At 33.8% G+C, this 106,377-nt stretch overlaps 16 protein-coding genes and 1 pseudogene across 21 annotated transcripts; 8 read left to right on the top strand and 9 right to left on the bottom strand.

Annotated features, from left to right (window-relative positions):
• Positions 1-206: 206 nt before the first annotated feature.
• On the bottom strand, positions 207-3,401 carry LOC121202787 (probable auxin efflux carrier component 1c; annotated as a pseudogene).
• Positions 3,402-6,010: 2,609 nt separating this feature from the next.
• LOC107924540 (outer envelope protein 64, chloroplastic) lies at positions 6,011-16,226 on the bottom strand. The gene is made up of 13 exons (XM_041080410.1): positions 15,764-16,226; positions 14,445-14,597; positions 13,946-14,070; positions 13,675-13,800; positions 11,685-11,867; positions 11,434-11,578; positions 10,484-10,652; positions 9,303-9,437; positions 9,003-9,203; positions 8,226-8,353; positions 8,098-8,149; positions 7,008-7,077; positions 6,011-6,430 (listed from the first exon to the last, which is right to left on the bottom strand). Exons 1-13 carry the CDS (start codon positions 15,964-15,966, stop codon positions 6,348-6,350), a joined length of 1,773 nt encoding a protein of 590 aa, XP_040936344.1. The 5' UTR covers positions 15,967-16,226; the 3' UTR covers positions 6,011-6,347.
• A 3,069-nt stretch (positions 16,227-19,295) lies between these two features.
• LOC107923924 (zinc finger protein VAR3, chloroplastic) lies at positions 19,296-23,047 on the top strand. Its single transcript, XM_016854119.2, is given in 8 exon segments — positions 19,296-19,790; positions 20,240-20,357; positions 20,592-20,862; positions 20,865-20,937; positions 21,096-21,212; positions 21,602-21,718; positions 22,545-22,643; positions 22,725-23,047. Coding segments are annotated over 8 exon segments (1,311 nt in total). The 5' UTR covers positions 19,296-19,392; the 3' UTR covers positions 22,843-23,047.
• Positions 23,048-27,135: 4,088 nt separating this feature from the next.
• LOC107923923 (ERAD-associated E3 ubiquitin-protein ligase component HRD3A) lies at positions 27,136-31,504 on the bottom strand. The gene is made up of 6 exons (XM_016854118.2): positions 30,652-31,504; positions 30,052-30,540; positions 29,218-29,433; positions 28,439-28,762; positions 28,075-28,317; positions 27,136-27,546 (listed from the first exon to the last, which is right to left on the bottom strand). The coding sequence occupies exons 1-6, from the start codon at positions 31,438-31,440 to the stop codon at positions 27,337-27,339; spliced, it is 2,271 nt and encodes a 756-aa protein (XP_016709607.2). The 5' UTR covers positions 31,441-31,504; the 3' UTR covers positions 27,136-27,336.
• Positions 31,505-33,041: 1,537 nt separating this feature from the next.
• Positions 33,042-36,404, bottom strand: LOC107924667 (TPR repeat-containing thioredoxin TDX). The gene is made up of 10 exons (XM_016855210.2): positions 36,079-36,404; positions 35,956-35,989; positions 35,475-35,627; positions 35,291-35,378; positions 35,126-35,206; positions 34,982-35,046; positions 34,715-34,855; positions 34,529-34,645; positions 34,012-34,042; positions 33,042-33,578 (listed from the first exon to the last, which is right to left on the bottom strand). Exons 1-10 carry the CDS (start codon positions 36,186-36,188, stop codon positions 33,250-33,252), a joined length of 1,149 nt encoding a protein of 382 aa, XP_016710699.1. The 5' UTR covers positions 36,189-36,404; the 3' UTR covers positions 33,042-33,249.
• Positions 36,405-40,143: 3,739 nt separating this feature from the next.
• LOC107923845 (probable serine/threonine protein kinase IREH1) lies at positions 40,144-50,554 on the top strand. Its single transcript, XM_041080408.1, has 18 exons — positions 40,144-41,103; positions 42,798-42,862; positions 42,981-43,163; positions 43,237-44,592; positions 45,063-45,235; positions 45,433-45,679; positions 45,974-46,066; positions 46,146-46,286; positions 46,387-46,479; positions 46,979-47,183; positions 47,464-47,549; positions 48,074-48,162; positions 49,192-49,243; positions 49,360-49,416; positions 49,512-49,685; positions 49,769-49,846; positions 49,947-50,132; positions 50,226-50,554. Exons 1-17 carry the CDS (start codon positions 40,410-40,412, stop codon positions 50,028-50,030), a joined length of 3,870 nt encoding a protein of 1,289 aa, XP_040936342.1. The 5' UTR covers positions 40,144-40,409; the 3' UTR covers positions 50,031-50,132; positions 50,226-50,554.
• Positions 50,555-50,937: 383 nt separating this feature from the next.
• On the bottom strand, positions 50,938-51,360 carry LOC107923848 (SEED MATURATION PROTEIN 1). Its single transcript, XM_016853996.2, has one exon. The coding sequence runs from the start codon at positions 51,311-51,313 to the stop codon at positions 51,065-51,067; it is 249 nt and encodes an 82-aa protein (XP_016709485.1). The 5' UTR covers positions 51,314-51,360; the 3' UTR covers positions 50,938-51,064.
• A 326-nt stretch (positions 51,361-51,686) lies between these two features.
• LOC107923847 (protein COFACTOR ASSEMBLY OF COMPLEX C SUBUNIT B CCB3, chloroplastic) lies at positions 51,687-52,920 on the top strand. The gene is made up of 3 exons (XM_016853995.2): positions 51,687-51,843; positions 51,953-52,002; positions 52,242-52,920. Exons 1-3 carry the CDS (start codon positions 51,801-51,803, stop codon positions 52,755-52,757), a joined length of 609 nt encoding a protein of 202 aa, XP_016709484.1. The 5' UTR covers positions 51,687-51,800; the 3' UTR covers positions 52,758-52,920.
• A 329-nt stretch (positions 52,921-53,249) lies between these two features.
• On the bottom strand, positions 53,250-55,511 carry LOC107923846 (cell division cycle-associated protein 7). Its single transcript, XM_016853994.2, has 7 exons — positions 55,094-55,511; positions 54,789-54,999; positions 54,345-54,415; positions 54,184-54,261; positions 53,781-53,868; positions 53,642-53,697; positions 53,250-53,546 (listed from the first exon to the last, which is right to left on the bottom strand). The coding sequence occupies exons 1-7, from the start codon at positions 55,356-55,358 to the stop codon at positions 53,455-53,457; spliced, it is 861 nt and encodes a 286-aa protein (XP_016709483.1). The 5' UTR covers positions 55,359-55,511; the 3' UTR covers positions 53,250-53,454.
• A 1,786-nt stretch (positions 55,512-57,297) lies between these two features.
• On the top strand, positions 57,298-59,966 carry LOC107922891 (uncharacterized). The gene is made up of 4 exons (XM_016853096.2): positions 57,298-57,729; positions 57,816-57,898; positions 59,501-59,556; positions 59,636-59,966. Exons 1-4 carry the CDS (start codon positions 57,558-57,560, stop codon positions 59,712-59,714), a joined length of 390 nt encoding a protein of 129 aa, XP_016708585.1. The 5' UTR covers positions 57,298-57,557; the 3' UTR covers positions 59,715-59,966.
• A 1,139-nt stretch (positions 59,967-61,105) lies between these two features.
• On the bottom strand, positions 61,106-63,550 carry LOC107922899 (purple acid phosphatase 17). 2 transcript variants are annotated; one of them, XM_016853105.2, is made up of 7 exons: positions 63,283-63,550; positions 62,708-62,864; positions 62,522-62,629; positions 62,324-62,451; positions 61,769-61,897; positions 61,598-61,665; positions 61,106-61,508 (listed from the first exon to the last, which is right to left on the bottom strand). In XM_016853105.2, exons 1-7 carry the CDS (start codon positions 63,457-63,459, stop codon positions 61,289-61,291), a joined length of 987 nt encoding a protein of 328 aa, XP_016708594.1. In that variant the 5' UTR covers positions 63,460-63,550; the 3' UTR covers positions 61,106-61,288. The 2 variants fall into 2 exon arrangements, with proteins under 2 accessions (XP_016708594.1, XP_016708595.1); XM_016853106.2 differs by having other exon boundaries at positions 61,769-61,888; positions 63,283-63,549.
• Positions 63,551-64,936: 1,386 nt separating this feature from the next.
• Positions 64,937-68,316, top strand: LOC107923149 (monoacylglycerol lipase). The gene is made up of 7 exons (XM_016853363.2): positions 64,937-65,613; positions 66,683-66,721; positions 66,821-66,891; positions 67,123-67,187; positions 67,266-67,355; positions 67,449-67,541; positions 67,635-68,316. Exons 1-7 carry the CDS (start codon positions 65,198-65,200, stop codon positions 68,034-68,036), a joined length of 1,176 nt encoding a protein of 391 aa, XP_016708852.1. The 5' UTR covers positions 64,937-65,197; the 3' UTR covers positions 68,037-68,316.
• Positions 68,317-73,758: 5,442 nt separating this feature from the next.
• On the top strand, positions 73,759-76,154 carry LOC107923073 (zinc finger protein SHOOT GRAVITROPISM 5). Of its 2 annotated transcripts, none has more exons than XM_016853283.2 (3): positions 73,759-74,354; positions 74,462-74,861; positions 75,406-76,154. In XM_016853283.2, exons 1-3 carry the CDS (start codon positions 74,261-74,263, stop codon positions 76,049-76,051), a joined length of 1,140 nt encoding a protein of 379 aa, XP_016708772.1. In that variant the 5' UTR covers positions 73,759-74,260; the 3' UTR covers positions 76,052-76,154. The 2 variants fall into 2 exon arrangements, with proteins under 2 accessions (XP_016708772.1, XP_016708774.1); XM_016853285.2 differs by having other exon boundaries at positions 73,769-74,354; positions 75,430-76,154.
• Positions 76,155-78,459: 2,305 nt separating this feature from the next.
• LOC107924545 (uncharacterized) lies at positions 78,460-86,346 on the top strand. Of its 2 annotated transcripts, none has more exons than XM_041080406.1 (8): positions 78,460-78,650; positions 79,204-80,428; positions 81,762-83,136; positions 83,603-83,879; positions 84,229-84,336; positions 84,421-84,699; positions 85,495-85,638; positions 85,790-86,346. In XM_041080406.1, exons 2-8 carry the CDS (start codon positions 79,255-79,257, stop codon positions 85,976-85,978), a joined length of 3,546 nt encoding a protein of 1,181 aa, XP_040936340.1. In that variant the 5' UTR covers positions 78,460-78,650; positions 79,204-79,254; the 3' UTR covers positions 85,979-86,346. The 2 variants fall into 2 exon arrangements, with proteins under 2 accessions (XP_040936340.1, XP_040936339.1); XM_041080405.1 differs by having other exon boundaries at positions 78,646-79,055.
• Positions 86,347-86,703: 357 nt separating this feature from the next.
• Positions 86,704-88,732, top strand: LOC107923162 (DNA-directed RNA polymerases II, IV and V subunit 12). 2 transcript variants are annotated; one of them, XM_016853375.2, is made up of 4 exons: positions 86,704-86,927; positions 87,496-87,569; positions 87,642-87,734; positions 88,443-88,732. In XM_016853375.2, exons 2-4 carry the CDS (start codon positions 87,530-87,532, stop codon positions 88,463-88,465), a joined length of 156 nt encoding a protein of 51 aa, XP_016708864.1. In that variant the 5' UTR covers positions 86,704-86,927; positions 87,496-87,529; the 3' UTR covers positions 88,466-88,732. The 2 variants fall into 2 exon arrangements, with proteins under 2 accessions (XP_016708864.1, XP_016708865.1); XM_016853376.2 differs by lacking the exon at positions 86,704-86,927 and adding an exon at positions 86,948-87,379.
• A 4,457-nt stretch (positions 88,733-93,189) lies between these two features.
• Positions 93,190-94,807, bottom strand: LOC107923244 (transcription factor MYB54). 2 transcript variants are annotated; one of them, XM_016853460.2, is made up of 4 exons: positions 94,488-94,807; positions 94,001-94,381; positions 93,773-93,892; positions 93,190-93,578 (listed from the first exon to the last, which is right to left on the bottom strand). In XM_016853460.2, the coding sequence occupies exons 1-4, from the start codon at positions 94,600-94,602 to the stop codon at positions 93,475-93,477; spliced, it is 720 nt and encodes a 239-aa protein (XP_016708949.1). In that variant the 5' UTR covers positions 94,603-94,807; the 3' UTR covers positions 93,190-93,474. The 2 variants fall into 2 exon arrangements, with proteins under 2 accessions (XP_016708949.1, XP_016708948.1); XM_016853459.2 differs by having other exon boundaries at positions 93,204-93,578; positions 93,773-93,901; positions 94,488-94,787.
• A 2,072-nt stretch (positions 94,808-96,879) lies between these two features.
• Positions 96,880-102,575, bottom strand: LOC107923938 (bifunctional D-cysteine desulfhydrase/1-aminocyclopropane-1-carboxylate deaminase, mitochondrial). The gene is made up of 10 exons (XM_016854144.2): positions 102,133-102,575; positions 101,988-102,053; positions 101,714-101,908; positions 101,514-101,624; positions 100,914-101,005; positions 100,059-100,151; positions 99,432-99,489; positions 99,237-99,350; positions 97,945-98,042; positions 96,880-97,387 (listed from the first exon to the last, which is right to left on the bottom strand). Exons 1-10 carry the CDS (start codon positions 102,394-102,396, stop codon positions 97,183-97,185), a joined length of 1,296 nt encoding a protein of 431 aa, XP_016709633.2. The 5' UTR covers positions 102,397-102,575; the 3' UTR covers positions 96,880-97,182.
• Positions 102,576-106,377: the final 3,802 nt, after the last annotated feature.

Here is a 106,377-nt window from a genome sequence, read left to right as displayed (position 1 = left end):
AATATTAAATTATAAGAGATGCAATGATTCGATTCTAGCGAGTAAATGGATTTATAATGATTATGAATGAAAAATTAAACAATTTATTGTTTACGGTTGACAATGTAATTGAAAATGTAAGGAGTGAATATGCAATTTTATTTTGTATATATGTTACTTTTTAAACAATGTAATTCCAAAATAATTAAGAGTTATTACACTGTATCAATCAAATTATGCAGGCTTCAATTCAAACTTCCATCACAAATATCGAGGGGTTAAATTTTCTTTTTTTTTAAGCTATCATGACAAGGAATAAAATTGTTTGGAATAAAAAGATAATTAGCTAGAAAAAAAAAACAAAAAACAGTTCCCCCTATAATTTGACTACAAATAAAGATTTTACAAATTTAACTAAGGATTAAAAGTAAAGGAGAGAGACATTAATCATGAATGCAGTCATGATGTGTCGGTCCAGGATTTCTTTGGCCTTTGAATGTGGAACATCAAAAGAGTATTGCGCATTTGCATTTGCATTTGCCGCTTAATTTATATCCCCAATAATATATAGTAGACAAGTGTTATGGGCAAAGCTATTAGCATCCCAAAGATTACACTGCAATTTCAAAAATAAGAAGGAATTAATTGATTTGGATGCTTTTACCTTTCAACTGGAAAAAGAATAAAAAGTGAGTAAAGAGACTCACGCTGTGCTGAGAATATCAGGGTGCAGGCTGTATTCCTTTGCAAAGACAAAGGGTACTATTCCTTGAGGAAGAGCTGCCTGTTTTATTTTATATTTTGATAACCAAAATACATGCAACACAAATGGATATGTCAGAAATAGTAATATGAAGATAGCAAAAGAAATTTATATTTAAAATTTGAACCAACCTAATTAAAAAAAAAATAGACAGATATTGTTAATGAATTAAAGAATGTATAATATATTTGAGATACTGACCAAAAAGATATAAAGTGTACAAAATAAGGTGTGCATGCAGGGTTAATATTTATGGGTAAATGGGATATTGGGAAGTGACCTGGACAATGGCAACCCGTAAGAGAACGCCACGGAGACCAACAGCAATGGAAGCGGCTGCCATGACAGCTGGACCTGTAAGGAATCTCACGGCCATTGCAAAAGCTGCAACCGAATTCCCACATGCTATGATCCTTGGTTGCAATGCCATGAACAGACCTGTTCTTTGCATCCAAACATTAACATTAACATCCCCCCCCCATTATCACTTGTTGTCAGAACCAGACATTAACAACCAACACCTTTCATCATCACTTCCACCACCCCCCACCATCATGTCAAAATCCAAGACCAAAAAAAAAAAAAAAAAGACTTAAAGAACCAACATGTTATCATCACCTTAACAGTTTTGCTTTGCCAGTTACTGTGCTCGCTTTATTACTACATTTTGTAATGATCATCAAGTGTTGTGTGTGTGTGATTTGAAAGCAAAGGAAACGAGGTGTAATTTACTGACCGAGACTGAACATGGCCATGCCAAGTCCTGCATCTGACAGAATTGAAATGGACTTTGCTATAATCGCTGGCATTTCTACATTCCACCTACAATAAACCAAGCAAACAAGCTATGATCATAAACTATACCAAAATATTTTTATATATAATAAACAGAGATTCTACGTGAACGAGACATACCTGAACGAGATTAAAGACCAAGTGAGACCTATCAAGCTTGAATAGGTGTTGGGATTCCTTATAAGCTTTCTCCAGACCATGATCAGTATCAGCCTTGTCATTACACTTGTTGGAGGCATTGTATTGGGCTTGCCATTGCCATCCCCCGCCTTGTCACCTTCGTGTTTGTTCATTTCTCCGTTCATTCCTCCTTTAGCGAAGCTCAAGTCTTCTCTTTCCATGTACTCTTCACGATTCTCTCTATGCCCTTCAACTGCACCACACCACAGCAACTATTAATCTAATACACGTTGTATACATAAAGTACAAATATTGAAGCATGAGCTATACCTTTCCCTGGGGAGACAGCCAATCTAACATCTTTCTGGTCGGCAGCGCCGTAATCATGGCCGGCACCGCCAAAGACATCGGAAACAGGAGAAGCGCTAGAACTCCAAACAAACACTGGAAGATCCCTACCACCATCTTCAGACTTTTGTTGGGGATGACCATTAGGCCTCTTTGCATTTCCATTTGCATTACCACCACCGAGGGGTTTAGAACCAGTCGGCGAAAACATACCAGGATTAGGAACCGGATAATGGGTTGCACCGCCACCACCGCCTGGTGCTTGGTAATGGAACCTCGGTTTACCAGCGGCTGCACCATCCTCTTCATAGTTGGATGGTCTCGGAGTTGGTCCACGCGAAGCAGACAAACCGTAAACATCTGCAGAACCGAAATTTGAATTGCGTCCCCAGCCATCATGGAATAAAAATCAGTGTGGTTAAAGCTCGAGCCTCTTGGTGTTGGGTTCCTCGATGATTGCAAAGAGTATATCTCAGCATTGGTTAGATTCGAAGGACGTGGAGTTGTAGATGTAAAACCATGGGACCTTCTTGAGAAAATATCTGATCTTGAAGCATTGGATTTTCTGACAGTAACATGAAGCTTACCATCTTCTTTAATCTCAGCTTCGGTTTCAATAGGTTGTCGACCATCAAGCGACACGACATCTGAATCAACATGGATAGAAACAATAGAGCCTGCTGTGCCGGGAAATTGCTCAGAGATAAGCATTTTAGCCGCTCTATATTCAAACAAGAAAAGCATCAAAGTGTACCAAATAATACATTGAAGAACAACTATTTGCACCATTAAACTCCCTGAAAAATCCCCATACATTCCTTTAAGTAAAGGAATACCCATAACCAAAGTGTTTGGAAGAGTAGAAAGTGAAAAAAGGGTAATGGTCCATTCCAAACAACCTCTTTTACTGACCTTGGTCCAAACAGCAAGTACTGCAAGAACTATAAGTTTTTGAAGTGTATCAGCAGCTATGAAACGAAAGTTCATAGAATAAGGGTCATTAGAAGCGATGAAGTGAAAAGAAAGGAGAGGGACAGCAAAGAGAGCAACAAAACGGTTAATTCCTGAACACTGATCAGGAGTGAAAATCTTCCACCATTTCACCGAGCCATAAGCTAAAACCATGGCCACGTAAAGTGGAACCATGGCAGTCATGACATGGTAGAAATCTGTAATGGTGATCATCTTTGGGTATCAACAAAACCGAAAGGGCAAGGTAGAGAAGAGGAGAGAGCCTTGGAACAAGTGATGATGAAGGAGGCAAAGGAAATGGGAAGAGCATGTGTTTATGGGGTTATGGGGCAAGGCAAGTGGGGTAATTAAGCAGAGGGGGGGAAGTCTTGCAGTCCCCAAAGCTAGCACAGGGGGGGGGTATGCTCTTGCTTTTGCTTTTGCTTTTTTAATCAAGGGTTTGGATTTTTGCCTTTTGTATGGAGTAAAGTCTTGGTAAGTTGGTATTTGTATATATCATCTGTTGGGGGGGGGGGGGGGAGGAAATAAAAGGCAAATTGGTTGGGAAGGTGGTGGGTGTGTGTCTTCATATCTCAAAGTGTAGTTGTTTTGGAGACACCTTTTTAAGCTTTTTGTAAACATTAAAATTGAAAAGAGCCTTTTTTTCTTGTTCTTTTTTCTTAGACTGCCTTTTTCACAAATGGATTCTAATTATGCTGCCTACTTGCCTTTTTATCGCTCTCTTCTGATTCTTAACTTCTGAAGATATATTCCCAAAGATTTGTCTATGTCCAGTCTCTAGTTAAAAAAACCACTCTTTAAAGTTTCAAGTGAATTAAAATGAAATTGCATGTACATTTATTAATAAGAAAAATATCGAAACATACTCACGATATAATACAATTAGGAGGCTGACTCCATCAATATGTTGAATGATCACTCAATTAATTAAAATTTTAACTCTCTTTATTTATAAATTATGTCAATATAATCTTAATTTAAAAATTCACTCTTTAAGATGAAGAATAAATTAAAAGAGAATACTCATATCATCTGTTTTTAAAATGGTTTGGATTGTTGTTGCTATGTTCTGACTCCTAATGTAGTAAATTTAACAAATTATGAGCGAATTGATTTTTCTATTTCATAATATGTTTAAAAGGTTCATTTGAACCGAATATTTTTAACTTCAATTCTTGGAGCTTTAGATTTGTGAGAAATTAAAAAACAATTTTAATAAAAATGTTAACAACACTTCACTCAATTTATCATTTTGTGTTTCATATATTAGGATTGACTAACTTGAGATGATATAACTATATTTTGAAGAACCTAACTACATTACACAAAGAGAGTTAACTTTTAAGGAGATTTAAAATATATATTTTGAGTTTTGATAAATTTGGTTATTCATATTATAAAAAAAATATGTAAAATAATGAAGTAATAAATGTGAGGAAAAAAAATTCAAGTAAAGATGACAATTCTTCGGTAATTTCATAAGGTTTAATAATATCTTCTATTTACTTTAGGGTATTTTTATATGAAAAATTCCTAAATTACAGATGAAATATTTTGGGAGACGAGAAGGATAATCCCATCACGTCAACCTCAAGATGATATATTAATAGAAGAGTTTTTCTTAATTGTATCACCTTTTTTCTTAATTTATATTTAAAATTTGAACAAATAGGACATACTAGTTAAAAAGCTCACTAAATTATTAGTAACTTTATATTTTAATTACTTAACTTTAAAAAAAATTCATTTAAGTCACTAGGGTGTAAATTTTTTTTTTTAAATTTAGCTATCAAGCTCTAAGAGACGATTTGACCATCAATATTTAGTACAGTGGATCAATAGTTATTGACGAGTAAAACATATCTTAGATCCAAGTTGAACTAATAGTTAGTGGCGAAGATTAGAAAAGAAAGCTATTTGAATTTTGATTCGTAAATTCATGATGTTTAAAGTTATTTCATGAAAATAAAACTTATCGTAAAAGAGAAGGAGAAAAAATTTTTTTGATTAATATAGACAATGTGAACAAAAAAGACTATAAAAAATTTTCAAATAATTTAATTACCATTTTGTAACTTTTTAAAATAAAGTGGTAAAAATATAAATATGGTAGCATTGAATGCAAATTGCCAAAAACTTTAATATCAATGCAAGCAATAATTGTGGGGAAGGAAGTTTTGAAATTAAAATTGAAGGTATAAGTAGGAAATGACGGCCAGGTTTGAGTTGTAGGATAGAAGCATGAGGAAGAGTAATGAATTAAAGTATGTATTCAATCGATTGCTCTTGTTTGTTTCAATCACGCTCTCTCTGCTCATATCTTAAAACAGATCACCCATTCACTCCTTTTAAATGCTTATAATAATTTTTTTATCATAAAATATACCTGTTTTATTTTTGAGATATTAAAATCTTTGATTATTTCCTAATGTTACACTAACAAATTTAATAATAATAAAAATTAACCATTAGACCTGAATTCTAAATCATGAAATATATAGATATATTGTTTTGTGAAAAAGGGATTTTTCCTTCTCATCTCACAACCCTCTCCCATCCTTAGTTGTTAAGAATGAAAATACAGTCAAATACAAAATTTAACACAAATATTTATCGAGTGGCGTAAATGAAAATTCTATACTTAATTAAGGAATAAATTAAAATATCTATTATCCAAAATCTTATAGAGAAAAGACACTTTAGCTCTCTCCACTACATCTATTCCTTTTGTTCTTTGGTCATGAATATAATTATAATCGATTCATAAAAACTATACAAATAAAAAAGTTGGAAATATCCAACTTCAACATATAATCAATTCAAAAAATTACTTGTAAATTGTTAAAATATTAATTATGCATATAAAAATATCTCCCCTATCAATAATATATTTTTATCTTTCCTATATGAACTATGTATGTAATACATTTTTATAATATCAAAATAAAAATAATTTTTAAGAACAATATAATTAAATGGTGTAAAAAAAATATGAATGTAAGAGCATTAAAAATGAAACTAAAACGACATTCATAAGGCATAAAACTCGATATATAAAAGGAATGTGTAGAAGCCAATAAGATCCTAGTATTATACAATAATACAAAGAACAATTATAAAGAAACAAAACTGGACTAAATACCTACAAAAATATAATAATGATTTTAAAATAACATAAGGATGCAGACCAAAGCGATAGATAAAAATTAATAGTATGAAAAACCAACTCATCTTGCGACCATCTCAGATGCATGAAAATCTTCATCCTTTGAAATTGATGCAACAAAATCAAATGGATGACTTGGAACTCGCATGAACCAATTCTGCAACACTGAATCCACTTGTAATTTCATTATTATCTTCCATTCACTTACTGAAATACCTTCCTTAACCTATCTGCAGAAAGGGCTGCTCTCTTATTGGTTGGTTCAAGCACCAGAGCATAGCTAAAATCTGCAGTGCAAAAGGTGCCATTATTGCAACATATATCCAGTACATAAAGGGTTGAAATCCTGAAAAGTACCAGAATTATAGGAACTGGATCAAACAGTCCCTATATACTATTAAAAAGAACTCCAAATTGTGACAGACACTTCCTATATAAAAAATATCTTGAATATTTTTTTTTCAATTGCAGTTCAATTCCAACTAAAAGATCTGATTTAATAGTACAGGGACCAAATTGATCTATTGAATAATAGAGGGACCAATTTGATAAGGTCCCTATAATAGGACTTCTGAGGTACATTCACCGTACATAAAGGTTTGAAATTTTCGTATAGGAACAACTTGGATATAAGCAATATGCTGTCATTCTAGAGCTCATTATATGCATGTTAAATTGCAACAGCCATGACAGAATAATCAGTGTGTTTCTATTCAACAAAATTCTCAAAAAGCATACAAATCCAAACAGGACATGAGCATTCATAGTCCTTTGTTTTCATTTCTGACTGATCAAGCAGATAGAGCGGCTTGTATATAAAGATAACAATACAGAAAACCTGGAAGATGAAATGTAAGAACTCACCCTCAATTGCCTCCTTATAGTAACCAAGCATCTCTCTAGCAGTGCCTCTTCGTAAGTATGCCTTTACATTCTGACAAATATAACATAGCGAACAATAGTATATCAATGAAAACAAAGAGAAGAACAGTTTATTTTCATATGCAGTCTCTTGAACACTTCATCCTTTGTTAAGAGAAATTTCAGTGAGTGCCACGAGAGTAATAGAAAAGAAACTCCAAAATTTTGTTCCGTGATCATCCAAGGAACCAGTTTGATATTGGCCAGCCTCTTCATATAAAACCAAACTCAATCATATAATGGAAGTATACATTATTAATAGACAGGGTTCATTTTAAGTATATATAGAATCTTTAAATGCAAATACAACAATTTTACAACTAAGCTTTCACTTGATCAAAAGTTATCTAAAGCAGAAGCAATAAAAAAGCCCTCCCTTTTAAATTGACTCTGCACTTACGAAATGCCACAATGTTTTTTACACATGAGCAATTTCATCAATTATTTTAAAACCATAACCTTCAAGTTCCATAAAAAAGCTAGAGAATGGCCCACATAAAATATTGTTTTGTTTGTAATTAGTTGCTGAATTGGTCAGTAATTTTATTATACAGTATGGATAATGTTTCCTATTTCAAGAAAGCAAACAGTAATTAGAAACATGCTAAAATGGTGAGATCTGAAGTTAATTTGAAATGGAAGGAACACATTGACTAAAAATTTAGAAAAACTTAAAAATAATTGTTTCAAAGAATTTGAATAAATACAGATGTTTATCCACGAAAGTAAATTTTTAAAATGCTTACTGCCTAAAATTATTGTTTGTACTCTTTCCCTACTTGCCTTTAGAAGCAAAAACAATAATCAACCAGATCCTTGGCATCGATTGAATTACATCATATCATTAGAACGAGAAATAAAGCACAATAAGTTGCAAACAGAGACACTTGTTGAAACAGATAATGGAATCATGGTAGAAATTATGATTTTAAGTAAACTTCAATCAAAGATAATGCATAAAAATGCCATGTACGGAATAAAATACACAACAGTTATACAATCAAAATCATTATCTTTTCCAGGAAGAAATTACCTTTTTATCAAGGCTAATAGCTTTGGAACAATCTGCTTCTGCTTGGAGGAAACTGAAGGGGAGGGAAAAATTTCAAGTACCAAAAAACCAAAGTGGATGTAGTCAACTCTAAAAGAGTAAAATTTTACCTTCCTAGTTCTAGATATGCTGCGGCCCTGTTGCTATAATATGTTGCGTTATTGCCACTAAGCTTGATAGCCTCAGTATAAAACCCAATAGCCTTCTGCCATTGCTTATCTTTGTATGCTTGGTTGCCCTAAACCAGAGAATTTGTAAACAGAAAAAAATTATTTAAGACAAAGGAGACAATGTGCAGGAAAAGAAAAGGGTTGTGCAACAAAGCTAACTATGTAATACATACACTAGAATCTAAGAAACAATACAAGGATAAACCATACAACGGATCATGTACCGAGAACATATGCCAAGCCTTAGTGAAATAAGCTCAGCAAAAGGAAAAATAAATAAACATATGCACAATTTAACTAAAACAAACAGTTTCCTCTGTTCCCTTTCGGTGTTAACAATTAACAGTAAGCACTGTGATCAAATTTCCTATAGCTACAACAACTTTCCGGAGCAATCATACTTTTAACAACCATAGCAAGTACTTACTTTTTTTATAATGTGTCATATTCTATACATTATCATTCCAAATTTTTTCTCTAGTTTCTAAATTTGGTTCATCTATGATAACAAACAAAACTATAACCAGTAAACTCCAACCAAGCCAACCATAAATCAGTCTAATTCATAATATCCATGACCAGCTAATTACTTTTATTCTGCTAGACTAAAGGATTATCAAAATAATACAAATTACGATAAGAACTCAATAATCAATATATTCTACATTAAACTTATTGATGAAGTACAATCCAGATTAACTACAAGATGATACTCACCTTTTCTTTAACCACCTCAGCAGAATGTTCCTGATTGACAGCATTAGGCGACAATTTAGACTTAGCAACAGTATCAGCATGCTCTTGCAGGGATGAATATACAGTCTGTACTGTATCCAGTAAAAATCGATCACCCCCATGTCTGGCTATGAAGGACACTGAGACTGGGCACTTATCATGATATCCAAGAGGTAGTGTGACCTGCATCATTAATGAAGTACAGATAATTTAAAATAAAATAAAATAGAACCCTTCTAAAACTAAATATTTTATGCACATCAATATAAGAGAGAATTTCACCTGACAGCAACCAGAGATGCTAGCGATACTCAACAGACTAAAACTACGGTTCTGGTAGTCATCTGAGAAGATTTCCTTGCTACCAAGTTTTGGAGGGGGATAAGCAGTGGTAGGAATCACCAGAATTCCATCATCCTGAGCCCAAGAAATAGAAAACAACCACCCTCAAAAAAAGCAGTCCAATAGAATCAAAGTATCAAACAACACTACAAATAGGAGCAGTGCAGATGCATGCACTGACACACGTGTCATCTACCTGGAGCAAAAAAAAGTAGAAAAATTCTGTATAACAGTTCAACATAAGAGAAATGTTTTGTCGTGTATCATAAATTGAAAGGGGTGAGGAAAAAATTACGAACATCATTAACAACTATTGAGTTTTAATCATAATGCAAAGGTTCTCGAACAGCATTGAAGGATAAATTTGGGCATAACATTGCCATTGTTTTTTTCCCCTAAAGAGTAGCCTTTTCTTATAGAAAAAATATACAAAACCAAGTTTGAAAATAACAGAGAGAGAGTCTTTGAGAGAAGTCTGCTTCTCCAACTTCTGATAAAAGAAATTGTAAAATCCAGAATCACAGATCAAAAGAACATGAGAATGCTCTCAAAGTATTAGTAAAGATTATAAACAAAACCAAGAGCTCACTAGAATTGTCAGCCAAGCCTTTAAACAAACTAAATTAGTAACCTGCTCTCCTCTCCTACTTCCTTCTCTTTCCTCCTCCCTGTAGCTGAGGATAAAACATTGCTATATCTGGATACACTATGCTTTGCAATGATGTGACTAGGACAAACATGAACAACCATGTTTTAAGTCCATATCACTAATTAACTTATTGGTTTGAAGGGTACAAACATGCAGTCTGAATCCATAAATAAAAAACAAGAATATAGATATGGTCTATAGTTAAAGCGCAGCTTAGATGATCAACGAACAATTACATGATTAAAGACAATAATACAGCTCAACTTGTTGCACAACTCTTATTCATATGCTTATATACTTGGTTGCAAGATGTGTGTGAACAAGGAGGTTAGATGGCATAACCATCTTTCAACTTCATTCCAGAAAAAATATACTAAGTTGAATTGAAATTAAATGCTAAATAAATTGCATTTTTAACTTAACAGGAAATGATTGTTACACTCACAATGTAGAATCTAACAGAACTTTTTACCTTCAAAAGATTATTGACAGCCAAACGCATCTCAGTCCTAATCGATTTGCAAATTTCAATCTCCTTATCTGTCATATCAAGTGTTTCATTTATTTGCGCAGAGATGGCAGAATCAAGAACAGGCTTTTCAGAATTAATCCACTCTCCATGCGTACATTTAAACTCATATCTGGAGAAAAGAGTACGAAAAGATCTCAATCAGGGCAATCATCCTTATGGTATTAAACAAAGAGCGACTACCTAATAGCCTAGGAAGGCTATTAGATAGGCCAGTTACAGCATCAATAGAAGTCAGGCACAAACAATATTCAACAGTTTATTACAGCACAAAAGAAGATATTTCAACGGGAACTTCCTCATCTCTCCAGGTTCCCAACTTGCACAACAAATTGCATGGGATTTCATTGTTACATCCATGTTTGTTGAACTGATATTAGGGCATAGGAATACAAAAAGCTTTTCAGCAATAATAACAAAAAAGAACATGTGCATGGAAAAACATGTAATAATGAGCATAGACTGGAGAAATAGTGAAACTCGGGGTAGGGGGATAAAAGAAATAAGGGAGAGATATTGCAAAGAAAACAAGAATTAAAAATAAATCCAAATTTGAGTAATGAACAATCTTCTTGTTTTAGTAAAGAAAACAATCCATATCCTAAAATTGTCTAGATGCCAGACACTGCACCAGAGACGTAGAAAGATTAAAAATAGTAATACAATAAATTGGAACAATTACAAATGTGAAGGATTTATACTTCTGTACTGTAAATTCATAAACCTAGAACTAATAGAAATGGAATAGACCTAGCTAATTGTTTGTTGAATCTTTAAAAATGGTTTGCCAATATGAAATTTCATAAATGATAAATAAACTAATAATCATCATTCAGCGTAGGTAATAACATCAAATGCTAACGTGTATACAAATTATTAATATGAAAGCTCACCTTTGAAGAATCTGTGCAACATTTGCAAGCAATGTTAAGGATGAAAATTTTGAATCACCATTTATTTTCTGGCTATAAAACTCCTTCAAGCTTGGGACCTTAGAACTGAAGTATTTCTCAAGATTTTCATGCTTCAATACTTGTCCTTAAGTAAGTAAGAGAAAAGTTAGCAATTTTCACAACCCTAAACAACAAAGCAGGACAAATTCATTCACATAAACCCTTAATAAGGCAAATAAGAAAGAACATACTTCCAAAATGCTTCTCAGTGGAATTAGTCACCACTTGTGAAATTCTATCCTTAGCAATCTTTAGCAGTTCAAAACAATCATCAGCTAAAAGAATTTGCTTGGGGTTGCGTTGAACAGAAAATGGAAGTTGCAAGAGCACAAGGCCAACTCGACGAAGAGTGCTAGGATCCTTAGCAAACAATCCTGCAATAATAGTTTAACAAGTCAAACAAATATAATCAAATTTATTAAGTTCCAAATAGAATAGTGACAAGATTTTGACCGACTAAATCACAAAATTAGCAAAGACAAGAAACTTAAAAGAATAGAATCAAAAAAGAAAAAATAGTGCCTAATCAGCAAATGACTAATTCGTATATATAATCAGAAGTTCTGTGATCATCACCTAGCACTTTTCTGCTGAGAGACAAATTTAGTTTGACGATGCACAAGGACACTATTTTTGGTTTGAGGGGAGAGGAGCAGAAGGAAAAGAATAAAAAGGAAGGAAACCAAAGAAAATATATTATTTAAATTAAAGGGAGTGGGGTTGAGCACTCCCATTTCCCTCCAAAGCTACAATTTTTAATTACCCAATTTGGAGAAAACAGAAGGGAGAGGAAAGGATTGAAATGTTAAATGTGAAGTCCTTCAATACCCTTATAATTGCGTTGTGATTTTAATTTTCAAATACACTATAATCATCAAACTTAGCCATCCATGCAACCTTTATATCTTTAACAACTCATCCATCAACTATATTTCATCAACCATTAAGTTAAGTCTTCACAAATTCTGGAAAAGAAAAATGAATATGGAGAAATGAAGATATACAAGTTTAGATTCTTGAATTTCTTCATAAATGGATTGGTTTAGAAAGAACATATTGTTGTATAAAATGATTCCAAATATATATTACCTATGGATTCATTGAAAAAAAAAAGCTCTCCTTACTTTAATTGTTTTTCTTTCATAGACACTGAATTTTCTTAAATAGTTCAAGTCAAAGCTACTGACATGATAACTGAAAAATGTAGCGAATTACTGGAGAAATGTAGTATAATATACTCTGTCCTCTCCTGCCACTACTTTACCATACAAAAGAATACTTTCATTTCCTTTCCCTTAATTTAAGCTCACACAAAAAAGTGAAGTATCTTTTACTTTACTACAAAAATCTCTCATTTCCTTTTCTTCCTTGTATCCTAACATATACTAAATTTAAAACCACATTATGTCAAAATGTATTATACGCAGAACACGCAAAAATGCTGTGGGGGGAGAGAGAAAAGAAGAAAAGCTGCAAATTTGTTCAAATCATACATAAATTGAATGTAATTCATGGACTGTAGTTCTTAGCCAGAAGTGCTGAATGGGCATTTTTATTGTATCAGCACCGACGATTGCTTAATGCTTCTCAACCAATGATTTTATACAACAGGACCAAAAACACAAGAAAAACTATACCCAAGATAGAGAATAAAACCAGAGGAAAACTCATTTGGAATAGAAAATATTGAAGAGATATTCAACTTAGAAGCTGCTTTGAATAGAGAACCATTACCAAATTAAACTTTCAAACTAAATTAAGAGGAAAACAATAGAAAGCAAACTGAATTGCTTTCACTTTTATACACAAAGTACATTGAAACTCAAGAAAAGCTATTCCCAAGATAGAGAATAAAACCAGGAGAAAGGGAAAACTCATTCGAAATAGAATCTATTCAAAAAATATTCAACTTAAAAGCTGCTTTGAATAGAGAACCATTACCAAATTAAACTTTCAAACTAAATTAAGAGGATAATAATAGAAAGCAAACTGAATTGAAACATGGGCAAACAAACAGCGCGTTATAAAACTTCTTTCAAACAAGGAATTAATCTAAGAAACTTAAATCAAATCATAACCACTTTTTAGGGAACACAGATGACTGCACATCACATATGCCATATGACATGATGTAAAATTTCATAGTGCATAACGCAGCATTTGATATTCCTTCATACGTACCAACAGTGTCGAGGCTTGATGAAACAGGTATAATTCCAGTGTTAGAAATAACACCATGTGAGGGCCGGAATCCAATAACACCACAAAAAGCTGCAGGTACCCTTATGCCACCAAGAGTATCAATGCCTACTCAAAGATGTTATATGAAGAAATTAGAGCCAATTTTATTTTATGAAGGATCTTCTAGAATATAATATTTTACAGGGTCACAGATCTCATCATGTTTGATCAAAAATTGCAGAAAGCTAGGCAGTCAGAAGTGCAAAGCTACCTAAAGAGAAGTCCACAAAATCAGCAGCAACAGCAACAGCTGCTCCACTAGAGGATCCACCTGGAATGCGTGCAGGTGCAGCAGGATTGGTTGGTGTGCTATAGTGTTTATTCTCTCCATGGATACTGAAAATCAAACAAGCAAAAGCAGCTAGCATCTTGCAAATCTTAATAACCAAAAAGTTAAATCATGTCTGATGACTACTTCCTAAAACAAGAGACATCTCCATCGTTAGTAAACATGTACCTCAGTAAACATGTACCAATATGTTGGGAACCAAGAGGAGTAGAGAGGAAAGGGCTTGGTTCCCCATGTTTGCATATTAAAAATATAAAAAGGGGGAAATTACAACCTTGTCTGGTTGAAAAATTTAACAAGTAATCATTCCCTCCAATTCCCCCCGCCTTTCCCTTCCTCTCCATCCATTCCCCTTAATTCCAACACATTGTTGAAAACCCAAAGTCTGCTTCTCAGGAAAACAGTTTGCAATGGCAAATACCTGTATGCCAGTTCATCCACAACAGTTTTTCCTATACAGGTAGCACCTCCTTCTACAAGGGCCAAAACCACAGGTGATGTGCGAGTAGATGGTTCATGTGTCCTCAACCAGTCTGGATGGCCAAACCCAGTCACATACCCTTCAATGTCAAATCTGATAAGCATGGCATAAATATCAGCTATTAGATGCCATATAGATATTGACAAACATCGCGTAGAACATATGAACAAGCAAACATGCATATATGTATGTCTAACATAAATAATCTGAACTGACAACTTAAAAGTCTAAAACACATGAGCATAACAGAAATTTGAAATGTTCAATTGAATTAACTCTTTCAACAATTTTGCTCAAAAGGAGAAAAAGGTAAAGAAAAGGTTAATAACAAGCCACTCAGAGGATCTTTGAGCAGAAAACCCAAGGCAAAATCCTGCCTCTATATCTTACACATGCTTTGAGAAATAATGGGGCAGTGAATATCAAATTAAATGAATACCTTTACAGACTTCAAATCAAAGCTTTGAAATAAATTGAAATAAACAACCCTGAAAATGAAATACAAGAAATTCCAAAATATTCATAATAGCTAGAAAAACATTTAGGTTATTCTTTTTTGGTTTTTGCTTCCTCGCAAGCTAAAATGTGAAAACATTCAAACTTAACTATTCTATAAAGACATAAAGTCCCTAATTGCATTATTCAAAATATTACTTAGTTTAAAATAGTTTTTAACTATTCAAAGTTTTTAATGTTTTATATTCCAAACCATTCTGTATGCATTTCACTTCCATAAAACAAGAACAGGTATTAAAGGCAACAATCAAACCCTTATTAAGGTTTATCAAAACGAGTTAGAATGTCTGTCTTATAGAGAGAGTCATTATTTCTTATTCAAATATCAAACTCACAAACTGGATTACTACTAATGGTCAAAAAAGGAAGACAATACACTCAACTAAGTACAGTGACCCTACGCCACTCCATATGTAGCTGAAACTTAGTAGAAGCAACAAAATCCCATTAATAATTTGGGATTTCTTTATTTCCCTAAAGAACAAAGATGCCGTACATATTGACCATTAACCCTAATCACTTCTCTTATCTAAAAAAAAATAAATGCAGCAGTTTACAGTGACAACAAAACAAAACTAAAAACAATTCATTAATTTCCACTTACTATCACTGCTCGATAAAATGAAACGGTAACAACGAATCAATAGTAAAATAAATTCATTAATTCCCGGTTCCCATCTCTCCTCGACTGCCCAAAAAACCACAACAAACTCAAAAACAAAAGGGATAAAAGAATAGCATACACATCAGAAACGGCGAAATTGAGACCGGTGAGAGGATGGGGAGCTTTAGGAGGAGCAGGCTGAGGCGGAGGAAGCAACTCTAGCTTCTGAATAAAAGCCCCAAAGTCGGCTTTAATAGTTTTCTTAAGCCTTTTGGTCATCAGAAAAATTCCAGCTAAACCCAAGCCGAGCAGCACCCATAGATTGGCGGCGTGAGAAGCCATGTCTGCGGCGGTCAGGCCCTAGAAATTTGAATGGGAAAGAAACAAAAATATGATAATAGAAAAAGGAGAAAGAGAGAGAGGGTTAGGGTGGGTTTTGAGGATTTTTGGCAGTGCGTGGATGAGACCGCTGGATTGTAGATTTCTACACTCAGAGACGGAATATGTATCGAGTTGCTTTGCTTTGCTTGTTTGCGTGTGTTATCTTTTTGTTTTAATTTTTTCCTTTTAGTTTAGGATAAAACTCCACCCATGTTAACTTCAAAATAGGATTGTTATATTTCTATCACTTAAAATAAAATTAATTTAATTACTCTAAATAAAATAATTGTGTAAATTAATCATTCTTGTTAATTTTTTTAAGGATAAATTAGTACCTATCAATGAATAAACAATTATATATTAAATCCAAGTCAAGTTGACGCTCAATGATAGAAGATCAAATAAGAAAACTATTTAAATTTTAGTTTATAAATTCATACTATTTAAAATTTTTATGAAAAAAATAGACGGTAAAAGAAGAAAGCGGTGTAAACAAAGAAGGTCATTTAATAACAATTTTAAATAAAATGCTTTAAATAATTTAATAGTTATTTAAAAATTTTTAAATTAAATGATCAAAGAGTAAATTTATTAATTGTTTGGTGATTTTAGGTATAGTTTATCTAATTTATTAATATAACATTATTAATACATCATTTAATTTATGGTTTGGTTTTGGTTATAGTTTTCTAACTGAGTTAGAATTTGTTGTGTTAAAAGTAATTAAAAATTAAAAATAATGTTTATCCTAGTGTTTCAATTTATATCTATTTTTGTTAAATTTTAAACATTTTAAATACCCTTAGCAAATAGAGATATATGTGAATTATGTCACCTCTTATATATATTTTTCTTAAAATAAGGAAAACTTTTTACCCATTAAATTTAAATATAAAATATTAGTTTTTGTCATTTTTAAGGTTAGTAAGAAATTGTTATTAACTATAATTCAAAGTGAATTTATGATATATTAGATTCATAGTGTATGCAAATATATTTATAAAAAAAGATTAATAAAAATAAATGAGATTTTAGTTTTGTTTTTCGCTTTCACGAAAAGTTATGTCCGGTTTATGAATGAGACACCTCAACTGGCACCTAATGTTACTAAACTATTAATGAGTTTATATTTTAAACATTTGACTTTTAAAAAAATTACAAAATAATCATTAAATTATTCAAATGTTTTCATTTAATTTATTAAACTATTAAAAAGTTTTTATTTAAAACACCGGCTAGTTAAGCTTTTTTCTTTTTTAAGTTTGACTAGCTAACTTCAAGGGACCATTGGTACGGTAGATTAAAACTCATTGACAAGTAGAATAACATACTTTATATCTAAGTTTATTTGAAGATAAATGTTAGAGACTAGAGAAGAAAATTATTTAGATTTTAATTTATAGATTTATAACTTTCAAACTTATTTCATTAAAAACTTAAATTGTAGAAGAGAAATGGAAAGAGGGTTTTTAGAGTTAGAGTAGACAGTACGAACGTAGAAAGCCATACAATAATGATCTTAACAACTCAATGACTTAAATGATATTTTTTCAATAGATTAATGACCATTTCATAACTTTTTAAAATTGATTCGTCAAACATTATCTTACAATAGTTTAGTGATATTGACTATAATTTATCAATTTTATTAAATAAAAATTGATTTTTTTTGAAGAAATACAAAATACAATCTTACCAATTAACAATCATCAATATAATACATATGAATCATCATAAACAGAAGTAATAATTACAAAGCACAAGTCGGACAAAATCTAGATCCAAATAATTTTGGAGGATGTAAGTGAAAATAAATTTAAACAGACATCATACTTACTACCAAATTTTATTGTTGTTTCGAAACAATTAGTTTATATGAACTTGTTTTAAACAAATAAAATAACCCACCAATTTTTATTAAACCTCATATTTCATTATAAAAGATCTTGATAAGCCAATGGTCTGTAAAATAACCATAGGGCATCCTCATATTTTACTCTCCAATCAATGTGCATTTTTATTAAGGATTAATCGAATAGGAGCAACGTAACTTATTAAATTTATTCAAAGTGAAATATCTAAATATTTTTAATATTGATTATTAAAAAGAATTACAGTTAATAAGATACTGTCATGTCACCACCCATTAAAACATAATAAAAATATTTTATTTTACTATTTACATTAATATTTAAAAAAAAAAAAACTCCTAACCGTCTCCTTTCCTCTCAGTAGCCAATCCTTAGCCGAATGACGGGAGGGAGAGAGGGAGAGGAACGAAGCTGCGAGGAAGCAATCAAGGGATGGTGGATAGGATGAGAAAAGGGAGAGGAGGGAGTAAATTTTGTTTATGATTAATATAATTACTTTTAATTATATTTTAATGGATGGTAATGTGGTACAATTCCATTGGCTAATTTTTTTTTGAACGATACTAATAAGTAAGAACTAATTCCAATAACAAACGAAAATTTAAATATCTAAATTAATTAAAAAAATAATCTAGAAACCTAACTCAAACAAACTCAACAGCTTGATACTTCCTGTTAATAAAGTCTATTATTATTGACAAAACAATAGTTTTGAGTTTATGCCAAAGTATAACAGCGGTGGCAAGATGGGTGGGAGTTTTTTCTAAAGATATTTATTAATCTCATTAATATTCGAAGTGAGGTTGGATAGATATAAGTTAAATTCAATCTTAACATAATCATCTTTTAGAATAATTAGCTTAATTTATTTTGAATTCAATTTCAAAGAAAAAAATCGATCCTATCAAGTTAGATCAGTTCATAATCTGTTGGTATTTTTTTTGGCATTTTTAATTTTCTACCAAAATGGAGATAGATGTATAAATAAGGGTGTAAACGAGATACTGGTGGTCACAAGTTACTTGAGTTCGACTTGAAAAGAAGTTTGAATTCAATTTGGTAATTATTGAGCTGAGCTCGAGTAGTTTGAGCTATCAATTGAGCTGAATTCAAGCTTAATAATACTTGACTCAAATAACTCACGAGTCTTATGTAACTTTTCATATTTTTATATTATTAAATTACATTGTTACTTTTAATATATTGTTAACCCTAAGCTTAATTATTGGGTCAAACTCAAATTTTTAAATTTGAGCTTAAATATAAAGCCGAAATTAAACTTAAAAATAAATAAACATCGAGTGCAAACTCAGCTTCAAATTTTGAGTCAAATTGGACCTGGATAGTAGTAAGTTGGGCTCGGTTGGATTACACCAGTAGGCGTTGTAAATAGAATGCTATGAGCCTATGACCCTATCCACACAGCTATTGCAGTCACGCTACCTAAAACCCTATCTTCGTTCTCTTGCTTCGGTTAAAATCCGCTTAACATCGAAGGCTCTTTGAACAGGTTTAAATGGCCACATTACAAAATTTTCTTTCATCATCTTTGACATACAATCTACCAAAGAAAATGTCATCTTCAGCTTTCTTACACCTGAGCACCTCTATCATACGTGCTCGCAATCCCCTCTTTCTTCCTTTTTCTTCCCCGCCCGCCCTCTCCCTCCGCTTCCACCGTTACACTTCCTCTACCGCCGCCCTCGACACACTTAACGCCAACACCGTTTCCGCTGAGCCTCAATCCCACCCCTGGCCCGAATGGGTCACTTTCATTGACAGATTAAAGTCCAAAGGTTACTTTGTTGAAGCTAATAATACTGTCACTTCCGATGCTGGCAATGATTATAAGGACATGAATTTTGTGAAAGACGCTTGTATTAGCTTTGCTCGTGACCGTTTCGATCTTTTCAAGTACTGGGTTCTTTCTCTTTTTCACTTTGCTGCTATTTGTTTATCGTCACTTCCATTTCTCCTCTAAATTAACTCAAAGTTCCTTTTGCTTGTTGTTTTTCTGTTCATTAACATAAATAAAACTATGTGTTTGATTAAAATCAACACTTAATTGGTTAAATGCAAATGCAAAAGCTCACTATTTGTTTTCTCTTTTAAAGACTAGTATTTAGGCTGGTTATTTCCTAAAGCTGATGGGGTAGAGTAAATGTGACAATGAAACATAGTCTTAGTTCTTATTTCGTCAAATGGAAGATTATTACTGTGCTTATGCTCCTACAACGTTAAAAGAAAGTAGGATTCTGAAGATTCATGAGGGGCAATGCAGTGCAGATGATCTGTTTTGTTGTAGTCAATTTATATAATACTAATGATCACAAATTTAACTTTCATGTTTCTGTTTAGTGCAGATTGTTATCTACTGATGATATTGAAACGGTTGTGGGGAGTGGATGTCCTAATGTTTTACGAAAATCCGTTAATTCAGCTAAAAGGTTGAGAGCCTATGTTCATCTCGACGAAGGGGATGTATGTCGTTTTCCTTATTAGCATTTTAGTTCTTTATCTTTAGTCGTATATTGCACATCGCAAGAAATATGCTCTTAATAGGATGAATCTGCAGTTATTTAAAATTTATTTGGTTTTTGAACATTCCTATGTCATGGAAAAGTGAAAACTTGGGTGTGGAAAGGCGCATTTTCTGCCAACTGCTCCGGCCTATAAGAACTTCAAGTGATGTCAGACTGAAGCACTTTTCTGCAGGTTTGTGGTGCTTGCAATCTGCGTGGTTCTTGCGATAGAGCTTATGTGATACTAAAGGAATCTGAAGCAGCTGCTCGTACTGTGGACATCGTGCGTATATTATTATCTTATGCCCTTGATCCCCTTGTTATTTCGGAGAGAGAGAAACCTCCTGGTAGAGAGCATATTGATGCATCTGCAAGGAATCTACTTTCAGACTTGACAAAATTGAGTGAGACGTCATGTGATGCTGAAATTCCTAAGCCTGCTGCTAAAGCTCGTCCTCGGAAGGAAAACAAATTAGTGGCAATGATGATGCAGAGTTTAAAAATGTTGAAATGAAGAGAGGAGATTGGATGTGTCCCAAGTAAGTCTTATATGAAGCTTAATTGCTCGAGGTTATTTCCTGAGATTATGTTGAATAGAAAGTGAATGGATATGAACTTTATTCTCCTATGTCATCGCATTCTAAAATCTCTGCATGGAATTTCATGTTTATAAGCCAGGTTTGCTTCTGAATTGCAGATGTAACTTTTTGAACTTCTCTAGAAATCTGCAATGCCTAAAATGCAAAGAAGGTGGCCCTAAAAATGTTCGTGGAGAAGAAATTGAGATGAAGAAAGGAGATTGGCTTTGCTCAGAGTGAGTTTCCATTTAGCTTCCTAGCTGTCATCATCTATTATTTAATGCTTCCCAATTATACTAATTGCTTGTTATGAATGTTCACTGGGTGTGAAGCTCATCTTTATCACTATAGTACATTGTCATGCACTTTACTCTTTGTTGGTTCAGATTCAAAATAATGTGAGAATTTAATTAATATGTTTACAAGTTTGTTTGGATGACATATGTTGAAATGAGGGAATAAGGTCATTAAATTTCTTGTGTAATAGTTGGTCAACTAAAAAGTCGGACATTTAGGCCTTACAGTTAAAAGTTATGGTTTGATACAACGGTTGGCAATTATTTTTCTGATGAGTGTGACTGTTTGTTCATTCTACCTTGGCTATTCATTGCTTTTTATGTTACAGGTGCAGTTTCATGAACTTTTCTAGAAATACAAGGTGCTTAAAGTGTAAAGCAGAGGGTCCAAAGATGGTTGCTACAGATGATGTTCAAATGAAGAAAGGGGATTGGAACTGCCCAGGGTAAGTTTCTTTTTGGTTTATATTGTTAAGAAGCCTTTTTGTTCTTCAAGAATATCCATCTTCAGTATAATTCTATTAAATAGAATTTGTACTGTAGTCCCATATTTTATGATCTGCTAGGTGATTTGGCCACATCCATGCTTGTCGTCTTGTTGCAAACTAAGTCTCATGCATATCGTATTAGCATAGATTGTAATAAAACACAATATAAAGTAATGGAAGAAAACGAAGAAATACCATGATGTGCACTAGGATCCTTAGGCTTTAGCATTCACTATTTTCAATCACGAGTTGCTGCTCCCAGCTTGAGCCCGTGAAGAATATATGCTTAATAACATAAAGCTGGTGAAGGGATATTGCAAAACCTAGCTTGCTATTCCTTCAAACCCATGCTTTTCTGTTTGTTATTGGGTTTTGGGTTCATCTGATTCTTATGCTGTGTATTTTGGTTTCTTTTTGGGTTGAAGACATGTATCATGCTTGAGCATATGCCCGCAAAATGAGATGGGTATTTCACATGATTATAGAGTTAGCTTTTGCACAAATCGGTTTAATATTCAGTTTTCAAAGATATAAAAGTTTCACCGTTCCAATTTGTGGGAGAGAGAAAACAGGGGGGGAACAAAGCAAAAGCCTGAAAACCAACAAGATCGAAAGTAAAGGGGCTAAATGGAGCTCTTTGAAATTTCATCGCATTAAAAAGAATTTAAATGTAACTGATGGAATACTAGTCATGGATTTACAGGGGATTAACTTGCTTCTGGTCTGCAATTTTGTAAAGTTTGATCCATTCATGCTTATCCTAATATTGATTTCCTCTATGCAGGTGTGGATTTATGAATTTTGCGAGTAATAGGAAATGTTTACGCTGCAAAGAGGCAAGGCCCAAGAGACAGTTGAATCCTGGAGAATGGGAATGCCCTTCGTATGTCTCTCTATTATCCCTCTCAAGTTCAGTTTTGATTGGAAAATTGATATATACTTACTAGTACAATATCCTGTGCAGATGTGATTTCTTGAATTATAGAAGGAACCAGGTTTGTCTAAAGTGCAAACATGAGCGCCCTGAAGAAGCAACAAATGAGTATGATGAGCACACATGGAAGAGACCTCAGCGGTCCTAATAACATGAAGCCTTTGGCATTTGAGTACCATTCTTCAAAGTGCGCAATGGTAAGTGATTGCTTTTTGCTGCATGTTTGTCAAAGCCTATGGCATGCTTTTGAGTTTTGGGTTCCCATAGTATAGTTGTAGTTTGCCAATTTTTGCGGTTACAATGTATCATGCAAATGTTTACCACTTATGCAGGATGATGGAAAGTTTACGGTTTTTCTTTTCCTCCCTTTTTGTGGCCATCAAAGCTCATAGTTTGTTTTTGTGGCCATCAAAGCTCATAGTTTGGTAGACTTTAGGAAAATAAATAGGGCGTCTACCAAAATCGATCATGTAAACAGTAAATCACTAGTTTTCAGCAAATCTCCAAAACTAGGGAGTAAAACGATCAACATTGGAAAAAAAATAGTAAATGTAACATGGAGACTCTTGTATTAGAAGTCTTTAAAAAATAAACAAATTAATCTTTATATATTTGAACTAAAAGTTTCAAAAAATAGGCAAATGAGTCCGGGACGGGCCATCTGCTACTCTATTGTTGTCCCTGACTGTGTGCCTAAACTAGACCCTCCAATCCCTCCTTCAAAGAGCACGAACCAAGGGTAATAATACCAGTAACTTATTATCTGCTGCATAACTGTTGCAGATTAACTCAATTAGCCCAACATTATCACTTTCAACATCGACCTGGTGAAAGCCTCTGCTCCAAGCAAAAATAAGACCCTCGTACATGGCCCTCACCTCAACCTGGAAACTGTCTCACCTAGTTCCATTGAGAAACGAGCTACCCAATTTCTATTAGACCCCCGAATAACTCCCCCAATACCTGCACGAGGTATGTGACATGTGAAAGAGCAATCGATATTCAGCTTGACCCACCCCTCTTTCGGTGTCTGCCAAGGCTCTGTAGCGACCTGACTACTCTTAAAACAGTCCTTCATTCTAGCATCTGAATAGCTTCTCGTCCAAGCCACACTAGTAGAGATTAATTCATGGCTACTACTGCTCATATTCTTGAAAACCGAATCATTTCTATTTTTCCAAAGCAGCCAACAAGTTGTAGAGAAAAGGTTGGCTACTCACCTTCAACCATTACAATGTACCCCTCATTTTTCAGATTCCATTGAAGCCAAACATCGCCCGATGTTGTAAAGAACAAGTTCCAAGACGCAGCAGGTAGGATGGCTCTCCAGACCCCCTTAGCAAAGTGACAATCTCTCACTGTCTGCAATGTCGTTTCTGAGAACTCACCGCATCGTGGGCAAAAGCCTTCCTTTGTCATACCTCTATGCCTTCGCTCATCATAGTGTCATACCTCTATGCCTTAGCTCATCATAGTGAGTAAACGTGACTGGCCAAGTAACCATAAGAAGACTCGAACACGCTGTGGAGCAAGGACCTTCCAAGTTTCAAGACATAAATTACAAGAATTCATCACACCATTATCAAACAAACAGCCATATGTTTCAGCCATAGTGAAACGACCCCCCGATGACCATCTCCAAGTGAGTCGATCAGGACTTCCATCAAGCATTGGGATCAGGACTTCCATCAAGCATTGGGGGCATTAAACCAACAATTCTGTTAACAGTGAGTGGAGGCAAAAGAGTTTCTAAACGATGAGAGAGTTTCGTCAACCTTCACTCCAGGTATGTGATATGCTTTAAGGGGGACAACATCATTCCAAAAACTAATCAATCTCCCATCACCAATGGACCAAACTACTCCCTTCGTCACGTGATGCCAAACGTTGGATAAGGAGCGCCAGGTATAAGAGTGGTTACTACGGTTGATACACACCAGGATCATTCCATGTACATTATTCTTATTACGTAAAATACGTACCCAATAAGAATCAGTATTAGCAAGGAGACTAAGCCCAATTTGAGTAGAAAAAGCTTGTTCTGCACTTGGAGACACCGAACACCTTGACCCCCTTTGTCAATTGGTCTACAGCAGTCTTCCCAGCGAACAAGAGCGGGCTTCTTTTTTGTGGAATTGGATCCCCAAATGAACCCACAGGTTATTCTTTCGATCTTCCGGCATGCAGAGCCTGGAATGTGAGCAGAACTCATGAAATAGTTTAGGATAAAAAGGAGCACAAACTTCGCTAAGGTAATCCTACCGGGCATAGAGAGTTGACGGGCATCCTAACCGTTAAACTTGTATCATACCTTATCCACAACAAACTGAAACGTGGAGATTGTGACGCGCTTATGAAAAATTGGCATTCCAAGATAATTTCCCAAATCTGTCACCATAACAAACCTGAGTCTCTCACTTGTGGCTAAAGTAGTCGGATCCGGAGTGTTGGAAGAAAAAAAAAATTGAGTCTCCTGCTTATTGATCTTGTGGCCCGAAGCTTGGCATAAAGGATTCCAGAACTTCATTAACTATCATAGCCTGACGTAAATCTACTCGACAAAACAAGATTAGGTTAGAGAAAGTGCTGGACCTCTACGGGAAAGCATCAACGGTTCCCAATTCTTCTCCGCAACAGCCTGATCAATCAAATGCCCCAGTCGCTCCATTCCCAAGACAAAAAAAAATGCAGACAATGGGCTCCCTTAACGCACCCCGCGAGATGGAAGAAAAGACTCCCAAGACTGAACCATTCCAGAGAAATTCCAAGAATGCCGCGGTGACACAGTGCATAATAACATTGACGAATGAAACAGGAAGACAAGCATCCAATAAAGAGTCTTCAAGAAAATTCCATCGAATCTTGTCATAAGCCTTTTCTAAATCAATCTTGATCGCCATTCACCTACCGTTGTATGGGATATGGATAGCTTCTTAAGCAACTTCGCAATGTTCCTCCTAGTTTTGTGCAATCTACTTTTGCATGACCGAACGTAAACGATTAACAAAGGTCTTTGTAATAACTTTATAGAGAACCATACAAAATTTGATACGTCGAAATTGGGCTAAAATCTCTTCTCCCGTCGCTTTTGGGATTAAGAGCAACAAAGTTCTATTAAGGTTAGGATCCTACCTAAGACCCTTGGAACACCCGTGTCACAAGATCTAGCACACTACCAACAATGATAAAATTTCTCATGGATACATCAATACCCGACACTTTAAGTGGTGCCATACTAAAGACCGCTTGCCTAATTTCATCCATTGAAACCTTACTAACCAACAAGTCCTTCTCCCATGCACTAAGAAAAGGAAATTGGCCCGAACAAAGTAGACGAGGAGTTTATTGCGAATCCACAATGTACAACTGCTTATAAAATTTCACTGCATGGCATCAGAGAATATCACTCTCAAAGCACCAATTACCAACAATCTTAAGAGCCTCAATTCGATTCATCTTCCTACGGGCCAAAGTTTTGCTATGAAAGAATTTCATATTCCTATCGCCATTAAGAAGCCAATCGCTTCTCGGTTTCTGGTACCGGAGGATCTCTTCCTGACTCAAGATGCTCTCAAGCTCAACTTTAAGTTCTTGTTCCTGTCCTTGGAGTCGATTGGTGTCAAAATATTTGAGAGCTTTCTGAACCCAACCCAATTGCAAAGATGTTACCATAAACACATTTATCCCACTCTTGGACTTTCAAAGTAAAATCATCCAAGTTAGTAACAATATCCTGAGTCCACTTCCAAGTTTCTTGTACAAGACCTCGAAATCGAGGGTACAATAACCAACTAGCTAAGAAACAAATTGGTCGATTAGTAGTAATGTGCGGCCTTGAAGACAGACAATAAAATCGGTTGATGATCAGACTTGGGTCTAGGAAGTTGCCTACGTTACTTTCAGGAGCGATCACATTCCGTAGATCATTACAAACTGCTCGATCAAGTTGCTAAAAAGGTTACCCCGATTCCAAGTGAACATAGGTCCCTGAGATCCCATGTCATGAAGACCATTATAAAAAATAAATGAGCGAAAAAGGTTAGACCCCGTCCGCATCAACTCCACTCCACCTTCCTCATCTCCGTGCAGAATTGAATTAAAATCACCAGATAAAACCCGAGGTTCAGCAACATCCATAGCCAAAAGATTGAGATCCTCCCATGAAAGCCTTCTCTTAAGGGCCTGAGGACTAGCAGAAACAGCAGTGCAAAGGACAGGCATAAATTTTTTCCAACATAGCAAAAATGATTGTGGCCATTATGTCCATTGCAAAGTTAGATTGATTTATTTGGTATACACATATATATACAAGTATGTATTTTATTGACCCAGGAAGGGAATTTCATCATGGATACTTGAAAATTTCTGAATCAATAATGCATGTATAATTTTGAAGTAAACAAACTACTTAAATTCGATAAAGCAAAGAACCCAACTGAAATTAGCATAAAGTACATGTTTTGATATTCGAGGCAAAAGATCGTTTTTCAACTTATGTTAATCTTTTTGGACTAGAATATTCTCTATGGTACAATGTAGGAGCTCTCTAGAACAAGGCCAAAGAAGCCGATCTATACATTTTTGCTATGGAGATTTAACTTTTGAAAAAAAACACATCTAATCTTAATACCAACACTGACAATTAGCGTGCAGCAGGTACAACATGCTCATTAGGTTCGTGTGCCCCCGCAGCAGCAATAGCATGCCTGCGTTGTCGCTCACGCAGATATAGAACAGTGAGTAGACAGACAAATAGTGTCAATATTGTTGCATTTCCTTCCTCCATGATCACATTCTCCACCCATTCTTCAACTCTAGGATAAACTTCAGGCAGGGAATCAATTATGTGGACCTAATCGAAACAACAAAATAGCAATGAGTCAGAAGACCTAACTAAAACAGCTGGTATAAAAACAGTTTTGAGATTCATGTACTTGGCAGAAATTCGGATCACTGTCTCACGGTGTGAATCCAGAACCAAGGATACTAAATTTTCATTATCAATATCTACACACTGCCAAGTTGCTTTCACAGGGTCTGAAGATGTTAGGCTCAGCTCCAGTTTTACAGTTAAAAAGTCCATGTGGTCAATGGAATGCGGACTAGTGGTTGCATTTGTATAACCGGAACACAGGACAGGGTGAGGACAAGAAGTAATGGAGAAATGGTACATATTACAACTGAAGTTGACATTCAAATATGAGTGTGTGTATAAAAATATATATCCTGTTCAGTCTGTTCAATCACTTGTATTCAACTGTAAGCATTTGACAAAATGAACAGGGCATAATTGCATTAAAGATTGAACAGGGCCTGATCTTCAGACATGCTCAGGCAGGGAGAGGCAAAAACAGAACATATACCACAAAGAGCAACTCACCAGGAAACTGTCAGCATAGTTCTTTCGTACCCACAAACTTGCTAGTGCCAGTGTGACAGGCAACTTTGCTGCAGGATCTAGCTCTAATGCCTGATCATAGTACCGCTTAGCAAGATGGAGGTCAAAAGGAAGTCCTTGGCCATGCTCATGCATGTATCCCAGGTTGAACATAGCTTGAGCATTCGATTGGGATTTTGCATGTTTGTAAGCTTCAGCTGCACGCTCATAATCCCTCACAGTTCCCTGAAAAAGAGAAGAAAATAGTTACAGAAAACCTCAGCCAAGTAATAAGATAGCAATATGCTCGGGTAAAGATTATCCCAAAAAGTAGACAGTACTTCTCTATAGAGACTAAGATACATACTCTGCCATAGTAATATGCATCCCCAATAAGTAATGCCGCATGTTCGTTACCCTGCTCGGAAGCTTGCCACCACAAAGAATGAGCACGTTGATGCCTTTCTGCATCTGTGCAAGCCCCCGATTCACCCATGCACATGCTGCGCTCACCATACTTGTCAAGGATCCATGCAGCATTACTCTGTGCTATCTCGTAACCTAGCTCAGCCATCCTAGAATACAAGAGGAATGCTTTGCCCATGTCACCTTTTAGGTATGATTCAAGTGCCCATCTAGAGAGGGAACTCCATGGTCCCCGTTCGGCAACTAGCTTGTATAATGCAGTAGCCTGGAAATGGGGAAGAAACTCTAATTATAATGTACATGGACATTAGGATCATTCATGATCCTAAAGGGATTCATGTCACAATTCATTCATGAAACATAAACAACGGTGAGCTATAATTATTGCAAACTTTTTTCTAAAGTAATTATAAGTTTCAAAATCTTCTACAGTGATCGGAGATTCGTTTTCCATTTAGGAATGAAATTGAAATACTGATGTAAGCTCTAGCATGCATATATTAACACTAAAACCTCAATGTAAATCAGGGAAATTTTCTGAAAAAACATTCCCCTGGTAATACATGCAAGGTGAAATTATTACATAAAGAAAACATAAATATAGAACCTTGAGGTTAAGCAAATGGAGTTTTAAGTATGTCATTCATAAAGATATAGAACTCTTAAGAAGGCAATCAGTTAAAAAACCAAAAAACTATAAGCATAAACCATGCTATTTACCATAGGAAGATTCTTTTTAAGCCCAACACCAGTATGAAACATCTTAGCCAACTGATAAAACGCCTTTGGTTGACCTGCATTGGCTGCCACAATAAAACACTTACAAGCAATCTTCACATCCCTCTTCACTCCGATCCCTTTAAGGTACATTACTCCTAAATTATAGTGCCCACCAGCATCTTCATTATCAGCAGCCTTGTCGAAGTATTCTTTTGCCTGCAAAAAAGTAAAGAATCACATTCTGGCCAACTCTGCACTTAACATACCAACTATAACCACACGCTATCCAGATATAGTTTTTTGTCTTCACTCTTAAAGGGTTTGAAACTGTACGTTTTTTCTTTTAAAAATGGAAAAATTTATCCAATGAATTGTCAGTAGCCTCAAATCTTACAAAAATCTTACAAAAGGAACAGACAACAGCCATGGAAATCAACAACTATTCTTAGATTCAAAACTATGTATATCTAACCCATTAATAACTGTCATCAATCTAAGCTATAAAACATCATGATCCATCCAGATTAGTAATAGAAGAAAGAACAACTTTAAAATAGAAATCAGAATAAGTCTGCCATAAGTTTCAAATTATAAAACATTCAATGAAGTGAAAAACTATAAACCAGTGCAAGTATAGCCAAACGGCATTGAATATAAAGATAATTCATATTGAACTAAGATTTTCAGGTAAACAATGTAAGCCAAGAACATCTGATTTGAAAGCACAATGCCTATGTCAAGACACCAGCACAAGTAAAAAACAAGGCACACTGATCTAAAGCACGGTCGGGATAACAAGACAAAAAAAAATAGTGAAGAGAAAAATAAACATACTTTGGTATAGTTCTTCTCCACACCATAGCCTTTAACATGTAAATAGCCCATCCCATTGTAAGCTGAATAAAGCCCATGTTCGGATGCAAGTGAAAGCCACTCAAGAGCCTTGGTATAATTCCTTTCAATTCCAGCCCCTCTAGCATAAATCTCACCAAGAAGTTCAAGAGACCTAGGCTCCCCTTTATCCACAGCTTTCAAAAACCACATCAAAGCCTTGGAATGATCACGGCGCAACCCTCTCAATCCGAAATAGTAAAAAAGACCCATTTTGTACATAGCACCGGCATTCCCTTTCTGTGCTTGATATTCCAATATCTGAAAATCTTCATCGTCTTCACCTCTTGATTTCTTCAAAGCTTCCTTGTTCTCCTCAGCTCCATTGTGTATCCTAATCGGTTCTATTACCGGCGAATCTTTGGATATCAAGAAACTGTTTACCGCTGTTTCTGCCAGTTCAGCATATAATTTAACAGCTTTTTCATGCATCTGAAAGTTTTAAAAAACAATAAATGTTTAGGAAAAATGGGGGGAAAAGCCACAAAAGGAGATATCAGATTTCTTTAAAAAAATAAAGGAAGAAAGAAAAGAGAAGCTTACATCTTGACGCGAGTAAGTGTAAGCCAAAGCCATCTTGGACTGGGCATTACCACCTTCGGCAGCGAAATAATGATTCAAAAATGCTTTAGCTTTGTTTCTCTCACGCATCATCCCCATCCCGTACAAAAAACCTAACACCGAACGAGCGTGCGGATCACCGTCCGCATTAGCAGCGGTCTCGATCTCAGCCGCGGCTTCCTCCATCAACCTGGCGTCTCCGTTGTTGGAAGCGGAGATGATTTTTTGGACGGCGGCGTAGTAAGAATCGAGGGAAGTATCATGAGAAGGGGAGAGAAGGGTAGTAGGTGGCTCGAAGAGACGGCGCCAAGATCCAGGATCGAGCTCGTCATCAGGCTTAACATGAGTACCGCCGAAGTCATCGTCGTCCCAAGAAGAATCGGAATCGAGAGGGGAAGCATCGTCGTTTTGGACATCCTTGAGGTCGTCTTGGGAGAGAACGAGAACGAAAGGGCGGGCGAGGAGGGGAAACGGGAAAAGGGAGAAAAGGAGGAGGAAGAGGGAAAGGAAGAGATGGCAGCTTGACCTAGACATGATGATGATGATGATGTAGGTGTGTGTCGGAAACAGGGAGGATTTGTCGGAGCACTGGATTTGGTGGGGGAAAAGGTAAAAGAATACCTGTGATTTGGGGGGGGAGAAGAAGTCACATGAGATCAGAAGACGGTCGAATCGAGATATCCATTCCAGAGACTGAAAGAGAAACAGAGATAGAGATAGAGAGAGAGAGAGAGAGAGGTGCTTCATTCTTGCCACGTTTACATTTGTCATTCACCCAATCACTTTTTGCCATGTCAGCCTGCATCCTTCGGTTTTCCTTCAATTATTTGGTTAAGATTTATACAAGTCCCTTTACTCTTCTCAATTTTAGAATTTAGTCCCTTTACTTTTATTTGACTTCAGTCCTCTACTTTTCATATTTCAAAATTCAGATCTAATTGTTAACACTGATTTTTTTTGTTAAATTTATGGGTGAGACATTTTAATATAAAAAAAATACTCGCTTAGTAGCAATGTAATTGAAAAAAGGTTTGTAATGAACTTAAATTTTAAAATCTAAAATATAAGGGACTAAATTGCTAGAAATAAAAGAATAGGGACTAAATTTCTAATTTGAGAAGAGTAGGGGATTGATAGCATATTTGAACCTAGTTTTTCTACTCAATTCATAAAAGGGATAATATAAATTTGATCCCCTAAACTTGGTAACTAGGTTCACTTTGGTACACATACTTTTTTATTCACTTTAGCCCTTGAACTTGACAACAAAGACTATTTTGGTCCCTAAACTTGAAAAATATAAAAGTTTGGTGATGAGACTTTAAAAAACAAAAAGTTTAATGATATGACATTATTAGATTGTATCGCATAATGACATATCCTGTGTTTTAATAGTCGAACTGGTGGTTGAACAGACCAAACCGCTAGTTACCAATTCAACTAGTTCAATCGGTTCAACTCTTAGATTAATAATAATTAAAATTTCATGAAATTTTAAAAATATACAAAATAAAAAAAATTATTAAACGAGATTAATTTGTTCAACTATTGATTTTTTATCTCAATTTTTTATTTTTACCAATGTCAAATAGTTTTCGAGTAAATTGGTTCAAGCCCTTTGTTCGGATTGTTATATCAATCAATTTTTGGTTTATTTGATCCAATCTTGTTCTAGTAACAGTGGCTATATCATTAAATCTTAATAGAATACAAGCTCAGGACCAAAAAGATCAAAATGAACAAAAATATATATATAAATACCAAAGTATTATGTTATTCCGTATTATTATTCACTAATAAATCTTTAATTTATTCACTGCAGAACAACAGTTGATTAAATTTTTGCATTTGATAAATAGAAATTGCGATTTTATTTAGAGAAATAATTTTATTTGATAATAAAAAGTTAATGCTTCTTTGAAAGTTTAATATATATATATACATTAATTCTAAAATTGATAAAATAAAAAAAAACTTATATGAAATTAAGAATATAACCCGGGATTGATTTTTTATTGACTTATATATTGATATTAAAGTTTTTTTTATAAAAAATTATAAACAAGGTAGTAACTAGAAATAAAAACAATCACATTATGTAAAATTTTACATGGCTAGCCGTTGGTTTAGTAGAAACTTTATGATCAGTTTGACATGCATGCATTTTTTTGTTTAGAAAATCTGTAGCTTCGAAATAGTAAGTTTCAGATCTAAAACCCAATTAACCTATAAATTCATAGTTGGTATATGAAGTTATATGGTTACCGCATAATTAAAAGCAAAAGTTCATCCGTTTGCTTTCTAAACATTTTAACGATTTGATCAATATAATTTATAGTTAACTACAAACTTTAATAATAGAAGACTGGATATAGCATCATAACTTCTTCTTCTTTTCTAATTAAAAAAAAAAAAAGCCCAGCCCCCAGCGGGTCAGTTTAATAAAACATATGGTACAGTTTTCCTAAGATATTGCCAAGTCTTGGCATTATTGATATGTTTCACATGCATATGCAAGGAAAGGGGCATTACAGATAGCTGGAGTCTAACTTCCTTTCATTCATAGGCATAGGCTCAAAATCAGCTTGCATATTGGGCAATCTTACTTTCAAGTGTAGTTTTATCAGCCCCAACTACCTTATCAACTTCCTTTCCATTTCTTATAAAGAAGAAGGTAGGAACACTGCTAATGTTCCATCGCGCTGCCACATCCCTACCCTTGTCTATATCCACTTTTAAGAACACTACTTTTGCATATTTTGCAGCTAAACTCGTATAGAGAGGAGAAATGAAGCGGCAGGGACCACACCACGTTGCGGTGAAGTACAATATCATCAGCCGTGATGTTCTTGTAGCAGCATTTAACTTAATTTCCAGCTCGCTGGTGGAATGAACGCCAATAACCTGGCCTATCATTCGAAAAACAATAGTAAGGTTAACATATAGGAATTATGTCCCATAACTCATGTAAAGTAATTCATACGCACACAAAAGGAATGATATTAATGGTAATTGATCAATAAGTGTCTTAGAGTCTAAATGCAACTGTATGAAGATCAACAAGGTCATCTAACCAAGCTATTGATGATTTATTATATGCATTGAATGATGATTATGGTGAACCCAGGAAACTAAAGCATAGACTAATTCACATCATGCAAAGAGTAGCACAAGAAGTTTTAAGGCCTTCCCTAGGGATTCTTACGAGAAACATAAGCATCTTTTAGATGCAGGTAGTCTCAGTTCATCAAAGATATCAGTCTTTCTAAAGAGTATTTCAATTGAGGCCTATATAAAGCATTTACCATAAGAAAAATGAAGGAGAAAGAAAACAATCCCTACCATCTTTAAAAGCAGATAATGCTTCCTGATCCTGCACAAATTCAAAGATAAATAAGTTACAGAATATATGCGGTGACCCGCTTATACACGACAGAACAAAAGTTAGGAATGGATGGGAATACTTGGCTGACAATATATTAAGTTATTTGGCTCATAGCCCCTACCACTGCATAGAGAATAAGAGCTAAAACATCATAAGCTTCCCTTGTAATCCTATCTAACAACACCAAAATGCACGACACCCTAGATCCATGAATCAGCCCATGCTGACCATGTCCAAATGTACTAAAACATCCGAGTTCTTGCTCGGATAACTAAATTACTTTAATGAAGTAACCTCTCCTAGACAAAGAAAATAGAAAATAATTTAGGCTTAAGCATCAGGCGCACCCTAAACTTTATTTTAATAAGAGGCTCCTTCTTCTAAATCATAACGAATCCATGGCAAAGTTAATGCGCCAGAAGTGATAAGTATTTATGCCACATAAATACAATCAAATTAATTAATTCATCTTACTTGTGCCTCAGCTTTCTTCTGTTGCCTCTGACGTTCACTCCTTTTTAGTTCCCTTTCTTTCCGCAGGCGTTCATATTTCCTGCGATGCTCTTCAATTTTGTGTGCATTAGGTTCCACCTGCAAAGTAAAGGGTTGCCATGAGAAAGCATTTGCAGATGAACACTAATGAAAGAACAGAAATGTTACCTTTTTGAGTACGGAACCAATCTCCTCATCATAATCTAACTTTGACGCTACATGCAGATCACTTGCTGCTTCTTCCCATTGGCCAAGCATGGCCCTTGCCATCCCTCGAACTTTATATCCTTTTGCTGAGTCAGGATTGATCTACACATAAAAAGTTAACTTCAAGCCATCAGCATGATACCAAGCAAAAATAAAATAAAACCACAGACTCTTTAGCATGATTTTTGTTTGTGACCTAAGCAAGCACTGAGAGAAATGGGATGGTACCTTTAAAGCTGCATCAGCATCACGGATTGCAGCATTTGGTTGGCTCAATTTAACAAAGACACTAGCTGAAAACAAGCATATCAGAAATTTAAGAGAGAAAAATGTTTTGGAAAAAATTATAAATTATGTTGCAAATAAAATTACCTCTAGTTGCATATAGTATTGCTGAGGTGGGATTTAACATGATAGCTTCTGTTAGATAATCTATAGCTTCATCCAGCTTACCTGAGGAAGGAAAGAAACTGTGAATTTGTAAAGAAATAAATAGGTAAAAGAAAACACATCATGAATTCAAAAGGTTAAGTATGCCTCCAGATATCGCATCCATGGCTTTTAATTTTTCCGATTGAGCAGCATCCCGCTTTTCCTCCGTAACTTCAACCGAAGAGTCTCCCATCTGAATTAAGAAAAGACACAAAACATTTACAAGTTTAACATGAAACTCCATCACAGTCCAGTTAACTGAAGTAAATATAGTTGGATTATCACTCACTTTTTGTGGAGGATTGTTGTCAGGTTCCACAACACCGTTATTATCTAACTCGACATCGGACTCAATAATATCATCATCTTCTTCATTTGAAAAATAGGGTTTCTTGTCATCAGAGTGTTGCTCAGGCTCTTCCATTTTAACACCACCTCTATCCTGAAATTTGGCATAAATGACAAGAGCCAAATGAAGTTCACCATCATCACTAAAGAAAATCTTATTAGACCAGAAAATAATTCACTTTTTGCTAAAATCATTACATACTAAAAACATAAAGAATGAAAAAGTACTTTCTCTCTCCCAAAGCAGGAAGCAATTAGACAATTGATTTACTTGAACACTAGCTCGATGAAAAGAAATAAAATCAGTGGTAAGAAGATAAATCCTAAGCAAATATACCCAAGTCTTGGATAAAGAACATGAAGATATAATAATCAAATTTTGATAGAAAAATCGAAACTTTGGTAAATAAGCTGAATCTTACCGTCCGTGGGTCGGTTGGAATTTGAGCTCCCAGACTTCAAAAATAAATCAAAACATGGCAACCCTCATCAACAAATCAGAAGAAAAAGCAATTATATTAAGTATAAGCTGGAAAAAAGATTACCTTAGGAGATAGGACTTGAAGAAGGAAAGAGAGGGAGTGTGGATAATTGAAGGGTTTGATTTGCACTGATCAACAAGGAGCTTTAAGTCTGCTACCTTTGAAGCATCCATCACAGTAGCATATGCCTCTCTCTCTCTCTCTCTATGCTTTCTTTTTTTTCCGTTCAGGATCCAAAAGCAAGTGAAGAAGTAGGATGGTGATGCTAACCAAGGTGGTGCCCCCACTTTTTTTATCAAACTGAAAGCGATGATGTCTAGATTGATCCACAAGGGTCCAGGGAACTACTGGTGGACCTCAGCGTACAACATCAGTCTCTTTCCTTCTTCACTATAATTAAGGGGGAAAATCCTGTACAACCTATATTAGATACATTTTTTTTTTGTAATGGAACACCAAATCCCGTTCTTGTAAACTTCAGATTATCCATGTTTAATTATGTCGACTTCACACTTTTAAATTTCAAATACTTTTAATGAAATATCTGACATTTTAAAAGAACTTTAATGCATTATCCAAATTTCATATTATAATTTTCCATTCTAAAATATTTTTATAATTTAAAATTAGATCCAAAACAAATTTCAAATTCTGAGTCCTGGTCACAGAGATTCAAAGATCAATCGGAGAATGCCTCACGGACTCTTGTATTAAAGCAAATAGTTAATTAAATATTTTATGCCTAAGCTTACTTTTAATATTTAATTTAGTATTTGAATTTTTTATCTTAATTTGATACATAAATTTAGCTTTAAAGCTCAAGTTTTTATCTGAGTTTTTTCAATTTAGCACTTGTTTTTTTTTTTTGTCACGATTAAGTGCTAAGTTTAATTTAAATGTTCAATTTGTTATTTGAGTATTTTTACCAATTTTTTATTATTAGAGCATACACGTTAACTATTCATTATGCCACATAATGTCATTTTAATCTAAGTATCAAACTATAACATTGAAACCAAACTTAGGTGTCTTAGTATATTGAACCAATAATATATTAAAAAAACCAATGGTAGGACAAGTTTTTAAGGGGTACAGCAACATTTAGTTATTGAATTTTGCAACTTTCCCTTGGTCCCTGAATTTTCTTTGGATTTTGTTAAATATGTGACAATGTGACACTATGAGATCATATCATCTCATTACTTAAAAATTTAAATTTTTTATATAAAATTTAAAAAAATATATTTTTAAATAATGATATGACATAATCTTAAAGTGCCACGTCATCGTATATTAACATAATTAAAGTTAAGAGACTAAATTAAGAAAAGCTTGGTATAGAAATTATAAAAGATGAAAATGTGTGGATGTATATATTTCTTTCTATTTTAGGTTTTCATTGATTAAGGATTTTAGAGAATTGTGATTTCATAAAGATAAAAGAAATCCAATTTTAACAAGAACTAAAGGTAAACAATAAAGATTTGGATGCCTTTGTAATAAAAAGAAAAATCCAAAGCATTTTAAAAGAAAATATTAGCCGCTTATTGTAACGATAAAATCTTTAAAATGTATACATGTATAAATAAATATAAAATTTTAAAATGGAACCTAACATGAATTTTAATATTTAAGACTACTTTCCATAGAATCGAACCCTTGGTAAAAAAAATCACCTCTAATTTTAAAAAATTACATTTAAAATAAAATGTGTGGGTGCAATTTTATTTCTAGGACTTCATCGGATAAACCAAATCATATTAGGTAGCTATAATTAACTGGGATTTTATAAAGATAAAACAAATCCAAATTTAGCAGGTCAATATTGAAGATTTGGATGCGAAAATCCAGCCGCTTATTCTAAATCTCTAAAATGATTAATTTCAATATTTAAGACTACTTTCCATAAAATCAAACTTTTGATACAAAAACATTTGTCACCAACATTTAGGAGAGGGATTATCGGATCGAATTACGTTGTTATCATTAATTGATTACGAATTTTAAACAATTTTCATAAATCCAATTTCAACAACCAATAAATGCCAATATTAAATATTTGGATGCCTTTGAAATAAAATTAAACACCAGGAAAATAATGCACCCACTTATTATATATCTATAAAATAAATCCTTTTTTAACCAGGTCAAGATTCAATATTTGGATGCATTTGTAATAAAATTCACGTTCTGAACAAAATTTATCTAAAGCATTTTAAAGGAAATCTAGCCACTTTTCAAAATGTAATAATATTCTATGTATAAATTTTCTCCTTAATGATTTTTAATTTGATGAAATTATATTTATGATAAAGATTAAAAAAAATTAAAAAGTATTTTTTTCTTCTTTTTAAAATTCATCTGATAAACTAGATCAAAATATATTAAAACAATTAATCGATGCAATTGCACTTGATGTGAATGAAAATTGGATATTTGGATATAATTGATATCTAGAAAAATGTTTGATTTTTAAGGGCATCAAACTTATCCAACATTAAGGTCATGATAAAGTAATCATTCAATTAAACAGTTTAGAAAAAAGTTATTTTAGGAAGTACTTTCACTGCATCGAACTTTAATTAAACGAATTCAATATTTTTTGTCATAATAAAATAAGTGATTTTTGCATTATATTCCGAGAGAACAGGATCAAGTTGTGAATTGTTTAGCTAAATAAAATTTGGTCAAAAAAAGTACAAACTTTTTATTTTCCCCACAATGATTCGAATTTTTTTGAAATGGACAAAGTTAAATGTGTTTTTTCTTTTCAAAATATTTCTATGTAATTAGTTAGGTAATGTTTTATTGTAAAAAAAACAAAAACAAATAATCGATTAGAGATTTTAAACAATTGTGATTCCATAAATATAAAAGGAATCCAACATCAGCCAATAATAAAGGTCAAGATTAAATATTTGGATGCATTTGTAATAAAATCCACATTGACAAAAAAGAGTATCCAGAGCATTTAAAAGAAAATATAGTCGCTTATTCTGACTAGAAAATATAAAAAAATGTAATATAATTTTATATTTTACATATGTATAAATAAATAAATATATATTTTTAAAAACAGAGTGTTGCATGAATTTAACAAAAAAAAAAAGAAGCCTAGATTTTTAAATTTACTTCCCGTAAAATCAAACCCTTCATAAAAAAAATGAATCACCTATAATTTGATGAAATTACATTTAAGACAGAGTTTAAAAAAATCAAAATTTTTTAGACTTCAGATCAAATTAGGTTAATGGATTAGGGATTGTAAAGAAATTTTCTTTCTATCTTTGGACTTCATTAAATTACGTTAGTACAATTAATCAAGATTCAATTGTCATTCCATAGGGATAAAAAAAAATACAATTTTAACAAGCAATAAAGGTAAAGATTAAAGATTTTGATTCCTTTTGTGATAAAATTCACTAAGAAGAAAACCACAAAACATTTAAAAAAACCTAGCTTCTTATTCTAACGAGAAAATCTCCAAAATGTGATAAAATTTTATATTAAATTCCTGGAGACATGGTATATTTAGTTATGAAATATAAAACTCTAATTTCTTCATTTAAAAATATCATATATAATAATGATGACATAAATATAAATCTAATTTTTCAAAATGTTCGGACTAATAAGTTAATCCGGACTATCACCCTAAGCAAGAGAGAATGTAATAGGATTACTCAGAAAAAAATAATTAACAAAAATCGAAACTTATTACAAATTTTGTGAAAAAAAGCATGTAATATTTACAAATTTTGTTCATGATCAATTTTATTTAATAGATAAATTTTAACATAATCGTGTTTATTTATTCAACTTATGAATTTGTTTATTTACTGATACGCAATAAAACGAATTTCACTAAATCTTAACTTTGGTGAAGAGAGAGGATGAAGATAGGGAAAAAAACTAGGGTTTTTTTGCCTTCTGCATTTAGAGAGAAGATATATATTTTTATTTGAAAAAAATTGACAGTAGAAAATACATTTTTAATATGCATTTAAAAGAATAAATTTAGCGAGAGAAATAAATAAAATATAGAAATATAAAAAAAACCTGTAAAATAATTTGGAGCATTGCCCATTGACGAATAAATGGGTTATTATTAGTGATGGATTAATTTCCATATGTCCACAAATCTGCTGCAAGTCGCATTCTCGGCTTCCCTATTTCGGTCCTAAGAGGCTTCAAAGTCGAACGAACCTCACCAATTTCTCACTTGTTCAAACTTCAACGCCTTTTTTTTTCAACTACCAAACTAAAGCTTACTTCTATGGTATTTCTTTCTTTTTTAAAACAAAAAAGGAAAAATGGTTGGAGTTAAAGGAAGAATCATTTAGTGGCGGCTTTTCCCTTTCATCGATCCTTATGCTGAAGGAAACAGGACAAAAATGGTGTTCAAGAACAAGCTCTTCTTTTCCTCTTCTAAGAAATCGGGTTCTTCTAGTCCTGATGGATCATCCAATAGCCCTCGTTCCACTTCTAATTCCCCGATCCGATCCGATAAGAAAAAACCCAAAGCTTCTCTTCCCAACTCTGATTCACAACAGATCCCTAATTCACCTTCCCTTTTTACTCCTACTGCTTTTAAGCCAACCCAAGTCAAAGATGGACCCGCTCGCAAGGACCTCAAACCCAGCGAACCCCAAACCCCAGTTGCTAAACCTTCTTCCTCTACCTCCAAGAAACCCGATGCTAAGGACGGGCCTTCCTCTGTCTCGCCTTTACTCGCCTCTTCCTTGGGGTTGAATCGGATTAAAACTCGCTCCGGTCCCTTGCCCCAGGAGAGTTTTTTCAGTTTTAGAGGGGAGAAAAGTGCCGCCGCTTCGGTGCTTGGAGCTAGTAACTTGTCCAGGCCTGGAGGTTCGAGTAGTGCTGGGGGCGGTGGTAGTTCAGGGAAATCGGGTTCTGGGAAGAAAGATGGGTTGAACCAGAGGTTATTGCAAGAGAGTTTGCTTGATAATGTGAGCAATTCGGATAGTATGTCACCTGGAAGTGGTAGTGGTGGATGGCACTCGAGAGAGCAGAGCCCTGGTGTACAGGGGAAGTCTCGGTTGCAGAATGGGGAATCATCCTCTGAAGCTGGTACTGCTCTACCTGTGTCTCATTACCCTTTTTGTCTTTCTGGAATATTAGTTGTTGTTTCCGATTCTGCCTTAGATGATGCTTTAGTGGCAGTACTGTTGTGCAGCGAATAGAATTGCTCAAAACAGTCTGATGATGCCACATACCTGGTTAGGATTCCCCAGTGTAAGATCGGAGTAAATGTTCTGAGCTTTTTCGCATTGACCGTCATATAGGTATAGCTGGAAGGCTAGGTAGAACGTTAAGGAAGTTTAAATTCACCACAAGGTTTAATAATTTTATTCTCTTCTCGAGCATAGATGTCAAAATAGGGTTATAACTGCTCATTGATCTGATACACAAATTACAATATGCAGTAGAAATGATGTGGAATGTGTTAGATTGTAGGATTTGCTTTCTCATGGTTCTTGGTTAGTTAGCAGTACGCATATTGCAGACAAATGAGAAAAAGGAAAATAAACCAGAATCAGGTTTTTGTTATTCTTTTTAAAAGAAATAAGCTAAGATTATGCTATTACTTGAGCTGATAGAGGCCAAAATGGAAAAGTATTCTCTGAAATGATTTCTGTGAAGTCTAATTTCTGGTAGTCAGTAATATTCTTTAGATTTTTGCTGAATTCTGAGGAAAACATCGACATCTTAATTTTGAAATGTAGTCAGTATAAGTGCATGATATGTTCACTTCAGATCATACTTGGTAGATATCATTAGAGGTTAGAAAATGACCTCAAAAACCTGCCCCAAAGAACATAAACCAAGACCTGCCAAAACTTGTTTTGACAAAAAAAGTAAGATCAAACCCGAGAAAACTTGTTAATAAATCAAACCCTATAAGTCTTCAGTCATACTACTGATAATGAAATAAATCAGGAGGTCAAGAAATCAGACTATTACTATGAAATCCACATCCTGTTGCTTATCGTTTAGATCCAATTTAAAAACTAATTGGAGATAGGTGGAGGGATCCAACTTGATTATATATAAGACATCCATGTGGAATAAAACCACATTAACAGACCCCATCGTGTGTAGGTGGAGACGGAGAAGCCTATCACGTGGCAAACTCGAAAGGGGTAATGGGCATTGTAACATGCAATAACAACAGAATAGAGCCGAAGTTCTAACACTCAAGCATCCAACCTTAAACAATTTGAAATATGTGGAGAGGTTCAAGTTGAATATATGACATTGATGTGGGATAACACCAGTTTAACATTTATATTACTGCTAATTGCTTGCTTTTGATTTCATGCATAGATTTTATTAGTTAATTCATACACCCTATTGTTTTAATACTCACAATTTTCTTTACTTAAGTAAATATTATTTCTTCAATCAAAATGTATTTACTAATAAGTTTCAATATTAGCTTATATATCCTGTATCGTTCGTGTCTTCTGTATTCATATGTGGACAAAATTATCATGTATTCAATCATTATATGATCGGGAAGCACGCTGATCTTAATGCAGAATGCTTATGCGTATATTTTGAGCAGCAAAATTTTTCTCTATGCATTTTCTTCATTTCTTTGTCCTTTCTGTTCTACTTAGGTGAGCAATTTCCTTCATTAGAACTGCTTTATTTGGAATGCTGGTTAATGTAGAAATGGTTTCATTTCCTGAAGGATTGCTGGCAATTTGTTATGTTTTTCTCTCAAAAGTTCCTTTTGTTGGCTTGAATATTATTACCAGGACGACTTAAATCATCACGGAGGCACTCTGGAGTATTAAAAAGTTCTGATTTTTGTACGCCAGAGGTACAGTAGTATTTTCATTGATCCTCTGCTTGCAGTTACTTACTACTCAGTGACTGCTCTTGCATTCTTTTACTTTCAAATTGTGATGTTATTGATTATTAGAATATTTTCTTTCCAGACTTCATATGATTGTGAAAACTCCAAGGAGTCTGAATCCCCCCGTTTTCAAGCCATTCTTCGCCTTACTAGTGGGCCACAGAAGAGGTTTCCAGCTGATATTAAGAGCTTTTCCCATGAATTAAATTCAAAAGGAGTACGGCCTTTTCCATTTTGGAAACCTAGACGCTTAAACAACTTGGAGGTACATTGATCCTATTTCTTGTCTCTTACTTTCTTGCAGTTTGTATTCCTAACTAGATTTCTGTTTTATGCAGGAAATTGTGGTTGTGATTCGGGCAAAATTTGACAAAGCAAAAGAGGAAGTGAACTCTGATTTGGCTATTTTTGCTGCCGATCTGGTTGGACTTCTTGAAAAGAACTCTGAAAGTCATCCTGAGTGGCAGGAAACTATTGAGGATTTGCTGGTTCTGGCTCGAAGCTGTGCTATGACACCACCCGGAGAGTTTTGGCTTCAGTGTGAAGGCATTGTTCAGGAGTTAGATGATAAGCGTCAAGAACTTCCTCCAGGAACACTGAAGCAGCTGTATACACGGATGCTTTTCATTCTCACAAGGTGTACAAGATTGTTGCAGTTTCACAAAGAAAGTGGGCTGGCTGAGGATGAACCTGTGATACAGCTTCGCCAATCTAGAGTCCTGCATGCTGCAGACAAGAGAACTTCCTCTGGAGTCCTAAGAGAAGCAAAAAGTTTGAGTGCTTCAAAGGCGTCAAAAGCCTCCTCATCTAAGAAATCTTATAGTCAGGAGCAACATTGGAGGAAGGACCATCTTGTGCTGCCTGGAAGTTTGATCACTTCCATTGATGACGCTCAAAAGAACTTGGAATCTTCTGCAAGTAGAGATAGGATAGCTTCCTGGAAGAAACTCCCGTCTCCTGCCAAAAAAAGTCCAAAGGAAGTAACTGCTTCCAAGGAGCAAAACAATAGTATGATTGAAACCTGGAAAAAAACAGGAGCTTCTGATGTAGATCTGGCTGCTGTTAAGCTTCAGGAACCTACTCCTGCAAAAGAATCTCAAGAACATTGTTCCAAGCACCAGCACAAAGTTTCTTGGGGTTATTGGGGAGACCAACCGAATGTTTCTGAAGAAAGTTCTATAATATGCCGCATTTGTGAGGAGGAGGTTCCCACCTCAAATGTGGAAGATCACTCAAGAATATGTGCTGTTGCTGATTGTTGCGATCAGAAGGGTTTAAGCGTTGATGAACGCCTTGTAAGAATTGCTGAAATGCTTGAGAAAATGACAGACTTATTTGCTAATAAGGATATGCAACATGTAGGGAGTCCAGATGTTGCTAAAGTATCAAATTCGAGTGTGACTGAAGAATCTGATGTCCTATCTCCTAAACTAAGTGATTGGTCCAGGAGAGGTTCAGAAGACATGCTTGACTGTTTTCCTGAAGTGGATAATTCAGTTCTTATGGATGACCTTAAGGGTTTGCCTTCAATGTCATGTAAAACTCGCTTTGGTCCAAAGTCTGATCAAGGAATGACAACATCATCTGCAGGAAGCATGACTCCCAGATCTCCTTTATTGACACCAAGAAATAGTCAAATAGACTTGTTATTGGCAGGCAAGGGTGCTTTTTCAGAGCAAGAAGATCTTCCACAGGTATCCTTTGTCCAGTTTTTGATTTCAGAAAGACACAAAATGTTTCAAGAGGTGCTGAACTACATGCTTTGGTTGCTATGTACCGTTATATGTCCAATGCACCTGTATACTTTTTGATATTTACTTCCAAGTTTATAGGTTTCCCCCCTAACTTTCCTGCCACATGCAGCTCTCCTCCTCACCTTTTGTGTTCCTCATGTAGGTTGTTTTATTTCTTATCATATGCAATGCAATCTTTTTCACTTTTTCTCTCTGTTCTAAGTGATTTTGTTATCTGCTTCAATTAATTGTTGTGAATTCAAGGCTGTCATGCACCCACAGTAGACTGCCAAATTATTGCATATTCAGGGAATGTATAGGAGCCACTTCAACATCGCAGATGCATTAGTTATCTGCTTTTTGCCATCCAGTTAAGAGTGTATAGTCTTTCTTTGGCAGTGCCAGGTTTTAATTTGTTCCTGATCATGCAGATGAATGAACTTGCTGATATTGCCAGATGTGTAGCAAATACACCATCAGTTGATGATCGGTCTGTGCCATATTTGCTGTCTTGTCTTGAAGACTTGAGACTTGTCATAGACCGCAGAAAATTTGATGCACTTACAGTAGAAACGTTTGGTGCGCGCATTGAGAAGCTGATCAGGTAATTTTGTTGCTGTTTCTTATTTTATTATATTTATATAGTAAAAATACAAATGCTGTAGATACTTCGGAAAAAAGTAAAATTTAGCTATACAATGAAAACTTTGCTGAACATCCTTTTCAATGGAATGTTTGAACTTTGAGCAAAAGGTGCTAGTTGAGTTTGTTTCTTATTCTGTTATGATTTTGATATTTTAGGGAGAAGTACTTGCAGTTCTGTGAGCTAGTCGAGGATGAAAAGCTTGATATATCAAACACTGTCATTGATGAGGATGCTCCTTTAGAGGATGATGTGGTTCGTAGCTTGAGAACTAGCCCTATCCATTCATCTAAGGACCGTACCTCCATAGATGACTTTGAGATAATAAAACCAATTAGTCGTGGAGCATTTGGGCGTGTTTTCTTAGCTAAAAAGAGAACAACAGGGGATCTTTTCGCAATAAAGGTACCTGAGTTTGATTTTCTTCCCCTATGATCTTTTTCACTTATAAATATAATGTTTAGTTTTTTATTGTTTATTTTATCTATGTATCTATTTTATATTGTATTAGTTACAATAGGATTCTCTTTTATATTAATGGCATTTTGCTTTTGGTTTTTATTGTGGTTCCCCTCTATATTTTCTGTTGCATCATGTCTGACTTCATATCATTTTCATCATTCTTTTTCTGTTAGCTTGTTACTTAGAGGTCAAGGGAGAGGTCAATTTTCAATTAAAATCATGTTTATGCTGTGTCAGGTTCTAAAGAAGGCAGATATGATTCGCAAGAATGCAGTCGAAAGCATATTAGCAGAGCGTAATATTTTGATCTCAGTCCGCAACCCATTTGTGGTGAGCAGGTCTTGCTTGCAAAGAATTTATCTTTTTTGAGAATTTGATATCTTATTCTGACATCAATTTGCTGCATCAGGTTCGCTTCTTCTATTCATTTACTTGCCGTGAGAACTTGTATCTTGTGATGGAGTATCTAAATGGAGGTGATTTATATTCATTGTTGAGAAATTTAGGCTGCTTGGATGAAGAGGTTGCTCGTGTGTACATAGCGGAAGTTGTAAGTTTTAAATTAATTTATTTCAAGGGATATCTACCTTTTTGCTTATTTTAGTTGAATTCTATTGTTTTATTATATAGTTATATACATATTTTTACAGGTGCTTGCCTTGGAGTATTTACACTCTCTGCATGTGGTTCATCGTGATTTGAAGCCTGATAATTTGTTGATTGCACACGATGGTCATATCAAGGTAACAGTCCATATGGTCTTGTTTCCATTCTTTTGACAAATACTGAATATACATTGCATTATAACTTGGTCAGTTGTTTTCAGTAATTCTAAATGTGCATCGACTGTCATAGTGTAAAATATCATCTTTCTTTTGGATCAGAAGCTTAATGTCATCTTTCTATGTACCTTTGGTTCTTCCTGTTGTTGTTATCATTGCTGTTGTCAACATTCATAATGCAAAATATCATTTTTCTATGTACTGTTTATCATAATTTATGAAATTTATTGAGATACCAATGGCAAGATGAAGTGTGTTTTATACTATTTAGGGAAAAACCCATTATGTTGGAAAGTTGGATGTGACTGAGGGTCAGGGGACGATGTATGTTTATTCTTTGAGCTGTTAGTTTGTTAAGCAAAATGAAGATACCTTAAATGGAATGTGATGTTGAGGTTACTTGGACAATACCTAATTTATTTATTAAAGCTTACGATAATTTTATTTTTCCTATGAGCAGTTGACAGATTTTGGGCTTTCAAAGGTTGGTCTCATCAACAGTACTGATGACTTGTCTGGTCCAGCAGTTAGTGGAACATCTCTACTTGATGATGAGCAGCCTCAGTTATCTGCATCTGAGCATCAGCAAGAGAGGCGGAAGAAACGTTCTGCTGTTGGTACACCTGACTATTTGGCACCTGAGATTCTTTTGGGAACAGGACATGGTTGGTATAGCCTTTTTTAAGTTTAAGGTGCTTTAATTATCTTCTTTTTTCCTGCCTGACTTGAGGATCAAGCTTGATTAGATTTGGTTAGCCTGAAATTTGTTTATCTTACGATGCTTAAGCAATCTGGATCCAAGTTATTTAGTTGATTTTATGATTGATGCTGGTTATAATTAGGTTAAATCTACGGTAGCTGATTAATTGAGATGCATATGCATTTCTTCTCTGGTTGAACACGTTTTAAAGCAGTAAGTTCACAACATCATCCAATTTTCCTCAGGTGCAACTGCGGATTGGTGGTCTGTGGGTGTAATTTTATTTGAACTGATTGTCGGCATTCCACCCTTCAATGCAGAGCATCCACAGGTAATGTCGTTATTCTATGAGTTCCAGTTATTGCTAGAATCACTCCTTTTGACTTGACATGTTTTGCATTTTATTTCTGTTTCTTCCTTCTCAAAGTATAGATTAATTTTTTTTTGTTCTTGTTATATTGATCTAAAACTTGAAGGCTATCAATTTTTTCCTCCAGATTGCTTGAGATTATGTTCAAGTACAATGTTCCTTTTCTAGAATATTGAATGATTAAGGAGGTGGATCTTCTGTTTGATTGATTGAAAGCTACATAGCCATCATGTTAGGTTTACTCATTTTCCAGTTAGTTTTGGGACATTGGACTCCTGGTTCACGCTTCACAGGAAACCCAATACTTAAAAAAAAAAAAAAGATAATAATTTGGTTCAAAAAGCAAGGGATACATGGATACGCTAATGATTGTGTTGTTTTAAGGGTTTCTTTTAAGTTTTCAAAGATTGTTACTGTTGGAGTGCTGTTCAATTTTAAGTTAATTCTCATTCTTACATTCATTTTCTTTCATATTTTGGTTCTAGATAATATTTGATAATATTCTCAACCGTAAAATACCTTGGCCACGGGCACCAGAAGAAATGAGCCTTGAAGCAAAGGATTTAATTGATGGGTAAGAAAATTATTTTCTTGATGCCATTGGTATTTCATGAGAATTTGATACATGTTGGAATAAATAACAGTAGTAATGCAATGATTCAGTCCAAGTAGTCTCTGGTTGCATTATTTTGATGGACATAACTTTAATGAGTTCTTTTTTCTGAAAACATTTATCGAGCATACATGGTTTGCAAAGACAGCTGTTCTATATTTGCTTTATGGCTAATGGCTTTGCTACAGAGAGGTTCCTGTCCTATAGACAGAGAAAATAAATCCATAAACATTGTTCCTCAATCAAAGTGCCTACATAGATTTATCAAACACAATACATGTCTGTGTAATCTAATTGTCTCATGACAAACACAAAAACAACTTTCTAATATCAAGGCATGTTGATGCACATCTGTGAACACGTATTTTCCTAACACAAGTCGCAGATTTATTTTCTCAGTTTATGGGACTGAAACCTTGCCTTCATAGGCATATTAACTGATTAAGTGAGATACTACAATGTCACCTTAGTTGTTGCTACTGCATCCTACAGGATACTTGATGAAGTTCTTATCCTATTCATCGGTAATTTTATTTTTCTAGAAGTTTCTATGTTCTTTTTAAAAGTAACTAATATGAAGTTTAAGACTAATCCAACTTATTAAATTATTTAGCAATTTACTTAAACTGATCATATCCTATATACTATGTTCGACATCTTAATGATCTTACAATGTTTCATATCTTCATTTGTTAAGTATCCTATGTATTTAGCACTATTAATGCTCAATTTTTTATATTAAGAAAAAAATTGTTGAGGCTTATAGATTTTATTAGTTGGCAACATATATTCTTACTTTGTGAATGTCTATCCCAAAAAGATGTACGCTGCATCAAGATGTTTAACCAAAGGTTCTTCAAAGTCACTGGTATCAGACTTAAAAATATCTTAAGTGTCTCTTAGTTTCTGTAATGCTCTTCTTCGTTAGTGTTTTTCTTGGTTCAGGTGTCTCGGTATGGACTTAAATTTTCTTAATTTATTCATTTCCAGGTTGTTGACAGAAGATCCTAATCAGAGACTTGGAGCCAAAGGAGCATCAGAGGTGATATTTGTTCTTAATACCACTACAACAATCTTTAGGTGTTCTATTTTCCATTTCTCACGCTTCTGCGTTCATGTTTCTTAATTGGCCTGTCTTGGATTGAAATTTTTAACCAGGTGAAGCAACATGTATTTTTCAAAGATATCAATTGGGACACTCTTGCAAGGCAAAAGGTGAGAATGTGTTCACCATAAATTATGAAATTCTAAGCGAGCTAATTGTTTTGAAGTGTCTCGCATCCACTCACCTTTCTTTCCACAATTTACAGGCTGCCTTTGTTCCCAGTTCAGACAGTGCACTTGATACTAGTTACTTTACCAGTCGCTACTCATGGAATACTTCAAATGACCACACATATCCTGGTAGTGATTTTGATGATTCCAGTGATGCTGACAGCTTAAGTGGCAGTAGTAGTTGCATGAGCAACCGGCAAGATGAAGTGGTATCCTCTTCCCGTAGATTTGTATTTTCATAACTGATGATTATCTATGATTTCTGTTGTTGACATGGCCACAAATGAAACAGGGAGATGAATGTGGAGGTCTTGCTGAATTTGAGTCCGGTTCATCAGTAAATTATTCTTTCAGTAATTTCTCCTTTAAGGTATTCTTTTAACTAGAAACTAGCTGTTGCTAAGATTGAATTTTGTTTTCTTGGTATTCATCTCTCACAAGCTGTTTTTTGCTTTGTGGTGGTTTGATAGAATCTATCCCAGCTCGCATCGATTAACTATGACCTGCTTTCTAAAGGGTGGAAGGACGATCATCCAGCCAATTCTAATGCATAGCAACATCCTCTTTCCTTTGAGAGAGAGAGAGAGAGAGAGAGAGAGCTTGGGTTATTTTGACATTCGGTGTTGATTGATGTGTTGTTTGTATACCCTGTACATGTATGTATGTTATTTCAATATTGTACAACTTTTGTTTTTTAAATTCATTTGCTGTTTTAATATATATTTAAGTGGTGTTTCTCACCCATGCAGAGATAGAAGAAAATTTGGGATTGAAACTGGTGCCTGCTTGAGGATATACTTTTTTCTTTTATAGGCAAAAAAGCTCTACGCTGTGGGAAAGACTTGCAATTTTTTTCTTTTTTACTTAATGCCAGCTGCACTGCTATGACTCTTGAGAACCTTCAATGTAGCCTACTTTTAAATGCCGCCGCAGTGTGGGTTATGGGCTTTTGGGCAATGGGTGTAATTTGTGGTAGTGGTGTTGTTTTCTTCCTTTTTTTGGTCATTATTATTGTTCTCTATAGCGTTTTTTACTGTCACTTTCAGAGCAATGGAAACTCATATCCCTTCTTTTTTAAGATCGAAGAGTTAAAGGAGTGGTTTGGCTGTTGTGTGGTTGCTGAGAATATTACAGTATACATGAATAGCATGGCTTGCAGAGGTTGTTGAGTTAAGCAGTTATATGGTTAAATGCCTCCACTAGTTTGGGTGCCTTGGCCTCAACTGGGACAAGTCTCTTGTTTGTCTCTTTAAGGTGCTGCTCTCACATGCATACATGTGGTGAAAGTATCATACTAAATTTAATTTGTATTTTGCTAAATTAGCTTTTTAATTTTTTTAAATATTTTCGTTTACTAAATTGTTAGAATTGGATAAAAAATTTAACAAAAAACAAATATAAAAGGACCAATTTATCTATTTTTTAAGTAGATCATGCTTAAGTACAAATATGGGAGTAGAATAAGATAATTATAGTTCTTATTAGTGAAACTTAGTTTTAGTTCATGGGAACATAGAAAAACAAAACTCACACTAGTAAACGGAAGAAAAAAAAACCATAAAGAAGGGTTTGAAGTGAAATGAGGAGGTTATGTATTAGCAGAGGAGGTGGAATCAGCATTGTTAGCAGTACTAGTGTTAGATTGAGGTGGAGGCGGCGATGGGGAGGAGGAATTTTGAACACGTTGGGCACTGGAAAAGAGATCAACAGGTGAAGAGTCGGCTATTTTGCCAGCTTCAAGAGGAGTGCCGTGCTTGTATGCTACCCTCAAGCTCTCATCCTCAGACTGCTTGGCCTGCGCGGTTGCATGCTTTATATCGTCCTTGCTTTGTGCCATCTCTTAACTCAGATTACGGATGGTTGGTTGACGATGGGATCTCGCTGGTTGGTTTAAGTTATATAGCTACTAACAGTAGTGGACGTGGCACCTTTCTGCCATATTTATGTCCAACATTTTGACACGTTTTGCCTACTATCAGTGCACGTGCCTTCCTATTTTTACTCCTTCTGCTATACAAGAAGCACAAAACGCTCAGCTCTGCTCGTAGATTAGAATTTTATATTACTGTTTCATTCAAATTTCGATTTTAGATACCAACATGAGTGATAAGAATCCCAATAATGCTAAGGCCAGGGCCAAGGGGAAACGAATATTATGTTATAGGGCCAGGGTCAGTCTGTAATGGGCCTAAAAGAGTACATAAAATAAGCCTAGTTAACAAGCCGACCCCATCCATCCTCACTACTAGTAAAGGATAACGTCCCCCCACCCCCTCCTCTTATAACACTCGCTCTCGGTCTTACGCTATTCTCAGCTCTCACCAATGGCGACGTCCTCTCACCTTCTACGCAACGTTTTCATTAAAGGTATCCATTCTTTTTCTTCTTCTTTTGCGTTTCATCTCATTTCTTCCTCAACCTTTCCTAGGAATTGATTATCACCGACCAACCACCAACAATTTCTGTTTTTTCTCAGGATCAGGCTGGCAACCTCTGTTGTTGAAGACCAACAATTTTGCTATATCTGTAAGTACTTATCCTTCAGTGCTACATCTTTTCATATTTTCAGCATGCGCAATGTTATTCCAATTGTTTGGAGATGAACAGTCTTTAGTTTTTTTTTTTGGGGGGGGGTGGGGAAGCCAATTTCATCTACTACTGCTTTAGAGGGTGAGGAATGAATATGGTTTAGAAGGAATATAAACACATACTAGTCATCTAAGTGTTTACCATTTGGGGCTTAAACTTCATTTTATCTTTCACAGGAAAGATTGAGGCATCGTAGCAAGAAATTTTCATATCTAGGAGGCCATCGACTCTCGTATTGCTGCCTAGCTGTTTCAAATTCTACCTTTCAACTCTTGCCATCTAGTTTAAGGGAGCCACCGCATATTGCTGGAATCGAAACAAGCATTAAGCTCAACATGCCCCCTGATGTTGTTACCTCGGATCTAAGTAGGACATTCTTACTGGCCGATTTGGACCCTGCCACTGCTAAACTGGCAATTGGTATCTTAGGGCCATTTCTCTCAGCATTTGCCTTTCTATTTATTCTGAGAATAGTCATGTCTTGGTACCCTAAGCTTCCGGTGGAGAAATTCCCATATGTCATTGCTTATGCTCCCACTGAACCCTTTCTTACTGCAACCCGAAAGGTGATACCTCCTCTTGGCGGAGTGGATGTAACTCCCGTTGTGTGGTTCGGGTTGGTTAGTTTCCTTAACGAGATCCTGGTCGGGCCGCAAGGGCTTCTGGTTCTTATCTCGCAACAGGTTAGCTAGTATGCATTGAAACAATGGTAATTCTAACAAAATGGATGTTTTGTGTTATTCTTCTTCCATTACATACGATTTCTTCTGTAAAGATAAATGGATTTTCAGCTTCCAAATTTCGGCATTCTATATAATAAGAAAAATCTTGGTTTTACTTGACCAAGAACCTAAACATGATTGAAATGATTTTTAGGCTTCAACACCGGTTAGTTGGGTCAACATTCTTCAATTCATATTTCAGTGTATTGAAAGCTTGATGATGTAAAATGGATGTTTTATTTTTTGGTACCAAAAAATAATGGTGTTAATTTTTGAGTGTTTAATTAGGCTTCTAAAGTTCATTTGATTGAAATATCATAATTAGCCAATAATGTTAGCAATTAACTTTTATCCAATCAACTTTAAAACTGGAGTAAAATCACATTTTTAAATCGTATTAAAAAGTTAGCCATGAAAAAAGTGCATTTGAGTAAAATCAGTAGTAAATTACATATTCAGCCATTGAAAAACGATGGGCAAGATCTTAACCCTTTACGAGTGCTTCGGCTAACGGAGGACTTGCTACATCTCATAAATTTGATTTAAAGCAGTTGGTCGATACAAAGAGTTAGCATCAAGTACAGTGATTCCCTAACAAGAATGTCAAAGTCATTCTGGTACACATCGTCAACTGCCGCATGAAAAGTACCTTGAAAATTTAGTGTAATCACTTGCTGCATATCATCAATCTTGAAGGATTTTTACGCTGAAGCTCATCCATCAGCAGATGCGCAACCGATTTGTATCCCAACTCCCGAGCTTTGAATTCGAGCACAAAAACAAATAAACAATAATAGTCAGTATTTTTCAAGTTTAGCCAGTTGGGAAAGACTGGAATCAGTTCAAGACAATACCTCTGTAGATTGCTATTCCTGTTGGAGTCATCTTTCGATTCTTCAGACACAATGAACTATGGAGAATTGCAAAAAAAACGATTCAGTGAACTGCATATAAAATTCTCACAAGGAATAAGATAATGATGAAGTCGCATACCTATTACATATCCAATAAGGATTGATCCCTTTTTCTTCTATGCAGTGTGGGCACATCCATTCCTTATTTTCTCGTACCTCTTCCAGTTCTGATAACAACATAACACTACCCTGTCAACTTTCCTCTATTGCTTGCTATGGTGTTTTTCTTTTCTAAGACCAAATTACCAAAAACCATCATTTCCACCTTTTTTTGTGACCGACTTTGAGTTTTATTTTCTCAAGCTTTGTTAACTAGACTTGGAGGTGAGTGTTAGATATGGGTACATGTTCAGCACAAGTATGTTGCACATCACAAACAACAAAATCTAGCAAGAATCATTGTTCAGTTTTAAGATTATAACCCGCCCTAGTCCTAGTCCTAGGATAACCCATTCTTTTGGCATTTATTATATTGATCTTACCTTCACCATACCTAATCTTGAGACAAGCCCGACACAGAACACCATTGCTAGAGTGACAAACTGAACAATCCGTCTTTCCTGCATGGAATATAAATTTTGTGAAAATGGTATTCTAGTTTATTATAAACTCTACATACAAGTGTCTCTATGATAAAACTGACCTATGCACGGCTGATTAACATCGAGATTACCACATCGCTTGCAGTCGTTCTCAGCACATAATGTCTTTTGCCTGCATATGATTCATATGTTTAGGATCTAAAGTAATAATATACAAGTTTAATCCGTGACGGTATCCTACACTCACACCAAAGTCTAGCAACATGCCTCATAAGATTATATGCTTTTCAAAAGCAGAAAATTTTAGCTTTTCCCAAAAAATGCTTTTTGTACCAAAAGTGCTTCTTAGAAACAATGTTAAACTGGCTCTAAGACTAAGTTGTTTATGTGTTTTTTACGGAGTATTTAGTTTTGACCATCCAATAAAAATAGCTATTAATGGACACCAAGTCTTCCTATTTCTTACTTCGTTATTTAAACATGCTCAATATATTCCCTCAATCCAATCTCATAGGCTAATAGAAAATGGTATCAGAGAAATAAACCTGCAGAAATGGCAGCAAATTCCACAAATAGAGTTGTAAACACTGCCCCTCCCCTCCTTTCGATTGCAGCGCCGAGAAGAATCCTCTGGTGACAATTGAAGACTCGCATCATCAATCGTGACCAATGGAGCATTTGCAGGCCTTTTTTCTTTCCCTTCGCTTGAATAAGAATCAGTCCCTTCTTCCCGTTCTTCAAAATCAATCGCTTTTCCTATGCAAAAAATGGAAATCATAGTTCTTTTTTTTTTAAATAAAAGAGAATTCGTTCGTCAACTTGAAAAATATAAATGGATTTTCTTTATTACCCCTAAGCCGGTTAGATCTACGCAAAGAATTGCTGGCGAGAGATGAAGAAAGAGGGGTTCCCTTGAAACGAGTGGAGCGGCGCACAGGCGTGATAACGTTATCCTTTTTCTGCCATTTTCGGACCTTAGGTTTTGCAGAGGAAACGATGGACCTTAGGTCGGAGATGGTTTTGTGCACTCCCAGAGAAGCTAATCGAGCCTGGTTCTCTACAATGCGAGCATTCCTCAGACTTTCATAGTCGGATTTGGCTCTAAGCTTTCCCATTTGATTTCAAAAATCTCAATTCCTTCAATGAAAGTAAGAGTGGCTGCAACTGATGAAAAGGATTTCTCCAAATCACTGATCAATAAGCTTAAACAAAGATCGTGACCTTCAACGGTCATGTTTCGAGCGGGGTATTTTAACATTCAAAAGTTCAAACTCTATAGTACCCGGATTTTTTTATTACAAGTAATTACTTTGGGTAAACTACACCGCGGGTCACTTTATAATAATGTCATTTCTATTTTGGCCACTTTAAAATTTATTTTATCAATTTAATCACTCTAATTAAGATAATTGTTTAAATTGGTCATTGCCATTAAAAGTTTTTTAATTCACTACTGGATTGCTGAAATGACACATTAGTCAATTGAATGACTAAAGCTTTAGTCAAAAGTAAAAAAAAAAGTGTCACATGTCATCATTCAATTGGCTATCAACAATTCATTAGTGGATTAATTGAAATTTTAACGGTAGTGGTCAATTCAAAAAATTATATTAATTAGAGTGATTAATTTGACAAAAAAAATTAGAATAGACAAAATAGAAAAATACTATTTTAAAGTGACCTATGATGTAATTTACCCATTTATTTTTATTCATACTAACGCCTCAATCAACTATAAAAAAAAATGTTGGCTGTTTCTTTTATTTATTATATGGTTGATGCTCCTCAATTAGTAATTATCGAGCTCAGTTAAAATAATTGGTCAATTGAATATTAGTTTAATAATATTTGGCTCAAATGGCTAAAGAGCATTATCAAAATTTTCATTTATAATATATATTTAAAATTTTTATATTATTAAACTTCAATATATGTTATTACGCCAAAACTTAAGTATCAAAATGAGCTTGAGCTTAAATGCTTATGAACTTAATCAAATTCGAATAATTTAATTATCTCTTGAGTTAAATTTAAATTTAAAAATAGATATTTGATAAAATTCAAACATTTCAATATTGGGACTCAACTTAACTTGATTAGAAAGGGTATTAAAAAAATATATGATATTTATATATATACACGAGTTAATGCCCACTTACACGGGGAATTAATAATTTATATTATTAAAAAATAAAAGTTGATTATGGAGATTTTAATTTATAAAATGATGATAATAGTTTAAGACTGATTAAATTAATTTATGAGCCAAGAAATATCTTTTTTGCTGAAGGGATAGAATGGATACACAAAACAACCCTTTTAAATATATCATTTAAAATTTAATTTGCAAATGTACATGTTGATCAAAACTTAAAATTAAATTGATCCCTATTTAGCTTTAACCTCTTTATTTATATTTTAATTTACTATTTTAGACATTGTGGATGCTTGTTTCCATATCAAGTAAATAAATAACAACAAATTGGGCAAGAACGCATCATTTGAAATTAAAATTAATTTTATTTTAAACAATAATCAATTCATGTGTATTATTATTTGGAAATTGAATAAAGATTGAAATAAATATATAATAAAGTGGAGGAATCATTTAAATGATTAATATTTTAATATTTTAATAGTTATATTTTTTGATATTTTCATGCATGTTAAATTTAAAATTCTTAACTATTTATTTTATATAAAAAATTTCAATCGTGGAATATACATATTTTAAATTGATATGATAGATATATCGGATCGATTTAAAATTTTATATGTATGATAAATACAATTATATTAATAAATTAAATGGTTGAATCGTAACAACATTAATCATATAAATAATTACAAAAGTAAGTGGATCCTTTCCATATAATAAATATGTTATATTTGTTTGTTGAAAAAATATAATACTTTAAAGATAATTATTTTATAGTGAAATAAAAAAATTCCACAAGATGTTGTCATGCATTTTCATTTATTATTTTTAAAGAAAATTAAACAATTTGACGTTATTTGTTTTTTTTAAATATGTAATAATAGTATTTTTTATACACTTTGAAAAAACAAAAACAGAAAAAACATTATAATATTATTCAACTGTACAAATTCAAAATGCAACAGCCTACAACAGGGTGAAAGAGAAAACGATCTAGAAATATCAAAGCCCACCCATTCAACCCCCGGGCGAAAACATAAAAGCACGCACGGAAACGAGAAAAATAAAATCTATGTGCCCCAAATTAGCAACTCACTGTTAAAAAAAAATCCTCAACAGAAAAAAGGAAAAAAAACACCCCGAAAAAAGATTGACAATGGCGTTGCAGTGGATGATTCTAACGTACGTGGTTGCAGCTGAGGCAGCACTGGCTCTCCTCTTGACGCTTCCCTCTCCCAAGCTCTTGAAGAACCGTTTGGTCTCTCTCATCTCTCTCATTCTGCAACCTGCCCTTTTCATTGTTCCCTTTGCCGGATTCCAGCTCTTAGGTTTTCTCGCCTTTTCCCTCTCTTTTGATTTCCTTTGTCTTTGCAGTATTAGTGCAATGATTTTAAATTTTTCATTTTGCTTGCAGATATTTACTGGAAGAACGAGCACCGCTTGATGTGTACCTCTGAGATCTGCACCGCTGCTGAGAGAGATCGTTACGAGAAATCTGTAAGTGTTAGATAATTTCAAATTTCGGTATCTGATTGTGAAATATTACTGCGCTTTTGGACATTGATTCATTTGTTTACCAATTTTAGATATAATTGTTAATGTTTTAGCTTCATCTTTTAGATTATCGTTATTTATTTTGGTTTGCATGTTCAAGGATTTGAAATTGTTTGAACTTCTACATGTTTCTTGCTGAAATCTTACTTATCATCGCCAATATTGGTTGTTGGCTACTTGTTTTGTTCTTTTATTATAATTGATAATTGCCTCAACTTTGATTCTAGAATTACAGAAAGCTATTAAGGATTTTGTTTAGTATCACAGAGGAAAAGTTGTTAGCACTTTCGTGGGATGAAAGCCTTGAATTCTTTTTTTTTTTTGGTACTACGTAGGAAAAGCTGCTCCTGCATATTGGTTTAATTTATTTATTGATGTTGCTAGAAGACGTTTTGAATTTTTTTTTTAAAAAAAATTTCTTGTGGCATTTTCACAGTTGTTTGGTTATTAAGAATTGAAATGAAACATTCGCACTTGGGTTGATTCTTCATTTACCTTAATCCTTTTGGTCTTTGAAAAATGGAATTAACCCAAACAATAACTGCATGCTGGTTACCCCAGTAGCCTTAGACAACAATAAATGCTGAAAATGGAAGAAGCTCCTTAAGAGTAGCACACAACGATTTGCACTTTGACCAAAGATTAATTAAAATGAGCAAATTGCTTCCACTTCATATGGGGCTTACGTATTTGTTCAAACTTATTTGAGTAAAAGTACTATATTCTTTTTGACAGAAAAATAACAATTTAGAGTTAATACTAGTTAGAAATGTAATTGATCGAGGAAAATATAAATAAAGAGGTCTTTTATTCTGATCAATGGGAAAATCAATCAGAAAATATATTTATATATAGTAAAAGATATCCAGATATCTACTCCCTGCTTTGGAGTTTCTTTTAGCCAACTTGACTAGCTCAAATATATCAAGCAAAAGAAAAGGATAGACTTTTACCATGTCAAATACTTGCATTGGAGGGGCAATGGATTAACCAATGGAAACTTCTTTGTCATTTTCTTAGATCTCATGTTGGCACCTGTATTGATAAGAGTTGAATAATAGTGTTTCTCAACTCGAAGATTCTGCTGTGGATGTTCAGGGGACCTACGTAGTATCTAGTTTTTATATCATCACTCTGTTACCTTTCTTGATCCAATTTTTGGCTGGTTTTTGCGTCTCTGCTTTAAATTCCCAGGGTTGGGGCATAGTATTGCATTAACAAGTTAAAGATAGGGATATTAATAGTGTGTTCCACATTTCGGAAAGCATTTTGGGCTAGGATAAAGCTTAGGGGTTGCCCTGCCTTTTCCCAATCATTCCTGTTTCGGGGCTTTACTACATCTAATAATTGGCTTACTTAAGAGTTTTTTTTTTTATTTTTTTTATGACCAATCAATTAATTAAGCACTCAGTTACGTCTTATAAAGCTGGTTAGACCTGATTGATTAACATATGAAGATCAAACACAAGCCTGTTGATGTTTTCTGAAATATCTCTTGAATTTATCTGTTGAGAGTTAATAGTTTCAGTGTGGGGTGCTTTGCAGTTCTACAAATCTCAAAGAAACGTGATTCTGTGCGTAACCGCATGCCTGCTTTATTGGTATGTGCTAGCATTTTGACACAGCCTTGACTTTAACAAAGATGTTTTTCGTTTGAATTTGGTAAGGATACTTGTGCAGGTGCATCCAACGCATTTGCAAGTATAACAAGGAAATTCAGAGCTTGGAGGAAATAGAGAAGAGATACAAGGACGAGTAGTGTTGTTAACTCAAACATATTGGGATGTGCTGCTGCTACAGAAAACTCATGTATGTAGTACCACCGCTAGACTTGAGACTGTTATTTTATAAAAAGCATATTTGCGGTATTTGTATGATGTCATGTTTCCATTATAGCTTAAACTCTCCTGCATCTCTAGGCTTAAATGAAAGTGGTTTTTTTTTTTTTTTCAGTACAAGAAACATATTTTGTTGTTAGTCGTGGTCATATTGAGGCTGATCTTTATAATTATTTCCTGGAAACTGCTCATAAATTTCATTTGCCATGTGTTTGGCATGTGAATTAATTCGATATTACCTACTTTTATATAAAGTTTATATATAGTACAATAGAATAATAAAATGATTTGACGTCACGAGCCAAGTAAAGATTAATTCCATATTACCTACTTTTATATAATGTTTATATCATTGTATACAACACCTAAACAGTAACAGTTGGATGAGGCTTTTTTTTTTCTTTTAAGTAACAGTCTAATAACATTTTTTTAAGGTTGCGAAGTTTAAATAGACACTATTAATCCTGCACTTTTGGGTGAAAGTGTTTGGGAGCTCCCTCTATTATAGGGACTGTATTAAATTGGGCCCTTTATTATTAAATAGACCAATTTAATTCTTAAATTATTAAATAGAATTAAATAAGGTTGAATTGTAATATAGTTTTAACTTTTTTCATTTACTGTTTAATAGAGTTAATATTTTAAAATTTTAATGGTTTGTAATGTTAACTTTTAGATTTATTTGATTCTTTTTAATAGTATAGAGATTAAATTGATTCATTTAATAATAGATAGACTGATTTGATACAGTGTCTATATATAATATAGGGATAATCCAAGTACTTTATCCTGCACTTTTGTAGGCCTGATTTTGCTTTGTTTACTTGGTTCCTTTGATGTAATTCTGACTTGTATGATAACTGTTTATCTGCTTTCACTGATCAAAATAATTTAATTAGTAATTTGTTTTACTAATTAAAAAAATATCAATTTTTTTATTAATATTTATATATATTATAATTGAGTTTAATTAAATAATTTTTTATAAAAATAGTTATTTAAATAGGATGTAATCGAATAAGCTCGAATTTAGTTAAAATAATACATATTTTTTAGGCATATTCAAATTCATTGGTTATTTGGATCGTACTAGGTGAAATGTTTAGTTTGGAGTTTGAGTTTATTATGGGAACAGAATATATAGACGGGTGTTATACGGAAGTAACTACTATGTACAAACATTGATTAGATCAAAGTTTATATCAGCTGGGGACAATTTAATGTCATCTTGTTGTAGCTGGAATCGAAGATCTTATTATGGAGACGTTAGCATTACGAAATTTATGAGGGAAAAAATAGAGGCAAACTTAAATTCAAAAATGAATAATGGGTTTTCAACATAACGGTTTCTGATTACAAAAATTAGCTTGCATTGCAATGGTGGTAAGGAACCAATTCTTCAAATTAAGTTTAACATACAGCTCCCAATTCCAAGCCGTATGTTGAAGACGAAGAACATCATATACACTTCGTAGTTAAAACTAAAGCCTACATGCTATATTGATGAATGATCACCAAATTGTTTGAATGCATTCCATCTATGCAAAATCTTGCCATCTACATCATAAAACGCAATCTCTGCATTAGATTGGGTCAACTGCACTGACATAAAACCTTGACCATCATAGAAGAACTTTAGTCCTTCTCTGTTTAGTTGTTTCACGTCTCCCCTCCATGCCTTAGACCCTGCCCCACTGGTTAAGAACTGTATAGGGCTGCATGCACCAAGTAAAGCTTTTAATCATCATCATCTTCATATAATAAATGCTAGAGTTGATAGTTGAAATTAGCCATTGTTTCTTACCTCTCTGTGTCACTGATATGTTCTAGGCAGTGATCATGACCATTCATGTAAAAATCAACATTATTAGCCTGTACTTTTACGGTGGAAAATACCAAGTTTATGTTAGATGGTTAAACTAGAATTTAGCCAACAAAATCGACATTGTACATATGAAGGTATAAAGAAATTGACCTTGAGAATAGGAAGGAGGTGTGTAGCAAGTTCCTTAGTATCACCATGATGCCCAACGCTTTTAATCGCATGGTGACCAACAACAATCTTCCATTTTGCATTTGATTCTCTTAATGCACACTCCACATCCAACATCAATAGGTATAGTCAAGCTATTAATTAATGCTTTGCATTTCTTCAAATTCAAACACACCAAATAATAAGAGTAAAAAGTACTAGGAGTCAAAGAGCATTTTATCCCTTTTACTTAGAAAATAGATAAATTAGTCCCTATATATTAAGTTAAAGAGCAAATTAATTTTTTTTGTTAAAAATTTCATCAAATTGTACTATTAAAAACTACTGTGACTAACGAAATAACCATATGGTGATGTATGTTGCGAAATGTGTATAAGAACCAGTCTTTAATGGTAGAAATGGATAAAATTTTTAACAAAAGTATCAATTTCCTCTTAATTTAATCTACAATGACTAATTTATTCATTTTTTAAATAAAGGGGTAAAATGCAATCATAATATACTTTTACCAATAATAAGCTCTTAATTAATGTGTACCTTCAACAGATTTGCAATGTAGTGTTTGCGAGGATTTATACCACGCCAGTCGTAAATGTGATCTTCTGGGTCTTGAAAATAGCTCTTCACGAAAGGTGTAGTGTCCACAAAAATGATCTCAGCTAATTCTGCCCATTATTATTTATTGGTTTTGATTATTTGGAGTTAAATAAAAAAAAAAGGAGGTTGCTGAATTACCAGCATTGACAATGAAGGATCTAAGACAAAGCCATCTGGTGTCAATTTTGGTAAGAAGAGGGCTCAATTGTGCCTCAGCATCACCCCTGTAATCATGGTTTCCCAACACTGCATTTCCCAAATAAAAACAAGGTTAGAAACCCAACCAAAAAAATGAAAATTAGGAGTAAATGAGAAATTACTTACCGCTGTACCACTGTTTTTGGAGGCTGTTTGCAGTGTAAATATTGGTGAAAGACTCTTCAAATGCCGGATCGTGTACGCTGCGCAATCCATTGTCATAAAAATTATCTCCCGTTGAAACTACGAAATCAATATCCAACTTCTCTCCCATCTTTCCCATCTATAAAGAGGAGTGGCGAGCTCAGAAATTTTTTAGAAGTTGAGATTAATTTATAATTTTTTTTAGATTTAAAATGAAATTTCATCGCATCAAAAATTTTATTATCTTTTAAAATATTAATTTAACATTTTATAAATTTTAAGAGACTAAAGCAATAAATTTAACGTGTAAAAGGTTAAGTATGATAATAATTCCAAGCTAAGAAAATGTTTTATTTTTATCTTTTTGCATATTACAATTTCCTATTTTGAAGCCAAATAAAGCCTGAATGTTGCAAGATTGCAAAATATTCATGGATCCGTATGATAAAATTTGGATATTCGAGAAAAACTAAAGAAACAAGTATTGTGAAAGGTTAAATATATGATTGTGTGGCAATGTGGTTGAATATGAAGTTGAGAGTATATGGAAAATGAACCTGAAAAGCAACTTGAGATTGGTTAAAAGCGCCTCGTCTACCCCAATCTCCAATCACCAAAAAGCTAAGGGAACCATCGCCTTTGCTGGGTTGCTCAAATCTCTTAAGCTCACCCGATACATTACTTAAGGCATAAATGATGGGAATGACCAACATAACCCACCTATCGCAACCCATTTTTGCTTTGGGTTGGTATATGGAAGGTTGTGGGCGAAATAAATATAGAGATGGAGGAGAGGTGTGCGGCCGCCTACGTTTTCTAATTGGTCTTGGGTTTATAAAAAAAAAAAAGGAAAGAGAGCAGTGCAGTGCATGGGATATTCGAATCTTCCAGTGGAACATAGAGGATAAACTCTTCTTGCCCTTAGAATATTCGCTTCTACACTCGCCATCTCCTATCCTATTATTAAACCACCACTTTCAACTTGTTTATTTATTGCTGGATAAACCAACCTACGTCTCAGCACATGGGATGTTTTCCCATTATTTTGGAATTTTATTAGCCTCATTTTCATCAAAATTTTAATATTTTATAGGATATCAATTTATTTTGAAGAGTGACCAGTGACCAACAGCACAATTAGATGCTTCAACTTTAACACATAATACATACTATAAAACAAGAGTCTAATAAAATCATATTCAATATTCTTGGCCAAATTACTTATATACTAGCAAAATAGTATTCAATTTCAGGTCAATTTAGTATTACTTCTAAAAAATATTTTTAGATAAAAATATTACTAAATAAAATATTTTTTTAAAAGAGAAAATATTTTTTCAAACTCCAAAAATGTACTAAAAAGTGTTTTTCGCAATATCATAAAATTTTAACTTATCTCTAAAAATGTTTTTTTTTTAGAAGCAATACTAAAGGGTAATATTTACTTGAGTTGTGCTCATTCACTATCTATGATTCTCATAGTCATTAAATTGATGTGGAGTGCCAACATAATTATAATGAGGTGGTTTTGAGTTTTGGGTTGCGACAATTGGGCTTAATAAGGTTGAAACCTTTTGTTTTTGTCCGCTGATTATTGTGGTGACAAAAAATTAATATGGTTACTCAAATATTAATTCCCGTCCTAGCCTCTTTCTACCCTTTTAACTACGCCAAGACAAAATAACATTTCTTGATGCCACCGTTAACACGTGTCACCACCTGCTTATACCAAAGATCTCTTAGCGCCCACTTGTCACTATCCCCTCGCTCTTACTCCTCTGTCTGTTCGCCGCAAAACTGCCACGTGCCTCCATTTTCTTTAGACACATGCTCTCCGAACCTTGGTCTAAGCTCTTTTTTGTTTCTTCTACCAAGTCCCCATCCACGCAACAAGTGAACCAAGTTTTTCTTTTTCAGATTCTTTTCCCCTCAATTTAATTTCATATTAAAAAAAAATTCATGTCGAAATGAGCGTGTCTTTTTTTTTTTTTTTAAGAAAAAGTAAATAATTTCAAAATATAGAAAAAGTCGAAAATGTATTTTTTTATGAAATTAATTTGTAGTAGATAACCCCAAATTGAAACGGGGGGGTTTTGTTGTCAAAACAACAAAAAGAAGTAAAATTGAATTTTTATTTTATGTTGGTGTAATAAAAAAAATGGATGGAAGAGGGTGCTTAATAATGTTCCAAATCCAACACACAGACAGCCAGCCGTATATAAGAGAGGCAACGAATAATAGTAAAAAATCTAAACACAGTGTGTTAACGATTTTCTTGCTTTCATTCCTGTTTACGTATTTTGATTTGGTTAATGAGCTGTTCATCAACTACAGCGATTATATTTCTCACACACCCTAAATTTAAAATTTTCCATTTCTTAACCATTGGCAGTTCCATAAGAAACAAACAAACCGTTCCATTCCCTAAAACTCGAATCAACCCGCTGCTGCTCTCATCCACGGCCTCAAAGGATGGCGGTGGAGCCCTTGACGTCTGGCGCTAGTGGCCGCATCAACGCCCTCTTCTCTTTACGTGCTTTGAGGAGCCTCTTGCTGCTACTAAACGCCGTCGTCTTGTTGCTCCTACTTCCATTCCGGGGGAAAGCTAATTCTGGGGATAACGCGGGAAAGGATGAGAAGCAGGAGAGCGGGAGAAAAGGGTCGGCTTCCACCGTCGTTAGGGTGCCCTGGGCGTTGTTGCCTTGGAGAAACGCCACCATGGCTGTAGACCATGAGGCGGCCGCCGCGGTGAGGAGGTCCCAAGCGATTCGGAGGGTGTTCCAGGATGATGATGATGATGACACGGTGAGGGAGTTTTGTCTGTTTTCTACTGCTAGAGGTGACACGTTATTCACTCAGTCTTGGACTCCGATTTCCGTCCAAGTCAGGTCAGTCTTGGATTCAATTTGTTCAAGATTTTTCTATTGTCATCATCATTTTATTTTCATTAGTAAATAAATGTGACTTATTAATCATAATTAGCAGTACTTTTTTTTTTAAACAATAAGGACAAAACCAAAAACAAAAAAATTAAACTAGCCTAAACCGGGTTCTGTAAAATGCGCACACCGGTCTTCTATCACGAACAATCTTAGTTAAATCATCTGTGAATTTGTTTTTGTCTTTAAGGACATGTTGAATATGCGGATGTTGATATTTTTTGACCTTAATCAACGTAGACTTGTGGGCTCCTAGAGATTGTTAGCAGATAATTCAATTTCTTAGCTCAGGAAAATGGGTTTTCTTTCCTTATTAAACTACGTTAATTCCTATGTTTCCTTCTATTCCCTGCCCCCCTAGAAAATGTTAAATTATTGCAATCTAGATAAGCAAAGATTTTGCAAGAGCTGGCATTAGATTCCTAAATATGTCGGATATCAGCTTATATGTCCAAACAACTTGCGTGATTTTTTTAATTAAATCACGAATTTGAATTAAAGAGGTAAATTTATGAAAAAAGTGGCATGGCTGAGTTTCCAATGAAACTGAATATTTAGATGGCATATTCGAACTATGTATAGTGGTATTGATAAAATGAAATGGCCGTATCCGGCCCCAAGGTTTGTAGTACCCAACCCAAGTAAAAGGCAATCTTCTGTTTTTGGTCCCATACCTGGCTGCATGCTGTGAATTGTTGGGAGAATAATTCCAATGCTCTTCGGCCATAGTCTCTCAAATGTTATGGTAATGGCAGTGCCTTGACCCATACCGAGGAACTCATCATTTGGCACATCTTCCTACTGGAAAAACTGATCCAACCAAATGATGTTCTTGTTAAACGCCTGATATTCTACAAATAACGCCAATGTAAACGGAAATAACCAAATTAAAATGAGAATAAATTTTACTAGAATGTAACAAGCATCAAATTTTTATCAACCTGAAATAAGAATATCCTCTGTTATTCACTGTTTCTTTCCATCGTTGAATAGTGATTTTATTTGTATGTCTTTCCAGGGGACTAGTTGTTCTGTTGCATGGCCTCAATGAACACAGGTTTGTTATTTGTATCTAAGGCCATTTTGTTGATTATATTCAACCCACCCCGTAGCCTTTTATATGGGTTATAGTCAACGTTTACTTTTTCAACGACAGTGGCAGATACACTTCCTTTGCAAAGAGGCTTAATGCAAATGGATTCAAGGTCTATGGAATGGATTGGGTTGGTAAGTTTTCATGAACAGACTACTAAAATCACATTCTACTTGACCAGAAAGCACGTCTGCTTAATGCACACTTTAGCCCCTCAAGTATACCGCTTTTCCCACTTTGGTCCTTAAAAGTTTTTTTCAGCCCACTTCAGTCCCTAATATTATGAGATGTTCCCAGTTTATAGTGCATGATCACCTTTACTGCTGTTATCATTTTTAAGTTTATTTGCTCCTTGAATTCTGTAGGACATGGTGGAACTGATGGGCTACATGCATATGTTCATTCTCTTGATGATGCTGTTGTTGATTTGGTATGTTTTAAGGTTCAGCTACAGAAATGCATTTGAAAGTATCGGTTGAAATTAATCCATCTTCCCAACTTGTTACAGAAAATATTCCTTGATAAGGTTTTAGCCGAGAATCCCGGCCTTCCATGCTTTTGCTTTGGTCATTCAACGGGTGGCGCGATTGTCCTTAAAGTAAGGTTCTTACAAATAGAATCATTTATATATTGATATTGATCGTGTTTGAGCTAAATTTTCAGTTTTCACTTGTTTTTGCATTCATTTTAGGCCGTGCTTGATCCCAAGGTTGAAGCACAAGTAGCAGGCATTATAATGACTTCACCAGCGGTAGCCATCCAGCCGACTCATCCAATTGTTATGGTAAGAATTTCCTTTGAAATTATGAAGAACATGGTATAAGAGTGATCATCAAGCACTAGCATTCACATTCTTCATATCTTATGCCTGTGGCAGGCAGTTGCACCGGTCATCTCATTTCTAGTGCCAAGATACCAAATCACGGTCGCGAATAAAAAGGGCAGGCCAGTTTCTAGGGACCCGCAGGCACTGGTGGAGAAATATTCCGATCCATTGGTGTACACGGGACCCCTCCGTGTAAGAACTGGTTGTGAGCTTCTTAGAATTACATCCTACTTGCAGCAAAACCTGAGGGAATTCACGGTTCCTTTCTTCGTTCTTCATGGTACCGATGATACCGTAACAGATCCTCAAGCTTCTGAAAAACTGTATAAAGAAGCTGCCTCAACCGACAAAACGATCAGATTATTCCAAGGGCTGTTACATGATCTCCTGTTTGAACTGGAACGAGAAGTTGTAACGGACGACATAATCGAGTGGTTAAATTGTAGAGTATAACAGAAGAAGAAGGTAGGTTGGGAAGAGAGGTTCAAGTACCGTGGAAAGGAATAAATTCTCTTGGCGGTAAAGGATGATAGGCATCAGCAGAGTTTGGTTTTTCGTTGTAAAATGATACCATGATCCCTAATGCCAGGATTTTATGTTAAAACTTGAGGATTCATGTCCGCTCTGCAGCTACAACTTTCCCTTTTTTAGAAGATGAAGTTTTAAGGAAAATTTTGGCTACAGCTCATTTGCATCATTGTTATATAGAAATGGGAGTATTCTTTGGTATCAATTTTATTTAAACTTTCATTTTTAAACTACTCTTAAAAAGCTGCAAAACAATATCTCACTTAAACATCTCCTTTTCTTTTTCTTTTTTTAAAAAATATATTATTGTAGTCTAACAAAAATATTTTACAATTTCTTTTAATTCAAGAGGTAAATATAAAATCTAAAAATATATTATGTTTTCTTCTTATATTTTCAGCCTTTTCCAATGCTTGTTTCATGTAAAATAGGATAGTCAATGTAAATTTACTCATTATTCCTATAAAATGTCTTACCAATTTTTTTCCCTAAGGCATTTTTCAACCTGATAACTCTCTTACTCAATTTGAATAGTGGGTCAAAGCACTGGAATGTTACATTCTCTACTACATTCTTCACTTATCAAATATCTTCTTATAAACTTTCATAACTTTTTAATTTAGTTTTTTTTTTGTCATAAAAATTCATTATTCACTAATTAATCACATTAAATCAATATTCTTTCTTGTTATACTTTAATCACATAATTTATCTCAATATCTTATTTCACTTATCGAATTTCTATGTATTTCACTTCTATTACTTCATCCACATATTTTCTCAAGTTTAACAATTTAGTCCTTGTCATCATAAAAATTTCATATTTTTCCACAATTTTACTTTTACAATACTTTATACATATTTTATCATCTCATAATACATTCATTAAATTTTTATCATAAGTTTCTTATTCACATATTAAATTGCTTCACACTTAAACTTCTATACATTTTTCAATTTAGTCCCTATTGCTATATAATTTTTTTCACTACATAAGCACTTTAATAAAATAATTCATTATAATAACAAATTTTCGAACATATCACTTCTCTTGTTTCAATTATAAATTTCACAAAATTTACAAATTAATCATTAACATCATGAATATTCTTTATTTACTATAAGTTCACCTTAACAACATTTTGTAATCAATTCACTACTTATCATAAATCTTAAATTTATATTTGTTTCATTGAAAATAACTTTTATAAAATATTTTCGAAAAATTTACCAAACAATAGAAAATATTTTATACAGATTTATTCAAATACAAAAAAAAATATTAACTTTTTTAGAAAAATAAATCATTTTTCAAAAATAATTTTCCGAAAATTATTTTTAGTGAAACAAATCTATTTTCGTTGATGCTCAAAATTTAAGACTGTTAAATGAAAGAAATTGATTTTATTATGTATGTCTAACATAACATTTTATTGGATTTGGATTTGTTGAAAAACACATCTCAATATATGTTTCCTTCAAAAGAAAAAGAAAAAAAAAGACGAAAATAATTTGCTATGATAATTAGAACAAGGCAAGGCAAGATGGGCGTTTGATCATTCAAAAAAAAAATAATTTCCCTTAAAAGGGATGGCTTAAGATTCTCACTATCTAAAGCCCATTTTTAATTGTTAACGTAACTTTGTACAGAAAATATTGTATGATGAGTTAAATTATATTTTATATATTTTTTATTTTTATTTAAAGAATAAGTAAATTAATTTTTATATATTATTATGCCTACAAAATGTGAAAGATTAATTACTGAGATCGCTATAATGTATACTTTAAAAAAAAAAAAGAGAGGAAATTAATTTTTTTATTAAAAGATCATCTATTTCTATAATTAAAAGTAAACATTATTGATGGAATAACCATATAATTACACGTAATGTATTAACAAACTAGATAAAATTTTAATAAAAAGATTAGAGATATAATATAAAAATTTCCATCTATCGACTACAAGTGGTGTTATGTAGATATATACATTTTGGTGTATTAATGTACACCAAAGCGGAGACAGACAAGTATAATAGCGAAGAATCTATTACAAACCAAATGCAAGCGTCCACAATAAAAACATTATCCTATTGCTTATATGGATTCCAAATCCAAAGACATTATCGATATCATAATCCAACATATATGTATATTGTCTGAAATCCGAAAATTTGGCATAGCCACCCATCTTAATTTAAAATTCAATTGGTTTGGTAAAATAAAAATGAGAGACAGGGAGGGCCAGTTTGGTTATAAGATAGGTTTGTAATAACATCTTGTATTTGTTGGCTTACGTGAAATGAAGGCTACAATGTTATTGATTGCGCATTGGGGCCTCTTTTATAAAGCACAATTGTTTTGGATTTTGATTCTTTGACTTTTGGACCTGTCCACCGAAACTTCTCTTTTTGGATTTAAAAGATAAGTCTCCCCACTTTCACATGCTTTGTTTCTTATGCCATCACTTCATTTTGCCCAATTTTCTTATGATTCTTTAACTTTTAATTTCTCTTAAATTTTAGGATAATTAATAATAATAATAATAATAATAATAATAACTATGACATTTTAGATCCTTCCTTGCAGAGCATGCTTTTTCTTTTTCTTTCTTGTTGTCCTTTTATGACATGTTACCACTTATAACTTCTTTTTTCTCTCCCCCTACATTCAATCCCTCACAAATATATTCGTTGTTATCATTTGCATGCGTCTAAGGTTTTCTTTTATGGTTCAAAGTGTCGATTAATAGAGAGGGCCGTGATAACGTGTTGAAGTTTTTTCTTTTTTTCTTACTTTTCAAAGTTATGTATAATTTAGAACCAAAATCTTTTACCTTTATTAGCTTTTGTATACAAGACATTTGCGATTTGCCCTCATTTACTTGTAATATCTTTTTATTGGAATTAAAATGAATATTTGGTAAAGAGAAAACGGTTTATGAAATATGAAAATCATATTCATAGAAAAACGATTGAAGGAACGTGCATCCCTATGGCTCAACGTTAGCAATACAATTTCATGCAGACCCACTTTGAAGATATCCCATGAGATCCTCTTATTTTTTATTTTATATTTTATTCACTGTATCAAATTTTAATCAAATAAAAAAGAATTTAATTATTTTTTATATAATGTTCAAATATTAAATATATATTTATAAAAAAATAAGATAATTTATACTAATAATCACCTAATTATAAAAAATTACAAAATAATCACTCAATTAGTTTACGAAAAAAATACATTAATAAATAGGATAGAGATATGGAATGAATATATGCATCCAGTAGCATGTATGAAGAAGATGAATGAGGGTAGGCAGGCACGTGAAGACTAAAAAGTTGGGGGCTTCCCACAAAAGAGTATACATTACAACCAAAAATGATAAACTGAGCCAACAGAAGAAAAAAAGAACATATCTACGCTCCTTGTCTGATCATCTATAATTGTACTTTTAAGTAAAGTTACCCATTGCTATTGCTATTGCTATTGCCATTGCCATGACATTATTTTTTTTTTCTTTTTTCTCGTCTTTAAGTCTTTATTACCATTTCATTACATTTTGGGAAAACAAATTCCAAGCACAAGAAGAAGAAACAGATAATCCAAACAAGAATCTTATTAAGTGCAATTTGCTGGGAAGTGACAAACTTTTGGCTGGAATTTTATGTTTGTCCTTATGGCCTTAATTTGGCTTTATCTCCATTAAGAGCTGAAAGTCATGTCATCTATTATTTATTATATTCAATGCACCACATATGAAAATTATTTAAATTCAGACAATTCATCTTAATTTTAGGGACATGGAGAATACCAAAAGCATCCAAATTTGCTTTGTTTTATGATTATCCTTTTTACAAATTGCGCTTAGTTGGAAGAAATTTCTTGCATGGAAATGAATATTGACAATCTTGTGATGATGGGTAAATCCAATTGTGTCCTGACTAACAAACTTGAAATTAAAGATATATTAATTGATTTGTAAATGGGATGAAAGAGTGATATATATATATAATGGGTCATTTTTGTAAGGGAAATTAGAAAAGCAATTAAAAGTAATATTTGGTTTGATTTGGTTGACATTAACATTATTGTCAATTTTAGTAAGACGTAAATTTAAGTGCGTTGAAGTGTATTTATTTTCTTATTTAAAAGTTGAGAAAAAATTATGGATAATTATAAGCATTATATAAAAAAATATATATACAAATGGGTAAGAAATATGATGTGTTGTGGGAGAAACAACCTTAAAATATACCAAGGCTATTCCTATATATCATTCATAATGTTTAGAACGTACCTAATTTTGTATACAAATCCAACATACTATATTTATAAATATAAATTTTAGAGAAGCATATTGTAACTTATATTTATTAATAAAATATGCTTTCACTTTTTTTTCTCTCTATTTTTATATTTTATAACAAGATATTCATTCTTAACATCAATTATATAACTCGTTATTTTGTAATAGTTCTAAGTGTTGTTATCAAATTAGAATAGTCATCATACACCAAATCTGTTCAAAAATCTTAAAATTTAACCTTAATTTTCAAATTAAAATTCCATATTCCTCCTATAAAATTTAAAATAACTTTCATGTGTGACACTCTAATTACAATTGGTCCTAAAAATTGAAGCATCAAACTTACTTTTCAATTACCCAAATACAAGCTTAACACTCCAATGACTGCTATACCCTCGAGGACGTCTTAACAGCTTCAAATCCTTTAATTTTAGAGAGAGAAAAAGAAGCTTAGTTCCGATTTAATTTAATTACGAATAAGGACAATTTAGTTATTTCAAGGGATGCATATTCATTACAATTTCTTCAATAAAATATAGTACAAAAGTAAATTAAATTTTTTTTACCGCTCCATTAATAATCATTTATATAATATTTCAAATAAAAAAACTGAAAAATATTATTTAAAATTTAAACACAAGGTTAACAAATTCAAATAAATACCACTCCATTAATAATCATTTGCCAAAATAGTTTTATAAAAATATTTTTAATATAAAATATTTTTGTTCACCTACATGGTGGGTATAAGAAAATTTAGTATACGTAAAATGCATGTAAAACATGTAATTTTATAACACGTTAAGAACATTAAAAAAAAACCTGATTACATAAACATATACATAAACAAAATTTTAAAATGTAAAAAAAATATAATTTTAATAGCCAATTGAATTTTAGCTTAATAGCCATTGTTGCTAATATACTAGAAAGTAAATTTGAGTGCGTTAAAATAAATTATCCTCTTATTTAAAAAAACAAATATAATTAAAAATGAGATTGTTTAATATATATAATTTTAATATCTTGAATACATTAAAAATATTTCTCAAAATATCTGTTTATTCCACATGTCTTTTCTTTTCTTTGTTTTATTCTTTTTCCCATTCCTTACATGGTAAGGGACTGAATTAGCCTTGATAACAATAAAATTACATTGCTTACTTGTCCATTTATCAATGAATTCAAAATTTCACATGCCATGAGGAACAATTTTCATATTAGGGTATAGATTTCTTTTATACTTCAAAAAGGAAAAAAAAAATTGATTCAGCTATCTATTAGTAGTAATAAAAGTTTTGCATAAGGAGAAAAGGATTAGTGTTAGAAAAAAAAAAAAAAGGAAGTCAGGTGATCTGCTTACGTGGGAGATGAATAATGAGATATTTGTTTCTTTGCGGGATCATAAGGTTTCAACCATTTTCACTGGGCTTATAAACAAGGTTTTATGGAGCTACACACTATACCTGATGAAGAAGAGGGTTGGAATTTAAGAGAGGAAAGAAAAAAAGCTGAAACAAGAAAGCTGATCATCAGACCCAAAGAAAAGAAACACACACACACAAAAAAAATGGCTTTCCTTTTTTACTTGATCTACCTTCCTCTATCTCATGCTGTCATGCTGTACTAGCTTTTCTTTGTTCCCTTTTTTCAATTTCTTTTTAAATACAAACTTTTGATCAGCTTTACAGAGTGAGAAGAAATAGGCAAGACCAGAAAGGAAGCATTTAGCCAAGGAAAAATATTTTGCTTTGCCCTCTTTGGCTCTATATTAACTAAAATAATTAATCGTGCCCAAAGAGAGGTTGTGCAGTGCAGTGCAGGAGCTATTTTATCTATGTTGCCCGATAGCTCTTGCTCTTCACAGCCATTATATTTAGAGAATGGTAGTACTAACAATAAGAGGAAAAGAAGACCGGCTGGAACGCCAGGTATGGGGTCAATATCATATCGTATATGTATATGCAGCTACCATAGGCAATACTAATTGTTTAATTTTTGGTTTGTAATTTGAATATGTACTTGGGGGTTGATGTAGATCCAGATGCAGAAGTGGTTTCTCTATCCCCCAAAACACTGCTGGAGTCGGATCGTTACGTTTGTGAGATCTGTAACCAAGGGTTTCAGAGAGACCAAAACCTACAGATGCATAGGCGGCGACATAAGGTTCCATGGAAGCTACTGAAGAGAGAAACTCCGGTGGTGAGGAAGCGGGTGTTTGTTTGCCCGGAGCCTACCTGCTTGCACCATGATCCCTGCCATGCTCTAGGTGATTTGGTTGGGATAAAGAAGCATTTTAGGAGAAAACACAGCAACCACAAGCAATGGGTGTGCCAGAAATGTTCTAAGGGTTATGCTGTTCAATCTGATTATAAAGCCCATCTTAAAACCTGTGGCACCAGAGGCCATTCCTGTGATTGCGGCAGAGTTTTTTCAAGGTTCCTTCCTTGTCCTATTCGATTTTATGCTTTTTTTTTTTATATTTTCAAGCTAAAAGATTTTACATGTTCCAAACTATGATTGCATATATAGTGAAATCTCCCTTTGCTGAACACTTTAATATACATTTTTTTACTTCAAAAGAAAAAAAATTAGTACTTTGTTTTGACTGATGGAACCTTAAGCCAGTGTTCAACAGCTGTTTATAGGCAGCAGTTGAACACATTTCCCGAAGATGAGTTTCAGTTTGTCCTGGTCGTGCTGCTGTTGCTGGTTTCAAATCCTATCAAACAGTTAATTAGCTAGCCTTTAGTTGATCTTAACACATATTGCTTGTTCCTTCGTTTTTGTTTTTTTTTTTCCTTAATCGATAAATGCTCTTTCCACCATTTCTATCGCAATCAATGGAAACATTAATTTATAGATTTCAGTGTTGTTTCTTTATAAATACAATATATTAAATACACTTGCATGGATTTTGGTTTGATCTCTCTTTCTTTATTTGCCAGTTTATGCTACATAGAATCATAACTTGCAGTTTAGACATTTCCTGCTTGTGTTTGATAGAGTTGAGAGTTTCATTGAACATCAAGATGCTTGCCATATGGGGCGTGTCGGGCAAGAACCACAAGCACTTCAACCGGCTTGCTTGTCACGAACAGCTTCGAGCCACAGTCCGTCCAGTGATACCAATTTCAGCACATCTCCTTGGCCAAGTAGTTTGATGTTTGCAAAGACAATGGATACCCCTAGCTCCCCACACAAAGCACAATTCCACAATTTGGAACTTCAACTCCTAACCACATCAAGTCCCAGTCCCACTGAGGCTAAAAAATATTCAACCCAAGCTGGTGAACAGATAAGGGTGGCAATGGCGGAGAAAGCTTACGCAGAAGAGGCAAGACGGGAAGCGAAAAGGCAGATGGAAATAGCTGAGCAAGAGTTTGGCAAGGCAAAGAGAATTAGGTTACAAGCACAAGCTGAATTAGAAAAGGCTCACGATATAAAGGAGCATGCAATAAAGCAAATCAAATCCACCATGCTTGAAATTACTTGCCAAGCTTGTAAGCAGCAGTTCCAAGCCAGAACAGTTCTCGGGGACAAGTCTCCAGTAGTGAATTACATTTCATCAGGTATAACAGAAGGTGAAGTTGAAAACGATATTGGAGCAAAGGTTACTAAAACATAAACATAAACCACCATTGATTAGTGGAGTGTTTATCGTGCATTTGGTGTGATGTAATTTGTTCATTGAATTGGGTAAATGGAAGGTAGGAATGGGTTTTGTTGGATATATTTGTTCTAGGTTTTCCTACTCAGTTTCGTTGGATTTTGTGGTTGGAATATTTGAAGAGATGTTTGTAGCCCTAACTAACCAAGTCAGAAAATGGTGGCCTTTCATTAATATATGAATAACAATACAATACAAAACAAAGCACGAGAGAGAGAGAGGGAATCTTGAGACTGATGGTCCTTTTTTGTGAAATAAATGCAAATGAAGGCCATGTTTTTCAGTGCCACACTTGTCAGTCACAGCACAAATAATTAAACTCCATTCATTCACTTTCATTTCAGGCAGGGCCATAATGCATGCAGTGGGTTGTTGTACTGAAGAAGAAGAAGAAGAAGAAAAGGACAGCAAACACTTTCTCATTTATGCAGAGACTATTGGTTCATGACTTGTGTGGTCAGTTGGATGGTTGAAAGGAAAACCTACCTGCGTCCTGTTGTCTGTTATCCTGTTGTCTGTTATCTTTCACCATTTCTTTTTCTACCAAACGGCAAGGCTAATGCTAGCTACAGCTTTTTCGATCAGTTTATTGGCCTTTATTTTCTTGGACAATGTGCTTCTCTTCCATGATGTTGCTGCTCCCACTCACAAATATTGCCTGCTTTCTTCTGGTTGGCAAATATTGCAAATAGTTTGAAGCATGTGTCTTGAAGTAGTCAATATAGATATAAACCTAAATATTTTAAGTAGTATGTGTTATGTGATTGCACTCGGATATCAAATGCTGAAAATGACCAAACAAACAAGGAGAATACCAACTAATTAGAACTCTCTTCTAATGAATAAAGTCAGAGGAGATACCGAATTTCGAGTTTATGATTGCTTTTTGCTAAAACACGTTAGCCACTATCGGCAAGAAATCCTTATGTTGGAAAATGGTGTTGGGATGGATGTTGGGCCAGATCTTCGTCCGTCCATTGGGGAGCTTCAACTTTGTGTTCGCCCAACCGCCAATACACTTCAAGCCCCACTCCTATTTTCTCTGCTAGACTCCCTATAAATTTAAAATTAGTCTCTTTAATTTTTAAATTTTAACATTCAGTCTAATTTTAATACTCTTAGGTTTTTTTTTTAATTTATTAGTGTAACATTTTTACATAAAATAAATACTCACTTGATAGCTATATAACTAAAAAAAAGTGTTATAATAAACTTAAATTTAACAAAATAATTACATGCAATAATATTGTTACTTTTCATCATTAATAAAATATAATATCATCTTCCTCTATAGTTATCATATTTAAAGAGCTGACAGGGTTGGAGAGTTGAGTAATTATTGAAAATTCTTCCTTTTATAAAATAGTAAAATCTAGAAAAATGCATTTGATAAGATTCAAATTCAAATCATTGTAATGTTCAACAAATTAACTTTATCATTTCAATTGTTGAGGGGAGTTGGGTCTTGGATCTTCAATGAAAAGTATTGTCCTACTCGTGGTTTTTATCTCCGTTAGGGAGCACTGTGATAAGGCACATAATGCCTTAGTTGATGATTCAATCCCTCTTGTAAGCACACTTTTCATAGTTAATTTTTAACAATATTGAGACTTCTCATGTGAACTTGCAGGTCGTATATACATCAATCGAGATGTTTCCTAAGGAAGACAAACAACTTCCTTGAGTGGGACAATACCTTCCGTTGAAGGTGCAAGACCCAAACAAGAGACTTATTTGATTTTAATATCAAATTTTTATAAATATATTTGTTACACAATTTTACCCGCCATAATTTAATTAAAATTTTAAAATATAATATTTAAATAAATTATTTATTAATAAATTATAAATTATAAGAAAAAAGGGGTAAAAAATGTTAGAGAAGCGAGTAGACCTGGTCATGGGTCAAGCTGGACCAATACAAAATTTTAGGCTTGACCCAAAAAATGATCCTAAAATTTTACCAAAATTCGACCCAGATAAAAATATTAAACTTGCCTAACTCGCCCCACCCGTATTAAATTTTTTTATATAAAAATAAATTTAAAAAATATAATACATCAAATACACTAAAATTATTAAAATAAATATTTCTTAACAAACTAAAAATACATTAAAAACTAATATAGTTTCAACCTAATAAGTAAATGCCTATTATAAATAATAAAAATTAATAATAAAATAAGAATTATATAATAAAACAACAATAAACAACATATTTGGAAAACAAATTTTATTTTTGCTCAAACTGATTTTTAAACTTACATTTTTGTGCAAAATCTGTCGCTTTCGAGCCGGGCGGGTAGTCTGACCCGTGATAAGTATAGAAGCGGGGGACTTAACTCTAATAATGAGTAAAATCCATCCTGAAGAGGGAAAAGGAAAACAAAACTGAAAATAAAATAAAACAGAAGGGCAGGCAGAGACGAAAAAATTTCCCGCTGTAAATTTTGTTACTTTCTTGCCATCTTTTAACGTGGAGTAGGGCTATGGAATGGAATCCAAAGCAAACAACAGAAGAGATTGGCGTGCATGCTATTCTTGGTCCCCTTGATCTGTAAGTTCTTTTATTTGTTATTTCGAATCTCCTCTGCTTCTGCTTTTTGGCTGCATCCATTCATCTCTGCTTTCTTTTCATTTTCTTATAAAAAGGTTGTCCGGAAATTCTTTTAGGGTTTTGGTTAGAGCTCTGGATTTTGTTAACCTCGATCTCGTCCAAGCTGTTGGGAATTTTTGTATGATTTTTGTCTCTTCCATTTATGAAAAATGTACCAATATCATGGAATATGAGGCTTTTCTTTAGAGGAAAGGAAAAACTTTCACTCTTCAGCGCTAAGAACAAAAAGGAAAACGAAATGTGGGATTCATATTCATTCTTTCTTCGTGATTGAAGTTAGCACTTTCGAGCAAAAAAAAAAAAGAAAAAAAAATAGATAGAACCTAGCACTAGTAGGCAATGGCAGTTAAGAATTCAATTACTATTATCCTTAATTTTAAAGTTTTCCACATTTGCGGTTTTGTTTTCATAGAATTGCATTTATTTTTGTAGATCAGTACTATATATAAAAGCAAAAATTGAACGTTTGTCTCGTTTGCTTGGATATTTTTAGGTTGGTAGATGCTTGCTTCTAGTACCTTTGCTAGGTTTATGGTACTTCATAATGACAGAACCAAGCTCAATTGATGTGATTTTGGACTTTCTGACGAGAAATCACTTTACAAGAGCAGAGGCAGCTTTGCGGAGTGAACTTAATAACCATCCTGATTTGAATGGTTTCCTTCAGAAACTTACCCTTGAAGAAAAGGACTCGGGAAAGGTACTAGAAGAAGAAACTGGGAAAAAAATAGTGACCGGAAGTAGTGGATCAGGTTCTCAAAACAGTGGAGAGGTTTCCAAGGAACTTATAGTGAAAGAGATAGAATGTGGGGCTAGCAGAAATGGGTCTGAAAGGAAATGGAGAAATGCTACTTCTACTGGGGAATGTAATAAACCTGATGAAGCAAATGCTACAAGCGGTAAGAGTTTCACCTTCTCTAAAAGTTTGGAGGATACCTTACTCGATTTGCAGTCCTGGAACTGCAGAACTAGCAATGGTCCTCGTATGAACAAAAATGACGGTTTTGTTAGTAGCACTAGCTTTTCAGAGTTAGAGAAACCAGATCAGTCAAGATATCGTACGGCCAAAGCTCCTGACACTGATAAAGGCAATGTTAAACATGGGGAAGGGATTGCCTTTCCTGGTGAAATGAAATCTTCATGGCTTGGAAATACTAGCAAAGCTAATGCCAGTTCCAAGTATGACCAGTTTGAAACTAGTGATACTAAGGACCTTGTTCAGGAATCTAAGACTTGCAGCGCGTACTTGAAGGAAAACTTTCCTGATAATAGCAGATGGTCTAGAACTGACAAACCCACTAGTTCATCTTCAGAGATATGGAAGGATTGTTCTGTGAAGATTCCATTCCCTAAGGTGGATGTATCAATCAGTTATGATGCTGCTAGTGCTTCAGATACGAGACAAGGAAACATAAAAGCAGATGTGCTTGATACTAGAACAGCAGTTAAAGATCAGGTGGATGAGGTTGGAAGGTTTCTATTTGTTGGGAATTTTCAAGAGCAAACAGGTACGAATGGATTGGCGATTGTTCTTGCATCTAATAATCCAAAGGGAGAGTTACATAGGCTGCCACCAGTTAAACTCAAGTCGGAGGAGAAGGCATTGAATGTTAATTGGGAGCTTAATGGCTCAGGTGCGAAGGTCACTAGTGCGGACAATACATTCCTTATAGGCTCCTATGTAGATGTCCCTGTTGGGCAAGAACTAATCTCTTCAGGTTAGTTCACATAATGATACTGTTATTGATGATATGTGCTTACAGATTTGATTTATTAATTTATTTTAAATTAATGGTGGCAAATTGTTGACTAATTACCCAAACTTTCATTATTTTCTACCTTTCCTTTTTCCATACTTCATTTTCCATTTATTATACATTCTTGTGGGATGCAACATTTTATATTTCTAAACCCACATGACTAATTTGTTTTGGTAAAAATTGTTGTTCACTTGAAAAATTCCATCTAGCCATGGGTGGCAAAGTCTCATTGGTGAGCTCTATGAATTTTTTGTTTGAAGTCTTATCCTCTAGAGGAATTGATACTTTGTTTTTCTTTGTTTTAAAAAGTCTCACAGTAGGTTTGTGAATTTTCCGTTCGCAAGTACTTTTGGGGTCCCTAAAAACCACTTAATGCCACAAACTGTAATAATAATGAAAAAAAGAAGGAAGGTTGGATGAACCCTTTAATGCAAAACTCGAATGGAAAAAGTATTTCTGCTTCCCTGGTGTAGTTGATTGAAGTCAGACATAACAAGAGAAGTATAAGAAAAATATAAATGGCTTGACAATGGCATGATTTGAGCTTGTGTATTCGTCTAGTGAGGCTTGGGCAGGAGTTGAGCTTGACTAGATTACACTCCTAATTAAGCATTTTAATATTGTTTGATACCTTTAACAATGCTTAAATTAAGAGCTACCGATTGTTTCTTGAGGTTTAGTGATCTTACTCATCTAGTGACCCCATGTTTTAAAATTTGATGGTAATTGTATTTGCTTGAAACTTGTGTTAATGTAACCTTAAAGCCTACCCTCAGTTTTTTCCAAATCCACCAGGCTACTCAATACCCTATTGGTCAGTCTATTATTTGAGCTAACCAGATCCTGCTTATATTCACATATTGTCTTTGGGTGTCAAAATAGATATCATCCATCTTCCCACTTGTCATATTAATGGGATATCAGTTATCTTTAAGCATCTGTGACTGCAATAGAAGAAACAAAAAAATAAGCTTGTCTTATATGTTTTTTTAACACTAATCATGGTAAATGCATTTATTTCTACCAGCTTTGTACTGGCAATGATTTAATTGATTATCTGTTGTCCGAATTCTAGATGTTGCATGCTTAAGCTTTAGCAATATATATCTAATATGTTCATAAAAGGATCCAACTTATAGCTTTCTCTGGTTCCCTAGGGTAGGATGCTATGTTGTCGTTATCTAGACATGAATCTATTAAGTTATAACCATCAATGATCCTTTTGTTTGTTTATTTGTAGAGAAGTGTTTTTCCCCCTCTTATAACTCTGCTGAGTAGAGCTGGTATCTAGTTTATGATGATCCAGGTAAAATGCATGCTGGAAGTAATTGGCTTTCTATAAGTCAGGGCATTGCTGAAGATGCATCTGATCTGGTTTCTGGTTTTGCTACTGTTGGTGATGGATTAAGTGAATCTGTTGATTTCCCTAATGAATATTGGGACTCTGATGAATATGATGATGATGATGATATTGGATACATGAGACAACCTATTGAGGATGAAGCCTGGTTTCTGGCTCATGAAATTGATTATCCTAGTGACAACGAAAAGGGAACTGGGCATGGGAGTGTTCCAGATCTGCAAGAAAGAGGTCAAACCAAGGGTGAGGGTGATCAATCATTTTTAGAGGAGGATTCTTGCTTCTCAGTTGAACAATATTGCCAGGCAAAGAATGTTGAACCTGTTGCAGCTCCAGATGATTCCGTAGAACTGTCTGTAACTGAAATATATGGCAGAAATCATGAGAATAATTTAATTGCTCAATATGGGCAACTGATGGATGAAGAGGAGCTCAATTTGATGCGTCCTGAACCTGTTTGGCAGGGGTTTGTAACACACAGAAATGAACTTATCATGCTAGGAGATAGAAACGTTCTCAATGAGTGTGGCAGGTCTCGGCTTGATGACATTTCTATTGATAATAATCAGCATTGTTCAGTTAGGTCTATTGGTGTGGGAATCAACAGTGATGTTGCTGAATTTGGAAATGAAGTACATGAAAGTTTAGTTGGAGGTAGTAGTGCAGGGGATTTAGAATATTGTCATGATCGTGATGTTGCTCTTGGAGGGTACAGACAAAGTCATCATGAGACAGATGGGAACTACATTGATAAATTGGTTAGGGATAATAGGATAACTGGAAAAATTGATTCTAGTAAATATGTTACTGGGAATGATAAAGTTCCAAGCCCAAAGATGAAGAAGAATCTTGCAGATCGGGGGTTTTCTTTTCCTCCGTCACTAAGGGATGGGCAGTTGGTGCAGGCAGGCTCTAGTAAGTCTCTATGGTCAAGTAACTGCTATGCTGTTGGTGATGAACATGATGACTGTTTGAGTGCTTTGTTGGGGTCTGATGATATGCTTGCTACATGGAGACGGAAAAGCAGTGATTCTTCTACTGGAAAAAGTTCCGGGGATGAAAATAAAGCCTATGCTGTAAGATCAGCAAATTCTAGTCCTTCAACCCTCCCTGATTATGGTTATGGTGGACGAGAGCCGACCAAGAAAGAAGAGGATGAGAAAATTAGTGGTGTTAGGGAAGAGGATCCTGGGGCATCACTTGAGGATGAAGAGGTTGATGTTGTACAAGATCAAGTAAGACAAATTAAAAAACAAGAGGAGGAATTTGAAACCTTCAACCTCAAGATTGTGCATAGGAAAAACAGGCATGTCTTGTCTTGGTGACAAATCCTAATTCTAATATATCTTCTGTTCATTCATTGGTGCTAACACTTTTCAAAATTGCACTGATGCATAATGGTGTGTTTTATCTTCTCTTTCTCCTTTTCCTTGTGAGATAGAGCACCCTTGAATTTCTCTGGGGGTAATCTCCATGATCACTGGTTGAGGTTGGGGAGGTGAAGCTGGTTGCTAGCTTCCCTTTTAATTGTCTAACTGACAAAAGTTTTTGAGGATTAATATGTTTTATTCAGGGTAATGGTGTCAAGCTGAAGGAGCTTCATTTAACTAATTAGATGATCAGCATTGTTCACTACTTTGCCAAGTATTTAGCCAAGCTTATGTTTTTATTTTAAGCTTATATATTTCCCTAGCACACTGTATAGTGAGTAGTTCACATTGCTATCCTCTTGTTAACAGATTTCCTTACATAAGTCCCCTTTTGCTTCTCAGGACTGGATTTGAGGAGGACAAGAATTTCCATGTTTTGAATTCTGTTATAGCTGGGCGCTATCATGTTGCTGAGTATCTTGGTTCAGCTGCTTTTAGTAAAGCTATACAAGCACATGACCTGCATGCAGGCATGGATGTCTGTGTGAAAATCATAAAGAACAAAAAGGATTTTTTTGATCAAAGCCTTGATGAGATTAAGCTTCTCAAGTATGTTAATAAACATGATCCAGCAGATAAGCATCACATTCTTCGATTGTATGATTACTTCTACTACCGAGTAAGTTAGTACAGGTCATTTAGCCGTCTTTCTTTTTTGTTTGTTAATGTCTTCATGTTCACTTAATTAAAAGATACTGGGTATTTTTTTTTCTGTTTTTGCAATTTCACTTATTCTGTATTGGGCATTTTCATTTTTTTTTCTTTTGCATGTTTGTATTGAATGTGTACATTTATTGGGAACTTTGTTCTGAATATGTCTGGCATCCAAAGGCAAATGGTTTTATCTGTAAAAGTTCAGGATGGCATGTTTAGCATAAATGATTTTCTCTGCTGGTGTAGTAGTTTATCTATTGGCTAATGGATATTGTATCCTGCACATGATTAACAAAGTCTTCTTTATTTTCCAGGAGCATTTGCTAATAGTCTGTGAACTTCTCAAGGCAAACTTATATGAGTTTCATAAATTTAATAGGGAATCTGGTGGAGAGGTTTACTTCACAATGCCAAGATTGCAGGTTTCTGGAAAGCTGTTTTCTATAGAAGTTTATTTAATGTATGTCTCACTATTATATAATCTTCTCCTCAATTCCTCTGTGCAGTCGATTACTATTCAATGTTTGGAGGCTCTCCAGTTTTTGCATGGCCTGGGCCTAATACATTGTGATCTGAAGCCAGAAAACATATTAGTGAAAAGCTATAGTAGGTGTGAGATGAAGGTCATTGATCTCGGGAGCAGTTGTTTTGAGACAGATCAGTTGTGCTCCTATGTTCAATCCAGGTCCTATCGTGCACCAGAAGTTATCCTAAGACTTCCATATGACAAGAAGATAGATGTTTGGTCACTTGGCTGCATCTTCGCTGAACTCTGTACTGGCAATGTAAGTATTGGTGTCCTTTTGACATTAATTATTGTTTGCTTCCTATGTCTACATTATATTGAAGATTTTCTTAACTCATAACTTTTTGAAATGTTTTTAACTAAGGAAACTAAAATAAAATAGTTGCTTAATAAATTATTCTAATTAGGAATATTACTAAAATAAAGTTTTGTATCTTCTTTCTATCTTTGACACTTTAGACTTCTTGTCTTGCCCACAAAGGCATATATTGCACTGTGACTGTACATTAATTTGATTTTAAACTTACTGGCTGCTAAAAAAAAAGGATCTTGTATATTTGAAGACCTTTTCTTAATTCCATTCAGTGATGTCCTCACCTATAGATGCTGAATGGACTAAAAATTTGGCACTTCTCCAATTAGTTTGTCTCTTGTTCAAAACATCAGGAAGACTAGTTGATTGAGTTGTTAACTTGTCTGCATACAGGTTTCCTGACATAATTTGGCTCAAACTTGACCAAATGAAAATTTTTTGTATGTTATGGTATAAGATTTAGATTTCTATGCATTAAATCTATTGCTATAAGTTGGCCCGTTCTACTGACAAAAACTTCATTATTAATGTTACCGAAATGCATATTCTTTCACTCTACCACTTTCTTTAAATATATTTTTGGATATATGCTTGGAAATAGAGATGTTTCCCCCTCTTTCGTCCATTTTATTTTTCTGTAGCCTCAAGTGCAGGATGTGTCAGTACCGTTTCTAATCACCTATTTTTTGCAACTTATGTCTTATTAATTTATGGTACATTTTGGTTTTAATGATGGTGTAGGTCCTCTTCCAAAATGATTCACCTGCGACATTTCTTGCAAGGGTAATTGGAATCATTGGTCCCATTGAACAAGGCATGCTTGCCAAAGGACGGGATACATACAAATATTTTACTAAGAATCACATGCTTTATGAACGTAATCAGGTCAACTTTTTCTCATTATTTATTTACAGTAGAAGTACTTTAAACATTATTTTTGAGTGGTTATGAGCTCCCTACCCTATCTCCTTGTATTACTTGAATTCAGTTTTCTTGTTTATGAAATTGAGGTTAAAGTCTTGCATTTTTACTTCAGGAGACCAACAGATTAGAATACCTGATACCCAAGAAGACATCCTTGAGGCACCGGATGCCAATGGAGGACCAGGGTTTCGTTGATTTTGTTGCTCATTTGCTTGAAGTAAACCCAAAGAAGCGCCCTACTGCCACTGAGGCTCTGAAGCACCCGTGGTTATCATACCCTTACGAACCCATATCAGCTTGAATGTTAGGATGAGACTCACGGCAATTACTTGTCTCATTTTCAGCTCTCTTATTGACATGGAAAGGAGGTGAGTGAGTTGTAATACCTGAATGGGATTTGAAGTGATATCCAAGGAGTTTCTCCCACTGCCAATTATGAAGGATGTGGTTTTTGTAACAGTGTGGCGTTAGAGTTTACTTCATCACTTGATATGATTTTGTGGATGAGGAATAATTCTGATCTAATCTAACATAATATTGTTGTAAATGAAATGTGATAAATTCTTTTTAGGTTATGTTGTAGCATTAGCTTTCTGACATAGATGGTAACAAAATTTTGGCGGCCTGAGTTTATATTTGATTGAAATGGGGTTCCCACTTTCACTCTGTTATTGTTGGCTTTGCTTGCTTCATGATGCAGCTACCTATATACGCATGATTTGATCGTTGAATTGAAAACTAGTAGCCAGTCGGCTAAAAGTTTGTCAAGATATTCATTTATAAAATATTTATTAGATTCAATACTTATTTAATATCAAAATTACAAATAATTTGATATTTAAATTCTACTTTTAATACAATTAATCATTCAATATATTTATATATGTAAGTTGAGGATGTTAGTGAGAGACTATTAGATGTGGATAGAGAGTAGATTTCATTCAATATTTCTGATTCATATCAGGTTTTCATCTTACAACGTATATTGAACTGCATCAAGAATTATATATTAAAAACGATAGAAAGGAGAGTGGTACTTAAAAAAAAAAAACACAAATGTATTGAGTTGTTAAGTTGTACAAGAAACCATAACATTAAATTGGTTAGATTCATTCCATAATTAGACAATGCTCAACAAATAGGGTTTCTAACTACCAGTTCTATATTCCCCTCAGTTGAAACACCCCTCTCTCTCCTCTCCTCCACCGGCCACCAGCATCATCGACACACACTGCCAGCTCCCCAAACGGGTATGCTCTTGACCCTGCCTACAGAGAAGAGCTAGAGCAGCTTCTTGGTCTCATTAAAACATATGATATTCTTATGCATGCAACTAGCTGGAGACGAAGATACTAAAAAACACTATGATATTCTCCCTTCTTTTTGTATTCTGAGTGAATTTATCTCGTCATTGATTAACTCCCTTCTTTTTTTCATTTGTGCATGTCTCATTTTATACAGATTCATAATCTGTTATTTTGATTAATTTGGATTTTCAATATGTTATTTTTGTTTGTTGCTTAGCTGTTGTAACTGATTCCCATTTCTGTTTTGAGATCCAATGTTGGCTCCCTGTGCGTGTTCACACTAGGTGACGTTTCTGCACTCAACCTTGATGTCGGATTCAAACCCTAGTTGGGCTTTAAAATTGAGCACAACGGGGCTTTGGACTTCAAATCGGGTTCAAAATTGTTGGGCTCTGTTCGTTTACGCTGAACCTTCCTCTTTGTTTGCTCTGAAACATTCATCTAATAGCTGTAAATTAGGACATGGATATCAGTGTATGTTCCTCCAACTATATTAAAAAGTTTTGAGCAGGTTCGTCAGGAAAAACTTGTTTGAGTGAGCATCAATGGATCCACAACCTGAACCGGTTACCTATATCTGTGGAGGTTAGCCTCTTCGCTCTTAAATAAACCCTGAGTTTTGGCACAGTCTTTTGATTCTTTATTCTTTTTATAAAGACTGTGGGCAAGAGAACACATTGAAGCATGGAGATGTGATACAATGCCGGGAGTGTGGTTATCGCATTCTTTACAATAAGCGAACCCGAAGAAGTAATGTTCTTTTCTCACTACTTTTGTCCTTTTTACTATTTGTAATGCTTATTTGTGTCACTATCAAGAATGAATTTAGGATCAGGAATAGTCAGTACTAAACATAAAACAAAATGTGATATGAGATCATTATTCCGATACTTGACAGTGTTGAACTGAATGCAACTTTCTTGTGAACTAGATTCAAATAAAAACTTCAAATTTTAGGATCACACCTCTTCTATTAATCCAACATCTCTCCTCCTGAAATTAAACAAATTGATAGACATCAAGATTGCATGCCGAAGACAGTTAAATTATGGTCTTTATTCTCTTTTTCCTTTTGCTTTTTATACTTTGTGAGAACACACCATTTTCGGATATTCAACCGGGACAATATCAACCCTCATCAGTCTACATTGATTATCCATTACAAGTTCTGTTCAATGCTGTTATGAACTTACAGTATCCCTGAGACCAACCAAACATTAAACTTATGATGCATATTAAGTTTCTTGTTAATGTTTGGGATGTGTTCTTTGTTGCCTAATGTTTAGCAATAGGCCCTCAAGTGTGACGTTTCAAATCTACAATTTTATTCTAGCCAAAAGCAGGCCTATAGCTTTGTTTAACCTGCGAAATGAATTTCCTTGTAGTCCTTTTCTCATCTCGAAGAGAGTCTTTCATTATTTTGACAATTAATGTCATAAAACCTTGTCATTATTGCAGTTATTCAGTACGAAGCTCGCTGAAAGTGGTGTTCGGAGAAGGGGAGGGTATGAACAAGGAATCTCATAATCAGTAGTTATGCATTTTGTATATGGTTGATTATATTAAGTGTGGTTAGTGAGGATTTGAAGTAACACTAAGTTCTGTCCATGGATGCTTTGCCTAGTAACTAAGTGATGTCTTGATTTAGAACATCAAAAACGAATTCATACTTTTAAAAACTGTCTATATTATTGTGACTACTTTTTAGTGATTTCTGGTTAAATGGTGAACTTTTAAATCTTTGTTTATATTTTTAAGTTTTGGATTTGATGTTTGGATGATAGAAATATGTGAATGATATAAAGGTTGTCAAACTATCTTTTGTGGGTGAAATGTGCTTTTTCTCTTGAGATGTGAAAGTTTAAATTCTGGTATTACTCCTTATGGGTAATTCGCAAATTTAGTTTTTATATTAATTTGGTATTTTTAGTTGTATATTTGGAATTTTGAGATTTAGTCTTGATCCAAATGATTGTTAAATTTGATTGTCTTTAAAATTTATGCATGTGTAATTAGACCTGATTATAGGATGAGTTACTTGCTCAAATTTAAAGGTATGCCCCAACAAGTAAAATGTAAAAAGTTTCAAGTAAAAATATAAACAGACCAGGTCTCGAATAATTTTTTTTAAAATGAAATATTCAAATTATTTTATTTATCTTTCATTCAAAATAGCATTCTTTTAATCGTTAATTATAGTGATAAAACACTTTATGAGAGAATATAAAATCAAATATTGAAATCTCTTTTACCTTTAATAATTATATAGCTTCTTCGCTCTTAAATAAACCCTGAGTTTTGGTAGTCTTTCTATTTTTATTCTTTTTGGGTTGTTTTTCGTCAATGTTTTTCTTTGAGCCCGAATGGCATACATTCCGGTCTGGGTACACACACTTCTTATATTTGTTTCTATGAATAAAATACCATAAAAATCTCGAAATCACTCTTTGGAAGTAAAACAATATTTGGAACAAGATAAAACTTTGGAAAGAAGATTCTACCGGTGGAATTTGGGCAAAGTCGGGCTAAAGGCTCGAATCGAATATCGGATTCACAATTCATTGTTCTTGTATATGGATTTTGAATATCTATGTCGGAGACTATAAATTGGGAAGACCAATCTCAACCTTACGAGCCAATCGCCCGGGACAGGGTCCAGTGAGTCTGGCCTGAAAAAATGAATGAAATAGAAAAGGACAAGAGCAGTAAGCATCTCCTGTTCCGAATACTGGAGTCGGGATGGCTTGAAGAAACAAAAGATGATGCAATGCTTCGTTGAATATTAGGAGTTGGAATCGTAGGTAGCATGTAACACCCCTTACCCAATACCGTTGCCGGAGTCGAGCATGAGGTTACTTGACTTAACTTAAAAGTTCGGGGCATAAAAATTTACTTTCAAATTTAATTTTATCATTCATAATAAAGCTGTCCACCTGTACAGCAGTCACTAAAATAATTATAATTCAAGCTACGAAACTCGAAATTTATATCCGTAAATTTTCCCTGAAACTAGACTCATATATCTATTCACCATAAATTTTTCAGAATTTTTGCTTTAGCCAATTAGTACAGTTTATTAGTTGAAGTCTCCCCTGTTTCACTAATCGACTATCCTAACCACTCATCACTAAAATTTAATTATCTCTTATTAAAGGCTTCATATGGTGATTAAACTTATTTCTACTGAAAATAGACTCATTAAGGAATCTATACATATAAATTATAACTCATAATTCCTTCTGTACAATTTTTAATGAATTTCTAAAGTCAGAACAGGGGACTTCAAAAACATTCTTGCCCTGTTTCACTAAAATTCAAATATCTAAAAGTATATAATTCTTTTGCTTACTCAACTTCTTTTATATGAAAGTAGACTCTTTCAGCTTTAATTTCATATCTCACTCAACTTCTAATTCTATTTCCACTATTTTTGGTGATTTTTAAAAGTTACATCAATGCTGCTGTCCAAGAACTGCTCCATTGCAATTTTTTTAAAAAAAATTCAATATAACCCCTTTATAATTGTCTAACCTTCCCTGCAAATTTCAAATCACAACCAATTCCAGTATTTCATCTACTTCATTTAAATACTAATTAAGTTCAACCAATCAACCATTTCAAACTAAAAACATGTATATATTTCGATATCTAACGCAACCATAACATTCAAATTTACTTTTACTTCAATTCCCTATACATGCCATATAAATCCAAAAAGTTGCTTAACATAAACTACCGGAGTATATCTGGATAGTGTGATTCTTGATGTAGATCCGATCCTCCGAATGTATAAATACGTTAATCTACAAAAACAATAAACACACACATGTAAGCTTATAGAAAAGCTTAGTAAGTTCATAGGCATAAAACATAAATCTTACCAAACACTTGTACACTTATACAATATACACCATTACTAAATTTACCTGTCAACCACAATCTTTGGTGAGTTCCTTGGTATAAACTCACTACTACTTATTCTTTTACCATAATTCCTTTGGGCCCATTTGTCACTTACCATCCTTGATCAAAATTAAGGAACGGTTACGGAAAATTGAGTACTTCACTTTCACTTTGACATATGACCTCTTATCACTTGTCCTTGATCAGATAAGTGTAGCTAGGCTACCACTTATCACTTTGCCACTTGATCAGATAAGTGTAGCTGAAGCTACCACTTATCACTTTATCACTTGATCAGATAAGTGTAGCCACTTATCACTTTGTCTTTTGATCAGATAAGTGTAACCACTTATCACTTTGTTTCTTGATCAGATAAGTGTAACCACTTATCACTTTGTTTCCTGATCAGATAAGTGTAGCCACTTATCACTTTGTTTCTTGATCAGAAGTACTCAAATCCGGTGTTCCACTTAATTTGATCATTTATTCGATTTTCACATTTTTATTTTATTCTCATTTCAACAATAAATACATTTCATCATACATTGTATAATTCATGAAATTAACATTTAATCATTAAAATTCAGCCATATGAACTTACCTGGATCGATTTGCAGAATTTGTAAAAGTTTAGGGACTAATCGGCTACTTTTTCTTTTCCTCGACTTGTTTCGGGTTCTCGATGTGATTCAAAAATATGAAAAACCAGCTTGTTTCAGACCTCCTATGGCGTTTTTGCTGATAAATTGTGAAGAGATCTCTAGATTTTTCACTTTTGTCTTTGTTTTAAATGTTTAATTTGTTAAGTTTCCAATTTTGCCCCTGCTTCTCCTTACATTCTGCTGATTTTTTTTTTACCCAACCGTCCAGCCCATATAATTTGGGCCTAATTGCCTTTTAAATCCCTCCACTTTAGTCACTTAAGCTATTTAATCACAATTTAACAAATTTTACACTATTCCCAATTTAGTCCTTTTTAGTTAATTAACTATCCAAACGTTAAAATTTTCTAACGAAACTTTAATACCAACTCAATGACACTCTATAAATATTTATAAAAATATTTATGGCTCGGTTGAAAATCTTCGAGGTCTCGATACCTCGTTTTTTTTATTTTAATTATTTTAATATTTATTCCTAGTACACTATTCACTATTTCAAAAATTTTCCTAACTTCACATTTAACTTATACTTACTAAATTTATAATATTTTCTACTCGTTTGTCAGATTTAGTGATCTCGAATCACCATTCCGACACCACTAAAAATTCAGGCTATTACATAGCAAGTTTGACCTGTTTGTTGCCATCAGGACTTTGATGTTTCGACGAGCATCGTAGCCATCGAGCTGGTTCACGATTTGAAGCATGGTACGTTGAACCTCATTGTCTCCACCATCTCCCGATCGCATCGACTTCATCAAAGAACACAATGCATGCTTTCTTTGATCGTGCCATCTGCTGTTATTCGATAACGCCAAAATAAAATAAGTAGCGTAGAATAACTTTCAAGAGAAAAGTTAAACTGCTTATAACTTATGCCTGCTTATCTTGAGATTAAGAATAAGATATATATATATATATGTATATAAGTGAAGATCTCTAATGTTATAAAATATGTAGGGAGGAAATAAAGTCTTTTGATATAGGTGTATTTTGGTTTTCAAATGATGATATACCTGCTGATTTAATATATATTGTAGATGGTAACCCGTATATTTTGTTTCTTACCCTCTTTAATTATTATCAATATTCATGGTTCATATTTGGATTTAATTCAATTACTATCACCATTTTCGATGTACTATCGTTTTACATTTACATATTGTACATAACAACTGCTATATTTATTCAACATGAAAATAAATTAATATATTCATTTTTTTTATAATTGAACCAAATTAAAGTACATATAAATTAGATATAATTTATTCCCACTACTATTTGTAATATAAAAGCACTACAATCTCAATTTAAATATTTGATCAAGAATTGCAAATTATTCATTGATAGAGGAAGTATTGTATGAAATAAAGATATTATCTATTTTTAATAGTTTAATGCTATATCAATAATTTCATTCTGAATTTTAAGATTTTTAATAATTTGAGATGAAATTACTGATGCGGCATCTGTTTTATACCATCATTTCTCTGGTTGATAAGGAGAGAGAAAACAAAGTAGATTGCAGTAGTAATGGGGTTTATGCAATAAGCTATGTTACAGAAGAAAATGGTATACAAGCATGCAAATTAATTACGTATAAAAGAGTAGAGGTGAAAAGGGAAATGAGCATGATCATTTTAATGCTAATTAAAGTTTCATTGTAAAGGGAGTTTTACAGCAACATTTTTTTTTTATAGCAAGCACACATAAATCATGTGGTCTGTTTTCTACATATAGAAAAAGCTTACATTCCTTCAATATTACATTTACATTCTTAAATACTGTGTGTGTCAATTAATGCAGTGGAAACATCTACCAAAGCTTCCAATTAGTTTTTCCCTACAATGTATTGATATAAATGATGGTTGAGGGGATTGACTCCTTTTTCGAGCCCTGAGGCCTTCAAATAACTAATGAAACTCTCAACAATAAAAACTATTGTCTTCATATTGAACTTTGTCTTTAACTTCCGGCGAAGAGTTCGTACGGTTCACGGAGCACCCTTTTGTGAATCGTATATAGTTTTCTGTCCAAGTTAGAAATAAAATTTCGAAATAAAGACAATACTTTTGTAATGACACTTAAAAGACTTCTTATACCCTCAACAGTTTTACAAATAAAGATGTATATGTGATATATAGCTGAAAGATGGAGACATGCATGGGTGTTAGGAGGATCTGGGCACTGATAAGAAATCAAAGAAGGGAACAGCAGGCCTACTCTGATGTTCCTGATCCACCTCTTCACCGTCTCTCTTGCAGGTGTTGTCTGTCACTTCGCTTTCGTTGGAGTCTGTATTTACTTGAAGGAAATCGTAGAATTCGGTTGGCTGGGTTGTATCTGCTATTGCTACACATATAAGCATGAAATGTTAATTATTTGTTAAGAAAAAATATTCATGGTGAGAACATGATACAGGTAATATATTGGAAACAAAAGAAAACAAACCTTGAGTAGTGGTGGTAAGACTAGGGTTTGGATTGTGTGCGTAGAAGTGTTTGAAATAAGAGTAAGGAGGGAAAGCGTGCATGTAATTATTGTGGGGGAAAAGGGTGGTGCTTGTTATGTGAGGTTGATGTGAGGTGGAAGTGGAAGGAGGAAGAGTTTTGGAAGAGGATCTTTGTCGGCGGCATCTACGAGCCATGATGACATGCCAATGGTTCTTGACGGCGTTATCAGTACGGCCAGGGAAAAGCCTTGCAATAACAGACCATCGATTGCCGTGGATCCGATGGGAAGCCAAAAGTCGTTCTTCTTCCTCTTCCGTGAAAGGGCTTCTATTGATTCTGGGATCTAACTGGTTGAACCATCTCAGCTTGCAGCTTTTGCCTGATCATATCAAAACTAATATATTTAGAAACCCTAGCTAGTTATGATATAAGTAGACGAAGAAGAATTGAAGCATAGGAGGAAGTAAGTAAATAAGATGGAAGACCTGATCGGCCTTGAAGCTTTTCGGCTATGGCGTTCCAATTATGAGGACCATAGCGTTGGACCAGGTCCAGCAGCTTGTCATCTTCAGCAGGCCTCCAGTGGCCTCTGGAGCACATCTGCTGATTGGCTATGAAGAAGCGTAGATAGGCTGCTAGTAGAAGAAGAAGAAGAAGAAGAAGGCAATTGAATTGTGATGTGGGTTAATTGATGGAACGTCTAAGCAAACCATACAAAAAACAAGGGTTGCTTGGTGAAATCAATTTGGTTCTCTTTTGCTTTCAACTTTCTAACCTACATCCCCTATTTTCTTATACTCAAAAACTATACAACCTGATATTATTGTAATATGGTATGCCAGGTAAAGCATATGTTGTGAGATTTTTAGATCTTCTCTCAGACCTAACAAACATTGCCACCCTCATCTCTAAGGCTACTATATTTTGGAAAATCAGAAATACCGGTAAGCAAACATTTGAATCATTTTCTTTTTGAACATATTACGCTCATCTAAGAATAGGAATATTAACCCAGTTTCATTCCATATTGATTTAGACTCACTGACTGTTCACCTATTTTACCTACAGAAACAGATATGTTGTTGTTGCGGCTTCCGCTGCTATCTCCCAAAATAACTAATCGATGTTTTATCATTAATAATATCATACATACTTTCTTTTATAATTAATTTTTAAAAAGAACCCTTCAACTTCACCTTGTATATTAAGATTACTCAAATTTATAGCTTTTTTAAATGACCCATTTTAAACTAATTTTTCATCCCTACTACCAACTACCAACCTATTGCCTATGCATGCATTTCTGCTCCAATTCTTACCGTTCCCCATGTTTTCCATTATTTTGGGACCAATGATATAAGATGGTAGCCTTTCCACCAAATATATTCCTTCATTCTTACTATTGTCAGAAAACCACAAGTCTATTTCAGTGTGGAAATAAATATAGCAAAGAGTGCAACTCAATTATTTTTGAGCTTGTGGACTATTAGGTAGAGGAGGATAAGCATGTAAATTAGTACTCCAACCTCTGTAAACGTACATCTCATCTGATACTGTCATATTAACTAGATGAGTTTTGTTCTAAACCATATTTATTACAGAATCTCAAGTTGATATATATATATTGCAGATCAATAAAGGCACTAAACATCCCTTTCTTTCCGCTCAAGTGTGGAATGATGTCGACGATGAAGATAATAGCAGCAACCATAATTTTGTCATGTTTAAAATTAAACAGGCAGTCCCAGAACAGTGAGGCCTTCAAAAAGTGCAGCTGCATTCACTACCAGAGCGGTCCAATAATATGGCAGCACTGCACATCAACAATTCTTCTTCAAATTTCAATCATTGCACCCATAAAGCCAGAAACCATTACATGCTAAGCAAAACCTACAACTCTAATCTATTTCACATCATCTTTCTTTTTGTTATGTTTTAATGACATATGATCGATGCTAGTCAGCATTTGATAATATACATATACAACAACTTAATAATGCATTTGGCAGCTCATATTCTAAGTATTATGTTAGGTTTAATCTGTAATGCCTTGGGATGCACTTTTGTTTCGAGTGTTATGTTTATGTTCATTATGGTTTGTCTGTTTGTTGGGAGCTGTTTAGTGTTTTTCGTAAGGAGTTTGGCCAGGCGATCTGTTAGTGTTTCATGGTGGTCTCCACCTTATTTATAAATGTCAATTTCTCTGAGCAAAAAATTAATAATAATAAAGTCTTGCCTTGACCGAATGCAACATCACATTAAATATATGCTCTGCCGCCTGCCGTCAATTTTTGACCATGGAACATTTTACAGTACTCTGAATATTGACCATGGCATTGAACACATATATTATATTATATGCTGTCACGAATTGGGGGGGTCTCCAGGAGTCCAGGTGTTTTATAGGCTTTGATGAAGCTGGAACTTAGAGACATGGGCAGAGAAATAGGTTAGTAGCCAATCATTAATCAAGATTTGAAAAAGGACGATATTATTAATAAATGAACTTGTGCAAAGACGACCATATGATTAAGCTGCAGATACCGCCACACCATTCAAAACCCCAAACAAGGATAATAAATATCTGAAGCTCTCAATTAGCTGCTTTTAATATTAACTTCTTGATCGACCATTACTGAGTGGTCAACAAACTTCAACTTTACCCCAACCGAAAGTTACGTTTCAATTCTAACGAAGGGAATCAATTATAGGAATATAAGGTCTTCCCACGGTAGATTATACCTTCCCTTTTATTGTCAATAAATCAAATATTAAACCAATTAATCCAACATAACTTCTCATATCATGTGTCAAAGGAATGTAGCCTCTTTCTTTTTTACTTAAAACTCCCGACAAGAAAAGGTTCACATTACGAGATAGAGCAGATGCATCAGAGCCTCCATTGATGATTCAGTATTTACATAAGACATGAAAAAGACTACCACCCACACTTCAACTTAATATCCTTGTATATCTGAAAATGAAATATTAAATCCCACCATCAAAATAAATAAGTTTGGTGCCATAAAAATTACAGTGGATGTTCCTTGATGTATGTATGTATGTATGTATGTATGTATGTATGTGTATGTATGTATGTAGTCATACATTTGCCACACACCAAATCTGGACAACCGGTGTCTATTAAACAGAACAGTGTAAGATGTCACACTGCTCTCTTTAGAACATTTTCCCGATACCCTCTTTCCTAGGAATAGATTCATTGACATCCATTCGCTGCCAGTTCCCCACCAAGGGGGCCATTTGGTCAACCTTGTCAAACAACCCAAGGAGTCCACCTGTGTGTACAAAGAGGACCTTTCTCCCCTCCCACTTTTTTGGATTCTCAGCCATGTCTTTCATCATCCCATAAGCAGCTTTCCCACTAAGCACAACAAAAATAAAATAAAATAAAATAAAAAACAAGCAAACAAACGACTCAAAAGAAATCTTCCTTTCCAAAATAGAACCTGTAGATAACTCTAGGTCTAAGAAAATGCTAGGTTCTGTTGAACAAACAAAAAAAAAGAAATTGCTAGGTTCTAATTGCACCATGCTAATTATCGAACATGTAGTTCAAATCTTATCGGAAGATAAGTTAGATTACGCCAGCCAGTTTCATCGAGAAATATACCTTATGGCTGAAGGTTTTTAAGTAAAACATGCTCTACTTTACTGTGAAAATTACGACACTAATTTCAACCAAGTTAAAATTTTTGTTGCAATATGCATGTATAAGGCATGTGACCAAAAGTAGAAAACCTGAATATCATAACAACATCTTAGCCACATGGGAAAAGATACCAACAAAAGACATGGTTTTCCTCTTTCGTTGACATTAGCTCAATAACTATGAGAAGATTCTAGTTTTCCTCTAAAAAAACACTCATACGAAGAAAGGAAGAAAATTAAAATTGCCAATAGTAAAGATAACTTTTATACCTGTATACAGGGTCAAGAACAACACCCGTTGCAGCAGCAACTTCCTTCACAAATTTAAGCTCCTCAGAAGTGTTAATTGCATAACCCAGTCCTTTAGCCTGTAAGGAGTTTTTACAACATTATACATATTCCATCCAATAAATTACAGCATGTTCATGGCATCTGTCATGTTATCAGAAAAATTAAACTTTAGCTACAAGAATTTCTCTCCATCTTATGCATATAATAAACCAAATAGGTAAAGACTACAAATTAGACATTGACCAGAATGACCGGCCCAACTGTCCGAACTCAACCCAACCTGATTTCACACCAAAGTTAAAAAAGCTAAACCACCCGAGGTGTACCCAAAACCTAACCTGAAACTTACAAGGAAAATATCCTTCAGCCAATATGAGAGACACATCAAGAATTCAACAATGAAAGCATTTCCTGATTGTCTCCCATAGGATGTTAACTTCATATGATTTATCACAACATTTGCAAGTTGATTTATCATTGTCTTTGCTTATTAACATGTTTTCACGCAACTTGATTAGTCCAAGTAGTGTCTATATAGTAGACTTCATCTCCAAGATTAGTTTGTATATCTAAATATGGGAGTATATGCCATTCGCGGTTAACCTTTTATTTTGATTTCACTCTAGTCCCTGATGTTTGTGTTATCTCCTTTGGTCCCCAACCTTTAAAGTGGTTCTCTTCTTGCTTTTCCTAAAATAATTTTATTAACACTAATGTAACATCCATATTGTAGCTCACATGGCACAATGTGTTTGCATTCCATTGGTAAGCCGCATGGTCATTTTTATAAATTATGAATAGAAAGATGTGACAAAAGGACTAAAATGAAACATTTTAAAAGGTTAAGACCCAGAAACTTCAAATTTCAACTATAAAGAATTATGCTACTTAAACTAGTGTGCTGTTGAGATTTAGATCCTTAAAACAAATAAGGTCTTAAGCCTATTCCAGAAACTTGATATTTCTGAAGCATGGAAATTAGCAAACAAATCTAAACAAAATAATATGTCTACACTAACAACAGACACAAAACATAGAGTAATGTAGGGAAACTACAAAAAGCTGAGTGATGAACAAAACAAATATAAGGCATTAAAACTTTCTCCAAGATAGGTATGAGGGCTTGTAAAAAAGAACCAACATAAAATGAAGAATTCATTCAACATCATCAGAGCATGCATGTTAAATTTACCGCACAGCTAAGAAGTATCATTTATTATATCTTAAAAGAGAAAAAATGTCAAAAATCCAAGGGACATGTTAAATCTCACATTTAAAATGCTGACAATATCACGTGCATTAACACCTGCTTGAAGTCCATCAATCAAGTCTTGAACAAAGTCATAGAAGTAATCAGGATCATCACAAACGCAAAATGCATGAACCTAAGTTGTCAGTAAAACATCATAAAAATCAGTTTGCCTATGCAGAAATGTATGTGTTAGTATATAAATAAGAATACACACTTTTGCCTTCAAGGCTCCAAGCCATGATCCCAATGAAAGACCAGCAATGGTACCGCCACTAAAAATAAATAATACAAAAAATTGTCACTCAACATTGCTTTTGTCTATAGCCTGGATCCAAGGTCAGATGTTAGTCAACATAAAACCTAAATTAATTAAAGATCACAAGTCTAATAAAACTTCAATGCACTTACGACCACGCCTCTCCAAAATGGACCCCTGACTTAAATTCCTTTAGCACTAAATCAAAAGGAATACTATACGGTAAGGAAGTAAAAAATAGTCAACATCACCGCTGCAAGAACAAAGAAATCAACTAAAAAAAAGGTCTTAAACTTTTAAAAAAATAAACCAATTTTGATGAATGAAAACTAAATGTACCCATAAACATAATTGACAATAGCTTCAATTATGGTACAGTTACACTCTCATAGTTTTAACGCTTTAGTAATGTTCAGATATCGGATTCACGATTACCATAAACACAAATTAACTAAAATGTTAATGAGGCATCAAAGTTTCTGATTGAAGAAAGGTTTTGTTTATTTCTTGTAATGCTAAGTATTGTCAAAGATCAAATCTGAAAAGTCATTCATTGACAATGAAAATATTTGAGTAGAATAGAACCTGCCACATGCTACAACAATATCGTCAAATTTTATTCTGTTGTTTCTTATCTGAAGTTGCTCCTCAATTTCCCTCATTGCCTCAATATATCCCCTAAAGATAGAAAATTTGTTAAATGTTTGTATTGGATTTAGAAAAGGAATAAATACTTCAAAAGTTTAGCAAACATTGACAAGGAGAAAAGAAGATCAAGGAACTTATAGTACAATATCCTTGAAAAATAAAACACTGAACTTATTAAGGCCCTATAGTTAACTGCTTGAGTAAAGGATCGTAAGTTCTTTCAACCTGAATGATCCATACATGAATCTTGGTATTAGACGAAACAACTTCAAGACCAAAGAAACAGTTCCATACCAAACAAGTACAAGCTTTGTAAAACATTTGGAGAGAAATTTTATCCAGTTCAATGAAAAATGAAAACAATTTGGTATTACAGCAACAAGTGGACCTTATCAATTCAATTAAAGTTTCAATGATCATGCATATAATAAATTTTTTTGTTTGCACAAATGAACCTTAACCCATGGTCCATTGGGTACTAACTAAATTAATTGAAGTTGTTAGGGATTTCACGCAGTTTTTAGTGTATATTTATAAAGTCTTGCTCCAAAGTTATTATTTTAGAGAATATAGTCCATATAAAACAAGTTATCATTTAAAAAAGAAAAACCGAAAATACCAATGACCAAAAACAAAATGCTTTTCTCATGTTATGCACCTATAGCATAAAGTTTGTAAGAAAAATTAGTTTGTAAGAGAACAGATACTGATTTTCTGCAGCTTTCGAAGCAAATAATTCAACTAAGATGACATGTGAAAGAAAAGAGAGAATAAACTATGACAGAAGCTCACCAGGTACCCAGGGAGTTTGATCCACCAACAGGAATAACATAAGGCCTCCGGCCTTCCTTTAGCAACTGTTCTTTCAAAACATTAGTAAGGGCCTAACCAAAATTTCAAATAGGGAGAATTAGAATACCACATAATGCATTACAGCATTAGCACGTAAGAATTATCAATTCAATCACATAGCTGATGGATCCTGCAATGTAGAAGCAGGATCATTGGTGATATGTATCTCAGAAACATTCTCAAGAAATCATTAACAAACTCTTATTTCAGCCATCTAATGAAGCAACGCCAAAATCGGATCTGCTAGTAAACTCAAAATCCATGTCTAAGGTCAAAGTATCTAAAAATAATTGAAAACGAGCAAAGAGTCATATTATAATAGATACATTATTACATATCCCCACTCAGTAATAAATGAAAACCGGAATGCATTTATAAAACAATTAATGTGTGTGTATCCTTTACAAGGACAAGCTTTTCTGTTCCTCGCAATCCAAATGCAAATTAGCATCAGCTTTTTGGCAATTACTAATTAGGCTCAGCACTGCAATAAGTATAGTTAGCAAATAAAATATGGCAATGAGAAAGTCAGAAACTAACAACACTCCCTATTTTCGCATATTCTTCTTTTGAAATAAGTTGAATATGAGCGCCCATAAAACGCTCCACCAGCAGATTTCCAGTCAATCCGGGATCTTTATCAACAAGAAGCTGCAACAGGAAACTGGTTAAGCAAAAGAATAATCGTAGCAGGGGAAATAAATAATTTTAGAAAGGTAAAAGAAAAGAAACAGTAGAACCTTAGAGGTGCGGAGTATGAGATAGGAGTCTAGATTCAAATACTTAGCAGCGACAGCGGTGGCGCGGCAGTGGTTGCTTTGGATGCCGCCGATTGTAATGATGCAATCAGCACCCTGTGCCACTGCTTCCGCCAATAAGAACTCCAATTTCCTGACTTTGTTACCGCTCAATTGCATACCTGAAAGATCGTCACGCTGCATGGACTAAGATCGTGAGTACCAAAGAGCAAACAAATATTAAATTAAAGAAAAAGAGAGAGAGAGCAAAAATTACCTTCAACCAAACTTCCGTGTTTTGGGGCAAATTAGGCAGATTCCACTTATGAATTGGAGTAGGAAGCTGAAAAAGCGAAGGAATAAGATTAGGGTGTTTCGCAGAGGCAATGAAAATGAATGAAAGGTAGAGATAGAGTAGTTACATGGGCGAGGGAGAAGACATGGGAAGGGATTGGTTTGAGATGGGAGGCCCAAGTAGGAGGAGAGTAGGGCTTCTTGCTGAGGAAATCATCAAAGCTTAAGCCCTTAGCTTTGGAGGTGTCGTCGTTGGATTCCATTGCGCGAGAGTGAGAGCAACGGACTCTGCTGGGTTTAGATTTTCCAAAGACTGTTATAGACTGGTTTGAAACAGGCAGATGTAAGGGCGATGGATTTGCACTCAGCCTAGCTGTAGCTGACCACAACATTGCACTAATGTCCTTTGGCTATGATGTAGATATACTGCGACACACAGGCCTTTAATCAATTGCACTCGAGGAAGCCATTTTCAGCTGCAGCCTCATTTTTTTTATTTTATATAATTCGTAACAGAAATGATGTCATTTGCAATATCATCAACAGTAGTAACAAACACATAATAATGACTACGACGCAGTTGTGTTTACGGTAAAAGTATTTACATGGTTATTGTACTAGCATGATGGAATTTTTAATATAAAATACTAATTTTTTATATTTAATCTATATTATAATGATTAATTTAATTAAGTGGAGAAAGTAAAATGTAAGTTAATTCATATTTTAAGAGCCTATAATCCACAACTTAGGGCTTAAATATATGGTTTTAGCTGAAATTAAGGTCACTATTGAAATGATAAAATTCAATAATCAAGACCATAATATTTTGAATTTAAATTTTATCATATGTATATGTTATTATGTAAAAATAATGATTTTTTTGATAATTTTATAAAAGGAAATTGATATAGAATTAATATTTAGAAAAATGATATACACCTTTATTAATTTTTCATGAATATGGATATGGTAATTGAATTCACTTAATTTACATAAAAATAAACATAGGAAATTAATAAAAATGTAATATTGGCAAGGTTCACATTATTTGATTATAATAATTAAGGCCAAAAAAATCAATTGAATCCTAATGAAAAAATGGATTCAATTGTTAAAATTTTCATGTTTTAATTTTTTTTAAAAAAAATCATATTTCTCACTATGTAGTATAATTGTAGCGTGACACATGATAAAAATAATTAAAAAAAGGACAACAATTGAGTTAGGCTTAATTAATGAAAATTTCATTGGATACATTTTTGGTATTTTGTTAGAGAATATAGCCAGCCCAGCTATCAATCGAAGAAGTATGTTACTGTTCCACCTAAAATGTCTTACTTTAAATAATTTATATGATTATTAATTTCAACACTAAATATTGATATAAGTAAATGACGTAAAAGAAATTAAAATACGATACAACAAAATATAATAATTCTTTAAATAATTAAAATAAAAGAATAGCTTGTCATTTGGCAAGCTATGGAAAAGGTATAAATTCCCTTGGAAAATTATTTTGTATTTTTTTCCTAATTTTTTTTATAAAAGATAATTATGTTAACATTAATAAATTTCTTTCATTCCTACCACATATCTCATTTTTATTACTTTTAGTATATATTAATTTACTATTTCAATTCGTTTTCCGTAAACTTATAATCAATTAATTTAAATTTATTTTTTATTAAATTAATTTATAAATAGCTTATTTTAGATTAAATTATCGTTATGGACCTCTACTGAGTTTAAATTTAAAATTTTAATATTTATAGTTTAATATGATATAATTTAGTTTTTTCACATAATCTCATAATAGTTGATACTTTTAATCATTATGGTCAAAATGTTGAAGTTGATTTCTTTTGTAAATATATCCATTCCAACATGTTAATATATATGTGTGTGTTAGAAAAGTATTTTAAAGGAAAATTCACATAACCATTTTAATCGAAATAGTTCAAGATGTTAAGCATTTAGACTAATTAATGCCATTATGAAATAAATGATCAAATTATGTCAAATTAAAATATAAAGACTAAATCTCAAATGTAATAGTAGTAGACTTCGAAACTACAATTTTACCATTATCTTATATGATTAAAAAATTATATCATTAGTTACTCAAAATAAATAATGTTATTAACAATTTTGGAAGTTGACGTGATTAAAAAAAAATGCTTATTCCAATTCACTATTTGAAATGAATCTTTTAAAAACTAAAAAATAAAAATATTTTAAAATATTTTAATTTAATTAGTTTTTCAGTCTAGTTCAATCAGTTCGTATTGACTTATGGGTTAGCTAGTTTTATGTCTCTCTCTGAATTGATACTCGAGCTAGTTCTCTATTTGACCTGTTGGTCCAGTTTTATTTAAACAATCATGACTCTAAGTTTCCACACTTCGTACATTTAGAACTTAGTCATTCAATTATTATTTTTAATAATTTAATCTCTATTTTATTGATTTAAAAATTTGATTTCTAATTATATATAACAACATAAGATTTTAATTAGAAATTTAACGATATTTATCTGAACTAATTAATAAAATTATAAAATTATAGATACTAAGTTATGTTATAAATTAAAGTATTAGGATCAAATCTCAAATTTAAGCATATTTGTAATAGCCTGAATTTCAACGATGTCGAAAATAGTGGTTCGAGACCATCAAATCTGACAAATGAACTCGTAGATTATATTATTTAATATTTATGAGCCAAATGAAGTTTTTAAAAGATTTTTGGAATAATAAATTGTGTTTTATAAAGATTTATTTGGTCAAAAAATTGAGAAAAAGAGGTATCGAGATCTCGATGTTATAAACCGACCCATAAATATTTTTATAAATATTTACGGAATGTCAATAAGATAGTATTAAAATTTCGTTAGAAAATTTTGACGTTTGGGTGGTCAATTAAACAAAAAGGATTAAATTGGAAAATGTGTAAAAGTTGCTAAAAGGATTAAATAGCTCGATTGTCAAATGAGGAAGGACCTAAAGTGAAAATAAGCCCAAAGGAGATTTGGGCGGCAATAGCAGAGAAAAATCAGGAAATGGGTGAAATAAGGGTAAAATTGGAAAATTGCCAAAATTAGCTAAATAAAAATGGGACTAAATTGGAATATCTAGAATTCTCTTCATTTCTCTTCATATTCATCAGTTGAAAAACAGCCATGGAAGGGGGTTCAAGCTGGTTTTCATGCTCTAGCTTCATGTAAGTTTAATTCTTGCTTTCTCCTTGAAATTTCTATGTTTTTGGAATTTTATAATTGGGTCCAACTTACTATTTCATTAGTTTTTGATTCCATGGCCAATTTTTAAAGTTTTTATGGATGAGTGCTGAAATAATATGATGAATAATCATAGAATTGAAGCTTTAATTTTGGTATATGATGATTTTATCAAGTAAAATTGATGGAAATTCATTTTAGGACCTAATTAAGAAAGAGTTTGGAATTAATGTCTAATGCTAAAGTTCTGATTTTTAGGGGTTATGAAGAAGTTTAAAATGATAGACTAAAGTATTAATTGAGAAAATTAGCCCAATTGAGGGGTTAATTGAGCAAGGACTGAATTGTATAAACTGTGAAATTTAGGGCAAAATAGAAATCAACATTTTTCACTAAAACTGTTTTGGACAGCAGCAGTAGTATAACTTTGAAAAATCACCAAAAATTGTATAAATCGAATTAGAGGATGAATAAAATATGAAATTAAAGCTTATTGAGTCTGGTTTCTTATAAAAGAAACGATGTAAGAATGAAATTGTGAATCATGAGATATAATAAATTTTATGAGACAAGGTCAGAATGATTTCGGGTTTCCCTGTTTTGACTTTGGAAAATCATAAAAAATTGGAGAAAAATAATTAGGGGCTTAAATTTATATGTTTAGAATCCTTAGTGAGCCTATTTTCCATAGAAACAAACGAAAACATCATTTTAATCTTGTACGAGGATATAATTAATTTTTAGTGAAGAAGAGTCGGAACTGTTCGACAGCAGAACAGGGGCAACTTTAAAGAATAAACTGTACTTATTGGCTAAACCAAAAATTCTGAAAATTTTATGGTAAGAAGATATATGAGTCTAGTTTCAGGAAAAATTATCGGATCTTAATTTGGAGTTATATAGCTCCAGATATAAATAATTTAGTGACTATGACATAGATGGACAGCTTGAATATTCATAAAAGTAAATAATAAAGATTATAGATAATGTTACTTACAAGTGTGTTATATACATTAAGGATGTGGAATGGAGAGGAGGAGGAGGAGGAAAATATATATGAATATTCAGCTAGCATGGTTAATTTGCATGTTTTAGGCTTAAGGACTGAATTGAATAAAAGTAAAACTTTAGGGGT

Source organism: Gossypium hirsutum, chromosome A11, assembly GCF_007990345.1.
Source record: "Gossypium hirsutum isolate 1008001.06 chromosome A11, Gossypium_hirsutum_v2.1, whole genome shotgun sequence".
Classification (NCBI taxonomy): Eukaryota; Viridiplantae; Streptophyta; class Magnoliopsida; order Malvales; family Malvaceae; genus Gossypium; species Gossypium hirsutum.
The sequence above is the reverse complement of the archived record's forward strand: the minus strand, read 5'-3'. Positions and strand labels throughout refer to the sequence as shown.

Excerpts from the sequence above, each read along its gene's own strand:
- LOC107923923 (XM_016854118.2), bottom strand. The coding sequence starts at position 31,440 with ATGACAAATGTAAACGTGGCAAGAATGAAGCACCTCTCTCTCTCTCTC. Across the intron at positions 30,541-30,651 it reads ACACTTACTCGCGTCAAGAT|ATGCATGAAAAAGCTGTTAA; the intron begins GTAAGCTTCTCT and ends TAAAACTTTCAG. Across the intron at positions 28,318-28,438 it reads ATGCATATTACTATGGCAGA|GGAACTGTGAGGGATTATGA; the intron begins GTATGTATCTTA and ends TCTCTTTTTCAG.
- LOC107923847 (XM_016853995.2), top strand. The coding sequence starts at position 51,801 with ATGGCGACGTCCTCTCACCTTCTACGCAACGTTTTCATTAAAG. Across the intron at positions 51,844-51,952 it reads ACGCAACGTTTTCATTAAAG|GATCAGGCTGGCAACCTCTG; the intron begins GTATCCATTCTT and ends GTTTTTTCTCAG. Across the intron at positions 52,003-52,241 it reads CCAACAATTTTGCTATATCT|GAAAGATTGAGGCATCGTAG; the intron begins GTAAGTACTTAT and ends TATCTTTCACAG.
- LOC107923938 (XM_016854144.2), bottom strand. The coding sequence starts at position 102,396 with ATGTTGTGGTCAGCTACAGCTAGGCTGAGTGCAAATCCATCGCCCTTA. Across the intron at positions 101,909-101,987 it reads ACACGGAAGTTTGGTTGAAG|CGTGACGATCTTTCAGGTAT; the intron begins GTAATTTTTGCT and ends TAGTCCATGCAG. Across the intron at positions 100,152-100,913 it reads TCAAACTCCCTGGGTACCTG|GGGATATATTGAGGCAATGA; the intron begins GTGAGCTTCTGT and ends TTCTATCTTTAG.
- LOC107924667 (XM_016855210.2), bottom strand. The coding sequence starts at position 36,188 with ATGGATGCTTCAAAGGTAGCAGACTTAAAGCTCCTTGTTGATCAGTGC. Across the intron at positions 35,379-35,474 it reads ACAACAATCCTCCACAAAAA|ATGGGAGACTCTTCGGTTGA; the intron begins GTGAGTGATAAT and ends TTCTTAATTCAG. Across the intron at positions 35,047-35,125 it reads AATACTATATGCAACTAGAG|CTAGTGTCTTTGTTAAATTG; the intron begins GTAATTTTATTT and ends GCTTGTTTTCAG.
- LOC107923244 (XM_016853459.2), bottom strand. The coding sequence starts at position 94,602 with ATGTGCTCCAGAGGCCACTGGAGGCCTGCTGAAGATGACAAGCTGCTG. Across the intron at positions 94,382-94,487 it reads AAAGCTTCAAGGCCGATCAG|GCAAAAGCTGCAAGCTGAGA; the intron begins GTCTTCCATCTT and ends TGATATGATCAG. Across the intron at positions 93,579-93,772 it reads GGTGGATCAGGAACATCAGA|AAAACTATATACGATTCACA; the intron begins GTAGGCCTGCTG and ends TAACTTGGACAG.
- LOC107922899 (XM_016853105.2), bottom strand. The coding sequence starts at position 63,459 with ATGGGTTGCGATAGGTGGGTTATGTTGGTCATTCCCATCATTTATGCC. Across the intron at positions 62,865-63,282 it reads AATCTCAAGTTGCTTTTCAG|ATGGGAAAGATGGGAGAGAA; the intron begins GTTCATTTTCCA and ends TCCTCTTTATAG. Across the intron at positions 61,666-61,768 it reads ACCTCCTTCCTATTCTCAAG|GCTAATAATGTTGATTTTTA; the intron begins GTCAATTTCTTT and ends GTAAAAGTACAG.
- LOC107924540 (XM_041080410.1), bottom strand. The coding sequence starts at position 15,966 with ATGGCTTCTCACGCCGCCAATCTATGGGTGCTGCTCGGCTTGGGTTTA. Across the intron at positions 14,598-15,763 it reads AATTTCGCCGTTTCTGATGT|ATTTGACATTGAAGGGTATG; the intron begins GTATGCTATTCT and ends CATGCTTATCAG. Across the intron at positions 9,438-10,483 it reads CTGTCAATAATCTTTTGAAG|GATGATGGAATTCTGGTGAT; the intron begins GTAAAAAGTTCT and ends TCTTGGGCTCAG.
- LOC107923073 (XM_016853283.2), top strand. The coding sequence starts at position 74,261 with ATGTTGCCCGATAGCTCTTGCTCTTCACAGCCATTATATTTAGAGAAT. Across the intron at positions 74,355-74,461 it reads AAGACCGGCTGGAACGCCAG|ATCCAGATGCAGAAGTGGTT; the intron begins GTATGGGGTCAA and ends GGGTTGATGTAG. Across the intron at positions 74,862-75,405 it reads TGCGGCAGAGTTTTTTCAAG|ACATTTCCTGCTTGTGTTTG; the intron begins GTTCCTTCCTTG and ends CTTGCAGTTTAG.
- LOC107923149 (XM_016853363.2), top strand. The coding sequence starts at position 65,198 with ATGGCGGTGGAGCCCTTGACGTCTGGCGCTAGTGGCCGCATCAACGCC. Across the intron at positions 67,356-67,448 it reads GTGGCGCGATTGTCCTTAAA|GCCGTGCTTGATCCCAAGGT; the intron begins GTAAGGTTCTTA and ends CATTCATTTTAG. Across the intron at positions 67,542-67,634 it reads CGACTCATCCAATTGTTATG|GCAGTTGCACCGGTCATCTC; the intron begins GTAAGAATTTCC and ends TGCCTGTGGCAG.
- LOC107923848 (XM_016853996.2), bottom strand. The coding sequence starts at position 51,313 with ATGGCACAAAGCAAGGACGATATAAAGCATGCAACCGCGCAGGCCAAG.
- LOC107922891 (XM_016853096.2), top strand. The coding sequence starts at position 57,558 with ATGGCGTTGCAGTGGATGATTCTAACGTACGTGGTTGCAGCTGAGGCA. Across the intron at positions 57,730-57,815 it reads TGCCGGATTCCAGCTCTTAG|ATATTTACTGGAAGAACGAG; the intron begins GTTTTCTCGCCT and ends TTTTGCTTGCAG. Across the intron at positions 59,557-59,635 it reads ACCGCATGCCTGCTTTATTG|GTGCATCCAACGCATTTGCA; the intron begins GTATGTGCTAGC and ends ATACTTGTGCAG.
- LOC107924545 (XM_041080405.1), top strand. Across the intron at positions 83,137-83,602 it reads ATTGTGCATAGGAAAAACAG|GACTGGATTTGAGGAGGACA; the intron begins GCATGTCTTGTC and ends TTTGCTTCTCAG. Across the intron at positions 85,639-85,789 it reads TGCTTTATGAACGTAATCAG|GAGACCAACAGATTAGAATA; the intron begins GTCAACTTTTTC and ends TTTTTACTTCAG.
- LOC107923845 (XM_041080408.1), top strand. The coding sequence starts at position 40,410 with ATGGTGTTCAAGAACAAGCTCTTCTTTTCCTCTTCTAAGAAATCGGGT. Across the intron at positions 46,287-46,386 it reads GTGTGTACATAGCGGAAGTT|GTGCTTGCCTTGGAGTATTT; the intron begins GTAAGTTTTAAA and ends ATATTTTTACAG. Across the intron at positions 49,417-49,511 it reads ACACTCTTGCAAGGCAAAAG|GCTGCCTTTGTTCCCAGTTC; the intron begins GTGAGAATGTGT and ends CACAATTTACAG.
- LOC107923162 (XM_016853375.2), top strand. The coding sequence starts at position 87,530 with ATGGATCCACAACCTGAACCGGTTACCTATATCTGTGGAG. Across the intron at positions 87,570-87,641 it reads GGTTACCTATATCTGTGGAG|ACTGTGGGCAAGAGAACACA; the intron begins GTTAGCCTCTTC and ends CTTTTTATAAAG. Across the intron at positions 87,735-88,442 it reads CAATAAGCGAACCCGAAGAA|TTATTCAGTACGAAGCTCGC; the intron begins GTAATGTTCTTT and ends TCATTATTGCAG.
- LOC107923846 (XM_016853994.2), bottom strand. The coding sequence starts at position 55,358 with ATGGGAAAGCTTAGAGCCAAATCCGACTATGAAAGTCTGAGGAATGCT. Across the intron at positions 55,000-55,093 it reads TAGATCTAACCGGCTTAGGG|GAAAAGCGATTGATTTTGAA; the intron begins GTAATAAAGAAA and ends TTTTTTGCATAG. Across the intron at positions 53,869-54,183 it reads CAAGATTAGGTATGGTGAAG|AACTGGAAGAGGTACGAGAA; the intron begins GTAAGATCAATA and ends TGTTGTTATCAG.